We start from the raw sequence: 132,208 nt of genomic DNA, 5'->3' as shown, positions 1-132,208 counted from the left end.
ATTTACATGCCTTGTTGTTTCATTTGCTTATAGACTCCTGGAGGACATGGACTATATCTTTTTCATCTTTGTATCTCTCCATCTCTCTCTAGCCTTGCTCCAGAATAGGTATTCAGTGAGCCTTTGCTGTGTTAGTGTTTCTGAGGTTCTGCAGCAACAAGACAATGGCTGTCTTTCTGGAGCCTGATTTACAGAGCAAGGAAATCACTGGGATTCTGTGTTCTGGTTAGAAACAATCAAATCCATTCTCTAGAACTCTTCTAGAGGTTCTCAACCAATTTTAAAAAATTCAAAAGGAAATACAACTGTTTCACCTAGCATTTCTTTTAAGTCAAACTTCCCCAATCAAGTAAAGTTCCACTTCTCCATGCTACCCTCAATTTTTAAAAATCAAGTTTATTGGAGTAACATTGGTTAATAACATATAATATTCAGGTATACAACATTATAATTTGACATTTCTGTAATCTATTGTGTGCTCACCATCAGAAATCTCATGTCCTTCCATTACCGTATATTTGACCCCCATTACCCACTGCTCTCTCTCCCCACCCCCTTTCCCCTGTGGGGCCCACCTTTTAGAATGGCCATTATCAAAAAGATAAAAAATAGCAAGTGTTAGAGAAAAGGGGACCTAACACACTGCTGTTGGGAATGTAAATTAGTGCAGTCACTATCGAAAATGGTATAGAGGTTCCTCCAAGAATTAAGAGTAGAGCTTTGTCTCTGGCCAGGTGACTGGATTGGTTAGAACATTGTCCCATACACCAAAAGATTGCAGGTTCAACTCCCAGTTAGGGCACATACCTAGGTTGTGGGTTTGATCCCCACTTGGGGCAGGTACTGGAGGCAAACAATTGATCTTTCTCTATTTCTCTCCCTTCCTCTCTCTCTAAAATCAAATAAAATTCCCTCAGGTGAGGATTTAAAACAAGGGTAGAGCTACCATATGACCCAGCAACCCCTTTTCTGCATGCTGCCCTTCATTTGCAATGCATTGACTATCTACATTTTAGAGAAGGTATTTCATGAAATACCATGGACACAGCCTGAAAGCTTTCAAAAACCCACAGAGAGTATGTTCCCCTGAGCTGGAGGTGCATGTCAGAGGCCATCCAGGCATTCATTCCCAGTCAACTAAATGGCTAAATGGGGTCAAGAAAAATCAACAAGGACCCTGGCTGGGTAACTGAGTAGGTTAAAGTGTCATCCTGATACACCAAGGTTGTGGTTTCGATTCCCAGTTGGGCATATACAAAAAGCAACTGATGAATGCATGAATGGGTGGAACAACAAAATCAATGTCTCTCTGTCTCAAATCAATAAATTAAAAAAAATTTTGAAAGCAACAAGGTGGGAAGAGCTCAGGGGTTAGATGAGAAAGGGACTCTGAGGGGTGGGCCAGATCTGGAAAGACTAATAGGAGATGGAAAATGTGAAAAGGAGCAGCCAGAGGGAAATTTGCATACAGTTTGCCTGAAATGTGGATACTGAGAAGACCACCTCTCATTTCTGGGGCCACAGCAGCTGTTTTGCTTTTCAGCACTGTTTAGAAGCTTTGCTAAGAAAGTGGCCTCTTCTTTTTGAAAACAAATCCTGCCAGAGGAATAGTGGTCAAACCTCAGAGTAAAAGGTGGGTGAACCCTCTCTGTTTGGAGGTTCTGCTTTCTCTGGGAAAATAACACCAACATGTTGAGAAAGGAAAGGATCGTAGCACAATATCAGAATGTATAAAATTCTCCCCTTCTCGAACACAGGTATCATGCTAATGGCCATATAAAGAAAACTTACAGCCAACACCATACTCAATGGGCAAAAACTAAAAGTGTTTTTTTTTAAGATAAAGAATAAGACAGGGATGTCTGCTTTCACTATTCTTACTCAACACAGTACTGGAAGTCCTAGCCACAGCAATCAGACAATAAGAAGATACATAAGGCATCCAACTGGAAAGGAGGAAGTAAAACTGTCATATTGGCAGACAACATGATATTATACATAGAAAACCCTATAGACTCCACCAAAAAACTATTAGACCTAATAAATGAATTCGGTAAAGTAGCAAGATACAAAATCAATACTCAGAAATTGATGGTATTTCTATACACCAATAAGAACTATCAGAAAGAAAAACTAAGGAAACAATCCTATTTACTATTGCAGCAAAAATTGAAGTACTTAGGAATAAATTTGACCAATGAGGTGAAAGACCTGTATTTGGAAAACTACAGGACACTGAAGAAAGAAATTGAATACGATACAAATAAGTGAAAGAATATACTGTGTTCATGGATAGGAAGAATTGACATCATTAAAAAGTCCACAGTACCCAAAGCAATCTACAGATTCAATGCAATTCCTACTAAAATATCAAAGGCATTATTTCACAGATCTAGGAAAAATACTCCAGAAATTTTTATGGGACCAAAAAAGATCCTGAACAACCTCAGCAATCTTGAGAAAGAAGAACAAGTTTGGAGGGATTGTGATACCTGATATCAAACTATACTACAAGGCCACATAATCAAAGCAGTCTGGTACTGGTATAAGACCAGTCACTTAGATCAATGAAACAGAATAGACAGCCCAGAAATAAACCCATATCTCTATGGTCAATTAATAATTGACAAAGAGGGCAGGAGCCTACAATGGAATAAAGATAGTCTCTTCAATAAATGGTGTTGGGAGAACTGGACTAGCTCTTGCAAAAAAAAATGAAACCAGACCGCCAACTTACACCATACACTAGAACAAACTCAAAATGGAAAAAGACTTAAATATAAGTCATGATACCATAAAAATTCTAGAGGAAAACATAGGCAGTAAAATTTCAGATATCTCACAGAACAATATTTTTGCTGATATAACTCCTAAGGCAAAGGAAACAAAGGAAAAAATTAAACAAATGGGACCACATCAAACTAAAAAGCTTCTGCACAGCTAAAGAAACCATCAGTAAAATGAAAAGGGAACCCACTGTATGGGAGAACATATTTGCCAATGATTCATTGGACAAAGGTTTAATCTCCAAAATATATAAAGAACTCATATGACTCAACACCAGGAAGACAATCTAATAAAAAAAAATGGGCAAAGGACCTGAATAAACACTTGTCCAAGGAGGACATACAGATGGCCCATAGATATATGAAAATGCTCAAATTGCTAGCCATCAGAGAGATGCAAATTAAAACCACAATGAGATATCACTTCATACCTGTCAGAATGTCTCTCATTAATAAACCAACTAACAACAAGTGCTGTCAAGGATGTGGAGAACAGGGCACCCTACTGCACTATTGGTGGGAATGCAGACTGGTGCAGCCACTCTGGAAAACAGTGCAGAGTTTAGTACAAAACTAAAAATGGAACTGCTTTTTCACCCAGCAATTACACTTCTGGGAATACATACAAAGAACCCTGAAGCACCAATTCAGAACAATATATGCACCCTTATGTTGATAACAGCATTATTTATAATAGCCAAGATTTGGAAACAGCCTAAGTGCCCAGGAGTAGATGAATGGATGCAAAAGCAGTGGTACTTTTACACAATGGAATACCAAGCAGCATTAAAAGAGGAAGGAATTCTTACCTTTGAGACAGCATAGATAGAACTGGAGAATATTATGCTAAGTGAAGTAAGTCAGGCAATAAAAGACAAATACCACATAATCTCAGTTATAACTGGAATCTAAGGAACAAAATAAATTAAGGAGAAAAACAGAATGAGAGGCACAGAAACCAGGAACAGACTGACAGTTGTAAGAGGGAATTGTGGGGAGGTTGGGACTGGTTGGAAGATGAAGGGGTTAGACCAAGAACACACATGCATCACCCATGGGCATGAACAACAGTGTGGGAATTGACTGTGGGAAGGTGGGGCTGGGAAGATGGGGGGGGAGAATTGGGATAACTGTAATAGCATAATCAATAAAACATTTTAAAAAATTTCCTTTCTCTTCACCTCTCCTACCCTAATACAGTTTCTCAGGTCTGACTTTTTAGGAATTTGTAAATATGGTCACTGAAATCTGTTCTCAACTATGGAAACAACTATCCTTTCTTCTGATAACATGGACTTCTTCTCCCCTCCCCCCTCCTTCTTTTGTTTTCTCTCTCTTGAGGAAGAAGTTCTCATTCATTGATCCTTTAGCATGACCCTACTCCTAATGGACAGCTTTACTCATATTTTCCTACTGATGGAACCTCAGATGTGAAAAAATGAACTAGAGATGGGACAAACTGCCCCGTGTGTGCTGTCCTGTCCCCTGTCATATGTAGTCTGTGGGAGGGCTGGGGGAGAACTGGAGTCTGTTTGCCTGGGAGAGCTGCGAGCCTCTTGGGGAAGAACAAGTACCCTAATGTGGCCCCCAGCATGACCTGATCTCTGCTCTTCGGGGGGGTGGGGGGGTGGGTTAGAGGTAGCTCTGAACATGTTGTAGGTTTTCAGGTTATTTTTTTTAAGATTTTATTTATTTATTTATTTATTTATTTTTAGAGAGAGGGGAAGGGAGGGCGAAAGAGAGGGAGAGAAACATCAATGTGTGGTTTCCCCTCACACGCCCCCTACTGGGGACCTGGCCCACAACTAAGGCATGTGCCCTAACTGGGAATTGAACCAGCAAATCTTTGGTTCATAGGCCGGTACTCAATCCACTGAGCCACACCAGCTACGGCATTTTTCAGGTTTTTTATCTGGTCTTGTTCCCATGGACCTGTACTGAAACATGGAGGAGAGCAGAGTCCACACACAGTAAATGAGGAAGTCACTGCCTGAAACTGGTGAGACTGGTAGCACAAGGGGATGGAGGGCGAATCCCACACTGCGGAGAGGACTGCCTCAGGCAGAGCCACCACACAGCTCTGGCACTCTAGTGCTGTTTCCTGCTTGCTCTGCCCAGCTTTCAGGAAGCACAGCAAGGTGGCACAGCAGCCTCAGCCAGGTGCCTTTCTTAGTGTGCCAGTGACTTCAGCGTCAGTCCCTGTGCTGGGCAATAGGGCTGCCAGACTTAGCAGGCTGAGCAGTTAGAAATAGAGAACACACAGTTAAATGTGAATTGCAGTTAAACAATGAATATTTTTTTAAGGATCTATGTAATTTCAACTATTTAATGGACTATAGTTACACTAAACATTATTCATTATTTATCTGAAATTCATATTTAACTGGGTATCTTAGGTTTTAGCTGACAATCCTAGAAGTGGCACAGAGCTCTGGGGACACTGGGAGACTGTGCCTTAGTGTGGACCAGACATCCTTGACCGTGGCTACTGAGAGCAGAGGCGAGGCCTTCCCTGCAGTGGAGCTCAGCAGCCTGGCCACAGACAGCCTCCAAAAGGGCTCTGGGCAGGAAAGGAGGAAAGGACACATGTCACCCCATGTGACTGAGTGGAGATTTCTTCTACTAACATTTATTTAGCAATTACTCTGAGTCAGGTGCTGTGAATAATAAAAAAAAAAAACAACAAACACAATGCCTTCCAAGCCCTAGAAGAAAACACACAGTGGAAATAAATGAAATGCATAAAGTGTTACCAGTGCTCTGATGGAACTCCCTGGTGGGGACATGAAGAAGGAAATAGCTCATCCCACGTGGGGTCTGGGCAAGTAGCAAAAGCTTCAGAGGAGAGTTTAACCTGATCCGTATTGAGCGAGAGCAGGAATGCTCCATGCAAATGAGGAAGGGTGAGAGGCTGACTTGGGTTCCAGAAGTGTGTGGGGGGGAGGACAGGGCTGGTTTCTAGAACATTCCACACAGAGGAAGCCGTGTGAGACCTTGGAAGGAGATGTGAAAGAGCATGCCATGTTTGGGAATCTGCAAACAATTCCATCTGGCAGGATGACTGAATTTGAAGAAGCAGGGTGCTATGTTGAGAAGTAAGCCCGGAGAAGTTAGCAGGAGCCGCATCTTTGAGTGCCTTGAACATCTATGGAGTTTGCAGCTCTGTCCATTTACTCCTAGTTGTGAGGTCTCTGCACCCTGCGGTGCACTCTGCACCCTCGTTATCCCCTTCCCAGAGCCCTGCCTGTTCACTGGCCTTTTTCTATTCCCTCTTTGCCCTCATTTCTCTTCCCTCATATGCTGAAAATTCAGGATCCCCTGCCTGCCTGAGGCTCATCAATCTAGCCCCACTTCCTGCATCAACACTTCACTCTCCCCCGGGGGCCACACTGGGTGTGGCCTTTTCCCCCGGAGGCTTGTGGCTTCCTGGAGCTATGCCCAGCCATGTTAGTGGGCTCCCCCAGGCTCAGTTCATTTTTCTACCACATCTTCCATTTTTTTCGTCCCTTTTACACTTTTTTGACTTCTCAGGAACCCTTCCTCCTCTTGCCTCTATCCTTGCTCCCAAGAATCATCTTCCCTTGGATTCTGTCCATTCATCTTTTCTGGACTTTCTTCCTACTTCTCGGACTGTTTCTTTGCAGGTTTTTCTTCCCTTTCAGACTCCTTATATGTTGGAGTTGGCCTTGACTCTATCCTCACTTCTTTGTCTTCTCTGGGTGACTTCCCTCACTCTTATGGCCCCAATCATTACCTTTATGTTGATGAGTCTTAAAAATCTCTACCAGCTCTGCAGCATGGCCTCCTGAGCTTCAGGCAGCATCACCCCTGTTTACTCAACCTCTCCTTTTTATTCCTCTGAAACACTTCAAACTCAACATGCCAAAACTGAACCGATTATTTTTTAACAGTTTTTTGCAGTCTAGTTTATATACCAGAAAATTATCTCACAGTTAGTGTACAATTCAATGATTTTTAAATGAATCTGCAGAAACCATCACCGCCATCCAGTTTTAGAACATTTCTGTCACCCCCAAAAGATCCCCAAAAGATTCTACAATGACCTCCTGGTCCCATCCCATGCTCCAGGCAACCAATAATCTATGTTCTGTCTTTCATTTTAGTGAAATAGCATAATATGTGATCTTTTGTGTCTGACTCCTTTGACTTTAGCATAATGTCTTGAGGTTTATCCATACTTTAGCATGGATCAGTGCTTTGTTCCTTTTCCTTGCCAAATCATATCGTATGGCCATCCCACATTTTGTTCATCCATTCACCAGTGCACAGATGTTTGGAGTTTTCTACTTTTTGGCTATTATGAATAGTGCTGCCGTACACATTAGAGTGAAAGTCTTTGTCTGGACAATGTTTTATTTCTCTTGTGTATATACCAGGCATGCATTGCTGGGTTGTATGGTGAAGTTATATTTAACTTTTTAAAGAAATTGCTAAACTGTTTTCCAGTGACTTTGTTGTTTTCATTCACCATCTCCTAGTGATCTCTGTTTCGGTCAATGGCTTCCCCAGCCATCCAATGAATACCCTAGAACCTTGGCAATCCCTCTTTATTCCTCCCTCTCTACATCCCCACATTCCAGTACTCACCTGGTTCCGTCAGTTATACTTCTAAATATCTCTTGAACCATCTCCCGTTCTTCATCTTTGCTATGACTCTCCTAACTCAGGCCACTGCTGTTTTCTGCTTTAGTAAACTTTTCACTTTCTCTTACCTTCTCCTATCTTACCTTCTCCAATCCATTTATTTTTTTAAAAAAGAGGTTATGAAATATTTGAAGTGCAGAAAAGTATATGGAAACTATAAATAATTTATGAGTCCTGATGATAAAGTGAAAGATTCATGAGCATACTGTCCATCTTAAGACTGACCACTGACAACATGGTAAAAGTACCCTGTGGGCTCTGTTCCATCCCATTCTTCTTCAATGGCTCCCTATTGTTCTTAGGATAAAGTCTAAACTCACTATTTTGCTTTATTTTTAAAAAAGATCTTTTTAAAAAGCTTTTAAAAAAGATCTTATTTATTTTTAGAGGGGCTGAGGAGAAAGAGGGAGAGAAACATTAATGTATGGTTGCCTCTCAAGCGCCCCCTACTGGGGACCTGCAACCCAGGCATGTGCCCAGACTGGGAATCAACCAGTGACCCTTTCCTTCACAGGCCAGTGCTCAGTTCACTGAGCCAAACTGGCCAGGGCTAAACTCACTCTTTTAGCTTTACAAGTTCTTCATAAGTTCTGGAATCTTTTCCTAGGAACCTCTCACCAGCCTACCCCTACTCCTTCTTATCCTTCAGGTTCCAGCCTTCAAAGTCACCTCCCTTGGACAAGGTGAGGTACTCCCCAGACACTGGGCATTTCTCTCACTATGGCTCACATCATCTGGTACTCATAGCTACTCGTTTGTCTCTTTTTTCCCATTATATACAGTTCTGAGAGGGCAGGGGCCTGGTTTGCCTTGCTAGTGTGCCTGAAGTGCTTAGCATGGTACTTGGCACACAGTAGGTGCTCAGAAAGCATTTTTCAAGTGTTTAATGAAAAGTGATTCTTATACACTCAAATAAAAATGTCTAGTATGGATCTGGAGCCTCACTGAGATGGGAGCAGTCACAGCTTTGAAGCTTCTGAGAGTCCAAGGAGCACTCTGGAGGAGCTGAAGCCAGATGCCATGGCCTGAGGCACCTGAGAGGTACTCGGGTCTGGAGGAAGGTTTTGACTTTTAGGAGAGCAACAAGTAAAGTTTTCCTTCAAATGCTTTTGAGCTTATTTTTGCCCCGTGCCAGACACGGAGCTAAGCTGAGTGTGTTTTCAGCCTGTGGGAAAGGTCCCGCAGAGTCCACAGACAGACCTGCTGGAGGGTCACGATGCACAGGCTCCTGTGTGATAAATGGCACATGGCTCTGGAAAAGGAGGCGGGAGGAACTGAAGTGAAGGTGGATGTTGAACCCTTGTCTTCTGCTTCCAAGTCCAATGAGCTCTTTAGCTTAACGTGTTGCCTTCTTTTGATTTTTGGAAGGCAGAAATTTGTCTTCCCAATCTGTCCCTCTCTCTAGGGTGAAGGTAAGGAAGAAGAAGGTGGGGAGTAGAACTCCTGCAGGTCTTCTTTTACTTGGGCTTGGCTGCAGTATGTACCTCTCATTCTCATTTCTGCCCCATCATGCTCCCTCCTCGTCTTTATATATTCACACCTGTAAGGCAAAGAAGTCCTTCCCGGCTTGGCTGAATTCTCCATTTCCTGTATGATGGGAGGGGTCAGGAAGTTTGAGGGCGTGAAAGAAACCCGGGAAAATGACCTACCTAGGGGTGCAAGGAGAATGGTCTAGGTTTAGGATACTAAGAGTTTTAACAGGTTTCTGCCAGCAGAGGGAGCCCCAAGGTCGGGAGAGAAAGCTCAGAATGCAGGGGTTAAAAATCACCGGGATGCGGATGGCATTTCTGGCAATATTTTCAGCAGTCCAGAGGGATTTAAGAGTTAAGTTCTGATAAAAGAGGATGACAGAGAAAGGAAGGGGAAAGGTAGACTCATAATACACTGACATATATACAGAAACACACTCACACAAATCTCGTAGAACCCTCTGCCTCACCCCTCCCTAGGCACACTCACTACTGCTGTGGTCCAGCAGCTACTAACCCGTGCTGTGTCACTGAGTCAGGAACTCAGCGCAGATTCCCAGACCCCACTAAAGCCTGTTGAAGCCGAACCATCAAGGGTGGGACCCCGGGAATCTGTATTTTTACAAAGCTCCCCAGGTGATTCCGAAGCAACTTGTGAACAGACAGACTGGTGAACTGCTCTGGGTAATTAGGTACGTAGTTTAACTACAGCTTGTTGGAAGCTAAACTTCATGGTTCCAGACATCATCATCATATAGCCTGGGAGACTGAATATCAGCCATGGGAGTCCACCATTGTGATTGAACCATTCTGTCTCTTTTTTAAAAAAATAGTTTTTATATATGTATACATGAGGAGGATTTAAAAGGTCATGTGATACAAAAGGCTTATGAATAACCGCAATCCTTACTCCTCCCTTACCTATGCCCTGGCCTCATTTCAGAGGCGACCCCTATTTAAAATCTTATTTTGTTCATCTGAGAATTAACCACATATTTTTAAATAATATGCTTTTACTGCTATTTCTTGATTTTGCAATTTCAGAAATTGTTTATTAATCTCCTACAAAGAAATATCAGAGTTTTGCTTTTTTGACAGCACACCATAGACACTCATTTACTTTCTTCTAGATTCCTGTTTTTAAAAATAATACTGTTATTTCATCTCTTAATTAATTAAATCACTAGTCAGCGTTCATATTATTGTGCTTAACTGTTTATAGCTCAGCAATGTAATGTACTGTGTGATTCTTTTCTTCTGGTTTTCCCACCTGCCCTGCCTATAGGAGACTGTTCTGCATGGCGTGAGACCAGACAGGACCCACACGCATGGATAGGTTCTCCCATGGGGAATCAGGCCTGCATCATACCTAGATTGCTATGAGACTTGCTTTCGCTAAAACCCCCTCACCCTGAATTGAGGCAGCAAACATTTACTGCATATCTTTCAATTAACTTCCTAAAGTCCATGCTAAACCTTCCAAGGATGAGTGTAACCAGTTCAACCACTTTTTCCTTTGCATTTGCAAATATTCTTCTGTGATGTGATTAGTGGCATCCTCTCCTTTGTTCTCTGTAAAAGGTAACCACCTAAAGCAAACCTCTGCATAGTAAATGAGGACCATCATGTAATGTGCCCAGAAAAGCAATAAAAGCTTGTCAAGGTAAGGGTCGGGGCACTCTCCCCTTGAGAGCGTGGCTGAAGCACTCCAAGGGTTTTCCTCCTCTTCAGAGAGAAGCCACACCGTCCCTTTTCCTCCACAGGACTCGGTAGTCCATGTGAATTTGTCATCTCATCCACAATGCCATGGACCCCATGAGCCAGGGTTCATGTCACCTGCTGGAGTTTACAATCACACTTTTGTTTGTTTACTTTGCTTAGTTGTCCATGTTCTTCAAATCCTCTGACAAGAGCTAGAAAAATAAACTGGTACAATTAATTGGAAAGTCTATTTGTTTCTTTTCTTGGAGATATCCCTCTTGGAGCCCCCAATCCTCCTGTTCCTATCTGCATGAGGAGCTTGATAGGCTGGTAGCTGGGCAAACCTTCTCCTCCCTTCCCCCATTATCACCCTCCCTCCACCTCTCTGGTCACTGTCAGTTTCTTCTTTATTTCATTGTCTCTGGTTATATTTTGTTTGCTTTTTTTGTTTTGTTGATTAGGTTCCACTTATAGGTGCAATCATGTGGTATTTGTCTTTCACTGCCTTGCTTATTTCACTTAGCATAATGCTCTTCAGTTCCACCCATGCTGAAGGGTAGTAACTCTTTCTTTCTTTCTGCTGCATAGTATTCCATTGTGTAAATGTACCACAGTTTTTTGATCCATGCATTTACTGATGGGCACTTAAGTTGCTTCCAGCATTTGGCTATTGTAAATTGCATAGCTATGAACATTGGGGTGCATAGGTTCTTTTGAATTGATGTTTCAGGGCTCTTAGGGTATAATCCCAGCAGTGGAATTGTCAGGTCAAAAGGAAGTTCCATCTTTAGTTTTTTTTAGGAAATTCCTTACTGTATTCCACAGTGCTTGCACCAGTCTGGGTTCCCACCAACAGTGCATTAGTGTTCCCTTTTCTCTGCATCTTCTCCAACACTTGTTTGTTGATTTGTTTATGATGGCCATTCTGACTGGTGTGTAGAGGTATCTCACTGTGGTTTTAATTTGCACCTCTTTGATGGCTAGTGATGCTGAGTATTCTTTCATATACTTCTGGACCCTGTGTATGTCCTCCCTGAAGAAGTGTCTGTTCAAGCCCTTTGCCCATTTTTTAATTGGATTGTTTGTCTTCCTGGACTGGAGTCACATGAATTCTTTTTATATTTTGGAGATCAAACTCTTGTCAGAGGTATCATTGGCAAATATATTTTCCCATACTGTTGGTTCTCTTTTCATTTTGCTGATGTTTTCTTTAGCTGTGCAGAAATTTTTTAATTTGATGAAGTCCCATTTGTTTATTCTTTCCTTTATGTACTTTGCTCTAGGGGACATATCAGTGAAAATATTGCTGTGTGGAATGTCTGAGATTTTCCTACCTATGTTCTCCTCTAGGACTTTTATGGTGTTATGACTTACATTTAAGTATTTTATTCGTCTTGATTTGTTTTTGTGTATAGTATAAGTTGATGGCTGAGTTTCATTTTTTTTTGCATGGAGCTGTCCAGGTCTTCCAACACCATTTGTTGATGAAGATATTTTTACTCCATTTTATGTTGCTGCCCCCTTTGCCGAATATTAATTGACCATAGAGACATGGGTTTATTTCTAGGGACTCTATTCTGTTCTATGGATCTATATGCCTTTTCTTCTGCCAGTACCAGACTGTTTTGATTACAGTGGCCTTGTAACATAGTTTGATGTCAGGTATTGTGATCCCTCCTACTTTGTTCTTTCTCAGAATTGCTGCTTTTATCTGGGGTCATTTATGGTTTCATATACATTTTTGAAATGTTTGTTCTATATTTGTAAAATATGTTATTGACATTTTAATAGGGATTACATTGAATCTATAAATTGATTTGGGTAGTGAGGACATTTTGATGATGTTAATTCTTCTAATCCGTGAACAAGGTATATGCTTCCATTTATTTGTGTCTTCCTTAATTTCTTCCTTTAGCATTGTGTAGTTTTCTGAGTACAGGTCTTTTACCTCCTTGGTTAGTTTTGTTCCTAGGTATTTTATTTTTCTTGTTGTTATAGCAAATGGGATTTTTTCCCCTAATTTTTGTTTCTGATATTTCATTGTTGGTGTACAAAAATGCCTTCAATTTCTGAATATTGGCTTTGTATGTGACTACTTTGCCAAATTCACTTATTAGGTCGAGCAGTTTTTTGGTGGAGCCTATAGGGTTTTCTATGTACACTATCATGTCATCTGCAAACAATGAGTTTCACTTCTTCCTTTCCAATTTGAATGCCTTTTGTTTCTTTTTCTTTTCTGATCTCTGTGGGTAAGACTTCCAATACTATGTTGAATAGAAATGGTGAAAGTAGACATCCTTGTCTTGTTCCTGATCTTAGTGGGAAAGCTTTTAGTTTTTGCCTGTTGAGTATGATGTTGACTGTAGTTTTTTCATATGTGGCTTTTGTTATGTTGAGGTATGCTCTTTCTACTCTCACTTTGCTGAGTGTTTTTATCATAAATGGGTGCTATACCTTATTAAATACTTTTCCCAAATCTATTGATTTGATCATGTAATTCTTGCCTTTCTTTTTGTTTATGTGCTATATTATGTTTATTGATTTGCAAATATTGTGCCATCCTTGCATCCCTGGGATGAATCCCACTGGATCATGGTGTATGATCTTTTTAATGTATAGCTAGATGCAGTTTGCCAATATTTTGTTGAGGATTTTAGCATCTATGCTCATCAGCTATATTGGCCTGAATTTTATCTCTCTCATGTGTATTTATCTGGGATTAGGATGATGGCCTCATAAAAAGAGTTTGGGAGTCTTCCCTCTTCTTGGATTTTTTGGAATTGTCTGAGGCAGATAGGGGTTAGTGCTTCTTTAAATGTTTCATAGAATTCTCCTGTGAAGCCCTCAGGTCCAGGGCTTTTGTGTGCCAGGAGTTTTTGATTACTGCTTCCATTTCACCAGCTGTTATTGGTCTGTTCAGACTTTCTGTTTCCTCTTCATTCAGTTTTGGAAGATTATATTTTTCTTGAAATTTGTCCATTTCACCCAGATTTTCAAATTTCTTGGCATACAGTTCTTTGTGGTAATTTCTTACAATCCTTTGTATTTCTGTGGTATCACTTATAATGTCTCCTCTTTCATTTTTCATTTTATTTATTTGGATACTCTCCCTTTTTTTCTTGATGAATCTGGTTAAAGGCTTTTTGACTTTTTTCACATTTTCAAAGAACCAGCTCTTGCATTTGAATTGTTCTTTTACTCTCTATGTCATTTACTTTTGCTCTGATCTTGATTATTTCCTTCCTTCTAATTTCTCCGGGCTTTGTTTGGTGTTGTTCCTCCAGTTCTTGTAGATGTAGGATTAAGTTGTTTATTTGAATGTTTCTATCCTTTTTTAGGTAGGCCTAATTTGCTGTGAACTTCCTTCTCAGGACTGTTTTCCCTGTGTCCCATAGGTTTTGAACTGTTGTGTGTTCATTTTCATTTGTTTACATAAATTTTTTGATTTCTTCCTGATCTTATTATTAACCCATTCATTGTTTAGTAGCATGCTATTCAGTGTCCATAAGTTTGAATGTTTTGAGTTTTTTCCTTGTGGTTGGTTTCTAGTTTCAATCCCTTGTGGTCCAAAAAAATACTTGATATGATTTCAATTCTCTTGAATTTGTTGAGGCTTGTTTTGTGTCCTGTCATGTGGTTTATCTTTGGAAATGTTCCACATGCATTTGTATATATTGAAGAATGTGTATTTTGCTTCTTTGGATGAAAGGTTCTGTATATATCAGTTAAGTCTATTTGATCTAATGCCTCATTCAGTTCCACAATATCCTTGTTGACATTTTGCTTGGAAGATCAATCCATTGTTAACAGTGGAGTGTTAAAATCCCTTACTGTAATTGTATTGCTTCCTTGAAGTTCTCCAATATTTTTCTTATATATTTGGGTGCTCCTATGTTGGGTGCATATATGTTTACAATATTTGTGTCTTCTTGATGGATTCTTCCCTTGAGTGTTATGAAGTGTCCTTCTGTGTCTCTTTTTATGGCCTTTGTTTTGAAGTCTATTTTGTCTGATATAAGTATTGCTATCCCAGGTTTTTTTCTTGTCCATTTTTTTGGGAATATTTTTCCAACCTTTCACTTTCAGTCTGTGTAGGTCTTTTGTTCTGAGGTAGGTCTCTTGTAGGAAGCATATGTGTGGATCATGTTTTCTTATCCATTTAGCTATTCTATGTCTTTTGATTGGAGCATTTAATCCATTTACATTACATTAATAACCTTAATAACATTAAGGTTATTATTGATAGGTACTTATTTATTGCCATTTAACCTCCTTTGTACCTGTGTTCCTCTCTCTCTCTCACTCTTTTTCTTCATCTTCTTGAAGCAGTCCCTTTAGCATATCTTACAGTGATGGTTTGGTAGAGCTGTATTCTTTTGGCCTTCTTTTGTGTGAGAAGCTCCTTATTTGGCTTTCCATTTTAATTGAGAGTCTTGCTGGGTAGAGAAGTCTTGGTTGCAGGTCTTTGCTTTTCATTACTTGTAATATCTCTTGCCATTCTGTTCTGACTTGTAGTGTTTCTGTTCAGAAGTCAGCTGCCAGTCTTATTGGGGCTGCCTTGTATGTTACTTCCTGTTTCTCCTTTGCTGACTTCACGATTCTCTCTTTGTCTTGGAATTTTGCCATTTTTATTATGATATGCCTTGGAGTGGGCCTCTTTGGGTTCTTCTTGATTGGGACCATTGGTACTTCCTAGACTTATATACGACTTTTTCTCTCATCAAATTAGGGAAGTTTTCCACTGTTACTTTTTCAAACAGGGTTTCTATTCCTTGCCCCTCTTCTTCTTCTTCTGGTATCCCTATTATACAAATATCATTATGTTTTATGTTGTTCCGCAGTTCCCTTAATGTTCTTCATTCTTTCTGAGTTTTTTTCCCTTTCTTGCTCTTTCTGGAAGTTTTTTTCCACCTTGCCCTCCTGCTCACTGATTTGATTCTCTGCTTTATCTAGCCTGCTTTTGATTCCTTCTACTGTGTTCTTCAATTCAGAAATTGTATTTTCATTTCCACTTGACTCTTGTTGATAGTTTCTATGTCCTTTTTCATGATGATATAATTTGCAGTAAGTTCCTTGTAGCTTCCCTGTTGTGTTTGGTAATTCTCAATGAGTTCACTGAGCTTCTTTATAACCATTATTTTGAACTCAATATCTAAGAGTTTAGTTGCCTCTATAATTTAGCACTCTTTCTGAGGATTCCTCCTTTCCTTTCAATTGGGGATTGTTTATTTGTCTTCCCATTATTTGTGAGACTCTTCTTGTTTGCTTCTGCTTCTTAAATTGATCTGTTTTGACTACCTGAATTTGTGGTATGGACTTTTATGGTAAGAGACCTGTGAAATTCAGTGGTGCAGTCTCCTTGATCTCCAGAACTTGATGCTCTTGGGATGCCCTTCATGCCATTTGGTGGGTTCTTCCCTCCAGCTGATTGACTGAAGGTCACTCCACCCACTACATCTTGTATGCTGTTGTGCAGGTGCTGCCAGAACAAAACCACAAAGCCCAGGAAACAAACCCACATCTGCAAAAAATAACTGCCGACCGAAATCTCACTATCAACAGCAAATGAACCAATGTTATAAGGGTGTAAAGAGATTAAGACTATTATAAGAAAGGAGAGTAAATATGAGGTTACCTACTGAAAGAAAAATGATTTTGAGAGGTTAGAGAGAAGAGCACTAATAAGAGTTGGGAGTTGGAGCAATGTGAAGAGATAAAGTAAAATTTACATCATGAAAGGGACTGAAGAAGGCAGGATGAAGGATGGAAGGGAAGTGTATAGTATTAGGTTTAAACAAAAATTACAATAAAATAAGATAAAGTGATAGAGAAAGAAAAAGGAAGGAAAAAAGTAAATAAATAATAAAAATATAGGAACCAGATGGGGAGAAAGATCAACCACAGCACTATCAATAACAAATAAGCTAAAATTAATACAGGTGGTGTGAGAATAAGAAGGAAAAAAGAAAGAAAGAAATGCTTAAGAGATGTCTAGAGAAATGTGAATTGATTTTGAAACGATAGAGAGTGAGGGAATACTAAGACTAAAGAACAAAAACCAGTCTAAGACAGGGAAAAATTAAAATTTGAGATGAAAAGAAAACAAAAAAAAAAGAAAAAGGAAAGTAAAGAAATATAAAAGGGCAAGGTGAAAGAGAAAAAGAAGAAAGAAAGAAAAACAGGCTGCCCTAACCTGTCTTAACAGGACCAAATTCATAATTTGAGACAAAAAAAAAAAGAGTAGGAGAGTGGGCTGCTAAAATCTGAGATTTGAAATACAAAATTAGTGAAGACCTAGAGATAAAATTGAAAAAATGCAATAACAACTACCCTATCCACAACCAACTAGCAAAGATTGCTAAAGGTGGAGAGAGAACACGGTTGTTTTAAGAGTAGGGAGAAAAGGGTGTGAGATGACTATTGGTGAGAAAATTGGTTTTGTGAGTCTAGTAGGGGAGAAATAGTAAGAGTGTGGAGTGGAAACAAGTTGTATCAAGAGAGAAACAAAATTTAAAACAAAAATAATGAAAGGAAAGAGAAGGTAAAATGGGTTAAGAGAAGGGAGGGGTAAAATATGTGAATTGAAATAAACTGTAGTATAATGTCTAGTGACTTAATGTGCACAGACTTGATGGACAAGAAATGAATGTTAAAAAGCTATGCAGGAAAGAAAATATTGCAAACCATGGAGAGGACCACAGTGGATTTAATCTCTGTAGCCTCTTGTATTTACCGCTACTTTTTCTTTCTGAATCTGCCTCTGGTGATGTCAGGTGTTGACACCATCTGATCTTAAGCATCCAGTTCGAGACTTCCAGGGATCTACTGTCTGTGGCTGTCTCCTCCAGTTGTTAATCTGGTCACTCTGCACACAGCAGTCAGACTTAAGCACCACAAGGCCAGGAAAGAGTCCCTCCTGGGATCAGGGCTATTGTTTCACTTCAGGCTGCTGCTGCTCAGAGTGGTCTGCCTTAGCAGAATGGCTGCTCCTGTACGGGGGATGACTCAACACCAGGCTCCCAGAAGCTACTTTCTCAGTTCTCTCCCCAAAACTTCTGTCTCCAGTCTCTCCTCAGGTGTCTCTAGTCCACTCTGTCCCTGCCTTTGCTGGACTCCAGGGTAAGTGGCTGCAAATGAACATTTGTCTGTTGGCCATTTAAATGGCTCTTTGTATCTCCATCTGTCTGTCACTGACAGAGAGCAACCCTGACACTTTCCCAGACCAGTTGTTATCTGTGTACCTTTTGGACTCTGGTGTTCTAACCCCAGAGTTCTGGGGATTCCAACTTGGGGTTTAGACCCCAGTCTTCTCAGGAGGATCCAACTGGCTGCTTAATTGTCCCTCCAGCACTGCTGCCTGTGAGCACCCAGCCAGTCTTCTTGCATCTCTACCCCATTCCCTACCAGCCAGGTTGTGCTGAAGCTGACTCTTCTGTCCATCTGAGGTTATAAGGCTTCTCTCTTGCTATTGTTCAGTTTCTTGTTTTAGGTGATTTCTCCACAATTTAGTTGTAATTCCAGATTGCTCCTGGGAGAAGGTGAGTGTGACTTGGATTCACTCCTCTGCCATCTTGCACTGGATCCTATGTTTAACATTCTTATATGGGCATGAATCCATCAGATCATGGCCACATAAACCCCAGGGCAGAAGCTCTGCCTGCTTGTCCTTATTTTACCCTTTTCTTGATTCACAGTTTGACTGGGTAAGGATTTCTAGATTGGAGATTATTTTCTCATGGAATTAGAAGACACTGCTGTATTCCCTTTCTGTTTCTAGCTTCCACTGTTGATCCCGAGAAGTCCAGTTGCTGCCTGGATTCCCGATCCTTAGTTTGAGATTGGTTTTCTTCTTTCTAGAACTTGTAGGGTCCTTTTATTGCTGGTGTTCTAACATTTATAATGGTGTACTTTGGGGAAAGTTTTTTTCATTTATTGTGTTGAGCACCCACTGGATCCTTTCCATAGGGAATTGCAAATTTTTCACTGTGGGAAATTTTGGAGAAATTATTTTTTTGGTTAATGTTTTCCCTCCCCTTTTCTCTGTTTTCCCTTTATGAAATTTGTATTAGATGTCAGAGCTCCTGGATGGATCCTGTAAGTTTCTCATTGTTTTTGTCTTTTTTTAAATTTCTTTTATTTTTGAACTGCTTTCTGGGAGATTTTGTCAATTTTATCTTTCAATGCTTCATTTTAATTTTTAAATTTCTAGTTGTATTTTTATTGTAAAAAGCTCTTTCTTGTTCCTTACTACTTTTTAAAAACATTGGTTTCCTTTATGGAGGCACTGTGTTCCCTAGCCTCAGGGGCCATTGCCATGTTGTTGTGGCTGTTGTTAATTAGCAATTTCTTCTACTCTCGCGATTATTTTGGAGTTTCCATCTTCAATGTCAGAGGCTTTTACTCCATGATTAATGATCCTTGGAGTCCACTCCTTGGCTGTTGGAAGTTTTGTGTATGGAGGCAGGGCTTATTCCATTGTTGGCTGTACTGTAGATAGTCCAGAGGGCTCTGGACAGTCTCATTGGGAGACGTTCCCCTTTGGCTGGATACTCTCTACACAGAGGAATCCCTAGTTTTTCTGCCTGGTGTGGACTGGAGAAGGGTGAATGGAGAGGGATATAAGCCAGGCTGCTGGTGTTCCGGGAGCTGAGCCAGGACAGGGGGCTGGAGAATCTCATCTTTCAGGATGGAGTCTTTCTCTAATCCTTCTGTTTCTAGCTCAATGTCTCACCCCACCCTCTGCTGAGCCTGCTGTCTCTTTGGACAGTTTCTCCAGAAAATAGACTTTCCTTCTTTAGTTGGAGGATAGGAGAGGGGATCTGGTTTGTCTCCTATTTTTGTTCCCTCTGTTTCCTCTGTCTATCAGGGTTTCTGTCTATGTTCTGAGATTCTGATGCTCTGATCCCTGAGACCCTCCTGGGATATGTGGCTTCTTGTTGACTTCCTGTCATGGGCACTTGGGCTTCCTTCAGCAGTCTCTAGTTTGCTAAGTCCCTTATCACTTGTCCATTCACTTTCCATCTTTCAAAAGAGTGTTGGCATCTCTCTTCTGCCGTTATCTTCATTCAAGTTCTCTTTGACCCTGTGGCTAATAGCATGCAAATTCTTCTACTGTGATAAGTACATTTTGTAAGAAAGTGGAAATTAATATGTATTTTCTTTCTTTGTTTTAAAAAAGATTTTATTTACTTATTTTTAGAGAGAGGGGGAGAACATAAATCAGCTGCCTCTCACACTTCCCTAACCAGGGACCTGATACACAGCCAGGTATGTGTCCTGACCAGGAATCAAACCAACAACTTTTTGGTTTGCAGGATGATCCCCAAACCACTTAGCCACACCAGTCAGAGCTAATACGTCTTTTAAACTCCCACACTTAACCCTAGATAGTTCTTTCAAGTAGTTTGTCAGGTTTAAAATGAGCAGAACTTTATAATAGTGACATTTTCTGTTTCTCCCCTAAGTTACCCAAGAGTCAAGAGTGTGGAAATGAGACTTTTTATTACATCATTTTGGTGGAAGGGAAGGAGGGAAATTATTTTATTTGTTCATTCATCCAGTTTTTCCAAACATTTATTGAGCGCTAATAAATAATCCAAGCTGTGGTAGGTGGCAGGAATATAACAGCTGAGCAATATCTGGTATCTTCCTTCAAGGAGGTTGCAGTTAAACATAAGGAAGGTAAGCAAGTAAATGAAAAGTCACGATAGCTAATAATATACTATGGTAAGGTTGTGCATAAGATGCTATAGGAGTATAGAACAGGGAATCCAAGTCAGCCCAGAGTTGGGGAAAGGCTTCTGGAAGGAGGCAGCCCTGGAGTTAAGTTTTGAGGGATAAGTGCAGGTTATAGAGATGAAGTTGGGGGAAGGGCAGTCCTAGCAAAGGGCACTTGGTGTGTTCAGGCAAGGGGTCTAGAAATAGCATGACATGTCAGAAGAACCTCACATAGATTGAAATGGCTGGAGCAAAGGTCCACATACTGGGAGTGGTCTGAGTAAGAGTATATGGTCACTGAACTATAAGTACCCACGTCAGTCCACAACATGATCCTGGACCTACTAGTGAGACATGCAGAAGTCATACTATGTTATTACTTCTGTGAATTTGAGCAAATTAAAAAATATCATTTGTCAAATGGGGATGTTATGAAATTATATTATAAAGAGATGAGATATATAAAATGCTGGATTGGTGGTAGGAATGTAAAAGATTCTATCTCTCTCATGACAAGCCTGCCATAAATCCTCCTTCTGCAGTCTCTGGTCTCCTGACAGTTACAAAATAGATTCTGGGAAATCTTAACTATGAGGCAAATCTTTTTCCTTTTTTCCATTTTGGCCAGGATTCCTTGAGCAACTTTTACGAGAATATTTTGTTTAATCAGCAGATGTAGTATTTATGAGTTCTCAGGCATCTGGGGCACCGTCCTGTAAAGTTTGGGTGGTTTTCTGAGAGACCCCTGGGTGAGACCAGGAGGACTGGGTTTGTCTCCACCCCACCACTGACATATATGTGACCTTGGGTGAGGCCCTTTCCCAGCCTTAGCTTTAATTCCCTCACCTGGCAAAAAAGGGGAATTAAATTAGATTAACTTCAAGATTTGTTCCAGCTCAGAAACTGGATGCAGGGAGCTTTTAGCTGTACCGAAATTAATGTAAAGGGCAACTTTGGATTTTGGGGTTTATTTTCATATCATGCTAAAGATGGAAAGGCAATTCCTTATAAATCTTGGCAAGCACACAGAAGTGGGATTCTTCCATCTCTCTGGACCTCTCCCACCCTCCTTTCAGCTTCTGACTGGTTTAAACACACAAACACCAAAGAGAAATACTGGCACTGAAAAAACCCATTTCAAGCGTGTCCCTCTGAATTGTTAAGCTCTGTTGGAAAAGCTGGGGGAGCAGGACCCTTAAAAGACAACTGTTTTTGAAAACGTATCACCATCGTCTATAGTCACTTTCCAAAGCATGAGTCTAGCTATTTTAATCCCTCCAAGACTGGATCAGTAAACCGCAACCTTCTGGATGATACTGTTATTGATGGCAAGTGAGAGTTTGGGTAAATGGTGGGGGTAGGGAATGGCATTTCCTGTTTCTGTCAGGGTTTCTCTAACTGACCTGAAAGAAGTACTTTTGGATTCATTCTGAACAGGACCTTTTAAAGCTCAGAAGGTCAGTATCCTGAGTTGGCAGGTAGGAATGGGATTAAGGAATAGGTGAAGAGCACATGAAGAATTTTTATTGACAACTTTAGGCCTCTCTTGGTCCATTGAACAAGACTTCTTTTTTTCTTTTTAAATATTTTATTTATTTATTTTTAAAGAGAGGCGAAGAGAGGGAGAAATAAGGAGAGAGAAGCATCAATGTGTGTTTGCCTCTCATATGACCCCCACTGGGGACTTGGCCAACAACCCAGGCTTGTGCCCTGACTGGGAATAGAACCTATCATCCTTTAGTTCTCAAGCTGGTGCTTAGTACACAGTACACTGAGCCACACCAGCCAGGGCAGACTTCTTAAAATAAAATAAGCTTTTCTCAAAGCTCCAGATTTCAATATTAATAATATTAAACTGGCTGATGATTGGATGCAAAATGCAGATATCGGTACTTTTTAGCAATTTCCAAAATAGTCCCTGATGTTTGTGTTCTCTCATTGGGTTAAAGCCAATTTTTAAAAATGCTTATGACCTGCAACCTTTGTGTGATTTCAAAAGAATGTGCATACATTTTTAAAACTATTTTTACAATTTTTTTATTCTAACTTAATTTCTGTCCTAACATGATCATAATGCTCTCAGCACCAGTAACAGACATCTGGTTCCATCTGCGTATTACATCTTCCTTCCTACACATTTCATAACTCACTGGGCATTTCTTGTCTTTGACCGGTATTTGACATTGAAATCTCTCTTTGGGCTATCCCTCTAGTTTATCCCAATAAATGCATTATTTCAACAGCATTTTTTTTGAGTACCTACTTTGAATTAGGCCCTGACACAATAGTGATGCTATAACATATAATGGGATTTTAAAAAGTCTTACCTTGAGGTTTCCACCAAATTTTACTTCTTTTTATGAATCTCCTTCTCTCTTTTGCTTCTTTTCTTTCTCTCCCTCCTCCTCTGCCTTTCCTTCTGTTTCATCTCTCTCTTCCTCTGCGGTTTCCCACTCTTTGAGGAGGGGCAGGATTTCCTGCCCCGAAGTTAGTTGGTTTCTGGGAGGAGTCAGAAGATCTGATTCAGGCTGGAACCAGCTGGTCTGCCACCTGATACAAGAAGGTGAAACCCAGGCCAAGGAAGAAGGCCCTATGCTGGAACAAAAGTTGCAGCCAGAAGGCAGGGAGAAGAGTCCCAAAGGGACACCAGGATGGGCCAATCCTGGACCACAGGCATCAGGGTTCCCCAAGGGACGGAGATGCTCCTGAGGCAGCCCAGGGCCTGAATGATTGGAAGTGGTCCTGGTTGCCCTGGAAATTTATCCAATACTATTGTCAGCTCTAAACATGGCCAGAGGCACACCAGGCAGAACCCTTGTCCTACCTTGAGCGGGCAAAAGCGCTTAACCCTCAGATTCCTGGCTTTGCCTCAAAGAAAAGTACTTTAGCAGGGACTGGGTTTGGGCAGATTTTTCTTCCCCACAAGGAGAGACTCTAGTAACCCAATATTCTCTGTGTGTCTACATATTTCCCAATTAAAATCTCCTTAAGCAATAATCTATATGATTTACAAAGCATTATGATGATCTCATCAACAGAAGTGTGGTTGGTAGGAGGAGATAGGAGCCTTCAACAGGATCCAGGTAGGGTAGGGGTTCCATAGGTAGAGACAATAATTTCAGCCTGATTTACACCAATTAATGATGGAGCATCATAGGTTTTCAGAGGTTTTCATTCTTTTGAACTAAGGCACGGACAATAGTGTGTCAACAAAAAGGTCACTTTCTTCATCCATTTATGTATTCACTATTCAACAAATATTTAATGAGCACCTACTCCATGCCAGGCACTGGGTTAGGAGCTGGGAATAGAGGGGTGAGCCAAGCCAGACAGAATTCTGCCCTGGCAGAGAGTGTCATTGATATGCAGGTACACTGGGCTCTCTGAGATTTAGGGACATCCGTTTAGAGAAAGGACTGGAATTGTTGGGTGCTAATGGATCCTTTGGGGCAGGATCATTGGTTTCAGAGTCTTTGAGAAAGACCATGCTGGAATTAGAATTTTGTTATTTAAATCTCAGCATACGAGTTAAAGATATTAAGTACTGACTCTTTAGATTTCTGGGTTTCCTCTTAAATATATTAACTTTTTCTGGGGTTCCTTGTAAATGGATTAATGTATTGATCTTGACATGCTAAAATTTCTCCATGATGTTGTTATTCTAAATTAAAAGTTTTTGTTCTTTATTAAAGTAAGTGCAAGAGTTAGGATAATAGTGCAACTTTATATGGAAAGCAAGAGTTCTTCCAAGAGGAAGTTGTGGTTTTTAACACAGAAGAACCCAAGAGAGGCCCTGGCTGGGTAGCTAAGGTGGTTAGAGCATTGTCCCAAGACACCAACGTTGGGCTCAATCTCAGGCCAAGGCACATACAAGAATCACTCAATGACTGCATAAATAAAGTGGAACAACAAATTGATGTTTCTTTCTTTCTCTCCCCCTTCCTCTCTCTGTCTCTATAATCAATTTTTTTAAAAGTAAGATTTATAAGAACCCAAGAGAGACAAAAGAGGCTGCTTAATAAGAGTATACACCTGCAAATGTTATCTTGGGTTCCCTTTCTAAGCAAAAATTAGGAAAGGGCCATGTAGTTAATATACTGACAATCTTTGGCCCTGGAATACAGACTAAAAGTAACCTGTCACACATTGACCAGACAGTGTCCTCATGAATGTTTTGTGGGGACCTAAGGGCAAGTCTGACCAATTGCCCTTTCCTGAATTGGTCACCAGTCTCATGGGCCTCCCACTGTCATCCCTTAGAACCATCTTGGATTAGGTTGGGAGCTTATTGGGCCATCTCATATGAAATGCTCCCTTATTCATTGTTCAGAAACAAAGCATTCCAGAACAGAACAAAAACACGTAAAATAAGAGTTTATAATATAGACAAACAGAATCAAAAGCAAAGTGAACACCAGGAGAATAAACAGTTTAATACAAAAGTAGTTGTTAAATGGTACACTTCCTAAACAAAAGATCTAATGAAAACATACAAACTCGTGTCTAATTAGTCAAAGATATATCTTCCAAGCAAAATGTCTGATGACCTTATACAAAAGCCTAGGTATAATTATTTATCAGAATGAAATCTGTAAACTAAAATTTCTAATTACTTTATGTAAAGATTGAGGTGAGAACTCAATGAAGCTAGCTGAGTTTAGATTAGTGTTGGGCCTGACTTATCTGGCGGCAGATTGAAGGGCAAATACAGTTTGGGCCTGAGGAACCCAGTGGGTAGACTTGTTGATTTTGAGAAGCATGGAGTTCAGGGATTGGTGCCCTTTCTCACACACGTAAACTGACGTCATCTATGGAAGCATATTTATTTGTTGATTGGTTGGCACTCTGAAATATATTTATGCATGAGTCAGTTTCAGGTTGGCTGACCTTTTGGGCTATCACTGATTGGTTGGCTTGTAAAGGTGTTTTGACTGAGGTGAGTCGTCATTGATTGAGCTGATAGGTTTAAAACTAGTTCTGGGTACCATGATGATAGAGCAATCAAACTTTTCCCAAGCCTGTGTTAACTTTTTAATATTCTTACAGTTGATTCCTAGTATTTGTTTTCACTAGAACATAGTGCAAACTGGTATCGATATAACACAAAATAATATATGTACTTATATTCAAAGATCGGAGTTCCATGTTTTGTACAGAGCAAAGTGACTAATAAGTGTTTCATTATGACCAAGTTTGAGAACGATTAGGCTCAACCACTAGGTTTAGGTATTTTCTAAGAGGCAAGAGTATTAGTTAGATAAATTTAATCAGGAGGTAGTTCATTTTGGGGATTAAATTCATTACTTTCAATAGTCATCCAGCAAGGAGGAAAATATTTGTGGATATGCTTGGAAAAAGAACAATGAGAATGTACTGGAAACAGACAGAAGACGGGGTGGTGCATTCTAGAGAAGCAACCCTTATTTGGTGGTATGAAAACAGAATCCTAGCCTCTTATAATTGCATGGGACCTCAAAGGTCATAAGACTAACATCCCTCCAAGTTCAGAAATTTCCCCTTCAGTTTATTCTGCCTCTGGCAGGTGATTGCTAAACTCTGCTTGGGTGCTTTAGGTAATGGGGCACTTAACATCAGGAGACACCTCATTATGTTTTGAAACACTCTGATTTCTTGACCTAAGATATGCTTCCTTGTACTCCTACTTGCCAGTCCTACTTCTGTACTTTCAAGCCACATAAAATAAGTCTATTTTATTATTCTGTATTGGATCAATATGGCAGCTTTCAACTATTTGTAGGCAATTGCTATGTGACACTACTGTATCTTCTCTTCTCTAGTGATCCATTTACTTCTGTATGTGACAGGGTTTCTTGACTTCTATTTGCCCAAGTGACTCTAATCGAAGCAGTTTTTTCTTAAATTATAGCAACAACAACAACAATGATGACGACGACAATAGTCATCAGCTGAAAGTTCACTACAGGTGGCCCTTGAACAACACAGGTTAGAACTGCATGGATCCGTGTTTACGAGAAGTTTTTCAATAAACACTTGAACTGTTTTGCCCTGGCTGGTGTGGCTCAGTGAATTGAGCACTGGCCTGTAAACTGAAAGGACACAAGTTCAATTCCTGGTCAGGGCACATCCCTGGGTTGTGGGGCTGGCCCCTGGTTGGGGGCATGTGAGAGGCAACCAATTGATGTTTCTCTCACACATCAATGTTTGTCTCCCTCTCTTTCCCCCTCCATTCCCCTCTCTCTAAAAATAAATAAATAACATATTTAAAAAAATACTTGTACTGTTTTCAATCCATGATTGGGAATCCATGGATTTGGAGGGCTACTGTATGCATTGATTTATGTTATTTTAGATGCGGCACTTGAACTTCCACAGGTTTTGGTATTCACCAGATGCAGGAGGCTCAAACCAATTCTCCATGAATACTGAAGGTAGTTAATTTTGGGGGGAGCCAAAAGTTATCCTTCGATTTTTGACTGCAATGGAAGTCAATGTTCTTAACATTGTTCAAGGGTCCACTGTATATGCCAGGTACTCTCTAAGCACCTAACTCATTTAATCTGAAACATTATTTTATAGATGGGAAGAAAATATAAGTAACTTGAGGCAGACAGTTTGTAAGTAACTTACTTGTTGAGGGCTTTAAAGCTCATAAATAAGGAGTTGGAATGCAAACCCAAGCAATCCAGGCAGTAGGACTTAACTTCTTTTGTTTCTCCCTTGCTAGATGGCCAAGTAAAACAAAACCACCTTCTCTTCCCTCTTTCTGGATGTTCTAGTTTCACCAGTAAGGTGTTACTTTGTTTTAACAGCCCTGTCACTAGTCCTTGTTGGCTTATATTGAACTTGTAATTGGTAGAAATATGCATGTCTTTTTCACATGATCTGCTGCTAGAATAAGCTTTCATAATTTGTGGCCATGCATCTGCTTTTTTTGGACCATAAGTCTGTGCTCTTTTTCCCTCTTTCATTCCAGTGAGTTAGCTTCAGTGCATGGTTCCAATCTGTTGAGTTGTTTTGAATTCTGACTCTACTATTCAGCTCTACATCATCAGCAGAATTGGTGTGTACCTTCTGTGACTTCTAGATTGCTGATGAAATTGTCAACTAAGGTAGGGCCAAGGACCAATTTTGTTACTGCATTGGAAAGGGGTCTTATCATGTTGGTTCACACCCAGGCATTGTCTTGTGAGACTACCTCGAAACCTTGGTTCTGAAACTACTAAGCTGATCCTTTTTCCTTACTTTCCTTTAACCCAGAGTTTCTCCACTTCAGTCCTATAGACATTTTGGACTGGAGGATTCTTTGCTGTGGGTGGCTATCCTGTGCGTTCTAAGATGTTTCACAGCATCCCTGGCCTCTACACACTAGATGTTACCTGTAGTGCCCCTCCTTCCCTACCAGACAACCAGAAATGTCTCCAGACAATGTCACATGTGTCCTGGTGTGACAAAATTGCTCCCTCTCCCATTGAGAATCATTGCTCTACCTTCATAATCAATTAGTTGAGCAATCAAATATTTATTAAGAACCTACTATTTCCCTAGGACTTGATAATTTCTATAAACACTAAATAGGAAGCTATAGTCCTTGACCTCGAGAAGATTATACTGTGAGAAATATGATGAAATCCATAAAACAGCCAAAGAAAAAACTTCACTTCTGAGTGATCCAGTATGAAACCTAGACAGTATGATCTATAAGAATTCAGAGAAATGAGAAGATCAGTTAGGACAGAGAAAATTTCAATAGTGTGGACTTAATTGGGTTGGGTATTTTGAACATATATAAACATAAGGCATAGCTTTTTTTTTAGATTTTATTTATTTATTTTTAGAGAGGGAAGGGAAGGAGAAAGAGAGAGAGAGAGAAACATCAATGTGCGGTTGCTGGGGGTCATGGCCTGCAACCCCGGCATGTATCCTGACTGGGAATTGAACCTGTGACACTTTGGTTCACAGCCCGCGTTCAGTCCACTGAGCTACGCCAGCCAGGGCTACATAAGGCATAGCTTTTAAACTAAAAATATATAGGCATTACTTATATATTCAGGCAAATATGTAAAATATATATTTTCTTATACATAGACAACCCCAAAAATAGGCATTATTTTCTAAACAAAAAATTAGAGTACATGATTTAATATATGGTTTGGCAATGGGCAGAATACTTGAGATCATACCAGTCTTGGAGAATTTGATGTTGGCTTCAGAAGATGTGGAGGTTGTAGGCTGGAGGACGTTCAGGTGCGAAGAGTAATGTGAACAAAGATACAAAACACCAAAAAAGAAGGTACCAGGGTGTGTGCTGGGCAGTCTGAGAAGCCATTGAAAGGCTGGGGTAGAAGCAGATCACGGACACACGGGGGCATGGGAGTTTCGTCTGTGATGTTCCTTGAGCGGAGGAGTGGCAGGATGGCAGGTATGGAAGGTATGGAAGGGAGACAGGCTGGCAGTGGGTTGGTTTGGGGTGAATGTCCTAGGGGGTGCTGGAGCTGTTGAGAGCTGGACAGGGTGGTGGCTAAATGGGAGGAGAAATCATTAACGTAACAGGGGAGGCATTTGGGAAAACCAACTGGAAGAATAAGATTGGGTGAATTCCCAACAAGTTTTTGGACGTTTAAGGTGAGGCTATGTCTTAATATAGGGGTGAGCTTCCCAATTTGGAAACAGGGAGAACAGTGGTGTCATATTCTTCTCTTCCTTTATACATACACCTGTTTTCCTTTGATTAATACCACCCCATTCTGATTGTTCTTTTGTTTGGAGTCATAACTTGCATCACAGGGAGAGATGACATTTTATCGGAGCCAGGAAGCCTGGGTAGGATTTGAGCTGGCAGAAATAAAATGGAGGGGCGTGTGGGAGGGGGAGGTGGTAGAGAGAGCATCTGATCAGAGCCAATGACAGAAGCCATTGGTGAGTTTGGCAAAAACGCATAGCTATTGATGACAAGAGTGAAGTGTCTGTATTTGGTTAGGCAGGAGACATGTTAAAATTGCAAGGAGAGTGGCCATCAGGCCCATGCCCCTAGCTACCTCTTTAAGAGCAATTGTTCAAATTTCCTTTGCCGAGTTCTATGGAGACACTGAATTAGGTATTACCACAAGCAAACTTTGTCCCGGGAGAGAGAGGGCTGAGGTCTGTGCCAACCAGTCTTTTTTCCTCCTAACCAAGACCTTCTCTTACTGTGATCTGAGTTCATGAGGAGGAAGGCTGGGTAGAACTAGACATTCAATCAGGGGTTCTTGGAAGCCTGCCTTCACTCCCTGCCGACCAGCTGGCTGGTGTTCTCCCTCCTCTTGCCCTCCTTCTCTTGCTAAAATACAGTTGGGAAGAAGGCAGTATCAGCCATAGGAGCCTCTGGTGCACAGGTGTGAAATGACAAATTTTTAAAAAATCTCCTATCCATGTACTCTAGCTCAGAAGTTGATTTAGCTTCTCGCCTAAAATGCTAAGTCTGGTGGGACGTTGGGAGGTTTTTCTCTTCCCATCCTTAACACGGAACAAAAACAAATCCTCAACACACGTATAAGCGTGGAACATGAATATCAGAGCCCCTAGCAGTGAAGCAAGTGTTTCCTGGCCTGCAGGAAGCTGCTGTCTCTCCGCAGTGCTCACTCAGGCCAGACTCCTCTCACCAACACGTCCAGCCCAGGGGGCCATGCCCCTCAGGAATCAGAGACTGAGAGATTGTATAAAATATCTTTTATTTAAAAATGATGGTCATTGTAAAAACAATAATAATAACAATACCAATAATATAAAAAGCACTTCTCCTCCTTCTGCTCTAGTGCAAATGGGAGATGCACTGGGCTCAAAGATACGCAGTTGTGGACAGGTCATCCTTCTGCGGCGCTGCACAGCAGCAAAACTCATCCCAGACTCCTTCTGGTGGATCTGTGAGCTAGCTCACCTTCCGGGAGTCTGGCTTCTCCAAAGTCCGTCCAAACAGCCCAGGACTCCGGCTCTCTTCTACTTGAATCATTCTCAGTCTCCAGCTCTGTCTTTTCCTTTCTTGCGCGCGTGCTCTCTCTCTGTCTCTCTCCCTCCTCCTCTCACCTCTACTGGCCTCCCACAGTTTCTAGGAGGCGTGCTGCCGGTTGGCTAGGGCCCGGCTGAAGAGGATGGCGCCCCGTTGTTTGTCCTTCTCCTGCAGGGCTTGTGCTTGCAGGGCCTGGCGCTCCCGGGCGGCCTGCAACGTGGCCCTGGCAGCCTCCTCCTCGCGCAGGCGGCTGGCGGCCGTAAAGGGGCTGCACACCGTCTCCATCAGGCTCAGCACCACGCCGAACAGGGCCAGCACGCCGCCCACCACGTACAGCTTCACCAGCTTCCGGCTGGGCTTCTGGGCCATCATCTCTCGGACCAGGGGAATCAGCTCCTGCACCGTTTCCATCCCGGCTCTGGGCTCCTAGGGGCGGGCGGGACCTGCAGGAGGAGCGGAGCAGAAAGGAAACCGTTAACACTGAAGAATGGCACCAGCTGCCTGGGCCGGCCTCCCTCGACCCCCAGGAAGGGGACCCCGGGCCCCTCTGCGCTGTGCCCCCCGGGCTCACCTGAACTGCCTGGTGACCGTCCGGGGAGGCTTGGTGAGCTAGGGGCAGGGAGCGCGTCTGTCGGTCCGGCCGGCTCCTCTTGGGCAGCTGCGGCTCTGCCAGTTGGAGATTCCGCAGCTGACACCTTGTCAGCGTCCCTCGACCGCTTATATCTTTTCTCCAAAACCCGCCTCCTGGGCTCCTGGGCTGGGGCCAGCGCTGCGCGAGCCAGAGGGAAGCGGGGTGGGGAGGAGGGAGGGAGGAAGGGGGAAGAGGGGGAGGAGCGGGGCAGAGACGCGGTGGGGCGGTGGGGCGGGTTGGGGATTGGGGCGCCCACGAGCTGTGCACGCCGAAGATGCGTGAGCAGGGTCCCGGGAGGGCAGATCTGGACGGGGAAGTCCCGTTCGGGGGCACGCAAGGGTGAGACCTGAGCCCAAGGAGGCACCTGGGTACTTCTGTGACACGACGTTCTCTTAGCAGTGTGGGTCGGTGCCCTGCTTATCTCGTCCTGGGCAGCCTGAGAAGGGCCCCTAAGGTGGACATCTAGGGTTATACCTAATGGGAGAATCACTGGTTTTTATTCAGAAGTGTTGTCGTCTGCCCGCAGGTGTGAAGGTCTTAGAGGAGGAAGGCAAGGGGGAGGTGTCGGGGTAAAGAACAGAACTTGTCTCCAGGTTCTGCATAAGGGCTGTGTGTGCTTCTACGGTTTCTTTCCGGCCTGACTGGTTTTATTCACAGGTGCTTGCATTGTTAAGGCCACTGATAACCATTCATTCAGGTGCTGGGTTATGCCCAGGTGTGGGTGTGTGTGCATGTGACCTCAGTCTCTGTGCCTGCAGGCATTTCTGTGTACTTCTGTCTATCAGGGAACTGCCATTAAATCCAAATTGCCCCTTTCCCCCTTTAGATGTGACGTTGGGGGCCGAGGGGAGGCGAAGATGGAAGAGGGGCTGTTGGCAAGAGTTAGTCTGCTGGTCTGAACTCTAAATATTTCATGCTGTTTTCAAAAATTATTTGCCACTTCCCTGAATCTGGGGGTACAACTGTGCCAGGCCAGCTTATCATAGAAACAGTATAGAGCCCTGGCTGGCGTAGCTCAGTGGGTTGAGCGCGGGCTGGGAACCAAAGTGTCCCGGGTTCGATTCCCAGCCAGGGTACATTCCTGGGTTGCAGGCCATGACCCCCAGCAACCGCACATTGATGTTTCTCTCTCTCTCTCTCTCTCTCTCTCTGTCTCCCTCCCTTCCCTCTCTAAAAATAAATAAATAAAATCTTCAAAAAAAAAAAAGAAACAGTATAGGGACAGAAGGCTGAGAGCAGAGAGTTTGGGTGAGAAGTTAAGGAACAGAAAGCACTCTTGGAAGTGTGAAGATAGTAGGCCCTTGACTAGGATTAGACATCATTGCCCTGTATGTGTGTGTGTGTGTGTGTGTGTGTGTCTATGTGTAGGGGGTGTGTTCTGATTTAGCTTTGTTTCTTCATGTGCCAGAGTTAACAAGTCAGGGAAAAAGAGAAATGGGTAGGCCAAAGGGCTTTAAACTAGGAAAGGGAGCGGGCTGGGGAAGGGGGAAATCAGACTGGCCAGAAAATTGCAAAGGTCAGTGATGCAATCCTGGAGCAGCCTGTCCCAATCATTTAAGCAGAGCCGGATAGGGTGGGATGGGGGCTGAGGGGTGGGGTATGGGGAAGAGCTGTTTCAGGGATCAAAAATTTGAGTATCTGAAAATTTTTAAAAATAATCTTTATTTGGGGCTCTGAGGCAATTTCCCAGACAATTCAGTTAAAAAAGACAACCATAACAACTATTCTTTGCCTTGGCTATTCGTAGTTCAGGAAGTACTACTGGCTTGTGGAGACCAGGCGAGGTTACCTAAATAGCTCATCTAACACTCTACATTTTTGTCTGCACACAAGCAGTCAAGGCAGCCAGGGGCCAGATATGGATTATTCCTGGAGGATGGTGTCCTCTGCTTATTATTCTTTTAGCTTTGTCAGGCAGGAAAATTCCATAACAAGGGACCAAGCAGAGATTAATATCAGTCATGCCATTTTCTTTGAATCTTCCTTATAATTTTGGAGAAGTCTCTAATAACTGGCAGAAATGATCTGTGAGCTTCGCCAAGATCTGTGAGTGTTGCAAGCATTCATTGTGGCTTTTGGAAGAACATTTATATCGGGGCTTTTACCTGGTTTCTGTTTTGAAGGTGAGTCAGCTCAGCTTTGAACACAAAACTCTGAAATTAAGATGTCAAAGACTTTCCTGTGTTTCTGTAAGCAATCTTTTAAGGTCGGCAGATTCTCATTTCACCGGGGTTCCCCTTTCTTGTGATTTGCAGTGGTAGAGCACATCACCACGTCAGATGAGTTCCTGTCTTTCCCTCTTTGAGACTCTGACTTTGACCCCCAGCCCTACCAGCTTGCTTGCTAATGCTGAGCAGAGAGGGCCGCAAGGGGCATGCATTGGGGTTGCCTGTAAAATTGCTGTTCCTGGCTTAGGTAGTAGCTCAGGCTGAGTGGGAGATGAAGGAAATAAGAGGCTGAGGAATTCAGGATGGCTTTCTACTTAGGAATTTCTGACACAGCTCCTCTGCCTGGGGTGGGGGTGGGGGTGGTGGGGGAGTCCGGGGGGGTGGGGGGGGCGGGAAGGAGAGCCCAGGCTCAAGGGTAGGGGATTACACAGGGCTTGGGAAACTAAGCCCATGCTTTAAAGCACTGATGTCACTTTAGCAATGTAAAGTCTTGTGTTGCATCACACAGGTCAGACACAGGTTATAGCTATGACGGTCCGACCAGCCTTGGTGACCACCCGTCCCTCTCTGCCCAGGACTGAGGGACTTCCTTCAGAGGCATGACTTACTGTGTTGAAACTGGGACCATTCTGGGCAGGCTGGAACAGTCAGTCACCCTGCCCTAGGGCCTACCCCAATATTAATCCTTGCCATTTCTAGGAAGACAAGGAATGCCAATTTAAATTTTATTTTGCTTTCCAAATCCCTTTCTTCCAAACATTAAAGTGCCCAGAACCATCTGCAGAGGAAACAATAAAAAAGGGGTGACATGTGGTCCAAGGGAGAAGTACAGATGTGGGTAGAGCTGTCCCTACTAATGTGCCTTGGAGATTGAAGGAGCGGGGGACAGAGGTCTTTTGGATGGTTGGCTGTGTGTGAACCTCAGTTGTTAGCAGTTGTATTTTGTTAACCTGCTGCTTGCTGCCCACTGAAGTCATCACCCACCTGGGATTCCACAAAGTAGGGAGGGGATCATCATAGGAGACACGACCAAATGCCAGTATTTTTCAGTCCTTGAGTTATTTTCATTTCGTGCAAATTTGTTTCTGAGAGAAGGTTTCTTATTACTCAACTATCAATAGGTGATTATTAAATCTACACACTAACCTTTATCTTCCTCTGGTCTTATAGATTAGCATTTGAGGGTCTAGACATTTCTGTGTGATTGCCCTACTTTTTTTCATAAAGCTTGACGCACTTAAAACAAGATGCCCCACATTCTCTGCACTCTTAACACGAAGTCACCTTCTCAGTATCCTTATTTGTGGTAGTGGCATCTCCGTTTTACCTGTTCTCTGGGCTTGAACTATGGTGGTGTTTTCTGGGAGAGGCCTTCCCTGACCAGTTCATCCCACTCTGCTCTGCCCAACGCCCTGCTTTATTTTCCTCAATAGGACTTAGTACCTGAGTTTGTGTTGATGTATTTATTGGTTTGCTTTTTGTGTGGTCTTCCACGTCCCTTGGAGAAAGAGCCTCATGGGGGCCTGGACTTTGTTTAGTTCTTCTCTGTGTCCACAGGACCCAGGCTATTCCTTGGTACAGAGTAGGTACTTAATAGGGAACCACGGAATGAATGAATGTCACCCCCACTGGACCGTGAAGGCTGGTTGGGGAAGGACTATGTTTATGAAATTTGCCTGCAGTAAGACTTTTAGTGGATGTTCAAAGAATCATTAAGGGTTTTTTTGGCAGGGGGAGGGCAGTATTTTGCTGTTAGTCTTCCTTTCTAATCCATCTCAAACACTGCTATGAAAAAAATCTTCCTAAATTACATTTATATTTTTAACTGCCTGTTTAAAATAAAGCCTGGGCTGATTTCTCACCCACATGATGAATTCCTAGATTCTGCACGTTGGATTTGCTTGACTCATATTCATGGAATCCAGCACCTCTATGATCTGATCTTCCCTGCGCACCTAACTTTATCTCCCATTCTTCTCCGACAAGAACCCTTTGCTCCACCAGTGGGTTTCTCACAGGCAAAGAAGTAATTCGTTCGCATTGTTGCTGCCTCACCTTTGCTCATACTCTTCTTCCTACCTGAAGTGCTGTTCTCTTCCTGTTCTGTCTTCCGTCCTTCAGTTCCTGTGTTCCAGGGAGCCACCCCCCACCTGTGCCAGCACACCCTGACCAGTCTTTCCTATGAATTTCAGCTGCCTTTGTGGCTTGTACTGCCCAGGGTGGTGCTGCACTGTGGACCGTGTCATACAGCTCTCCCTTGTTTCCCGTGGGCCTGCCCTGTCTCTGTGGAACATAAAATAGGGGCCTGATCAATGCTAGTGACACTGGCCTGAAAGTGAGCACTGGGATAGAGACTGCAAAATGGTCAGTTAAAATTCTCTCGGGAGGTTATTTTGGGCACAGTGGCTTGTCCTTGGGGTTATAATTGCCTAAGACCTGGCAAGTTGGCTTAGTTCGCTCCACTCTGGCGTCCTCACCTTTCACTTGCACTCCCAGCTTAGTGTGTGATGTCGCAGTGCTTGGCTCACTTTTGGGCGCCCGACCAACATGCTCCTGGGACACCAAGGCCTCTTCAGATCAACTCTGAAGAACGGACCCTTTATAGACATTTTGCTTTTGTCCCTCATGGCTTCTGGCCCAGCAGAGCCACTGCTGCCAGTGCATGCAGGGTTTGCTGGGAGCCTTGGGTAGCCACGAGCACCCTGCTGCCCACGTACCACTTCTGAATCACAGCACTGTGCTTTACAGATTGCTTTCAGTACAGGGGACCTCCCCCAAGCTCAAATACTGGCTGGACTTGAGAGTACAGGGATCTGGAATCAAACAGACTTGGGTGCATTTCAGTCTTGGCTCCTCTTACCAGGGTTTGACCTTGGAAAAGTGGCTTAACTTCTCTGGCCTCCATTTCCCTATCTGCGAAGGGAGAGTGATGATAGCACCTATTCAGTGGGGTGTGCTGAGGTCTGAATGAGCTAGAGCACTATAAGGGGCTTATAAGTGCTCTGGCACAAATGAAGCAATCAATACATGTTATTGATTCAGTTATTATTGTGTTGTTATTCAGCTGTCTTTATTTCCTTCTCCATGTCAGCAGTTCTCATGGTCCTTTATTCCAGCCCAGGACACTCACATTCCCTACGTAGCATATAGGCAGCAATAAGGTCCAAAAACATTTATTAAAGCTGGCTGTGTGTTCGATACTAGGTTAAGTATAGTTATACAAAGCAGAACACCAAATTGTCCTTGCCTGAAGTAGCTCACATTCAACTACAGGATGCAGACATTAAATAAGTTATCACATTATGCTAAGATAAACACAATAATAAAGATATATACCAGGTAGGCAAATAGCATGAGAAGTGCACTCATTCAATTTGGGAAGGAGGTAGTCAAAGGAGGCCTAAGAGTAGATCATGACTGAGCAGCTGAGGGTGTTAAAGGATGGAAGGTGTTCACCAGGTAACTCTGGGGTGGAGTCAGGGTTCAGAGTTGGGGAGGCCTGGACTGAGAAAAGACTGCCTGTGACAAGGGGAGGCCTGAGAAAGCATTGCAAGGCCCAGGAGAAATGAGGCAAGATTGGTGTTAGAGCACAGAGGATGGGTTCCGGGAAACGGCAGGAAGTGAGGAAACGGCAGGAAGTGAGGCAGCGATAGGCGGGAGCCAGGTGTTGAACAATTATATAAACGACCAACTGCATATGCCATCCCTGGGACCTGTTGACCACTCCTCTTTCCTAGAAACACATTCTCCTTGGCTTCCATGATATCATAGCCTCTAGTTTCCCTCCTCCCTTACTCTGGACGCTCCTGGGTTCTTTGTCTCACATTTGCTTTTTATATAACCTCTAAATGTCGCATTTCTCAGGAGTCAGTCCTGTGGCCTCTTTTCTTATTCTTTGGGTGATTTAGTTTACTCCCAAGGCCTCCGTTTCTGCCTCTATCAGATGATGTACAAAGCTGAGCTGTAGACCCGTCTCCCCTGTCTGTGCTACTTTTCCACTTGGATGTTATTCAGGTATCAAACTCACCATGTCTAAAGCCAAATTCAGTATTTCTACCCCTTAAACTTTCACCACCATCTTTCTTAGTTTAGGCTTATTGTCTACCTAGTAGCTTGGATCCTCAGCCTGGGAGCCATCCTTTACTCCTCTCTCTTTCTGTCACCACTCATATGTAAAGGATCACCAAGACTTGTCATTCTGTCTCTTAAGTATCTCTCCATTTTATTTGCTTTCTGTAGCAATAAGGCACTAAATTATTCTGCAACTACATCACTTGAAAGAAGACCCCAAGATCCAGGTGAGGATACAGCTTATCAGAAACTTGCTATTATTAACCTTATCACTGTCCCAGGCATCTGACTACAGAGTGTGAGTTGGTAAATGGATTTTGTTTTAAGCTATCAAGTTTGTAACAACCCAAAACTAATATGAGCTGCATACTAGGAGCTTCTGCTGGGGTGACAGGATAAAACTCATTCAAAATTTGACAAAGACCAGGAAGAATAACCAGGATGGGGAGAAGCTGGCTTAGAATCTATGGCCCATTGTCATAAGCACTTCCTTGACCTCTTCTGTTTCTTTCGTATTTACTCAGAAAGACTTAAACGTGGTTGGAGTCAGCTGTCTGTATCAATCTACACCCATGCAGTTTATCACTGTTGGGATAAATTACCCAGCCACACTGACTGCTTATTTTCTGTAAATTTAAAATCACAAACCTCAAATGGGCAGTTAGTTATAACTTATTATGTTTCCCAGGTCAATTATCTTTATTACTCTTGAAAAAGACTTTTTCAAAAATAGGCTCTATTCTCCTCTTCCCTGACACCCATGGCCTGGTGAAGTAGACAGGAGCTGCTTGATTTTCAGCCACCAAATCTGTCTGCTCTACCTTCTGTCACATTACCAGGGGGGAAGCATCCTGGTTCTTTGTGTATAGAGCTGCCCCTCCGTCTGATCCTACTCATCTACTTAAGGTCTTGGGAGTCCATGAATAACTCGTGTTGCTTTAGGCTACAAGTAAGAACATCTAATTGAAAATGGTTAAACATAAGAAAAATATGTGATTTCACCAAACAGGTATTTCAGGGTCAATTAAGTCAGTAGTGTAACATTATCAAGTCCCCAGTACTTTCTGTCATTCTCACCTTGTATCTTCAGCATGGAGATTTGTTATAGTCTAGTTCACATTATGGTTCCTAGGTAGTTGTCACAGGTCCAGCCATTGCATTCTGTATGATGACATCCAGCAAAAGGAGAGAGGCTGTTCTTTCTCTTTCATGGAGAAGGAAACCTTGCCTAGATTCTCCCAAGAGACTTCCTTTCATTGGCCAGAACTGGACTGAATCCCCATCCCTAGTACTACTTATGAAGGGAAGGATTACCACCATGATCTTAGACCAGGGGTCTCAAAGGTTGTCCCTGGGAACAGCAGCAGCAATATCTGAGAACTTGTGAGAAATGCAGATTCTTGAGCTCTGCCCCAGACCTACTGAACCAGAATCCTGTGTGCAGGACTAGCTTCTTGGATGTAAAAAGTCCTTGAGGTAATTCTGGTGCATGCTAAAGTTTGAGAACCACTGGTTTAGGCTGATCTCTGAGCTGGGGAAAGGACAATTGCCCTGAACACTTGAAAAACACTGGGGATCTTTAGTAAGGAGGAGGGAGGGTTTGGATTTCCGGTAGGGAGTGAGCTTCCTGCCAGATTGCTCCCCTTTCATGAATAATTATTTTCTTCTTCCTTATTATAGCATTCCACCAGTATATAAACATACTCTAATGTCTTAAAAAATCTAGTCCATGACCCCAAATCACTATCCATCTCTTGTGAGATTCTTTGCTTCTCTTAATATTATTAGTTGTCTACAATCATTATACCAATTTCTTCAACCATTTACCCTTTTACCCACTGCCATATGGTTTCTGTTCTCATCCCCTTCCAAAATCTAGTAGGCTGTTTATTGAATGAACTGAATTTTAGCATTCTGGAAACACTTTTAAAAAAAGATTTTATTTATTTTTAAAGAGAGAAGAAGGGAGGGAGAGAAACATTGATATGAGAGTGAAACACTGATATGAGAGAGAAACATTGATCGGTTGCCTCTGGTATGTGCCCTGACCAGGGACCAAATCCACAATCCAAGCATGTGCCCTGACTGAGAATCAAGCTGGTGACATTTCACTTTGTGGGATGATGCCCAACCAACTGAGTCATACAAGTCAGGGCACATCTTACCCTGTTTCAATCAGTGGTTTTCAACCACTGAATGCACATCAGAATCACTGGGGAACTTTTTCTTTTCTTTTCTTTTTTTAAAGACTTAATTTATTTGTTTTTAGAGGAAGAGAAAAGGAGGGAGAAAGAGAGGGAGAGAAACATCAATGTGTGAAAGATACCTCGTCTGATTGCCTCTTGCACGTTCCCAACTGAGGACCTGGCCTGCAACCCAGTCATGTGCCCTGACTGGGAATCAAACTGGCAACCTTTTGGTTTGTAGGCCGGCACTCAATCCCCTGAGTGAAACCAGCCAGGGCACAGGGAGCTTTGTAATTTCTGAAAACCAGGTAGCGCTTTAAGAGCAGTTAAATCAGAAATTCCTTAAAGCAGGATGCAGATGTCAATAATGTTTAAAACTCTAGAGGTGATTCCAATGTGCAGTCAAAGTTGAGACTGCACATTGAGTTAATGTTGGGGCACCCCAGGGTCTCACCATGATCCCTGTCATCCACCCACGTTATTTCCCTGGGTTGGTGGCTCTCAGCCCTGACTCCACTTTAGAGTCATCCTGGGAGCTTTTTATAAATGACCGTTGCCTTGGAGCTCCCTAACATGAATCAACTCTGAATTCCTAGGATGATTCTAATGGGTAGCCAGAATTGTGAACCACTTCCTAGGTGGTTTCCTACAGTTCCATGCTTTGAGACTCAGTACTTTGCTATAGCAATTTCAGCAATGATGAAAATGTTTTATATTTGCGCTGTCCAATATGGTAGCCACTAGCTACATATGGCTACCAAACACTTGAAATGTGGTTAAAGTGACGGATAAACTGAATTTATAACTTTATTTAATTTTAATTAATCTAAATGTATTTATTTATTTTTATATTTTATTTATTTATTTTTAGAGAGAGGGGGAGGGAAGGAGAAAGAGATGGCAAGAAATATCAATGTGTGGTTGCTTCTTGCACACACCCCCACTGGGGGCCTGACCTGGCCCATAACCTAGGCATGTGCCCTGACTGGGAATTAAACCAGCGATCCCCTGGTTTGCAGGCCAGCACTCGGTCCACTAAGCCACACCAGCCATGGCATAATTATTCTAAATTTAAATGAAATGACCCTGTAAGTGTGGCTGGTGGCTACCATATTGGATAGCACAATCTGTACAATAGTGGCTCTGAAATCTCTTTCTCTCTGGAATGTGTTTCTCTCTGCCTGTTAAGCTGTGTAACAGGCAGCTCTTCTTGGATAGCTAATGGGTATCTTTAACACAATATGTGCAAAACAAAGTTCTTGATTTTTTTTCAAGACAATTCTTGTTTCTCTCTTAGCCTTTCCCATCTTGGTAAATGGCATCACTTTATATTCAATTCCAAAAGTCCCAAACATAATCTTTTATTTCTTTTTCTTCACCTATCCCAGCCAATTTTTCAGCAAGTCCTGTTTGTTCTACTTCCAAATACATAATTTGACTGCATGCACTCCTCCCCATTTCCACTGCCTCCAGCCTGGGCCAGGCTGCCCTTGTTGCTCACACAGAACGGTCCAAGCTAAGAGCCATTGCATCCGTAATGCTTTCTAAGACCTTCATGTGCATTAATTTATTAGTCCTATGAACAGCCCTACATGGTGGGTGAACTGTATATTATTTCTGGCTTTCACGTGGAGAAACTGAGGAATAGAAAGCTTATGTAATGTGCCTCAGGTCACACAGCTAGTCAGCGGTCGAAATGGGATTCAAAACTAGGCAATCTGATTCCAGGGTCCACATTCTTCACCATGTACTGCTCTGTCTCTCTGACTGGTTATTACAAGGCCCCATGTCCGTGGTCTTCATCCTGGTTGCACGTGGGAATCACCTGAGGAACTTAAAACATTACCAATTCCTAAAACGCCACCACTTCAATCTCTTGGGATGAGGCCTAGGCATCAGATATTAAAGAAAAAAACAAAACAAAACAAGACTCCAGAGAATTCCCTATATAACCAGTGCTGAGCATCGCTCGCTGTCAGCAACCTGGTGAAAGCGTTGAGCTAAGGAGGAAGATGTCACAGGAACATGCTATGATGTTAGATGCTGGGGGCACTGATATTCAGTTTTAAGTTGTAATTTCCCTGTGTCATCTTCGAATCTTCAGTAACATTTCTTACATTCAACAGCTTTGTGTTTCGCTCTTTGGAGAAATAGTGTGTGTTCATTTTGGGCCAAAATAGGCTGGAGAGATTGGGGGCAGCATAGAGAAATGGTTAAAAGAAAGTTGGGCGTGTTTGAGGACAAGCAGCAACTAGAATGAATTTGTATTATCTGTTAATATCTCCCCAGAATTTTCAGAATTATGCGTCCTTGTATAGTAGAGAAGAGTGACTCTTGGATGGCTAGATAAGTTGAGGCCATTTGGGCTACGTAATTAATAAATTACTTGGCCATTGTGTATTTAAGGTCTGTGTCTGGACATTGATTATATCTGGCTTGTTCACCTCTGGATGCCTGGCATAGGATGCATGCCCAACAAATATTTATTTTGTGGATGAATGGTTCTGGGTGTTTTTGTGTTTCTGGGTCAAAAGTCAGAAGGGTCTGCTGTGGTGTGATGAGGAAAAGCCCAGGCTCTGGGAATGAGGACCAGGCAGAAGCTGGGAACAGAGGGGTGTCAATATATAGACTGACTTGCTTGGGAGGGTTCAGGCCTGAGCTCAGGCCCCCTGGACAACTGGAGGGATAGCAGGACAACGGTCGATCGCCAGTCATTGGACTTAGAGAAACAAACACCCCTAGACCCTGTCTAGTTGTGAGAAGGGATTCTTAGTGTATGAGGTTTGGAACTCATTACCCAAAGGTCAGAATGGGCCTAAAACTACTACTTTAGGGGACACAGTGTCTTCAGAAGCACAGCGACAGGCAGGGACTGACCGACTTTTTGCTATCCATGTTCCCTGACTCCCTGGGAGTGACAAAGAATCCTTAAAACATGTTTAGGGATTCCTGCTCCCTAAGAGGAAACCCTCCTCTCCCCTGGACCCGCATTTCCCCCTTTCATCACCTTTCAAGCTTCTAAAAGCTGGGTCTTGATGCCTTGAGGACCGGATCTACGACTTGACCCCAGAAGTATTGCAGTTCCAAATACCGAAAGCACTGCCAGTTTGATTCCTGGTCTTTCTATCCGCAAGTCCCAGCCACGGTGGAGGGATTAGGAAGCACGGCCTTGGAAGTCAGCTGACCAGTGCATCGGCTCTTCATGAATTTTCTCAGGTTTCAATTCTTAGGGGGAAGATGTTTCATTTTCTGGATGACTTTCTCTCTAGGCTGTCTTGAAAAGAAGTTATGGGGTCATAGTCATGGCATCACAGTCTTCAAACACTTTTTCTTCAGTTTTTCCTTACCCCAAGGATCCATACGAATAAATCAATATCTGTTTATTGAGCACTGTCTGTGTGAAAACTCTGGGTTATACCCCTCATTAGGGGATAAAAAGAATGAGCAAGAATTGTCCCTGTCCTCAAGGAGTTTGCAATGCAGGTCTGGGGAAAATCAGAAAATAACCAAAAGTTGAATAACTTTTATGTCCGTTTGAGATAGAAGGGATTTATGAGACAGAACGGAACTGGTTGCTCACTGAATTGCGTTGGTGAGGTCTGCTGCTGGAGTTTGGGAAGAATTGACAGAGAATAGCGGAGAAGCCATCACTGACCCAGGAATCTGAAATAGGTCATAGATTCAGGATTTAGCCACAGACACCAGAGGTGGAGAGGGCAGCACAGACAGAGCCGGGTCGCTCGAGCCCAGGTGCGGTTAAAGGAATGGCATAGCTGGGTTAGAGCACTGGCGTGAAGGGGGCCGTGTGAGTGAGGAGGGCCAGAAACGCAGCTCTCTGCAGCAGGACCCTGAGCGCCTGGCTGTGGACTCTGGACTGTGATCTGGAGTTAATGGAGCATGTACAGGTCAAAGTGCATTCTGAATCCCACTTAACAAATGGAGCAGTAGGCCAAAGCTAACAAGACTAAATGTAATAGCTAAAAGTGCAAAGTCATGTGAGCTTCTGTGTGTGCGCCTGTGTGTGCACGTGTGTGTGCTGCCCACCTTAGGAATAGCCCAAATTCAATTGGGGGTAACCTGTTTTAACAGTATTTGACTTGAAAAAAGACAGGTGTCAATGTATCTGTGAGCTCAGTATGGGTCGGTGGCCTGATTTGGCTGGGAAAAGCCCGCTGTCATCGGTTGCAGCAGCGGGAGTTGAGTCTCCAGCACAAAAGTGCAATTGGCCATACTTTCTTCCCCGAAGTCCATGAAGAGGGCTACGTTGCTCAGAGGGGCCCACATTCACATGGGAGCTTTATGAGTTCTTTCCTGTGGGAGAGTTTTCTTCTCATGTGCTATTTCCATCCAGATTTTTCTTGGATTTAGAGCCGACTTTTCTTTCTTTTTTTTTTTTTTTAATCATTGTTCAGGTACAGTTTTCTCCCCCCTACTCCCATTCCAGCCCACCCACCCAACCCTCCCCCCCCCGACTTTTCTTTCTCAGATCATTGTGCATTTTCATGCAGAGTTTTCTGAGCCATTTGGGGTGACACTTACAAAAGCTGTCCCGGGGAAGAAGGTATCACTGTACAACCAGCTGGCCACGCATTTGTCTGGGACTGAAGGATGTCCTGGGACGGGGAGCTTTCAGAGCTTAAACAAGGAGAATGCTGAGCTGAAACAGGGAGGGTCCTGGCAAATGAGGACGGCTGGTCATCCCACAACGTACTGGCATGGGCTCCCTGAAGATTTGCCCTGGCTCGCAGTGGTGTTTCTCTTGCACACTGGAATGGCACCCACGTCTCATAAATATTTACCCTCTGGGTCTAACTTGCAGAGATCTCATTGACTATGTTTCTAAAGTTTTCCAGGGGGGCGATCTTGTGATGTTTTGGGTTTTGCAAGTTTAAACCATTCACCATGGTCATTTTTCCTACCACTCTTTTTTTTGAGGTCACATTCTACAAATTATCCTCTTTGCAAGATTTTCTTCAATCTTCGGAGGCCAAATGTTATCTTGGAAAGAGCAGGGGCTTTGGAAGCTGACAGATCTGCTGTGGGATTCTGCTTTCACTGTATATACTAGTTGTGGTAGTTAGTGCTACGTGTTCATGACGTTCTACTTCGGTTTCCTCTTCTTGGCACACAGGAAGATCACTTAGGAGTCCTGTGAGTAGTTCCGGCCAGTAGGTTGTAAGCAGAGTGACTGTGTCACTGGATTCAGAGCTGAGGCATGGAATCGCTGGGGAGAGCTCTTCATCTCCTATGCTGCTATAACCACGAGGTCGTGTGTCCTGGTGGTGCGTTTACAAGGTGGCAAAAGTCCCTGAGTGTGTAGAACAGAGGACCTCTCCCCTCGCCCCTGTCTCGCATCTTATTTTATGTGAGCAACAAATAAACATCTGTTGTGTTAAGCTGCTGAGATTTTATGGTTAATTTATTAATGCAGTGCAGCCTAGCCTAATTCCACTGAAGCACTAACTAGTTCTGTGTCTTTATCACTCAGGCTGCTACAACTAAATACCATAGACTGGGTGGCTTAAGCAACAGTATTTATTTCTCACAGTTCTGAAGGCTGGGAAGTCCATGGTCAAGGTGCTGGGCTCCTGGGGAGAGGCTGCTGCCTAGCTTTTTTCTTGTGGTGTCCTCTGGTGTTTGTTCCTTCTTGTTAGGGTGCTGATTCCATCGTGGGGCCTTCGCCCACATGACCTCACCTAAGCCTAATTACTGTCCAAGCTCCTGCCTCCTAATATCATCACACTGGGGTTTCAACAAATTAGTTCTGGGGGGCATTTTCAATCCCTAACACCCTGTAACCTTGTATAGGCTACTACTTAGTAATGCATGCTGAGACTGTAAAAAAAGGGAAAAATATCTCCTTCAAGGAGACGTCTTAAAGGGCTGCTGTGATGCTTAAATGAGACACTGCAGGTGCATTTGTTTAGAGTGGTGCCTCATACTTACCTAGCAAGAGCTGGAAAACTACTTTGTTCCCCTTTGTCCTTTCAGGATAATAATATATAGCTCTTTATTTCTGGGGTGGAAATTAAACAAGGGAGTCAACACCACCTCTCATGCCCATGTAGTCTTCAGACGGTGGGGGGTCAGGCCCCGCTCTGCGCCGTTGGTTTGGTTCTCGGTCCTTAACCTGGAGTGGTCTTTTGTAAAGGGACCCATGATGCACCGGGATGTCAAGCACCCAGACGCCAGGACTCCTGTGTTCACTTCTAAACATCATATTTTGGGGAGGTTATTGGCAGGTGGGAGAAGTTTTAGAGGAAGATGACTTGGTTAGGAAAAGTCTAGAAGTAGTGAGGATGGATGAATAATATGTTACAAGTAAGGTTGCCATATTTAGCAAGTAAAAACATAAGGAGCCCAGTAAAATTAGAATAGCAAATAAACAGTGAATATTATTTTAGTATAAGTATCCCCCTGCAATATTTGGGGTCTGCTTATACTAACAAGGCATTCTTGGTTAACCTGAGATTCAGACTGAACCGGGATTCCTGTATTTGATCCGTCAGTGCTGGCATAGTTACAAGGAACTATGTCTCTTGTTGGAGACAATGCCCACCTGAGATAGAGCTGGAACCTCACATTCATGAGCACTAATGTGTATTTTACACTTGAGCTGATGGGTGTACGCATTTCTGAGTGAGCAATGAGAACGTTCAGAATTAGGCGGCGTTATTCTGGGACAGTTGCATGGGAGAGGCCAGTTTGGGTGAGGATAAAAATGTTTAGTTGGTCTCAATTCCTCTTTCTCCTAACAAATATAGATAAGTGAAACTGAGTCTGTCCTTTCTTTTGGGTTTGCCCAAAGACACGCAAGCTGGACGGTAAGGTGTGGTGGTTCCTTAGACGTCTTCTGCCTGCTCTCATACTCGGGCACGCATTTACTGAGAAAGGGTGTTAACTGCTCTCTTGACGAAAGACATCTAACAGCCTCAACAAGCAATACTGGACTTCTTAAGAAGAGGAAACCATATCTTACAAAATCTACAATGATTTGGAAACTTGCAGCGAATTTTTAGACAGTCTGTAGGGCTAGTGGGAGGGGTTTAGGGCAAAGACAGGGCAGAGAGAGGAAGGGCTACAAACTAACTTGTAGGTGGACAAAAATCACTCTTCCTGAAACATTTTATTTTATTTTAATTTATCATTCTATATAGTAAAATATGCTCATTCTGGAAGATGAGAGCATACAGAGAAATATAAAGAGATAGAAAATGCTAACATATTGGGTATTTTTTCCCTGTCTTCTCTCTGAGCATTTTTTCAAGAGTTAAGTAGATTCTTGCACATTTGTTTTCTTATCCCCCCCCCCGCCAGTTAATCGTATCTCATAAACATTCCCCCAAGTTATTAAAACCTCTTTATCAGTGTTCTAGATCAGAAGGGGGTCAGTTTTGAATGATGTTTTAAGGGGAAGGAATTGGATTAGCCAAGGACTCGTCACCCTTGTCTGGTACAATATCGATCAGATTTTGATGTGTGTAAGTCGAGGTCCTGCTCACATGGGGCCTCTTTCCCTGTTCCCTCAGACTTGCTTGGCAACTGCCCCGAGCTAAGTAACAAACCTGCTGTCCAGACTAGCTTAGACTCCTATCTTAATGAGGTGTTGGGCTCCGCTATGACTAACGGCTTGAAGCCATAAATAATGGCATGCTTGTGTTTGCTCCTCTGTCCTCTGTTTGTAAACAGCCTTATCCCCACCCTCTATCCTTCTCTGTTTGGAACGGTCAGACGCATCCCCATTCTTGGAGAACTCAGCTCAGTTTGGCCTCCAAGTGCCTTGTTTTTCCTTCTGGTCCAGGTTATGATCCCTGGGGACTTTGCAGCCCTGAAGGAATGTAGCGCGAGTGGAATGCACACAGCACAGACTCTGAGGCTGGGGCCTGGGCCCCCTGCAGTGAGGAGGAGGGGAGCAGCCCAGCCATCGTCTGCAGGAGAGTGACATTTGTTTTTTGTTACCAACATTGTGAAGACTGCTGATCATAGCCTAAGACACCTGCGTGTGATGCTCACGTGGGGGCCAATGCCCATGACAGAGCACTCACCTCGCCAGGCACTTTGCTCAGGGTTGTACACGCATTGTTTCCCTTCACCTTCACAAGGACCCACGAGGTAGATTGTTGACTATTCCCAGTGGAGGCAAGTCGCTTTGGTTGTCCAAAGTCACAGCTGGTGAGAACAAAACCAAACTTGCAGCTTCACCTCTCTCACTCTGAAGTCTTAGGCTTTTAACTGCTGTCTTAAACCGCTGGCCTCTGAGAAGGGCATCCTAGAGCTGGAAGGTCTTCAGGGGAGCTTGGAAAGCATATTGAAAGTTCCTGCCCTTCTGCAAGCCAGTTATATCCCTGGGTGGGGCATGCCCTGGAGGATATACTTTTATAAGTTCTGTAAGTAATTCTGATGGGCAGCCTGGCTTGGGAACCAGGAAAATCCAACACTTTTATCTGTGAATGATGAGACTGAGGCCCAGAGAGGGGCTCGCTCAAGTTTATGTGCCTATCAAGTAGCAGAGTTCGAGCTACGTCTTGGATTTAAGAGAGGCTCAAGTTCAAACACAGGCCCTGTGTGGCCACAGGTACTACAGGCGAATGCTAATTAAAGGCCTTTATGAGCTATTGATTCAAGACATGAAGCCAGACACACCTTCAAACCACAGATGCCCATTTCTCTATATTTAGTTCTCACCTGCCCATTGGAACATTAGGCCATTTAGTTTGCCTCTCTAGTGGTCCTTTCAGGGACCACAGTTAGAATTGTAAAGTCCCCTGGGCAGCCCTCTTTTAGCCTGGGGAGATCTCCTAATGCAAATGCTCCTTGACCCTCTCAGCTCTTCCTTTGTGTCTCCCTTTCCCAGACACTTGTGACCACCTCGTGGCTGCATGTTGCCCCTTTCTGCTCTATGTCTCTCCCCTCTCAGGTGAGGCTGGACCGGGGCCACATGGTCAGTTCCACCTTGCAAATCTGTGGCCAAAGATCACAGAGGTTTGACTTAGGTTCCGAGAACCTACGCCACAGGGCACTGGCTGCACAGTAGAGGTGGCTGGGGGGTGGAAAAGGGGGTGTGGCCATGAGCGGGCCTATTTGCCAGAGGAAGGTAGGGCAGTGAGTAGGGCATTGACAGTGGCAGAAATGCCAAAATATTCCTCCCTCTTCTCTGGGCAGCCAGCTAGCATTTGACTCCACCAAGCTGCAGGCTGAGCTGTATCCCTCGAGAGGGAGGGGATAGGGCATTTGGGGGTGTACCCTGGGAGACAGAACAGGAGGAGCTGAGGTTCCCCTAGGGCGACCCTGGAGCCTGACCTCAAGGGATGGCATCTCCCTTCCTCCAGGAATGGGGAAGTTGTGTCATCCATCATCATGCCCTTTGTGTAATCTTGTCAGCTCACCGTGACGTTTGTCTAGTCACCTTCCCTGCCTTTTCACTACTTCAGGTGCTCACGTCTGCACTCAGATCAGCTTCCTGTTGATACGAGGGGGAAACCCTGCTGGGGCAGACCAGAGTCTCTGAGAGCGGAGAGCTGGAGGCCAGCTCCTACTCCACCTGTGCCCACACAAGGCAGGCTGTCAATGTGGAGAGCAAACAAAATATGGCATCTGTTCTGGATGTTTCTATCGTGTCTCCCCAGGAGCCCTCAGTCAACATCAGGGCTCCAAGAGTTGGAGCAAGGGCTTAAAGAGACATTTTTATATACTGGGTCTTGATTAGTTTTGGCAAACATGAGGTTCAGAGTCTGGTGGACTCTGGTCAAGGGATCCTAAGGGTGGGGTCAGGGTTTTTTAGGCAATTTTATGCTTTAAGTTACAACCAAGAATCTGAGTGCCAGAGCAAACTGGTCTGAGTTCAAATGATCCACTTGCTAGCTGGGACCAAGTTGTTGAAAATGTGCCTCATTTTCTCCATCTGTAAAGGAAGGGTAATTAAATGTCTCCCCTCACAGAGATACAGCGGGTGTTAGATGAGTTAATATATGCAAAGGGCTTAGCACAGTGCCTGGCGTGTGGCAAGCACTTGCGAAATGTTAGGTATAGTTAATTTAGACTGCCTGCCTGATTTCCCCCAGACCTCAGGCCCAGCCAATGCACACAGCCGTCTGCTGGGGAGGAGGTGAGGGAGGGGTATGGAATACAGTCACCCATGACAGGCAGTGCAGACTCCTCCCCTGCTTACCGCCGGCCTCTGCCCGAGGCTGGCTCCTGTCTGCTCAGTAACCTCACAGACCCACTTTCTCTCTCTGGTTCTTGGCGAGGCACACAGAAGAGTGACTGACTGTCTGGGCACTTGAGCGATTGTGCTGGAGTGGAGGGCCACACCAGCTTGAGTCACGTGGCCAATCCCAGGGCCGCTCCTGGAGTCCGCCCTGTTCCACAGACAAGGACTCAGCCATGACTCACTGTATTCGGGTGATGCCCGAGCCTTAGTCACCCGGCGCCCCTTCTTCCACACCTGAGTATCAGCATTTACAGCCTGGGCCCGGCTCTCTTATCCCTCTTAATCTCTTTTCTCCTTTCCTTCCTCCTGTCCTTGCTCCTTATCCTTTGACTGCTTGTTCATGAGATCTCGACTGATCTCGCTGGCAATTTGGACAGTGTGGGTCTGGCAGGTGGAGACCCTGCCAGGAACAGCTGACTGGTAAGCAGACATGGTGACAGCTTCAGAAGCGGACCCCCACCCCCGCAGCTGACTGATGTATGAATGACCACTGTTAGCCATCCCCTGTGGTGACGAAAAGTCCGGACTGTGCCCTCTGAGAGTGTAAGTACACCTGCAAGGCCACGGAGACGTGTTAAGCCACATCGACCCTTTTCAACCTGTTTCCCTTCATGGCACACACAGACTAATTACTAACCATTCTGCAGCTCAACAACAAATATATTTTTTGCTGATCTGACCAAAAAATGTGTATAATTTTGATTCATTCACACCAGATGGCTACTGGCTGTGTTGGCTGTTGTCACTTTTTTATTTGACAACCTACGACGGGAAAAGAGGTAAGTGCCCCTGACTAAAGTCAGGTATTGCACGCTTTAAAAATTCTTGCGGCACACTGATTGAAAAGTGCTGACCTGGATCAATGATTTACATGTCCATGCGAATCCATTCATTCTACAAATATTGAGCACCTACTATGTGCCAGGCACTGTTTCCAGGTAGTTGGAAAATACTAGTGAACAACACGAACACAAATCTGTGCCTTCTTGGACATTACATTCTGGCGGAGGGAGGCAGACAGTAAATATGATAAATAGGGATGTGATATAGTTACTTAGGAGAAGGAAAGTGTTGCAAATGCCCCCCCAAACCAACCCACCCAAAACAAACCCCCAAATCCCAGCCTATCAGTAATGAAGGGTAGGTGGGATTGGGAGAGCTGGGGTGGGGGACAGGGAGCTTGGTTGTCATTTTATTATTTTTTAAATTTTCCAATGACAGTTGACTTTGAATATTATACTAGTTTCAGGTGCGTAGCACAGTGGTTAGACATTTCTGTCACTTACAAAGTGGTGCCCCCAATAAGTCTCGTACTTCCCTGACTTGGTTGTCATTTTAAAGAGGGTTCTCCGAGTCGGCCTCACGGAGGAGGTAGTATTTGGACAAAGACTTAAAAGAGGTGAGAGAGTGAGCCTTGTAGACACTGGAAAAAGAATGGGCCAGGTGGAGAGAGCAGCTGGGGCAACAGCCTGCGACAGAAGTAGTCTGGTAATTCAGAAGCACAGCCAAGAGGCCATGTGGCTGGAGTGGAGGGAGAAAAGGGGATAGCAGTGGTCCTGCCGAGAGGTAACGAGAGGTTGTATATGTGTGGCCTCTGTGAGGGCTTTGGCTTTGACTTTGTCTGCGATGGGGAGCAGGTACAGGGTTCTGAGCGGAGGAGGCCGTGTCCTGTTGTCTTGGCCCTGGACTGCAGACCAGTAGGGAGGCTACTGCAGAAGTCTGGGGAAGAGGCTCCCTCCAGGAGGGTAGAAGTGGCCCTGGTTGCCTTTGGAATTGCCTGTTAGGTTGACGTGGGGGTGTGAGAATCAGGAGTCAAGGGTGATTTGGTCAGCCACTTTCCTGAGGGATAAGTTCAAATGAGCCAAGGATGGGAGATGAGCCCTGAGGACTGAGGGATCTGGAGCAGGACAGTGGAAGGCAGGGAGGGAGGCGAGGGTACACGGGGAGGCTGTAGTGTCGGAGCCACGCCCCTGCCTCCCTTTTAGCCCTGGCTGGGTGCTCACCCAGCCCCCAGCTCTATTTTAGGCTTCTCGTGTCTGAACGAATTGGGTTCTGAAGTTCAAAGTCTGTGCCTGGGACCCTGCAGTCCCAGGGGCACTGGATGACAGGGGAGTGCTCAGTGTCCGTAAGGAGGGAGGCTGACTGGGCTGCTCTTGGGTTCTGCAGAAATAACGTCCTGGGCCTGGCAGGAGCGCGTGGGGGGCCCAAACAGAGAAATTGCCATTTTCTTCCTGCGAAGGCAAGCCACTCCCTGGACTTGCCCCAGCCTGTGATGTCTGAGACACCAAAGGCTTATTTACCCGGGCTCTTGCCTCCTAACGGGGGAGGAGGAGGGGGACTTAAAGGTGAGGATCTGAGATTGCAACACCTGCTCTTCTGCTGAGTTAACTATTAATGAGTTGTTTGTACATCCTCTTTCCTGCTGGTGGGCATAGGATGGGCAGCTCCAGGAGGGTGAAAACTGCCGGGGAGCCCTGAGTTCAGGGAGTTGGAGGAGTGGAGAGGAAGTGATCAGACAGGTGGCTGCAGAACCCTGGGGGTGGCAGTCTGCGACTGTTCTCTGGGGAACGTGATGAGGGTCTCCGTGTTCTTGTTGCAGATTGTGGCCCACGAAGGGAAGCTGTTGGCACCGACTTGCGCTTGTTGAGTAAAGCCAGATTTCACTGGAATGCTCACAGGGGTCAAGACACTAACATTTGTTAGAATTTCCATCATGCATCTGAACAGCTTGTCTATTTGTTAGTTATAGCAGTTCTCCAGCCTGTCTAAATTTCTGGGGCTAAATTACAGACCGAAGGCTAGAAATGTCCAGCTTAATCCACAATATGCTTCATTTTCTCCTGAGGGTCCCCAAACCAATGTCTTGGACTTAACCCTCCTATTGTGGAGAGAACTTCCTGCCTAGGAGAGACGGACAGGCCAGAATGGCTAGTTAAGAGTCTCCTTTAAATAGGAACTTTGAAGCAATGCTGTTCCCAAACGATGCCAGTGCAAGCTCTCTGGGTCACGGCATGCACTGGGCGACCTTCCAGATCTCTCTAAAGCCCTCTGACCCTAACCTGGGGAAAGAGTGTCCTCTGAGACCAGCCTCTGTACCTGGACTGTTGGTCAGGTCATTTTCAGTGGCTCTCAGCCCAGTGGCCCTGAGCAGGAGCCTGCCCTGGGTCCCACAAAGGAAGCTGTGTTCCTGGGCCTGGCAGTGGGCCAGGCCAAGTGGGCCCAGTTACGCTTCGGCCTTGCCTTCCACCACTTGTGGTCAGGTCTGTTTTCTGGCCCTCCAGGCGGGCATTCCTGCCCTGCAAGGGAGAGGCTAGGAGACCAGCCCTCCTCCTAAGCTGGGGGCAGTGACTCACAGGTAGTTACCTGTCCTAGGGCTCCCTGCCAAGCCAGGGAGGGAGCTGGAGGGGAGGCATTTAGAGTTTATTTCTTATTCCACTTAAACTTACTTCCCTTGGGTGAGTTGGGCCTTGACCCCTCCCCGATGAGCCTTTTAAGGCTCCTCTGAATGCTGCAGGAAGTAGGGATTTTCCACTGTTATTGTTTTCCTTGGGGAAAGAGAGGGTCTGGTGCTTTCCAGGTCCTGGAGGTTTGGGTCTTCCCACCTTCCAGCCTGAGGATAGGTCTGGGGCTGTAACACCCCACATACAAGCCCTGATCTTCTTGTCCTCTGCTTGGTTTTCTGTCCAGGTGGTCCAGGACACAAGAGGAAGCTGGTCCCTCCGAGCCTTGAGAAAACACCAAGTACAGTGCCCGTCACAAATGCCAGTGCCCTTCCTGCCCTCCGAACCCTGATCTGGAACAGCCATGAATATCTGCCTGGTGCTTTCGGTTTGCAACGTTCCCCTCCACCCCACGCAGCACACAAAGGCAGGTGGGCACTGCCAGGCTTGCTGTGAGGCCTCGGGGACCAGCCCACTCGCCCAGTCCTGTCCTGGGGCTGTGGGGGTGCAGTGACGGCGGATGGGCGTGCCAGCCGCCAGATTCCTGAGACCCGCCCTGCAGTGGGCTGCGCCCAGCCAGGGAGTCTCCAGAGGTGAGGCCGTTGTTTAAAAACTGGGAGCCAGGAGCGGAGACCCCCTCATTCAAGGGTGCTCTCAGGCGATCTGGAGAGAGAACAGTGGCAGCAGGGAGCCAGGTACGTTATCTGCTTTCACCTGCTTGGTGGGGGCAGGGCGGGGAGAGGGCGCTGTGCTCTGGGTGTCTGGGGCCTGGTTGCAGGGCCTGATTCTTCCTCTTCCTGAGAGCTCACCTGAAGGAGCCACCTGCAAACGCTATATTAAATGTCTGCCTCCGTTTGAATTCCCTTTTCACATCTGATAAGTGTCTCAGCGACTTGGAAGAAGGCAAGTTCAGATCCCGGGCTGAGCACAAAGAGAAGAGGGAAGGCTGGGGTGCGGGGCCAGAGCTCCTCCAAGGCTGCTCAGAATGCCTCGCTCTGGGGGTGAGAGGGCAGAGGTAGTGCAGCAGGTAAATGAGAAGGCAGGCCTCTCTCTTGGGCCACCTGCCTCCTCTCTGGGCCCCTGACACTCCTGGGAACTGATCGGAAGGAATGATTTCAGAGCATTTGTGTATATAATTTAAAGATGGCAGGAGAGTCCCAGTTCTCTCTCTGGCCCTGCCTTGCCAGTTCCCACCCCCTACCCTAGCCAAAGGGCTTGTGGCTTGTCACTGAAGCAGAGTGAGCTTCCAGTCCAAGGCAGAGGTGGGCACTGCATTCACAGGGCCGGCCCGCCTGCCTCTCCGACCTTCCAGCATCCATCTGTGACCTCCTTCCGAATCCCTGCTTGTGGCCTCCCAGCCTCGCTCCCCCTGCACAGCCCAGCCCATCGTTAGAGACATTCTGGGTTGCTTCCAGTTCAGATACAATCCTCACTCATTCCTTAAAGACTGCCAGGCCTCCCCATCACATTCCAACTACCTGCTGAGCCCAGAGTTGTGGCCACCACAGCCTCACCCTCGAGGTGGCCGTCGGTGGTGTTGGAGGCCACGCCAACGGTAGGAGAGGGCTGGCCTCCAGGCCTTCAGCCACTTTGACCCACTCGCCTTTGGATCTGTGGGCTGAGCCCAGCGCTGGGAAAGGCCAGGCCTCCTCCTTGGGCAGCGACAAGGCCTCAGACCTCTCTGCGGCTCCTGTGCTGCAAAGGACCCTGCTCCCCAAGTAGTCCTTATGACTCTTCGGGGCAGGGTCAGCCCGTCCTCCTCCCGTCCACTGCAGATGAGGGAGCTGAAGTCTGGGAGTGGATGGTATTACCCCAGGGCACCCTGTGAGTCACAGGCCAGCTGGGACAGTAGTCCAGGGCTCTGTTATTTTCCAAGCTTTTGACTCCAAATGTACCTGTTGCTGAGAGTTGTCCTAGGTCAAGACCCTAGGTGAAGACTTCTGAAAAAAAAAAAACATGATTCCAGAAGCAGAAAAGGGGCTAGTATCCCTTAGTGGCTTGTGCTGTTTTACCCAGGCTGCTTTGCTCTGCCTCAGGCGAGGTCCTCTCTGGGGATCACCCCATTGGCTGAAGATGAGGGGACTCCTTATCCTGTGGTTTGGTGAGTATCCCTTCCCATCCTTCCGGGACCTGTCACGTAGGAGGGAGGTGAGAGCTGCGGGTGGGAGGACAGCTAACCAAAGTGTGAGCATTGCCTGTCACCCTTCAGTCCCAGGGTTTGGAACACTTGTCTCCTGGGGACACCCATGAGGTTTCCCTGCTCCTTTATGCCTTCGGGGAGGATGGTTTTCTACCTCTCTCCAGGAGCTCCCAGGTGTCTTCCGGTTCCCACCCAGGTGGTTTCTGGTTCCCCGAGTGCCCTGGTCTTTCCCACCCTTTCACTCTTAAGCTGGCCCCAGACCCATCATGGCTTGAGTTCTGGATTTCCCAGTGAATTACAGCGGTGCGCTCACAGGACGTGGGTCAGCGTTGCAGATAAGTGAGCAGAGAGAATGCAGGCATCTCCCAGTGTCCCGCAGTGGCTGGCAGCTAGCCCTCGTCTGGGCTGTTGACAGAGGCCACGCTGTAGGGGAGGAGAGCTGTGGGCCGTGTCTGGTGGCCAAGCCTGTGTCCGAAGTTTGTTTCTAAAAGCCACACACATGGGAGCCACATTTCAGGATCATTCATGGATGGATGTTGGTTGCCAGTGTTTTTCCTGTTTTTTTTTTTTTAAATTGGGGGTTATAGAATATAAAACCAGTTTTTTAACCCAGTAGCCTCAGGATTACCATAATTACTATCACCAGTGAGAGTGAGCAGGAGAGAAGGAGAGGGTCTAGTCTTTTTTTTTTTTAAATCATTGTTCAAGTACAGTTTTCTCCCTTTTACTCCCAATCCAGCCCACCCACCCTAAGAGGGTCTAGTCTTGTTGATGTCTGCTTCCCTGAGAGGGGTTGGGGCAGCCCTCCAGACCCTCTTCTCTTCCAGCTGAACCCCAGCCCCCTGTGATTTCAGTCTTTCCCAGCCTCCTGTGTGCCCAGCAAGCCTGCTCCCGTGGGGCCTGCTATCCCCCTGTTGGGGACCTGCTCATTGGGCGGACCCAGTTTCTCCGAGCTTCATCCACCTGTGGACTGACCAGGCCTGAGACCTACTGCACCCAGTATGGCGAGGTAGGCCCTAGCTCCAAGGCCTCCAGGGCTGGCTGAGGTGGGCGGGGTGGGTGAGCCTGCCAGCGTTCACGGGATACTTAGAGTGTTTCTGGTGGAGGCCCAGCCCCATGCCCTGTGGGAGGGGAGTGTAGGGAAAGTATAAGCATGGGCAGGGGAAAATGTACTCAGTAGTAGCTGAATAGCTTTTCTCTCTTTTCTCTTCCATAAAACTGGAGTCCTTTCTCAGCCTGTAGACATGGGCAGGACAGTCATTTAAGTCTTGGGGACAGGCAGTCAGATAAATATCAGTCCTTTGTATGTAGAGTCTGATGTGCCATCTTTGGTGCACAAGGTCACGGCTGGTGGAGCACAGGCGCTGGGACGTGTGCACGGGTTGTGTCTTGCTGGGGGCGAGCTGAGTGCCGCCACCGTTACTCTGTCGCCATCATCTCTTTGGCCAGCACTGGGGTTTGGGCGTGGACAGAGCTGGCAGGAGAGTGAATATATGATTATAGGCTGGAGTTTGCCTTTTATGCTCTGCAATTATCATGCATGAGGACGCAACTTTCTTACCTCTCAGTCTGCTTTGTCCACGTGTTTTGCCACCCCAGGCAACGTGGGAAACACTCGCACTGTTGTGGAAGGACACAGATCAGTGAAACAAATGAGGAAGTGACTTGAGGTTACCAAGGGGGTTCAGGGACTCAGTTGATAAGCCAGAAAACGGGCTGAGTGAATCCAGGAACTCCATCACTTGGAGCTACATCAGTTAACACTGGCAACTGATGTGTTCAAAGAGTGGTTGTGATTTTTCTTCTAGTTTTTTTCTTTTTCTACATTGCCTCTGGAGCTTCTCTGTAGGAACTTTGGGTTTCTTTCTTTTCTGTTCAACAAGACTGGGGTCTTTCCTTGCTCCTCATGTTCACCAAGGTTGAAATCATTCAGTGTTTTTTTTTGTTTCTCGGCTGCTCAGTTCACTGGACGATTTTTCTGCCCTCAAAATACGGATTTGGATGAAGGAATGGATGAGGGTGTGGTTTCCCCTAAGTCTCTGCAGCCTTTCAGGAAAAAAAAAATCGACCGGGCGAGCAAGGGGGTGAGGGAGATTGATTGCCACGAAGGAGACCTGGGTTATCTGTGGTTTCCTCTTTCCAGACTGTCCTTGTCCTCAGGACCGTGGTGATGCATCTGATGCTGCCTCTGGGCCTCGCTGCCCTTCTAGTCCCCCGTGTTCTTTTGGCAGCTTTTAGTCACAGATGGTACCAGAGTATGGCTTTGGAGGTGCCGAGCAGAGACGGCTGTGGTTTCTGCATCTTACCCACTTGGCTATGGGAACACTTGTTTGACAGTGTTGGGTGAAATGGCCACAGCATTAGGCGAGTCCTCCCCGGGGGCCCAGATTGCTCCACAGGCATCAGGGGACCTGGCAGTATGGAGCTTTCTGGGCAATAGAATGGTTCTAGCTGTCCCTTCGCACACACCCTCAAAATCCTGTGCCTGTGAGCCATGTCTGAAAACTTCAGGGAGACCTCTGACCCCCTTTCTTAGGCTGATGCGTCTTCTGGGAGTGGAATCGAGGAAAGGTCAGAAACCCTTGTGCTGGGCCTTCCCCTCAGCCCCAGCCCCTGTCTAGACAGCCTCTTCCTCTGGGCCTGGGGTTTTGGGCTTCACCCTAGTCTGCCCTCTGCCTTTCTTGGATGCTCCAAGGAGCCTACTGCCTTCCCTGCTTGCGAGTCGCCCCTCGAGAGCAAAGCAGTGCTTGCAAAAGAGAAGTCTAAACAAAGCTCAGCTATTGTGTTGCTATGCAAGTCGAGAAGCATTGGCTCTTTTTTGCTGTCTCCATAAGGGGGAGCACATCTATGGACCTTCTTGGAAAGAGTAGAGGACAGGGCATCTTGAGTGCAGGGTGTAACCCCAGGTCTGCCACTCATCTGTGGTGTGATCAGATATCGCCCCTCTCCAAGTCTCAGAGAATTTCCTCTTCTCTGAGTGAGTGTTAGATGGAATGGTCTCTAGGGTCACTCCTTGCTCTAACTTTCCTTGGGAGTGAGCTGACCTCTGAGGACCAGCTTCTCTCCCCCTACCCACCTCCCCGTCTTGTCTGATTTCACTTTCCCTCTCCCTTACCTGTCTCGTGTAGAGGCCATGGGTCGCCAGCAGTGCACATGCACACTAAAGGTGCAGATACTCCCTCCGATGGAAGGACCCTGAGCCCTCACTGGGTGCAGCTATGGCTGGGTGATAAAGATTAGGAATCCAGATTTAACTGTGCTAAGTTTACTTTATTATTAAATATTATAGCACCTGTAATTTCTTAAGCACACATTATGCATCCTAAGAGTTTGATATACATTATCTCAGTTAATTTTCACAGTACTCCATGAGTGGCTCTTGTTATCCCCGGGAGCTATTGGGAGGGTAGGTGCTGGGACCCCAGACTTCTGATGGAAACACAGAGGTGTTGAGTTTTCTGAGCAGTTAGAGACGGGAGGGTGTACTGGCCAGCCCCACCTGCACATGAGGGTGGCGTGATACAGAGCTGCATTGCTTGTGCCTCCCCCACTTCCTTCCACTCACCCTTTCTGTCAGCCCCCACCCCCATATGTACACCTTCCTTAAGTCAGAGCCTCTGGTCAGTGCCTCTGTTCTATTTCTGTACAGGGGTGACATTTCGAGCCCTGAGCTCAGTTCAAGACCATCCAGCACCTGCTGCTGGCCTCCTGATGTGGCACAGGTGCAAGTACCGTGGAGATTATGACTTTGGACATTTTGTAATTCTCACTCCCCACCCCCAGCCCCAGGGAAACCCAGTGGAATGGGGTTGTAGGAGCCATTGGGACCCTTTCCAGTTCCAAAATTGTCTGTCCCAGCTCCCAATCTCAGATTGTGTCTCCTTTCTTTCTGGGCCATCTTAACCTGTTGACATGTCACCTACTCTGCCTAATTTTATCTTAGCAGTTAAGCCCTATTGGCCTTGAGGATTAGCTTTGGTGGGTTTGAGGTCCACATTGCCACCCTTCCAATGGACATAGAACTTGGCCAGCTTTGCCTTGTGGCACTCCTCCCCACCCCCTTCAAGGCCTTCCTACCATGCCTACTCATCAGCTGTCTGGGCTTGCGCCCAGGCAGTTTATTACTTAAACAGCTTGATGCCGCAGTCCCCTCCTGTCCTCATGTTCTTTTTCTTCCAGCTTCTAGATAACCTCAGGGTAGCCTCACTGCACCATTATCCTCTGAAGCTCAAGCACGAGGGAACATGTCTGTGATGTGTCCCTGCCGTTGTTCTCTTCTATGCTTTCTCTGAGCCTCAGTGCCTCATTTGAAAAATGGGCATAATGATAGCACTCACCACAATAAATTGTGGGCCATCTAAAACAGGAATCCCTACTCCTCAGGCTGTGGACCGGTACTGGTCCTTGCCCTGTCAGGAACTGGGCTGCAGAGCAGGAGGTAAGTGGCAGGTGAACAAGCGAAGCTCCACTGGCATCACTGCCTGAGCTCCGCCTCCTGCCTGCCCCCCACCTTCTGTGGAAAAACGTCTTCCATGAAACCAGTCCCTGGTGCCAAAAAAGGTTGGGGACCTCTGGTCTAAAAGAATGAGCCACATGACTACTGGCATGGTGTCTGGAAGATGCTAAATGTTTCATCTCCTTCCCCACCCACCTCCGGGACCTGTGTCAGCACACAGGGACCACCCCATCTGTGAATGACAGTCCTGGGCATCTCTCCCCTGATCAGGACACACATTCACATACTTACTGAAACCAACCCACCCTTGGGCCATCCCACTCTCTGCCTCCAAGGTGGCTGCCGCCAGCCTGATTGGCGGTGTGCTGGTAGAGAATATGGAGGCAGTCATGGCTAGGGGAGTCGCCCAACTAGTCACCCGCTCTAGTTCTGGTCCTGGCGCTGACACTTCGACTAGAAATGTGACCTTTCAAAGGCCTTGGCTTCTCTCTAGACCACCATTTCCCCTTTTATGAAATGAAAGAGTTGGGTTAGTCAACCTTACCTTTGTTCAGCTCTAATATCTCTGCCAGCTTCTTGGAGATGGCTGGGCTGTGTGTGGCCTTGAGGATCTGCCATGGTCTTTCTCAGGTGAGCACTGGTGGGGGCTGAGCCATGCCCTTTGGTCATCTCTGAGCTGGTGCACGCTCCCCAGGAACCAGCGGGCTTTACCTGGAAGCTTTCCAGCCCTGTTTCTGCTCCTGACAGTGTCTCCTCCAGTGTTGTGTCTGCTCCCCCAATGCTTTATTTATCCCCCAACACCCGGCCTTGGTGGGGAAAAAGTTAATTACCCAGCTGCTTTAATAACAGTCTTACACAGTGCATTCCTCAGGTTAATTAGCTGTGTAAACTAAACAGCTGTCATTTTTTATCTCTTGGAAACAAGCTGAGGGGCAGTAGCCAGTTGACTTCCCTTTCTCCCTAACACCCATACCAAGACACTTGCACATGCATGTGAGTGCACCCACACCCACGTGTACACACCCCAACAAGCACTGTCTTCCTTTAATGACTATCTGTTTTCTTGACCTTTGGCATGGCTAATGTGTAGGCAGAGGGCATGTCCATGGAGGTCTTGAGATCCTCATTCTCCATGCTCTCAGAGGGCTCTCAGACTGTCTCTGAGCAAAATATCTGCTATCCTGCTTCCCAGGAGGTCTCTGTGGGTCTGAAACTCTCTTACCACTCAAAGCTCTTGAGTCAAAGAGCTGTGGTAAGAGCTGTGGTCAAAGCTCTTACCACTGGGGATTCACTCTTTGGGGTGAAGCATTGTTCATTTCCTCATTTAAAATGCAAACGCCCTTGGGAAAGACACGTATCAATCTATTAGGTCTCAGCAAGGGTTTGCTCATGAGAGAATCAGCTGTGGCTTTTGCAAAGGGTCACAAGAGAGTAAGACCCAGGACGAGTGAGTTTTGAGAGGATAGAAGGAAATGGAAAGGGACATTGAGGAAGAGAGTTGTTACCAGAGGGAAGCAAAACTTGGGTTGGTGGCATGTGATATTCCTGGGTCCTAGCTGTGGTGGGTTGAGGAGTGAGGTGTGTGGAGCTCAAAGGAGAGATGTGGGGGAAGGTGTGGTGGGAAGGCCTGGATACAAGCCTGGGTGGCCTCACAGGCCTGCTGACATGTCCTTGCACCCCATTGCTCCTTCGGTTCAGGCCCCTAGAAGTTTCTGGGCAATTTCTTGCAGACCTACCTTACTTTTCTGTTATCAGGGACTATAGGGACCATTGTCACTGGTAGAACCTGCAGAAAGAAGTCCAGGCACACAAACCACCTCTCTGCACTCAGTTCTTGGGGACCCTTGTTCTGTAGGGGCCTGGGCTGAGGCAGAGGCTGCCCTTCCCAGGACAGAAGAGAAAGAGCATCTTGACAACCAATTTTGGTCCCCGAAATTCTCCATGGTTGCCAACTGGCCACTGTGCCCCTTGAATCAGAACAGGACAAGAAGGTTTGGAGGCAGGTAGCCTAGGGCAGAAATCCAGGCTTCCTCCCTTCCTAGCGCTATGGACATGGGCACATTTCTCAACTTCTCTAAGACTTGCTTCCCAATCTGTGAAATGAGGCTACCCACCATGTGATGTAAGGTACCCACACCAGAGGCTTTGGAAGGATGAAATGGGGTAACACCTGATGGTGCTCAGGAGAAAGCGTGGTGCAGTGTAATTTCTGGATGTGTGGTATACATCATCTCTACAGTCAGCCTCAGAAAGTGACTTTCCTGAATTTAGATTGGGTGGAGATAGGGTGGTGTAGAATTAAGGCTTCGGTCAAAATGCACCTCATAGCACTGAGACAGTCCTCCCACCCAACACCCCAGCATGGCCTGCTTTTTGACCTTTGCTGGACATATCCATTGATAAGGAAATGATGAAGCTTGTGGATCCCAGGGAGAACTAATGAGGCCTTGCTGACCAAAGGCCTTAAGGGCCCTTTTTGTCCCTGTCCACTTTCCTGGGGTTAGTTTTTCTACAGTATGGGCCCTGGCCAAAGGCTTATGTTTCTCTTACTTCCTTTGCATTCTTGTTTGGAGTATCTAACTTCTGAGCTGATAAGCTGGATGGAGAACTCTAAGAGCATGTTAGAGCAAGAAGGAACTTTATTATCTCATCCCACCCCTGCATCTTACCAATAAGGAAGCTGAAGTAGAAGAAATGTCTTTTCTTTCAGAGAGATAATTTTTTTTGTCCTTGACTTTCTTTCTTTGGGCCCTGGCTGCCAGCCATGACCTTGACTGTAGCTCTGTAGCTCCTTACATTGATACAGGTGGCCTCTGGCTTGCTCCTGGGAGGGATCTGGGCCATGCCTAACCAGTGCCCACTTTTCTGTTTTCCCCCAGAATTCATTCTGTTTCCTGCAGAGACAGAGCTTTGATTTGCATTGCCTTCCTTTATCCACCCCTCTCCACTGTGATTAAGGCTCGTGCTTAAGGCTCTTGCTCTTTCCTTTGCCCTCCCTGAGTTCTCAGGGTGGGGGTGGGGGTATTCTGGCCAGACTGAGTTGAGATTCTGGAAGGCTCCAGGATAAGGGAAGAGGCTGAGCCTTTTCAGATGCAGAGCAAACAGGAGCCAAACTGGCTGGGGGCCTGTCAGGCTGGATTGATAATAATGCTGTGTCTCTGGGGTAGTGCAGCCAGGGCAGTGCTGGCCAAATGACCCCAGAGAGGGAACAGCTGCAGCTGAGAGCTTCCATCACTGGGCGCGGCATAGGCAGGAAGCACACACCAGGGGAACAGCCTCGCCTTGAGAATCTCACACACACACACACATTCATACACATCCTACATAGAATACATAGCATACAAGAATCGAGATAGAAACTGAGGCCCAAAGAGAAAGAAGAAACTAGCAGCTTGTCTTTATGTGGGCTTCTGCCATGAGCTGTTCTATTTCAGGCCACCATCCTGCTAGCTAGTTGACAAGTAGAACTACTTAAAATACCTGTCCTAAGCTTGCTGGCTGAGCCTGCCTCTGAGGATTGAGATCCAGCCCTCCTTTAGCCACGTCACTGTGGCAAGCAGCACGTAGCTTCAAGTGTGGGGGCCATCTGATCCCTCACCAGTGCTGCACACGTGAAAGGAAGGTGGAGAGGGCGTGAGCACTCCAGGCTGTGAGGATGGGGGAGGAGGCAGGGGACAAGCCCACACTGAACAGCTGGGACGTTTTTACTTTGTTTTACTGTACAGGAATTTCTGTTTTCCTGAGTATAAAACTTAATATCTATCCAGAGTATGAAAGTCTTAAACTGCAAAAAAATTACAAAGTTGGTGGAAAAGTTACCTGTAATCCCATTTCCCAGAGATAATAGGTTAATTGCATGCAGGTGCAATTTTTTATAAGTTAAACTGGGTGAATATCAGCAATTTATAATATTGGTATATTTCCTTTCTCACATTTTCCTATTTCTTTTTTTAATATTTTATTTATTGATTTTTAGAGAGGGAATGGAGGGAGAAAGAGAGAGAGAGAGAAACATCAATGTGTGGTTGCTGGGGGCCGTGGCCTGCAACCCAGGCATGTGCCCTTATTGGGAATCAAACCTATGACACTTTGGTTCGCAGCCCACGCTAAATCCACTGAGCTACACCAGCCAGGGCTATTTCTTTTTCTTTCTTTTTTTTTAAAGATTTTATTTATTTATTTTTAGAGAGGGAAGGGAGAGAGAAAGAGAGAGAGAGAGAGAAACATCAATGTGCGGTTGCTGGGGGTCATGGCCTGCAACCCAGGCACGTACCCTGACTGGGAATCGAACCTGTGACACTTTGGTTTGCAGCCTGTGCTCAATCCACTGAGCTATACCAGCCAGGGAGTTCTTTAAAAATATATTTTTCAGATCATGATGTATTTACAAGTTTATTCCCAGCCTCTTTTCATAAAACATTATACTACAAGCATTTTTCCCTATATCTCTCTAGGCAGCATTTTTATTAGTTACATAATATTCTATCAATTGAAAATATCAAGGGCACATTCCACGTCCCAGGCTTTGCTGTTCTAGCTCCTGTGTTCCTTGGCCTAAGGAAGGAAGGAGCCTCATTTGTGGCATTCTGATGGCCAGGGTGTAGCCTGGGATCCGCTCCCAGCAGGGCTGGGGAGACAGCTGTGGTGACAGGCCGCCGGAAGACAGCTGGCTCCTGTCTCTCCGTGGGACATGAGCTGAGTGCAGACAGAGGATGGGGAGTAGCGAAGCTTGCCCCTGAGAGGCTGGGTAGAGTGGGGAGAAGGGCATTCTCTCTGCCAGAGACCAAAATAGGGTCCTGGAGGAGAGTCAGTTTCCAGCAAGGGGCTTCTCTTGCCCAGAAGGGATTATGTCAAGTATATTTATTTCACTGCCGACAGATCTGCAGTCTCTCTGTTAACTGAGCAGGGTCGACCTGAGACGCCGGCTTTCTCTCCAAGGTGTTTTCTTTGCCTTAGCCTCCCCCACGGTCAGCTTCAGGGTCAGAGCAGGCCTTTGGGTGAGACGGAAATTGTTCCTTTTGACCATACTTCCCATGGTGGCTGTGTACCCAGCTGGTTTCTAGTGAAAATGAGAGGGTAACAGGAAGGGTGTGGGGAGAGAGAGAGAGAGAGAGAGAGAAAGAGAGAGAGAGAGAGAGAGAGAGAGAGAGAGAGAGGACAGAAGGGTCCCTCTCTGCTTCTGGTGCTGAAACGCCCCATCAATCAATAGGAAAGCCACAGAGCCACTGTGAGCCTCAGCCTTCTCATATGTAAGATAGGCATCATGCTCCTCACCACAAGGGGTTGTTGTGGGGCTTAAATAAGTTACTGCTCTGGGACTCCTAGTGCAGTACCTGGCACGTGGTGCCGGGTTCCATTATTCACTATTGCTGTTTTCTTACCTCCTCACTGCCCCCCTTCCTGAGTGCAGGAAGGAGTGTCTAGTAATATAATGCTAACGAAAATGTTGACACTGTTGAGCATTTACTATTCACTCAACAAATATTTATCGAGGGCCTACTATGTGCCAGTTACTTTTCCAAGCACTGGGAATACAGCGGTAGAGGACAGGAAGTTCTGTCTTCATGGAGTACGCATCCATTCTACTGGGGGGAGGAAGACGATAAACAATTACTGTAAGCAAATAGATAGATGATAGCCCTGGCTGGCGTAGCTCAGTGGATTGAGCGCAGGCTGGGAACCAAAGTGTCCCAGGTTTGATTCCCAGCCAGGGTACATGCCTGGGTTGCAGGCCATGACCCCCAGCAACCACACATTGATGTTTCTCTCTCTCTCTCTTTCTCCCTCCCTTCCCTCTCTAAAAATAAGTAAATAAAATCTTTAAAAAAAAGATAGATGATGAGCACACAGTATATCAAGTGGAGATATGCACTATGAAGAAAAATGTGGCAGGGCAAGGAATGGACAGGGACAGAAAGGAATGGGGGCGGTGGGTGCTGTCGTATGCAGGGCACGCGTGCCAGCCATTATTGGAGTATCAAACATCCAAGACTTCCTGTTTAAGAAAGCACCGTGGGACTTGAAAAGAACAGCCCCAAGCACCAGGATCGTGACAGGCCTCTTACTTTGCAGGTTGGAGGGCAGAGCCGGAAAGGGGTGGGAAGCAGAGGCTCAGAGAGCCGGGAGAGCTGGATTGCTGTTCCAAGCACTGTCAGCTGTGGAGAGGAAAGATGGTGCTGGGCAAGGACTTTTTAAAACTAAGCCACAGGCTTGGCACATTAATTAACTCAATCCCCCAAAGGGATTGAGTTACCCCCCCTTTGGGGGATTGAGTTAATCAGTTCCGCAGATAATCGCCTTGTTAGCTTATCACCTTCCCTGGGCAGGGCAGAGGGTCAGGAGCTGCAAACCCTCAGAGACGGAGGCTTAGGCGAAAGCACAGGCACGGGGTGTGAGGACTAACAGTTATTTCTACCCAGAAGGACCAGCAGGTCAGGGCAGTTCTCACCCAAGCCTTGCCTCTACTTAAGGGTAGATTTGGAGCCCTCTGACCAGTGTTCTTTACACTGGACACAAGGTTTGGGACCACGTTTACTCAGAGAAAACAATTTTATGGGTGTTGCTGGGGGCAGCTTGGACACGGTTATGCTGCCTCTGTGGGGTGTGCATACACACATGTACATGTACATACATACACATAACTAAAAGAACCAGGGCCATGTTTTCTGGCCATGTGCTTTTTCTCGGCACTCTCTACCCTCTTGTGGAGCCCACGGTGTTCAGTTCTGTCTCTCGTCTCGCTCCAGCACATGAGCAAGGAGCCGTCGTCCTCAGCCCCAGGGCTGCATGCTTTCCTGGCCTTGGGACTGCCTGCCTACAGAGTCCTATTAGACTGGGGACCCCGGGATTCTCTCCTGTGGGTAGAGAATGCCAAACGGGATCCTCAAGTCCCAGACAGCAGGGTTGGAAGGCCTCAGAGATGATGTGAATGTTACCAGAGTGTTGGCTTCCTGACTTCAGAGCCTTTTTGTTCTCTACTCTAACCCCCGAGGCCAGAGCCGGTCTCACACGCGGTACAAGCCGACACGTCGGTATCTGGTGAATGATTAAATGACTCTTCCAACCTCCACTCAGTTTACAGAGGAGAAAACTGAGCCCCAGAATGTGAGGTGACAAAGCTAGGACTGCAGCCCCCAAATCCCCTTCCTGTTTGGCTGTCCTCTCTTCAGAAGCGCAGTTTTCCCCAGGCTGCCAGGCTTAAGTGAGATGAGACATAAAACTCCGTGGCCTGCATTTAGCACGTACATAGTAGATGCTACATGAATGTGCTTTTCCTTTCCTTTTTCCCCCTTGGCACGGTTTTCAAGTTTCTCTTGGAGGCAATGTCATGTACCAGAGATTTTTTTTCCTGCTACCTCAGACCTCTTTCCCAATCCTGACATCTATTTACTATTCACTTAGCTACATCTTAGGGTGGACACAGAGGAATTAAATTACAAGATGACCAATATCCGTGTTTTAAGAGGTGAATCCTTTCAAGCATATTGGTGAAATCAGCAGATCCCTGTGGGGAGGGTTGGCATGGAGGGAATGTCCCGGGCTCTCTGGACACAAGGGGAGAAGTCCGTCTGGACCCCACCCCTGACTCTGCTGTCTCCCTACCCCTGCAGTGGCAGATGAAATGCTGCAAGTGCGACTCCAGGTTGCGTCACAATTACAACAGTCACCGAGTGGAGAATGTGGTTTCGTCTTCGGGCCCCACGCGCTGGTGGCAGTCACAGAATGGTAAAGGCCTGCCACCTCTAGGGGGTCGAGCTTGTGGGGGCTTCCCCAGCTGGGGGTGGCTAGAGGGTGCCTGGGCACTCTTTGGGTTTCCCAGGCGCTTCTTGTGGCTCTGGAGTGTGGTGGTTGACAAGCGGAACCTTGGTCTCCAGATTTGAGGCCTTTCAGATGGTACAGGTATTCCACCCCACTCACCCACAACGGGCGTGTTGGGAGAATTGAGTTGTGGGAGCAGGTCTGCATTGAATAGACAAGTTGAAACCCTTTAAGGCATCAGGAGCATCACATCACGATGGGTAGGAAGTCTGGCCCACGCAGATAGGGTCTTGAATAGATAACATAGGTAGAAACATGCTGGTGCCATGTGTCCCCTGAGGGAGCTTGGGGAGCCAAGTTCAAGGATGTCTGACTTCCTAGAGCTGGTGAGGTCCAGGCCTTCTTCAGGCTGGGAAGGTGGAAATTCTCTGGTCTGAGGTTCCTACTTTTTGTCCTTCTAGATGTGAACCCTGTCTCTCTGCAGCTGGATTTGGACAGGAGATTCCAGCTTCGAGACATCACAGTGGACTTCAAGGTGCGCTTCCTGGGGACGGCAAGGGCTAGGAGCGGGGGCTCTGGGCGGCACGGGCTGACTCATGGGAAGCCGAGTTTCTGTCTGCCTGGGCTGGGGAGCTGGCACCACATGCTGGGCGGGCCCCTCCTCCAGGCTGGGTGACACTTACCCTGAGACTCTGTAACGGTGACAGTAGAGGCCCCGCTCTGGGAGAACAGTGGCACCTCCAGGCTCCCTGTCTTTGCCGTGCGGTGGTTATGTACCCACTTCTTCTTTGCCTCCTCGCCCTCAACACGTCTACCTGATTCAGCTCTGCCAAGTACCAGTTCTTCTGGGCCCGTCACTTGTACATTGTGTATTCTTAGTATTCTCTGCTTTAATAGGTTTGCGGATGACACTGAGTTTAACAAACAGCTAAGAATTGGTCCATCGGTCCACACGAAGATGTGTTTTTGGAGCAGCCCTTCTGGTGGGCTCCCTGCTCGTTCAGTGCTCTTACTCCCCAGAGCACTTTCGGAATCTGGCTTTAAGAGTGGCCTCCTGACAGATGCCCCTCTCGGAGGGAGCACTTTTATTCGCTTGTGACCGGTCATTTTTTTCTTTGTTTCAGAGATTTGATTTCTATAGAAATAGTCAAATATTTAAGGATGACATTTGGTTATTAAGATTAGATGGTCAGGAAGGGTGATACCATTTTCAGGAGTTAAAATGAGCTGGGAATAAAAAGCAATAGAACCAAATTTCTTAGGTTAGCACCCAACTTCTAAGGTGACAGCTTTGAAGGGTGACATTCATCTGGATGGATACCATTAGTTTCATTGTTTTATCATCACTCCTCATTTGTGGGTTCGTCCATTCTTGCTACAGACGTATAGAACACTGATTATATGTTAGGTTTCATGCCAGATGTCAGGATTTGAAGATGCATGAAGCTAAATCACGTTGCTCAAGTTGCCTGAGTACACGCAGGGAAGACACTTTGGCCACTCAGGCCTCGCCTTGTCTGCGTCTCTGCAGGGCCGCATGCCCACTGGGATGCTGATCGAGCGCTCCTCAGACTTTGGTAAGACCTGGCGCGTGTACCAGTATCTGGCTGCTGACTGCTCGTCTGCCTTTCCCCGAGTCCACCAGGGCCAGCCTCAGAGCTGGCAGGACGCTCGGTGCCGGTCTCTGCTCCCGAGGACGAACGCGCACCAGGATGGGGGCAAGGTAAGTGGAAGGGACCCTGAAAGTGTAGCCACGGAGGGGTATCTGACTTTGCTTCACTCACACCTTCACCTGGACACTTGAGAAGAGATGGGAACAGCCTCAGGCAGCGCTCTTTGATGTCTTTCCTGAGCTCTGCACCCTCCAGACATTTGCGGCTTGTCCTCTTGGCTGTCCAGGAAGGGTATTTCAGAGACACGTTGAGTGTCCTGCATGACCCAGCCCTGCCCTCTGCCATGGTTGCCTCCCACACAGCTCTTTGGCCTGCCCCCTGGTGGGGAGGGTCCAGCTTACTTTGAGATGGCTACTTAGAGTCCAGTGAGCAAATGACACATATTTAATTTAATCTCTGACTTTGCTTAGGTAGGGTTTAACACTGAGAATGAACCCTTCCATTTAATCCATTCATCTAGCCCCATCCTTGCCCTTGAGGACAGTCAGGTATGAGCCACAGCTCCAGGTCACTTAAACTTGAACCCTGAACTAGAAATGAGAACCCACCTCTAGAAACAGTTCAGAATGCTTCTCCCCGAATCCTCCCACCCAGGGTCACATTCCTTCCTTTCTTTCATAACTGCTCTCCCCACTGCCAGTGGGAGGCCATTTGTTCTTTCTCCAGCCCGGGCTCAGGCGAGCCATTGGAGCTACTCTGATGGGCCCAGTGCTTCTGGGGTCACCTTGCCAGTGGACAGCACAGCTCTCTCCTCAGCTGCTCAGCTGCTCCTTGGTCATAGTCACATCCAGATCCACAAGGACCACATTCTCCAGAGCCCAGAACACAGGACTTTTTCCTGATGTGTGGAAGGCTGATGTGAAAACTGCTCTTTGGGATGTGAGATAAAGTCACATCCAATAGATGATTGTTATTGAAAAGAAAAAGCATAGTTGAAATTGGGGTCTGAAGGTTGGCAGTCGCCACATCCACACATCCCTGGGTTCTGGGTCCTGTCATTCATCCTGGGTTTTGGAAGACTAGTATTCCCTAAGCCCTTTTTTTGTATATTATATATCTTCCTGTGATTTCTGACCCAAGGAAATCAGCAAGTTCTTGGGACGGCTGCATGTTTAATGGAGAGGAGAGATGGTACGCACCACTCACACACTCGTGTAACCCCAGGGGTCACCTCGCTCTCCGAGGGCTGTTGGCAGCCTCTCACCCGTGGTGGTCTCAGCTTCCAGGTCAGAAGGACCTTCGAGTAGCATGAGCAAGGCAGGGTACTGAATGGAAAGGAGGCTTCTGGGCTTGGGAACACATGAGGGCCACCTCCCCCTCAGTGCCTCCCTCTTCCCTCTCTCTGTAGGTCCAGCTTAACCTTATGGATTTAGCCTCTAGGATTCCAGCAACTCAAAGTCAAAAAATTCAAGGTCAGTGTGGCTGTCCCTCTAGCCTTTTGGGACTGTGGGTGGGAAACAGAACAGGGTCGGAACCCAGTTCATGAAAGTTTCCTGGTCTTTTGTATTTCTGACCACATGGATGGATTGAATACTTACTTGCCCGTTTACCTTATAAGGGTACCACGGTAGCCCCAGAGATGCAAAAGGCCCGAGCTGGAGTATTTGTGTGTGTATCTGTTCGGCCTTAGAGGGTTGAGGATGGGGAGGACGGCCCCGGGGATGACCTTGAGAAGGCAGGGAAGATGGGATGGTAAAGCCAGAATTCCTTCCCTTTCCCACCCTACCCTTGGAAACTCTGTTAGCCTCTAATGCCCTTTCTCTATTGTCTTTTCCCACCCTCTCCCTTCCTGTGTTTGCCCCTCTCAGAGCTGGGGGAGATCACAAACTTGAGAATCAACTTCACCAGAATGGCCCCTGTACCCCAGAGGGGCCACCTTCCCCCCAGTGCCTACTATGCAGTGTCCCAGCTACGTCTGCAAGGGAGCTGCTTCTGCCACGGCCACGCTAACCGCTGCGCCCCCGAGCCTGGAGCCTCTGCAGGCCCCTCCACCACTGTGAAGGTGACAGCCTAGGGTGGGAAGGGCGTGCAGTGGAAGGGGCGAGACCAGCACAACTAAGGACATCTGTGAGGCTCCCCTAAAGCAGGGTGGGCACTAAATTTAAGTCTGATTATCATTTCAAAGCTCAGACATTTGTAGCACTTCCGTAGATCTGATTATGGTATTTTTCAGTTGCACGTAAGACATGAGTGGGTGTTGGGGGAGCGTAAGGCCGTCTTCTCAACCTTGGCTACACATGATAATTTCCTGGGGAGTGAAAAATATTGCCCAGACCTTTATTGTTTTAAAGCTTTGAGGTGATTCTAATGTACTGCCAGGGTTGAGAGCTCCTGGTTTGCTCCTGGTTTGGGGACTGCAAAGTCCCATCTAGTGGTGAGAGATAGGGCAGGGTGAGAGAACAGAGTAACACATGCTAAGTGTGCCCCAGACCAGCCGAGCTGGACCATCAAGGGTGGTGGTGGGCGGGGTGAGAAGCTCTAGCCTATCCCACAGCCCAGGGGCTTTTGCTGTGGAACCACATTTGAGAACCTCCATAGAGAAGAACCCTGGGCCCAGAAGCAGAGGAAGCTGTTGTTTCATTGTTCTGGGGCTTCAGTTCTGCTAACATATGGTAGCATGCTGTTTGCCCTGTCCGTACATGGGTGCCGAATATTCATGTAACACAGCCCGAGAAGGAAATACAGGTGGAATGGACATCCATCAGCTTTGTTCTTTCCACTTCCGGGCCAGCTCTTGCCCTGGGCTGTAGAGGAGGCCAGAAGGAGACCAGCCGCTCCGTCGACTGGGGCCCATAGATAAAGGACCAGAACAGAGAGGCCTGTGAAAGTGAGGGATACAGAGTGCTGTGGGCTGGAGCACAGGGAGAGGGCACACCCAGCCCCCACGGCTCCTAAATCAGGCTGCACACAGGAGTCGCCACTTTATAAAGTACCGATGCCTGGCCCTTGCCCCTGAGATTTTGATTGGATTGGGCCCGTTGTTGGTATTCTTTTAAAAAGCTCCCCATATGATTCTGAGGCACATCAGGGTTGGTTTTTTTTTAAAGATTTTATTTATTTATTTTTAGAGAGGGAAGGGAGGGAGGGAGAGAGAGAGAGAGAGAGAAACATCAATGTGAGGTTGCTGGGGGCCATGGCCTGCAACCCAGGTATGTGGCCTGACTGGGAATCGAACCTGAGACACTTTGGTTTGCAGCCCACACTCAATCCACTGAGCTATGCCAGCCAGGGCTACATTCAGGGTTGAAATCCATGGAAGCAGAGGAAGCAGAGAGGCCTGTGAGGGAGGTGCTGTTGTGGCTAGCAGGGTTTGAGTGGTGAATAGGGAGAGGGGTGTTCCAGACAGAAAGAAGGACGTCAGCAAAAGCAAAAGGAGAGAAAGGTAGAGCTTGTGGAGGTTGCTGCTCCGAAGCCTAGCCTGGTTGTGCTGTCAGGAGGGAGTGGGACATGAGATGGAGCAAATGTACAGGTCCTTGAATGCCAGGCTGAGGGTATTGGCCTTAATTTGGAAGACAATTAGCACGCAACAGTTATTCTATTTTTATACCCTAATGAGTCTAGTAAGAATTCATCATGCAGTCCACTAGCCAAACAACCCCAGTCATAGACTGTTGGAATATAAATCTAGAGGGGCCCCAAGAATTTAGAATCAAGTTAACCAGCCAGGGTGTCTGAGTCCCTTCTGGGTGCTGCTTGCACTGGGCATCACGGGAGTGTCCAAGCACAGGGAGTGACCTTGCGACAATCTAGCTAGAGGAGCAGTGCAGAAACGCACACACACACAGGCACATGAGCGGTGTCACCGGGGTTGAGTGAAGGCTGGAGGAGCTGGGATCTGAGCTGGACCCTGAGTGGCAGGGGGGAGGGCCAGAGGGGAGAGGGCAGGTCCACCCTGGGCCATTCCTTTGATAAGCAGTACTGATGGCCGATGGCCCCTGTCCTAGGTCCACGACGTCTGCGTCTGCCAGCACAACACCGCCGGCCCCAACTGCGAACGCTGTGCGCCCTTCTACAACAATCGGCCCTGGAGACCCGCGGAGGACCAGGACCCACACGAGTGCCAAAGTATGGCTGAGTGGGGTGCTGGCCCCTCTGGGCCTCAGCGACCTCTCTTGGGACATCGAGGATGCATATGCATTCTTTATTATTTAAACTGAATCTTAGTTGTACCCCTGCAGTTTAAGCTCTTCTTGCTCCGTGGGGATGAAGACAGTGTCTGGGTTGCATCCTCCCTCTGCCTCCCCATCCTTCTCTGCAGCCGGGTCTGCAGAGACCGAGGCTTCGTTCATGCTTGGATGCCACACGGTTTCTTCTCGCAGGTCCCTCCTCTTCCGGCCTCTTCCCTTGCCTTATCCTGTGCAGGACGTGTCTGCTTTCCTACTCTCACTGGTTCCCTCGAGTCAGGGCCTTTCTCTGTGTAAATGAGGGAAATGGGGGTCCCCAGCCTAGAGAGAGGTCGTGACCCAGCAGGGGGCCCATGGTGGCAATGGGGCAGGGGTGGGATGGACCATTCACAGAACTCTCTTTTTGGCCCAACACGGGCATTATTCTTGGGTTAGTCCCCACACTTGGAGTCAGGAGGCCGGAGTTCTCACTCTATTCTCCTTTTTTACTTGCCATATAACATCAAATAAATTACACAATTTCTCCCTGGGCCTCAGTTTCCCCATTTCCCAGGCCTGAGCATATCGCAGAGTTGTGAGATGCCAATGAGGCAGCGGGGGATGTAATGGGGTCTGCGCCTCGTGGACGGCAAAGGTGCTGGTCTAACGGCAGACCCGGGAACTCCTTTTTCAGGGTGTGACTGCAATGGCCACTCAGAGACCTGTCACTTCGACCCAGCTGTGTTTGCCAACAGCCAGGGGGCCCACGGAGGGGTGTGTGACAACTGCCGGGACCACACGGAGGGCAGGAACTGTGAGCGGTGTCAGCTGCACTATTTCCGGAACCGGCGCCCGGGTGCTCCCATTGAGGAGACCTGTATCCGTGAGTAGGGGCTCCCCAGGGTGCCATCTGTCTGTTCCTCCCCATCTGCTCTGGACACAACAGAGCACATGTCCCCGGGGACACACAAGCCCTCAGGAGGACTTGTGGGTCGTTGTTTTAACTTAGCTGTGCACTTGTAAGCAAATGGCCTGGACCATTCATCAATCAGTGAATCGATCGTCGTGTGATCCCTACTTTGCGCAAAGGAAAGCGAAAAGTAAATGTAAGATACAGTGCCTGTTGCCAGGAGACCCACACACTGTTTGGTAACACAAACCACACACACAGGAGAAAGAAGGGCAAAGACCTCTGTCTTTACACGTTATTGCCTTTGCACATGGGAGTGTGGTTTGCTCCAGAGTTTTCTATTTTCCCCAAACGCTGAGACTTCCTCCGTGGCAGAGATTGAATCTCGTATACTCAGGCCCTAGCACAACAGCAAATGTCCACAGAACGATGACTGAATAAAGACATGCATGTAAAGCGATGGAACACTCAGGCGTGACCTGACATGTCCACGAGGCCCAGGGGTTCACACAGGGAAGAGCAACTTGACGGAAGCCGTCGAGTCCAGGCGGAGTTGCTCAGGAAAGGTGTCCTAGGTGCAGGGAGTCCATGTTTCGAAAGGCACGTAAGGGAAAGAGGGCCAGATGGGGTAGGGGGAGAAAGCTGGATCACTTCCTGTTGATATTATTTGTTTATGGAAAGAGCAAGAAAAACTTGAGTTTGACTTCTGTGTCCAGCACTTTCTGGCTGTGTGGCCTGAGTACATCCTTCGCCATCTCCGAGCCTCAGTCTCCTCACCTGCACGAGACGGACAATTATTTTCATCTTTCAAGGTTACCATGAAGGTTGCCCAGGGCAACGTGCAAGAGTGCCCATAGTCACACACAGACAGGAAATAATACGATGCAACTTGTATGGCACTTACCATGTGCCAAGCCCTGTTCCCTGCTGTTTACTCTTTTTTTCCTTACCTGATGACATTTTTTTCATTGCTTTTAGAGAGAGAGGAAGGAAAGGAGGGAGGGAGAGAGAGAAGCATAGATGTGAGAGAGAAATATTGATTGGTTGCCTCCCATACACACCCATACCAGGGATGGTATGCACCTGCACGGGGGATTGAACTCACAAGCTTTTGGCTACTGGACAACACTCCAACAACTGAGCCACACTGGCCAGGGCACACTTACTCATTTATCCCTCATAAGGAGCCTGTGAGGGTTGTATAGCTATCCCCATTTTACTGAGGAGGAAACAGGCATAGAAGGGTTAAATAACTTGACTGAGGTTGTAAGACTGCAAGCCATTATCCAGGAAGTCTGATTCCTACAACGTGCACTTAACTCTGTGCTTTCTTCTTTATTCCTACTGTGGTGGCCGCTTTTGTCACTCAGCCTGTGAGTGTGACCCGGATGGGGCCGTGCCGGGGGTTCCCTGCGACCCAGTGACGGGGCAGTGTGTGTGCAAGGAGCATGTGCAGGGGGAGCGCTGTGACCTGTGCAAGCCGGGATTTACAGGACTCACCTACGCCAACCCGCAGGGCTGCCACCGTGAGTAGGGGGCCCAACCTGGCATGGCATGGAGCAGGCTGCAGGGGGCCACCAGAACCATGAGTTGCCCCAGATCCCTGGGCTGTGTGCCAGGTGCTGTGCCATGGACTTCCAGCAGGTGGCAGCACAGGCCCAGTTTGGGAGGTGGGACTGAGTCAGCCAGTGGGAGGCAGGGCGGGCAGCCAAGCCGGCAGGTGCTGGAACTGGTGGGAATCTCAGCGGCCTTATGAGTCAGCCAGATTATCTGGAGGGATCGGCCCTGCCTGCTTCTTCTCCCAGGTTGATACCCTCTTGGTGCATGATCTCTGGGGGTGAGTTTTTGGTGAGCTGTCCCCTGAGCTCAGCCGCCCCCCTCCCGCAGGCTGTGACTGCAATGTCCTGGGGTCCCGGCGGGACATGCCCTGCGATGAGGAGAGCGGCCGCTGCCTGTGTCTGCCCAACGTGGTGGGCCCCAAATGTGACCAGTGCGCTCCCTACCACTGGAAGCTGGCCAGTGGCCGGGGCTGCGAGCCGTGTGCCTGCGACCCACACAACTCCCTGAGCCCCCAGTGCAACCAGGTACGCGGTGGGGGTGGCCCCGTGGGGGCCTGAGAAGGAGACGGGGCTGCACACCAGCACGTCCATCCCCCCTCCACGCTGCCCTTCCGGGCCTTTCCAAAGTCAGGCTGGGCTGCTCCTGTCCCCAGCCCCTTTGAGAGGCCACCCAGTGTCCCTCCCTCCGTGGCTTTAGAGCTCTGGCAATGCCCTTCGCCGCCTCTTCTGCGGGGCCATCTCTGGCTCTGGCTTAAGGGCTTGTCTCTGAGCGGGGGCCCTGGTCTGGGCCCCCACACTAGGGAGGTGCTCCGAGGCTGGGGCTTCGGGAGGCCCCCTCACGGTGCTCTCCCCACAGTTCACAGGTCAGTGCCCCTGTCGGGAGGGGTCCGGGGGACTGACGTGCAGCGCCGCCTCCATCCGCCAGTGTCCCGACCAGACCTACGGCGACGCGGCGGCCGGGGGATGCCGAGGTACGCGCCCGCCGATGCGGGGTGTGGAGGCTGTGGTGGGATGGGCACTAGGGTGGGCTGGCGGGGTGGGGTATGGCCTGTGGTATGGGGGGCACTAGTGCTGCATGCACTGTGGGCCCTGGTGGCCCTGGACAGCACATGTCCCCCGCTGCTCCAGCCAGCCTGCTCGGCTTCCCAGCCCTGGGCCAGTGACATGAGGTCATCCCATGTCCCCGAGCCGGAGGGTTGCTGTGCTCCCAGTTCCCTGAGAAAGCATTCCCTAGAGCCACCTCCAGGGCCCGGCAGGAAGGGGAGAATGTCCCTTCCCTCTTCGTGGAGGGAAAAGTGAGTCCCGAGGGGGAAGGCGTCATGTCTCCGGGAGCTCAGTTTGGCAAGTGGCCACGAGAGTGTCCAGATGGAGCCCGCTCTCCCTCGGCCCCACTGAGTGTGGTGGGGCGGGTCACGCCCCCTCTGCAGGCCTCGGTTTCCTCCTCCGGGGAAGGGGCATGCTGCAGCCAACCTCTCTGCGCCTCGGTTGCCTCATCTACAAAACAGGAGGCTGGCAGGGTGGTTGACTCTGTCCGGGAGAGGTTGTGAAGGTCAAGTGAGTTGCTGTGTGCCTGGTGCGTGTGAGACCTAGAACAGTGCCTGGCATGCAGTGGGTGCCAAGGAAGTACTTGCTTTTGTTGTCAGTGTCACCGTGATTTTATTCTGGCCTCGACAGTCTCGTTCCAATTCAGGAAGACCCTGAGGTCAGACCTCCTCTTCAGACCCTCCCTGCCAGACACCTTGAGCTCCCTGACCCCGGCCTCCTTTCTCCATCCCCTAGCCTGTGACTGCGACTTCCGGGGAACCGAGGGCCCGGGCTGTGACAAGGCCTCAGGCCGCTGCCTCTGCCGCCCCGGCTTGACCGGGCCTCGCTGTGACCAGTGCCAGCGAGGCTACTGCAACCGCTACCCCGTGTGCGTGGCCTGCCACCCTTGCTTCCAGACCTACGACGCCGACCTCCAGGAGCAGGTCTTACGCCTCAACAGCCTCCTCAATGCCACTGCCGCCCTGAGGCTCCGTCCGGGCCTGGAGGACCCCGGCCTGGCCTCCCGGATCCTGGATGCCAAGAGCAAGATTGCGCAGATCCAGGCCATTCTTGGCGGTGCCCCGGCCACGGAGCGGGAGGTGGCCCAGCTGGCCAGTGCCGTCTTCTCTCTCAGGTAATCCTCTTCGCCTGCCAAGCACTCAGGATCACAGCACGTGGGCTCCCAGCAGGGGCAGCACGGCCTTTCTTTGCGTTGGCAGGGCCCTTCGAAGTTTCCGCGGCGTTTTCACGTGCGCCCTCTTTTGCAACCGTCCCCGCAGCCCTGTGTGGCTGGCGTGGTGGGCGTTATCACTTCCACGTTCAGGAGAGGAAACAGGCACAGAGAGATGGTATGACAGAGCCCAAGCCCCGTGTTCTTTCAAGTGGCGGTGCTGCCTCTGAGAGTCGGCTCCAGATTAGTCACCCTGGCGGAGGGCGTCCGGGAGGCAGGGGCTCTAAAAATACCTCGTATTTGCCTCTGGAATGGGAGCCGCACCCCCATCCCCTCACGAGCAGAGGTGCCTTATTAGTGAGATTTCATTCTGGAAGCTGCTATAATTAGTTCCCAAGCCCTCACTGTCTGTGCCCAGAGCTGTCCAGGGTGCGGGTGACCTGACTCGCACAGGTGAGCAGTGAGTCTGTTGGCCTTTGGTGGGCTGGACACGCAGGCACCAAGGGGCAGTCCGAGCCTGAGCCTGAAGGTGGAGGATGAGAGGCTGCAAGTTCAATGGCCGTGGGTCTGGAGCGGGGACCCCCTGTGGGTGGAGACAACCAGTGGGCAGCAGCTGTGGAAGCCCAGTGGGTGGGTGTGGACTACGGACGAGAGCCTCAGGCGCCTGGGCTGTGCGGGTGGCAGCTGAGGTCGGCCTGTAGGGAGCCCAAGAGGAGGGTCGGGGTGGGCAGCGGTGGGCATGGGGAGGAGAATCTGGAGTGTCAGGGTCACACAGTCCAGGAAGCAGAGGCTTTTCCGGATCTGCCTGCAGAGGGGTGGAGAGAGGTCAGGCTGGCCCTCCCAGCCCAAGCCCCAGCCTAAGCCTGGCAGAATCTTCTTTAGCCTGTGGCGTCTCCATCCCATTACCTCTGCTGAAGCCCTCTCTGTTTTTCCTGACTTACCAGCAGTTTCTCCAAGGGGACGGCTGGTGCTGGGGAGTCAACCCCCCTCCTATATGTTAATGAGGGCTTCTCTCCCCTCTTAGGAGGACCTTCCAGGACCTACAGCGCCCTCTGCCCCTAGAGGAGGAGGCCTTGACCCTCCCAGGAGACCTGGAGAGCCTGGACAGAAGCTTCAATCACCTCCTCATTATGTATCAGAATAAGAGGGAGCAGTTTGAGAAGATCGGCAGTGTGGACCCTTCGGGTGAGGGGTGGGGACTCGGACAGCGTGTGCGTGGCGCTGCACCCTCTCCCTCCTCCACCTCCAGTCCTGCAGGTCCAGGGCTGACTCGGACCCCCTCCCCTCTTCCCCCAGGAGCCTTCCAGATGCTGACCACAGCCTACCAACGGTCATCCCAGGCTGCCCAGCAGGTCTCCAACAGCGTCCGCCGGGTGGTCCAAGTCCGGGACATCCGGAGAGAGGCAGAGAGGCTGGAGACGCAGGTGGGAGGCGGAGGAGGAGCCAGCGGCCCACAGCTGGCGGCCCTGACGCGGGAGATGGCTTCCCTGCCTGATCTGACACCCACCATCCACAAGGTGAGTCAGGCGTGCAGTCCCAGTTCCCGGAACCCCCGCCCGGCTGTCACACGCCTACTGCTTGTACACGTTTCCCAGTAGGACCTACCCTGCTCCCCCGCCCATCCTGACCCTTGGCCCCTCACGGTGTACTCAGTAGTTGCCAAGGAAACATGTTTCTGGTGCCCGGTTGCCATGGAGATATCTGGCTATTTGTGTGAGATGGGAGTGGTTGTTGAGGAGCGGTGGGTACCCTCTTTGACCACCCCTCTCTGCACAGCTCTGTGGGGGCTCCAGGCAGACAGCCTGCACCCCAGGAGCGTGCCCTGGGGAGCTCTGTCCCCGAGACAACGGCACGGCCTGTGGCACCCACTGCAGAGGCGCCCTCCCCAGGGCTGGCGCGGCCTTCCGGACAGCGGGACAGGTGGCCGAGCAGCTACGGGCCTTCAACACCCAGCTCCAGCAGACCAGACAGATGGTAGGTGCGACCAAGGTGAGGGGGGCACCCGCCGGAGGAGGCAGAGAGGACAGAGCCCCCTGGGGAAGTCAGCTCCTGTTTTACAGTCAGGAGACAAAGGTCCAGAGGTGTCAGGCGCCTTGCCCCAGGCCCCCACAGTGAATGAGAAGTAGACTTTGGCGGCAATGGTTTAGACTTTTATTTTATCTGAGTCCATGTCACTTTTATAATACCTGGGACCACGCTGGGTTCATTACAAATGTTTCCCAGGTAGATCTTGGGTAGCAGGTGTCTGTGGAATTCCAGGGAGCTGCTGGGAGGCTCCCTTGGGGCTGTGGTGGTTGCTGACCTGGCGTGTGTCTGCAGATCAGGGCAGCCGAGGAAGCCGCCTCGCAGGTGCAATCTGATGCGCAGCGCCTGGAGACCCAGGTGAGCGCCAGCCGCTCCCAGATGGAGGAAGACGTCAGGCGCACTCGGCTCTTTATCCAGCAGGTCCGGGACTTCCTCTCAGGTGAGCCTGGGCTTGGCCCACTCCTGCTGCCATGGCCAGCTGCCATGGTCTGTTCTCCCACCTCCCCTCCTGCTCCCTCAGGTCTATGGTCAACAGAACGGCCTAAAGCATCTTTGGAAAATGTGTGCATGAGGTCATGCCCCGCTCATGCCTAAAACCCTTCACTGGCTTCCCCTTATTCTTGGAATGAATTCCCAACTCTTCATTTCGGCCTCTGCTCACCTCCTGGGTAGGTGGCCTTGGGTCTTCCTGCTTTGCTCACTGACTGTCCTTGAATAGGCCAGGCTCTAGCCTGTCCCGAGATTTTTACTTCGCTCTCTGTGCCTGAAATGCTCTCTCCAAGGCTGCTGATTCTTGCCCTCCAGGTCTCAGCTTAAATATTGTCTCCTTGCAGGGGCACTTTTGTGACCATGACATCTGGTCGACCCTTCCCCCCACCCCGCTTTGAGGTCTAACCTTTAGCATGCCGGTCCAAGCCTGCGTTGCAGAACTCGTTTGTATCAGAGTGTATTGTTCAACTCGCTGCTGGACTGTAAGCTCCAAGAGGGCAAGGATGGATGGCTTTCTGTCTTGTTCACTGCGTCACTGGCACCTAGCATGAGGCCAGACACCCAACGTTGGTTGAGTGAATAAGCGAACTGGATCCCCTCCCATCCCACCCTGGGGAGTGGAAACTTCCCTGGACAGGACTCAGGAATCTGCGTGACTTTGGCCAAGTTGCTTTTCTCTTTGCCTCATTTTTTTTTGCTTCTGCAAATCGGGATGGTAGTATTTCACAAGTTTATTCTGGGGATTGAGTAACTGATGCAAAATGTGTTTTGAAAAATTAAAGGTGCCTCAGGAATATGAGTTGATATTATTAGCTTTCTGGTCGCTGCCAGGGAATTCACTTGGCTGGGAGCCTAGTTACAAGGAGCTGCGGGCTCAGTGTAACGACGGTGGTTCTTCTTGCTACTACTGAGCCGTCTTTGCTCCCAGTAGGCCGAAGCCCCTCCTGAGTGCGGACAGCAAGTCAGAGAGGGGCAGGAAGGACCTGCTGAGGTCCCCGGGCTTTTCTGAGGCTGTGCTGAAGCCACCCTCCCAACGGCCCCAGAAGGGGGAGAGTTGTTTGGAGATGCAGGGAGGCGATGCCCCACAAGCATGGGCAGAGGGACTAGGGCAGAGTCTGGGGCTCAGACCCAGGCAGAGCCGGCCTTCCCCCGAGGCTCACCGAGTGAGGCTGAATGGGCACCCACCCTGCCAGGGAGCGGGAGGTGGGTGGGGAGTCTCTCCTTGGGGTACAAGGCTCATGTGAACAGAGGGGGTTGCCAGGCTGTGGGGCCCCTTTCATCCTCTCGGTTGTACTTGTGTCTCAGGTCAAGTCCTGTCTGAAGCCAGGGCAGCCAGAAGGAGGGACCCAGGACCGTTCTCACGGTCTCCATGGCGTGGTCTGTTCTCCAGAGTCTGGTGAGGGAGGCGTGGGTACTCAGTGCTGCTGGCACCCAGGGTCACAGACCCGGGGGAAGCCTGTGGAGAAATGTCGTCTTTTTTGGGCCTTCCAATGTAGTCCACAAAACAATAGTTCAGCTTTACTGAGTTCTTACTAAGAGCCAGGCCCTGTTCTAAGCACTTTGCGTGTATTGTATTATTCCGTCCGAGTGCCTGCCACTTTGCAGGCGAGGACTGTAAGCACAAGGAAGCTAAGTGAGCTGCCTAAGGGCATCGGGCTTGGAGGGAGCGCAGGGAGGGTTCACCTCACTCCGCTGTTCACACTCTGGATTGTTGTGCCATGAGTCACACACACCCATGTGCGCACACCCACACTCTTGTCTCCTTGCCTTTGCTAATGTTTTCCCTCTCTCTGGATTGACCTCCCTGTCCCACCTCTCCTTACCTGCTAATTCCTACGCATCCTCTGAGATTCCTCCAGATATCCCACTCTCTGGTCACCTCCGTGGACCTGTCTGACTGGGGTGGGTGCCCTTCCGGTGGTGTCCTAATGCCCTGTGCTCACCCCCTTCACTCAGGGTTGTGCTTCCTTGGTTGTGGGCCTGTCTGTCCCACCAGACTTTGAGCTCCATGAGGGCAGGGACTGAATCTAATGTGATTCTCAGTCTCAGCGCCCCATGTGCCACTGTTCAGAGGGGTGGATGTTTGCTGAACCCGCCCTGAGCCTCAGAAGCCTGCATTAACTGAGGGAAACTCAGCGCCAGCCCTTGGGTGCAGCTGGAGTGATTCAGGATAAAGGAAGGTGTGCTCAGTGAGGGGCTTTCTGGGAAGGTGGACATGAAGCCAGCGTTGTGAGCAGGACTCTGGGTTAGATGGGAGTTTGTTGGTCTTGTGCAGAGGTCCCTGAGAAAGCTGTAGCTGGGGACAAGCCTACTTCACTGGACCCACTGCGGTTCTGCCTTGGGCTCCTGCCGCTGCCAGTGCGGTTTCCAAGGGACGCAGAAATGCAGGAGGCGTGGTTTCCACCTTCTGGGAGTGTCCTTCCACCTGACCTGGGGACAGGGACCGGGACCTGTGAGCTAGCTGGAGAGGGAACCCTCTGAGTGCAGAGTAAGGCTGGGCCCGGGGTTCCAGGGCCCCAGAGGAGTTCAAGTCCCAGGCTAAGCCATCTGCGTGAGGGGCTGCCGCCTTCGCTACCTTGTCAGAATCACTGGGATCTGTAGGTGAACAGAGAGAGATGTGCAGGAGATGCCATCTCTGCACTTCGAGCTTGCTCTCTGCCCCGGAGATGGCTTGTAAAATTCTTGCTACTTGATTGTTTTATTTCATCCCTGCAGGTTGAGGAGAGTTATTCCCATTTCCCAGGCTGGGAACCTGAGCTCACAGAGGCCATTTGACTTGCCCCAAGTTGCCTGAGTAGTAACAGGGAGACCTGGGTCTGGAGCCCTTTCCGTCGCTCATTCACTTTACAAACACAGAGTGCCTCCAAGTGCCGGGCACTGTGCTAAGGCGTGGGGAGAGAGCTGTGGATGGAACCCAGACCCTGCCCTGCTAGAGCTCACATTCTAGTAGGAAGCCAGACAGAAGACCAGATAAATGAGTGAAGTGTTGACCTATGCTGGTGATAAATGCACTGAAAAGATAAGCGGGGAAGGGAGATAAGGAGTGTTGGTGTGTGGAGGGGGGTGTGACCTTAGACTGGGTGGCCAGGGCTGGCCTCTCTGAGAAGGTGACATTTGAGCTATGACCAGCTTATCTGTATCTGCCTTTGCAAAAATGAGCACCCTGGTCTGCCGAGGGGCGTGTGGAAGGGTTCTTATCACCCGGGGAGCGGTTCTAGTTCCTGGCCACCCTCCCCAATTGAGGGCTGATTATGCCTGTGCTCCACGCATTGTTCAGGCCCAGCTGTCTGGCACCGCCTCCTTCTCCCCGGCCCGCAGTTTCCTGTGCCACCAGACACTTAGTTGCCGCAGCTGTGCTGACAATCATCCGCGCCAGCGTGCCGGAAACTCTCAGAGAATGGGCACCTGAGTGGGCCTGAGATGGAGCGGTAGGCAGAGATGCCACATGGGTGCTGCTCTGCCCAGAGTGGCCTCTACCCTCTGGGGAGGTGGCTGGTCTCCCCCCATCTCACAGACAGCTGTCTTCTAGACCCTGACACCGACGCGGCCACCATCCAGGAGGTCAGCGAGGCCGTGCTGGCCCTGTGGCTGCCCACAGACTCCGCCACAGTCCTGAGGAAGATGAACGAGATCCAGGCCATCGCAGCCAGGCTCCCCAACGTGGACCTGGTGCTGGCGCAGACCGAGCAGGACGTTGCCCGAGCTCGCAGGCTCCAGGCTGAGGCGGAGCAGGCCAGGTACAGCCCGGAGCCCTGAACTCACCCCTGCCCAGGACCAGGCTGGTGTTTTTGCTCCCTGAGTCTGTTGCTGCAAGTGAGGGATGAAGCTCTCCAAGTCAGAGCGGTGTGCTCACCACAGTGGGTGGTAGTGAAGCAATGTGCACCATTCGGGTAGAACTTCACTCACGGTGGCCCTTGCCTCCCCGCGCTGGAAACCGTGCCCACAGGGTGTCTCCAAGGGAGCACTGCCAGGGAGGGTCCTGGGATGGAAAAGCTGCTGAGTTCAAACTCTCCTTGTCTTGGCTGGGAAGTGTATTCTCTTGGACTGGTCGGAGAGCTGCACCACACACCCCTTTGTTCCCTGCTCTCTCATTCTCATTTCTCCCCGCTCTTGGCCCCAGGAGCCGAGCCCACGCAGTGGAGGGCCAGGTGGAGGATGTGGTCGGGAACCTGCATCAGGGCACTGTGGCGCTGCAGGAGGCTCAGGAGACCATGCAAGGCACCAGCCGCTCCCTTCGGCTTATCCAGGACAGGGTTGCTGAGGTGAGGTGTTACGGCTCATTTGGGGAATGAACAGATTCAGGCATAAGGCAAACAAGATTCCGGAAAGTGGCCTGGATGGCAACTGAGCCAGGGACCTAAGGAAGGAGGGTTACAGCCTTGACCCTGGCTTCGAGCCTTTGGTTTTCTGGTATCTTGGCCAGGTGCAGAAAGGAATGGGGGTGCGCTGAGCTGATGAAGGGGGAGGCCTGGATGCCAAGGGACAGACAGGGGATTGGGAGGGGGCAATGGGGACGTTCTGCTTGGAGGAACATCCAAGCTGCCATTATAGCTGCCTGATGTGCTGGAGAAAACAGGGATCAAGACCACTGACTATGAGACCCATCACAGACCCAGGTCTCCCTCTCGCCACAAAGGTTCAGCAGGTGTTGGGGCCGGCGGAGAGACTGGTGACGGGCATGATGGAGCAGCTGGGTGACTTCCGAGCACGGATGGAGGAGCTACGCCAGCAGGCCCAGCAGCAGCGGGCACAGGCAGCCCAGGCTCAGCAGCTCGCGGAGGGTGCCAGCGAGCGGGCGCTGAGCGCCCAGGAGGTACAGAGAGGCTGCGGTTAGCCTGAGGAAGCACAGCGGCCGGAGCTCCCCACAGGAGAGGACGCTACCTGGGTGTAGACGTGCATGCTTTCTAGGACCGTGGGCTCAAAAGCAAGCAGAATAACAGTTATTCTAAAGTAACCAGAAGGGGCTTCAGGATTAACCCAAATCTGGCCAGACATCTGAATTCTGCTTCTGGCTGATACAGTTGCTGCAGATTCAGACATGTTGGAAATGATCTAGTCCAACCCTTCTCCTTTTCTAGATCAAGTGGTAACTGGTTCAAAACAAAGCTCGTCTACAAAGCGGGTCTCTTGACACCCATCCCTGTCAGGCTGCCCAGCCAGGGCAGGCACTGTTGACTTAGCCTAACCGAGAGCCCCGCCACTGTCAGAGTTAGACCAGAGGGCAGATCAAAGAGAGTCTCCTCAATGTCTCCAGTGTACCAGGGACGTTAGCACTTACTATGGCCCTGCTACAATGGCTCAGCTGCCCAGTATACTATTAAGGGACAACTATGTGCCTGACACTGTGCTGGAGGTGAGTGGGAAATGACAGGAACTACAGAGGCAGGGAGGGACATGCAGAACAAGTTTAAAGTACAGTTTGTGGCCTAGGAGGGTTTTTTTTCTAATAGGCGAGACCACTTCATGGGGACATTAGGAGGCACCTCATCCCTCGGTACTGATTTGGGTGACGTCAAGTGCTCCAGCCACAGGTCTTTAGGAATCTGGATGATGATGATGGTGACAGAGACCGTTCTACCTTTTTTTCAGGGATTTGAGAGAATAAAGCAAAAATACGCCGAGCTGAAGGAACGGATGAGCCAGAGCCCCATGCTGGGGGAGCAGGGCAGCCGGATCCTGAGTGTCAAGACGGAGGCAGAGGAGCTGTTTGGGGAGACCATGGAGATGATGGACAGGATGAGAGGTGAGGGGATGGTTCGGGGCATCCCTGAAGGCTGGGCCCAGCCCAGCGCTTCTGAGGCTCAGTCGTGCTGGGACAGCAGGGCTAAGGGAGCGAGGCCAGCTGGGGTCTCGGAGCACCTTGTGAGTACGGGCAATGATGGTGAGGCTGTGGGGAATGTAGAGGTGTTTACAAGACATGGCCTGTTTTCAAAAAGCTCGAGATCTAGATGTGGCCCATTTTCCTAGAGTCTCTGAGATGCGCGACCCTGTGTTTAGCAGCATAAGGGGGCCTGTGATAGGGGCCCAAATGGCAAGAGGCCAAAGAGAAATGCTCAGTGAAGGGAATGTTCAGAAAAAATGAGATTAGATGTGGACTTGAAGGATGTGTAGACCTGGGAGAGGCTGGGAAGAAGGAGAGGGATCTCAAGACGGTGAGTGGGGAGGATGAGGCACATTTTGAAAATGGGGCAGGAGCACCCAGCTGGAGAGGAGGGCGGAGGAGGGTCAGAAGGGGATGGAGAGAAGGAGCAGGGGTTGGCGTGGCTGGTCTGCGCACCTGGCCTCCCTGCCAGTGGGAGGGAGGCTCAGCCCCAGAGGGGCCACCCGAGGGTTTCAAATGTGGCAGACACTTAACGAAAGATTTCCAAAGGGTTCCGAGTGTCTCAGAAAGGAGAACAGCGATGTCCAGGACCCAGGCTCGATCTCTAAGGTGTCAAGAGGATGGAACAATTGCACTGATGTGCCAGAGAATGCCTCAGGCAGAGTTTCTGTGAAGCTCAGAGAAAGAGGCAACGATCTGTTTGGCTGACTGGGTGGATCCCATAGAGAAGGTCAGGCTGTTGAGTGAACAGTGAGCAGGTGTGAGGTGGTGGCCAGCCAGACCTGAAGGAATTCCTCTCAGATGAGGGGAATTGACCTTGACGGAGGAGCCCAGGGGCTGCTGGGTCAGTGGGTGAAGATAAGCATATGCTTCTCAAATCTTTACAACAGCTAGTTAATACACTAGAGAAGAGAACCGGTGTTCTAAGGCACTCTCGGAAATCTAAAAGGTGGGCTGAAACACTATGAAACTAAGTGAGGAGAGACGCTATCTTCCACGCTGGCCTCATCTGGGCCAGAAGCCGGCAGCGCAGCTCAGCCGAGGTCTGGCCTCTCAGTGGCTGCTGCGGCAGGGACACTTCCACACCAGCAAGCAACAGGCAGATCTGAGTTGTTACTCAAAACTGAAAATGACTCCAAGTCATTTTCAGAGTTTCGAGTAACTGTAAGCTGAATAAAAGTTAGCAGTATCTTGTTATTGCCAGAGAGCAGATAAAATACAAAGCAGCCAGGATAAGGGAGTAATGGCTCAGGGGTGATATTAAAAATATTTAGAAATCTCTGTGCCATGCACTGACCAACCGGCCAAAGCTCAGGTTGTGGCACTGGAACGGCCACTTACCTGCTTGCAGGAATTTACTTCTAACTGAGAATTATGGGGGTGATCCTGCATAGGGGGTTCTCAGGGTGGAGACCAGGGACAGAACAGCAGCTGTTAAAAGTTCAATAGTTTATCAACGCATAGGCCCAAATGGGTACCCACTGGCTGAATGGCAGCCCAGTACTAACCCTGTTACACTCCATTGACAGCATCATGTCCCTGGGGAGGACCGGTGTTCAGTGGCGGCTGCTGCACCTTCAGAAGGGATATCGACAAACCAAAAGTCCGGGGGAGAGTGACCAGGGTTGGGAGGGCTTAGTGATCACATCAAATACGGAAGAGATGAAGCGCTTAAGGAGGTTTCATCTGGAGAAGATGAGCCTCAGGCTTTTGAAGGACTGTAGTGTGGGAGACAGAGCAAATCTAGCCCCATACCCCCAGGAGACAGACGCAACAATCAAACAGGAAGGGTCTGATTCTGGCTTAATGAGAGGACTTTTCTCTTTTCTTTTCTTTTCTTTTCTTTTCTTTTCTTTTCTTTCCTTTTCTTTTCTCTTTTCTTGTTTTTGTTTCTTATCTTTTCTTTTCTCTTTTCTTGTTTTTTTCTTTTCTTTTCATCTTTTCTTTTTTCTTTTCTTTCTTTCTTGTCTTTTCTCCCTCCCTCCCTCCCTCCCTTCCTTCCCTTGAGCTGCCTAAACTTGGAGCCTTGTGAGGCAGTGCACTCCTTCCCTATTCCTGGAAAAGCTCAGGCTGAGGCTGGGACCCAGCTCTTATGAATGCGGTAGAGGGGTCTCCCGCCCCACGTGCCAGGAGGGACAGGCTGGATAAGGCCACAGGCTTGTGGTAGGCTTTAGAATATCTGTGGCATTTTGGGGAGGAAGAGTGGGGAGGCACTCTGGTCACTCAGCCAGCTCTTCGCCATGGTGTCCCCCTGAGGATCGCTGGTGGGATGGCAGCCGTCCAGGGCCAGCAGCAGTGGGCTACTAATCTTGGTGCCAGTGGCTGCCCTCATTAGCCTGGGACAACTGAGGGAGCTTAGAGCAGAGGAGAAGGGTAGGGGCCATGGGATAATTGGGATGAGGGCTTCCAGGGCTTGGCTTCTGGCATGTGTGAATGGGATTGGGCTGGAGGAGTGTGGGGCTGGAGAGGGCTGCCCTTGAGGGGGATCCCCCAGAGGTGATTCCTCCTGCGGGTGCTGTCTCCAGGCGGCGGGAGGAGAAGGTTGGGTTGGGAGTCTTTGGGGACTCACCAGCCCCACTTCTTCCCCTGCCGTTCCATCTGCCCTCAGACATGGAGTCGGAGCTGCTGAGGGGGAGCCAGGCCATCGTCCTTCGCTCAGCGGACCTGACAGGGCTGGAGAAGCACGTGGAGCAGATCCGCGACCACATCAATGAGCGGGTGCTCTACTACGCCACCTGCAAGTGATGCTCCGCTGCCAGCTCCCTGGGCCCACACACCTGCCCCCTTCGCTTTGGGGGACAGACTGGTTTGGAACGCTTTCCAGCTCCTTTTATGCAGCCAAAAGCACCTCCTGGACCGCCCCTGGTGTGCAGCTAGTAAGGCTACTCTGGGCCACAGCTGAGCCTGAGCTGATGGGACAACCACATGTGAGGGACAAGGGATGGCAGAGGTGAGCCATGTCATTGTGACCGGAAGCTCTGAAGCGGAGGAAGCTTGGCTGGGCAGTGTCCTCGCTCTGTGTTCTCCACTGAGGCTGAATCCGGACCAACACAAAACGTAACCCAAATGATATACAAGCAAAAACGCCCAATAAAAGTCTTTGGAAAGGATCCTGGAGGTTCAAAGAGGGAAAATCCTGTGTCTTCTATTAAGCAAACCTTTATCACTTGTTTCTGTCTCCCAAGGCCTGGTGGTGCAGGAAACGTAGGCTGCCCCACTCTGCTCAGTCCAGCTTGCTCATCAGCCCGACTTGGGGAGACGGGGCCCCTCTGCCCAGGACCTGATGGGTTCCATCCGGGAGGGATTAGAGCAGCGGTTTCACCTTTGAACGATGATCTAGTTTCATATTTACAGACAAGGAACTAGAAATCCAGAGAAGGGAAGCAAGGTGCCCAGACTCACACAGGTTCCGGAAACAGGACTAACACCAGAACCAGTGTGTTTTGGGTTCTCAAAGAGAAGTTGTAATGGATGTGTATTTGTGTGCGTGTTTGGGAGGTGGATATGGAAATGGCATGAGCATTTGTGTGCGGCCACAGCCCAGGCACTGTGCGAGGCACTTATCCACATGAACGTCTCAATCACTATCGCTCACTTTTTGACACTGGGCGGGACACATGCTCTGTGGTATTTCATGATGTAGGTGGCACTGTTGTCCTCATCTGACAAGTGAGGAAACCAAGGTGGCCCAAAGGGTTACATGACTTCCCCCAGGTCACCAGTGTGGCAGGGCAGGGCTGGGCCTCAACTTCATGCTCATCTAATACCAATCAGTAGGAGAATGGACGCTGGAGCTGGACCACCTGGGCTCCAGGAGGTCACGTGAGGAGTAAATGGGTCAGAATGTGTAGCTCGTCCCTGGGTGCCTGGCGTCCCACGTGCACCCTTCCACGTCTGCTAGATTCTACCTGGCCTTGAGCTCTCCATACACTTTCTGTTCCACACATGCTCACAAGTCCCTGAGCTGCTTCTGACCGCGAGAAGAACCAAATGAAGCCTCATAGAGAAAAATATGTCCATTTTACTGAGCACAACACTGAGCATGAAGCTGGTGTGAGAGGTCAGGTGGCAAGAAAACTGCGGAGGGGCGAGAATGATGCACCTGACTTTCAGGAAGAGAGAGGGGAGCAGAGGCAGGATTAGAATTACTGCTGAAATGAGAACAGTCAGCTCCCAATTTTTCCTTAATTGGGCGTGTGTGGAGGGCATCTGGCCAGGATCCTAACTCCTTACAGTACTTAGCCTCAGATTTCTAACTTTTTCTTCTGGGGGGGTGTGGCACCACCTTTGGACAGGGGCAGGGCGGGAGGAGGCTCAGAAGTGGGCCAGGGTACGCTGGTGGGAGCTTGGCACAGTTGGGAGCTAATCCTGGAGTGAAGGATTCAAATTTTGGGAGCTCACAGGCAGATCGTGGAGCTGCCTGTCATTCATGCAGATGGGCAGACAACTACACTGATGGGCCAGTCCATTCTGGCTGTGAGGACGGAGGCCTGAGAGGCAGAAACGAGTATGTGCTGAGCAAGGAGTCTGGGCCGATGCTCCTTATGGCTTTGCTCTGAAGGTGACACAGCCTGGCCAGCCTGTTAAGCTTTTCACGACAAACAACACAGACCTGGGGAGGGGCTATCTACGCACACTGCACGGACCACGGCACGTAGGGTGTGGGGCGCAGAGCAGGCGGGTCAGGGAGATCTGGAGGCCAGCAGACGCCACTCCTCCTGCCTGCAGCTTCTGAGAGACCTCTGCCCCTGGAGGCTCACGCCGGGGCCTCTGGTGAGGGTCTGCCCCAGGCGGCAGCAGTTGGCTGCTTCTCATCAGAGACTGTCCCCGCCAGGCCCTGCTCCACTTGCTCCCCTTCCTCCTGCTGCACGGTAGACCCCAGGTTCTGAAGGGCAGAGACGAGCTGACAGTTTCTCCTGCAGAGGAAAGGGCTTCAGGTTGGGGTGGGGCCGCCACCTCTGGCACCCCTGTGACCCCATCATTCAGACTCTGGGATGGGGCTTTTCTTCTGGGACAGAAGCTCCCCCACCAGGTTCCCACCCTGGCCCTCCTGTGTCTAGTCCCCTCACCTGAAAATTGCAGTGACACAGGCACGGCCCCCAGAGATCACATGATGAGACAGACTCCGGTCTGCCCCGCCCTGCAGTGGGAGCTGCCGCTGGCTTTGACTGGCACCATGACCTCGGACTTGAAGTTCCTGGAAAGGAAATGCAGGCTATGACGTATTTGAGGGAGGAAGAAGAGCCCAGGTAGTTTTCAGCCCTTCCTTCATGAGGTTCAGAAAGTACAAGCACTTGCAGAAAAGACGCACAAGACAACCAAACCCCTTTCCACCCCCCAAAACACAGAGGCCCTGGAAGCTCCAGGAATCTACTGTTCACCATTCACATGTACCCGGTTTTCTGCAGGCATTTATCTCTCCTGCTGCTTCAGTAAACTTTAACAGTACCTCGGTGAGGCAGCCTGAGCAGGTCCACATAATTCAATTAACCCCTTTTACAGGTGAGCAAAATAGAAAGAGAGCTTAACTGGTGGTCAACCATCACATAGCTAGTGGGCAGTAAGGACAGCATTTCCCTTGGCCCCTCATCCAGAGCTCTTCCCGCCCTTTGGGGTTTCCTCGAGTGGGAAACATCCTTTGGTCAATGTATTTTAGCTTTTGCCTGAGTTCTTTCAGACCCAGGCTGAGCAGGGCTGGGCCTCTGTCTTCGAGGGAAAGTACGTACTGTTTTTTGTTGGCCTTTTTGAAGAGTGTGGGCTCGGAGCAGTAGCAGGACTTCCCTTTGCTCCCGATGCTCAGGCAGCTGGAGCAGCAGCCACAGGGCCCGACGGCGAGGGGCCCCTGCTGCATGGGCACCAGGCTGCTGCTGATGCGGAGGGACCCATTGACCAGGCAGTTGAGGGACTTGGGGCCTGGGGTGGCGGGCCGGGGGCTGTGCTGGCAGGGTAGCCGGGTCAGGGCAGGGAGTGCCGCCCTCTGGTCCAGGGCGGGGGCCTCAGTGATGGTGATCTCAGGGGAGCTGGGTCTTGAAGCTTCTGAGGCTTGATTGACGGGAGGCCTGTTCTCCACCTCTGGGCGGACGCCCGGACTGTGCAAGTTCATGTGCAGCTTCCTCATGTGGTGTACCACGGCTGCCGCATTGAAGGCTTGCTGGGGAGACACAGCACCAGCCTTGGCCATCTCCACTTTCAGAGGGTCACAGAGCTCAAGCTTTCCCTCTGCTCTGTGGCCTCTTGAAACCAAGGTGCCTGCTTCTCCTCCCAGAGGGGGCCCAGGGAATGCCAGCATCTGCTAGGAAGCCCCAAGGGAAGCCCCAAGGAAAGCCCCTCCATCATCCCCTGCCCCAGCCCAGCCTCCAGGGCCCCAGAACAGCCTGGCACCTCCCAGAGAGGACAACTTACCCTCCATTTGCTTTTGGCAAAGTTCTTCTGGATCTGAAGGCTGACTGATGGGTAGATGTCCCGGTGGAGGGCTGTGTTTCCGTTAATCCTGTGGATGCAGAGGGGACACCTGGATAGTAGTTGGCTATGGGACTCAACCAGGAGTGGGCAGGGGACTGTGCAGGTGGGTCCAGGTCAAGGCAAACGGAATGCCCAAGGAGACGGGTGGCCACAGTAGGAAAGGCTGGAATCAGAGCTCCTCTGTCCCCCTGGGAAGGTCATCGGGGGCCTATGCTTTGGCAAAACCAACAGCTTATTTTAGAGCAGGGTCAGCAGATTCTGGTGTGTAGCCCAAATCTGCCTATTGCCTGCTTTTGTAAATAAGGCCTTTCTGGGACACGCCCGTTCATTCAGGTATGGGCTGTGGCTGCTTCCATGCTACACAGGCAGATTGACTAGTTCCCACAGATGCGGTATGGCTAGCAGAGCCTGGAATATTTACTCTCTGCCTTTTTATAAAAAACAACGAAACATTTACTGAGTGTCAGAGGGCACATGGTTTGTCATTATCTGTTAGCTCAGAACCCATCTCCTCCCGGAAGCCTTCTTCAGTGAGGCCACCCAGTATAGGTTACCCTTTTCGTGTCCCCTCAGTCCTTTAGTCACTTGTCTCTAAGTGTTCCTCAGACATTTGCCACATGCACAGTACTTGCTAGGTACTGAGGAGCCCGGAGAAGTATCATAGCAGATGGGGTCCTGATCCCTAGGGCTGACAGTGCAGGGGTGGAGCGTTGCTTCAGGCCGTGAACCAGAGCAATCCACGGGAAGCTCTGTAATTGACAGTGAGAGGTGAGGAGGCCTGCCCGGACCGCGGGAGCTGAGGCTGCAGGAAGGGACGGAGACTATTCTGGATCCTGAAAGAGGCTACATCCAAGGCAGGTGGAGGGCATTCTAGGTGGTGAAAATGGCATAACCCGAGGAATAATTGGAAACAATTTGGTGTATGGGGTAGGGGAAGGCAGGGAGAGGAGTACAGATCTTAGGCATTTCTGGAACAGAGGTGCGTTGGGAATCCTGGGAAATAAAGTTGGAGGCCAGGCCACATTAGGGAATACCTGGAAAGACAAAGGAATCTGGGCTTGCTGCGGCAGGAAATAGGGAGCTATTGTAAATTCTCGAGCAGGCGTGTAGCAAGAAAAAAGGAAGTGTTTCAGGACTTTACTTACCTACTTTATGAATTGTGATTTTCCCAGGTCACTTCATATGGAACAGGTTTTGACCCCAAAGAGAGTAAAATGATTCTCTTAATAACAGGCCAGAGCTGCCTGTGCCTGGGTGCCTCTTGAGTAGTGAGTACTGAGTATTCTCCAGTGCTGATGACAGCACCCTGCTGCCTCTACCTTCTGCACTTGACCAGGTGACCCGGTTGCCACCCTTGGGTCAGAACCCACTTAATTAAATGCTGTTTGCATCTCTAGCTGGGCCAGGTGAACACTTCTATGCTCTGTGAATGCCACAAGAGTAAACAGCTTAGGGCAAGCAGACTCCAGGGAAACACATCTTGTGAACAGGTCAGTGTGACATTTGGGGAGCCACTGGCTGGGGCTAGGAGCCACCCCATCCCTCACTCACCAGGGGTGCCTCAAGGCCTTCTCGCAGGTGTACCGCTCATTTGGGTCCTTCTCCAGCAAGTGGCAAATAAAATCCTTGGCTAAGAGGAGCAATCAAAGACATAGCATCTTAGGACCAGATTTCATGACTGATGGAAATTCACTTCCGGGCTGGTGGGTGGCAGTGAATACATCTTTTAGCTAATCTTCCAAAGAGGCAATTTAAAGAGTCTTAAAAGGAGAAAAAAGAAATCCAAACCACCTAACAACAACCCACCATAAAGAACTAAAGAGAGGCTCTACTCAGCCTCACCCACATAGCATTGCACATATATCTCCCGTCACGAGGCACCAACATGCCTGCAAGCCACGTGAGTGTGCGCTTGCCCCATTCAGGGGCCTGCACCTGCACGTGGGCACACATGTGACTGCTGGCTTTCTCCAGCTCTGATCTCTATTTAACGGGCACAATGACACGCAACGATTGCCTGCCCACACACCGAGGTGTGGCATGGTCTCGGTCTCGGTGTAAAAGTTAAAACTTGGCCTTGGTACTTGCCATTCCCGCTGGAAGATTCCCCCCTTCCTGGTCCTGCCCTCCTGGCCCCTCATCTGAACTATTTCCCCTGCTTTTACCAGGCAGACCATGCCTCTGTCTCTAGGAAAACAAAAGCATGAACCTTAGATACAAATAATTTATTTGGCCTCTGAACCACATGAAGATTTCTCTGCTCTCCTTGGCAGCCTGTTGTCTGTCAGGTTCCCCAGGGACTTTCAAGAGCCAGGACTGTCATCCTTTGTTAAGGTCTTTTCTCTTGGCAGCCTCTGCCTGGAGCCTGTTATCTTGTCCTTCACACCCACTGGTCTTACCTGACTCAGAAATGTCATCCCAGAATGGGGACTCAAACTCAAAGTAGCCCTCCTTGATCTTCTCAAAGAGCTTAGACTCAGTTTCTTCATAGAAAGGAGGATACCCACACAACCTGCAGTGGAACAAGAAGGGCCATGCTGCTGACCGACCCCTCCCTCCCTAGTTCAGCCCCTCCCTAGGCCAGCCCCTCCCTCTGCCCAGCCTCTGCCCTCTGCCCAGCCCCCCACAGGGTCCACAAACAGGCAGCAAGGTGCCCCACCAGCAGTATGGCCAGGATGTGGACCTGCCTCTGATTCACACACAGTGCAGGTCCCATCAGGTGTTAATGTGGGAGCCAAAGCTTGGAGCAGGCAGCCTTGGACGGCCTCTTTGGACATTTTAAGAAGGGTGGTAGAATGGCCACTTGAGCATAAGTGTCATGAGGGATTTTTGAAGACTGTTTTGTTCTTTATGTATTTAGTACCCAAACTAGTGATTGGCACAGGGTAGACAGCCAATGAATATTTATTCACTGAGTGAATGAGTGAGAGTAGTTATTTGACATAAGTTAAGTACATAGAGACCTGAATCCACACAAAGTGGTAAATAACTAACAGTAGAATGTTTTTCTAAGAGCAGAGTTTGCTATAGAGGAGGAGGGATGGGGGGGAAGGGGAGATGAGCAGGTTTGGAAAGGAGAGCCTGAGAAGACGTGGAGAGGAGCGAGGACCATGTTCATCCAGGCCATTGTTTGGTCTCAAAATGACACCACCAGGAGAAAAATCTGAGATGTGCACATTGTGCCCGCTTGGCTTCCGGGCTTTGGCCTCTCCCCTTTTCACTGCTCGTTCCGCAGAGGGGAACTCAGCACATGCAGTAAGCAAATGGGGTGGAGGTGAAGGAGGGCAAACTACCATGTAGCTGGACAGTGGGTTCACGTTGAGCTCTGTTTTTATAACCTGGTGGAGATCAGGACAGGTGGAGCTGTGTGCATAGGTGTGTGTGTGTGTGCACACATGTACATACACATGCTTGGGAGAGGGATGCTGCTTGAGGAGCTGACACAGGGGAGGGAAGAAGAAAGGGCGAGCAGGTTCTGAGATTTTCCAGGCACTGAGCCAAGGACATCTTCTACTCACAATATATAAGTGATGACGCCAATGGACCAGCAATCCACAGCCTTGCTGTAAGGTTTCTGGGCCAATACTTCTGGAGCTGCAAACCAAAGGCAGAGTCATGGCTGGGTAAGATGTGGGGGCTGAGGGTTGGGGGCTGAAGGTCAGGAAGAGGCTTGGAGGAGAGGACTTATGGTGGCCCTCTCCTGGGCCACTTCTCCTGGGATGATGTTGCTTCTGTAAGTCTGAACATTCCCTTAGGGCAGGGATTGTGTCTCTCCCATCACACTAGAAGGTCCCATGACAGGGTCTATGACTCCCTGATCAGACTGGAGATCTCCAGAGCTATGTCTTTCTGAAGGCAGGCCCCAGGTCTCTCCACTCAGACGGGGCATCTGCTGGGTGGGAGCTCTGTGTCCCCCTTCAGATGGGGAAACCTGCAAGTTAGGGACAGTCTCTTTCTCGCTAGACCAGGATCTCCATGACGATGGAGTCTGAGTCTTCCTGGTTAAGGGAGGAGCTCGCAGAGGGCAGGCTGCACCTGTCCCATCAGCCTCTGGTAGCTCCAAGGGCAGGGCTTAGTCTGCCCGATAAGATCACGAGCTCTATGAGGGAACGAGCTCTGTCTTCCACTGACTGGGAGCTCTGGGGCAGTAGAGAACCATTGTCAGTATTTATCACAGACACCAGGGCTTTGTGTCCAGTGGGACCAAACACGTAATGGTAAGTGACCAACCTCTCTGTTGGGGAGAGAGCTGATTCCCTCTATTGAGTGAGGGTTCTACTTCCCACTTCCTACCCCTAACCCAGTAAGGACTGGCTAAGAGGGGAGGGGCAGGAGTGGACTCTCTGAGTCTCGGTTTCCTCCCCCATGGATCTCAGGAATACTCTCGCGGGGGATCTTGCCTGCTCTTTTTAAGGGCCTCTGGATGCCTCCTGTTTAGGCAGGGGACCCTACCTCTGTCAGTTTCTTAGGGTGTATATTTGGGGGGCCCACATCTGGGTTCCTTGGATTCAAACTCGGCACTATGCTTCCAGGATACCAACAACAGGGGGGCTGAGGTTTCCTCTTGAGTGGGGGGAAAGGACAGAGGGCTAGTGGTCAACTGCTCAGCGGTCTAATGGTGTCTGGGTTTGTGATCTTGTCTCTTCCCCTCATCTCCCTGGAAGGACAAATGCAAGAAGTCTGTCTGTAAAAGTGAGAAGCAAAGTCTATTACTCTGGGCTGTGGGAAGGGCTCAGGGACTGTCTGTCTTTAAGATGTAGGATTTGGGGGCAGTAGGGGTAGTTTCAGAGATCAATGGATTGGCTGGCTCTGAACTTCATAAGTGAATGCTCTACTTGGATCATCCTTGAAATTGAACCCTGTCTCCTTACAACTGTGAGTAACATCTCATTCTATGAATAACATCCATGTGGTCAAATGTAGCCAACTGGCCAACCTTCCTCCTGCTCCCAGACTCACCAACATAGCCTGGGGTCCCACAGGCAGTGGACATGACTCCACTCTGTTCCATCTTGGATAGACCAAAATCTGTGATCATGATCTTAGAATTCTCTTCAGGAGTGAGGTACAGCAGGTTTTCAGGCTGTGGGGGTGGCAGGGAGAGAAGTACCAGGTAGTGTAGGATATGATCACCTGAAACATCTCTTTCCTCCCCCGGACATATAATTTCTCAGGAAGCTTTGCCCTGGGCTCCTGACTTCAAGGCCAGGCTCATCTCTCTCCCACTCTTCCCTCCTGCCTTCTTCCTGCACCCTCAACTCCTGTACCCCAGCATTCTGTATTTTGCTCATGACCTTGACTTGGCTTAGCTTTATACACTTTAATGTACTAATATCTCCTTCCTGTCATTCCCAGATACCCTAAGACTCTTTTGAAGGAATTCACCCTTCATTAATTGTCTCTGGCCTCTCTAAAGTCTGGTGCCTGCCTGGTGCAACATTGACCCTCAGTAAGTATTTGTCACATTTGAGTTTGACCGTGGCTCGGTTCAAGAAACCTGTGGATTATCTTGGTATCCAAATAGGGTGAAGCCTAGTGGAAAGTTCAGGAAAAGGCTGAGGTACAACTGAAGAATGATTGTTTGTTCATCCAAGATTTGCTCAATCTAAGGGCAGAAAGAGCTGCAGGAGGGAGCTAGCCCAGCCCTCTCATCTTACAGAGCTCAGACTGCCCACGAGCCCTGCAGCTTCCTAAGGGATCATTTCTCTGCCCTCTCCTGCCAAGCGAGGGCTCCCATCCCGGCACCTTTAAGTCTCTGTGGACGATGCCGTTCTCGTGGAGGTACTTCACCGCTGACAAGACCTGCTGGATCACCAGGCTGGCGTCCTTCTCAGTGTACACACCCCGCTCCAGGATGCGGTCAAAGAGCTCCCCACCAGAAACGCTGTGGGCACAGGGGCAAAGGCAGGTCTTTTTTCAGGTTGAAGGCATGTGAATGCAGCCATGGGGACACCTGTCTGGCAGAACAGACAGGTACATTTGGACTCTGCAGGGAGGACTAGTCACTCCCGTCTCAGAAGACCTCCTTCGGGTCCCTGGAATGATATCCCTAGGGAGTCATTTCTTTTTGGGCCAACCATTGACCTCTCCCTGGCAACATCCTTTAAAATGTAAAATGCCCGGTTAGGGTTTCACAAGAAGCCAGTAATTCCTTTCTGAGGGCACATTGCTTATGTGCCTTCTGCCCTGGCCTAGGACACGGGAAGAAAGAAATGGTGAAGGGGGAAGCGAAACTGAAACGCAGCCGAGGGCAGGTGTGCACGCGAGAAATACGCGTGTATGTCGGGAACTCTTTTTTTCATTTTGGAAAATTGGGCTACCTAAAGGTGAAATTACGGGGTGGAGTCGTAGTGGTAGCTTGAGGCTCATGTGGTATGGTATTTTAGGATTTAGGGGGGCCTTAAGATCAAGTCTGACCCCCACCTCTTGAATACCATCTACACCATTTTTGCCAAGTCTTACGGTAAGTCCTGGGGCATATCAGTGGCAGAGAGCTCACCACCTCCTAAGACAGACTGTTTTTATCTTTTGTCACCTTAATATTTCTTCTGTATCAGGAAACCCGACTCCCTGTAGTTTCTACCAGCAGACATCAATTCTACCACTGGGCCTATTAGGGGAGCCCAGATCAAAAATAACATTCTTTCGCCTTAGCTGGTGTAGATCAGTGGATTGAGTGCCAGCCTGCAAACTGAAAGGTTGCAGGTTCAATTCCTGGTCAGGGCACATGCCTGGGTTGCAGGCCAGGTCCCTAGTGGGGGGCGTGTGAGAGGCAACCACACATTGATGTTTCTCTCCCTCTCTTTCTTCCTCCCTTCCCCTCTCTAAAAATAAATAAATGAAATCTTTTTTTAAAACTTAAAAAAATAACATTCTTTCATATGAATCTTTTCCAGTATGTGCAGATGGATTGTGAAATTCTCTGGGACGCACACCCCTGGCTACTTTACCCACAAGCCAGGGGTTCCAATCCCCTTGCCACTGTCCCATGGGTGTGGATATTCATGCGTGGCAGGACCGCACACTACCAAGGAAGTCAAAATTCTCACATCAAAATGCATAACAGCCTATTCCTTTTGGTCCTGTTCTGTGCTCTGGGCTCTCCTACAGGAGCTGGGAGTCCATGAGAAAGAGACTCTTTTTGTCCACAACTATGAATTCCTGACTAGGACCCTGGGTCCTAGCGCTGGGAGGCTTGGTGGTTCTTCAGTGACTCTGGAACCTGCCCACCTTCCTGCCTCCTCTTCGTCTTCTGAATTGCTGGGTGCTAATCCTGTCAAACTGGCTTTATTAAGGTGCCACATGGTTTCTGTTCACTTGTCAGTGATGCTCTGGGCCCTCCTCCAACTTACGCCCTTGACTGCTTGCTACCGCCATTCACTGGGCCCCAGGTGAACCCAGCAGTTAATAGGCTGCTGAGGCTGAAGTTAGCTCATTACAGTCTCTGAGGAATTAGCCTGTCAGTCAAAAACACTATATCCCGCTATGCTGTGACTGCAGAGTGATGGGTGTACGTGAGTGTGTGCTTCTGTGTACTCTATAAATAGTGTGTCTCTGAGCCCAACGCTGAGTCCTCGAGAGTGCTGACCAGCCCTACGGCAGCCCCTCTCAGGCAGGACTCTTCTCCGGATGTGGCAGTGACGGGAGGCCTTTCTAATGAGGCAACATTTCAGCCCTGCACATGGACACACTTACAGTCACAGCCCGTGTCTACCTTTGGTGACTCCCTTTTGAGAAACTCTTTGTATTGAATTAAAACCTATGTACATGTGGCTTGTACTCCCACAGTGATTTTACCCTGGAGTGATCGTCAGCCTTTTCATATCCAGTTTGGTGACCACGACTGGTCCAAATGGGCTCAAGCCACGGTGCCAGAGAAGGGTTTGGGAGGCGCCTGCCATGCCAGGCATTGCCCTTTTGTTGCAGGGCGGTGGGGAGTTCCGGCCAGTCTGAGGGGAAGGGCTGGGGCAGGAGGGAGGATGGGTGGGTTGGGGTCTTAGCTACTTGCTGGCTGGTAGGAATCATTTTAACAATCGGTAACACCGTACTGGCATGTACCAATAATCTACCCTGGTTTATCCCTCTGTCCACACAGAACAAGTCCATGCCCAGAGGCAGATTGAGCCTAAAAGGATTGTCGGCATTTCAAATCCTCTTGAACCAATTCTTGATTTTGTCTTTTAATCATCACCCTGCCCTCACCACCAGTTAGCTTCCTCTAGGCCTCCATGGCCCCATGGGGCATCTGTGGAAGAAGCGGGCCACCTGCCACTTACAGCTGCATGACCAGGTAGTAGTGCGTGGCACTCTCGTAGATGTCCTCCAGGGTCACGATGTTCTCATGCTTGATCCTGGGGGAACGCAAGGGTCATGGTGAAAGGCATGTGCTTTAGGTCATCCAGACAGAGTATGCAGTCCCAGCCCAAATGGACTCTTGTTTCTATTAGAAACTTTTGAGGATAATATTTAGGAAGTCAGGGTCCCTATGAAGCCTTCCAAAAAACATAGGCAGTCACAAAAAACCCCAGAGAAAAGATTCCTAGGGTGGTATTCAGTCCATAATTTTGAATGGATAATTGATCATTGTGCTTCAGGGAACAAATGTGCCATTGTTGCTTTAGGGATCTCTTTCAAGTTTATCAAAAGAGAAAGTTAAAAGACCCGAGGGAACATTGAGGGAACATTGACCACTCGGTTAGTCTGCAATGTGGGTATCCAGGTCTCTTTCAGAAACATTGCGTGAAGAAAGGCCTTGTCATGGGTAACCATGCAGGAAGTGTGGCACAGTTATTGTTCTAGGATATTGTGAGGAGGCAGATGCTCATTTGTGGGAGAGGCAGTTCCGTGGGATGCCTTAGATCAGTGATTCTCAGTCAGGGGGCTCTTTTGTCCCTCAGGGGCACTATCTAGAGACATTTTTGATTGTCTTGACTGGGGATGGGAGAGATGCTACAGGCATTCAGTGGGTAGAGGCAGGACTGCTGCTCAACATTCTACAGTGCAGAGGACAGCCCCCAGTACAACAAAGAATTGACATGTTTTAAAATGTCAATAGTTCTGAGGTCGAGAAACTCTGTCCTAGATGACCTGTGTCTGGGATTACTCAGAGGATGAGGCAAGTAGAATAATCATATTAGCCAAGAGGCTTGGCCTTCTAATCAGCAGTCCTGTGCATGGCTGTCTAGGAGGAAAATTTCTAGGAAGTTTTACTCATGGTTGTGCATCACAGGGGTTAAGAACTCGGATGCAAAGTCTGTTGGGTCTGAGTTCAGATCTAGCTCAGGCATCTATTAACTGAGTAACACTAGCTGACTCACTCAGATCTTCTATGGCTCACTTCCCTTGTCTCTAAGGTACATCTCTCTCATAGGGTTAAATCAGGACTAAAAAAGAAACGCATATCAATGGTGTAGTAAGTGCCTGGGGAACAGCAGACACACAATTAATAGTAACTATCATCTTGAAGACATTTCTAAAAATATAGGTCTCTTGTAGCAGTGCCTGATGGATTCAATCATACATAGGAGCTGACAAAGCTAGCATTAATTTGTTGATGGTTCGCACACTGAACAAATGTTTATTGAGCTGCTTATTTCTCTGTGCTATGAGGGACTGATGGTATAATGTGATGGTAAGAAAGATGACTACGGTCCTTGCTTTCAGTGAGTCCAGAGTCCCTCTCTGCTTTCATCTCCCTGGAGCCCAGGCGTATGTCTCCAACATCCTACCAGACACCTTCCTGTAGAGATATTCAACATTCAACATACCAACCGATTTCTTTCTACTTCCTCCAAGCCTACACATCCCTTTTGTTTTCTATCCCAAGCGGTGATATTAGTGTCTCCTTAATCCCTCAATCTCAGAATCATTTTGAATGCTTTTCTCTTTTATGCTTTTACCAACCAGCCCCAAACCCAATCACTTCTTTGTCTAAAATGCTTCCCTAAACTCAGTCTTCTTGCCACCACATGGTCCTGCCACTACTTGGCTTGCATCCTCATCCCTCACCTAGGTTATTGAGAAAGTCTCCCATTCTCTAGGCTGGCATTCTCCAGGCCATCCTTCACCGTGCTTAAGAGGGGTGGCTCTACAACGTGAATCTGATTATGTGACTCCTCACTTAAAATCCTCAGCCCGAGGAATAAAGGCAACAGTCTTTATTATAACAGCCAAGATCCTTTATAATCAGGCCCCACTTGACCATTTTAGTTTCATTTCCTTTCCCTTAACAGTGTCCACTGTGAGTTCAGAGGCTTCCAACACTAACTCCTCCCTAACAGCCCTTGCACTGCCTCGATTCTTCGCTAAAGCTTATCCTATTCTTGGTCTGAATTCCCTTTGTGCATTGTCCCTCCTGCCTCCACACAATTCCGCTCATTCAAGTTCCCTCTTCTTTGAAAACCCATACTCATAAAAAAACACACATGTAGGCAAAATGAATCCCTATCTCCTTTAAACTCTGCCTTCTGTTAGTATGGTTCACATCTAATGGGAATAGAGTTTGTTATGAGTACCTCTGTCTCCCCCCCGAAAATGTGAGTGCTTGAGGGTAAGGGATTTTGTTGGCTTCCTCCCTGTGTTTCTGAAGCCTGCTACACTTTGGCACCAAAGGCGCCCCACAAGGGTTTGTTGTACGAGTCCTGCTATAAATACCAGGATTTGTTAGTGCAGCATCCATCGCGATGCTTGGGGTACTAACCCTGCATTTGATTTGGAACAAATTGAGGTTAATTTCCAAGGCTTATGCCTCTTCCTTAATTATTGATTCTTCAAGGGGTTGGCTCTCAATTGATTTTTGTTCCTTTAAGATAATTACCCTTTGGTCTATGTGCACAAACCAGTTCTGCTACCACTTGTTTCACTAGTCTATCTGCTGCCAAAAAAGAAAAAAAAATCAGCTAAGACAGCTGTCTGGCTAAATTTAGCTGACTAATCAAGTGACCCATTAGCCCAATCAAAGGGAGCAAGCCTTTTCATGCCTTTTGGTGTGAACAATCCAGCCCCAGTCCTTCTCGAAGGTAACCTGTGAAGGGAATGTGGGGATCCGAAGCTGTACCCCACCATCCCCAAGGCCCACTCACTTTTTCAGCACAGCGATCTCGTTCTCCAGGCTGCTGTCCCGGAAGGCCGGCGACTTCTTGATGCACTTCAGGGCGAAGAGCTTCCCAGTCATCCTTTGCTTCACCAGGAAAACTTCCGAAAAAGCTCCTCTGTGTAGAAGATGCCAGGACATAAGAATTAGTACTGGCTGGCTAGAGAACATTGCTGGAAGTAAAACCAAAGGGTTAATGAGTGAAGATGTGGCTGGTACATAGTTTCCATCGTCATTGTGGGTGCCTGATGGTTTGACATGCCAATCCTTTCTTTCATCCACCACACGGGAGAGAAAAAATTCCACTATAGACTCAGGGACTGGGTGCTACTTCCTGGATCTTTAGTTTGGGAGGGACTCCCAGAGGCTCTGCTTTGCTACGGAGAGATTTCTCCACTTGGCAAACCCATTGAAGAGAGGTCACTGCAGAGTCAATTTACTTTGCCTCTCTCAAGATGGCACAGGGTGGCACGCCAGAGTGGCAGTTGGAAGTCTCACTGGGGCACAGGGCTCAGACACAGTGAGAGAAAAGACTCCTGTATCCATTGTAGATGGTGGTAATGACCCCGAACCCATGATCGGAGGCAGGGGGCTGATTATCCTCTTGTTCAGTAGCATCTGTGAGAGTGGAAGACAGAACCCGGCAGCTCTGGGCCGGCTTCTGAAGACAGAGAGGATGGAACCCAATAGCAGCGCAGTGTGCGATTCCAAACTACAGGCTTGTTGGTCTGAAGGGGGTCCTCTGGAGACCAGACCATCAGAGCAGCACTTAGCTAGTGGAGGATGCTGGAGCCTGACCGTCCACGTCAGAACCTCAGCTTTTTAGGTGGCAAGTCACTGAACTGCTATATAACCAGTTTCTTTATCTGAAAAGTGTGAATATTGATAGTATCTGATTCATACGGTTGTTTACAAGATTAAATGAGTAAATGAAAGTGCTTAAAAGTATTCCTGACAGCCACTAAGCCACATGTGTTAGTTGTTATTATTATTATTATTATTATTATTTGAATACCATGAGGGAGGACACCTGGTAGTAACAAGAGGCAATAAAGTTTAAGGGAGGAAACAGCTGAGTCATCCTCACTGCCACGTGGGTGCCGGAATGAAGGCCCAAGCGCAGCGAAGCTGGTGGAAAGGACCTTGAGAGTCCGCATAGAAAATGCTCAGTGTTTCCTGTGTCTGAGTTTCCTGTCTCCCCAGCTGCACCGGGAATGGAGTTAATCAGAGCCTTCCCAGCTCGTCTAGTCATTCATCCGGTCACTCCTTCCTTTCATCAGGACTTATTGAGCACCTACTGAGTCTTAGATGCCGGAGGTAGAAAGTACGCTTCAGCACTTAAGCTGCCTGTAGACTAGTGAGGAACACAGGCAAATAAACAGTTGCTATTTAATTTGAAAAATATTATCCACTATTCAGTGAATGCTTGTGGTGCTGACAGGACCTCTCTGTGTTAGGCACTGGGGATAGTTCTGGGTGAGCTTAGAATCTGGTGTGAGAGAAGCACATGGAGAGAAGCAGGAGGTGTCCCGAGATCTCAGACGGTGCAGACTCAGGACGTGCGTCTGCCGTGGCTGGGCGGGCTGTGCCCCGAGCAGTTCCAGCAGACGCCATTCACCTTGGAGCCACTGTATATTTTCATGTGGCAGCTATTCCCACATTTCCCCGCAGCCTCCCGGCAGCCTGCAGGTTGGAGAAAAGGGCAATTGTCCTAACGTGTGCGAAGTGACCACTGGGAATGGCCAAGGAGGACACACGTCACGGCTGTCTGACGTAAGAACACCCGGAGCTCAGTTTAAGGAATGAGTGAAAGTTAGTCCAGTGGGAGAAACACAAACGAACTTGGAAGTGATGTTTCAGACGGGGTTGGAGAAGAAGCATGAGAAAGAGCATGGAGGTGTGGACCAGCAAGTAGGGGTGAGACTCCACTTTCCTTCACCTATAAAACGAGGGAGTTGAACCACGTGAGCTTAATGATGCCTGCCAGCGGTGACATTTTAGGATCCACTTTGAGTTCTCCTTTCACCTTTATCTCTACAACCACACATGAATAATCCCCTGATTTCAAAGCTGACACCCACTCTGGGTCCTCTTGTGGAATGGAATCAAATTAAGGTCTTCCTGGGGTACCACCCACAGTAAGGTGTCTGTCAGTGGCATGTGTTGTGGCAATTTGAAACAATGTCACAGCTCTTCTGCCTCAGGCTGCTTTCTACTGTGTGTGTGTGTGTGTGTGTCAGGGCTGTGCGTGACAGGGACAGAGGAGAGCGGTTAGGAGACTTAATTGTGCCATCTGTCAGGTCAGGGAGCAGAGAGCTAGTTTTGAGTAGTCAAGGTCGTTCAGGTCAGGAGGCAAGACAGGAAGAGCCTTCAGAGCCAGGAGTAATTGCTCCAACAGAACTCAGTTTGCATTTCCTGCTCTGAATAGCTCTCTGCTCTTGCTGGGATCCTGCGTGGCAGGGTGAGGGCAGGGGCCAAAAAGAAAAACCTCTTCCTGGTCTGTGAAGGGCAGCTGGCCTGGAACTTGGGTGATACACCTCCTGCTATGGACTACTTTAGCCCAGTGTCCCTACAGCTAGCTGTCCTAGGGCCCTGGAATTGTGGATGGTGTCTGTGCAGATTTAACAAAAGCCTATTCTCCCTGGTGGGTTGTTGCAGAGGAGCTGCGGACTAGCGGGAAGAGGCTTTGTCATGGGATTCTGGTGCATCCAGATGGGGACTGTGCTCTGCCACGTGGCTGCTCTCTCCACGCACCTCACCAGGGTCAGTTGTGGGGTCTCCAGCCCCGGGCTGCCGGTCCCCCTCCTGAGCACCACAGGCAGGCCTCCCCTGCAGCTTCTCCTCCGCCCTGACTGCTGCAACACTGACTCGACCCTGCTCGTCCTCTAGCTTTCCCCAAATCAGCGTGGAGCTGGATACAGTAGAGCTAGTGGGAGCACGTAAAATATAGATTCCTGGCCGCTGGGTCCTGGCTTCCCAAATCCCAGTTCCGTAGACCTGGGGCCAGGAATCTATATTTTTCAAAAAGTTAAAAGTTATCTAGGCTAAAATAATTAGGAAATTATTATTTCTTAGGGTGAAAATGATACTGTGGATATAAAAGAAAAGGCCTTTATTCTTAGGAGATGCAGACAGACGGTATATTGGTGTTGACCACACTTTTATTTCCCTGTGTCTTCCCTGAAGCATATTCACAGTTAACCGCTAGAGGGATAAGTGCCCAGGGGGCGCTGGTGGCCCCCTGGGTTTAGAAACTGCAGTGTGACTTCGCTGGGCTCCAGGATGGCTGTGCGTGCCTTCTGACAGTCCTACGGCACCAGTCTGAGCTGATGGTGAATGAGCTTCTGCCAACCCAGGCTTCCTTCTCCCCCTTTTCTTGTGTTTTGGGCAAACTATTTCTGATTCACTCATGAGTCTTGCCCCTCTCTCTCTTTTGCCAATACTCCCTTCCTAGCCACTCCCGTCTTGGCAAAGGCCCTTGATGGAGGGCCAGTGCTCTGATGACCAGCACCATGCCTGTGTCACACCTTCTGTGACACAGAGCCCGACTCCTGCCTGGGCAAGGAGGGCCCGGAGGCCTCCTCTCAGGACTGCATCCTCTCTGGCTACAGTGTGAGTGTGGCCAGCCTTGCTGCCTGAGGCCGCTGACTCCTAGCCAAGGCAGAGGGGGAGCTTGCTTAAATGGGCAGCCCACTAACTGCCCCTCTTTTCCCCAGGCCCCTGGCCCAATTAGCCCAGACTAATTAGCTGACCGGCTGTGGTTCGGAGGCGAGGCACGGGGGGGTGGTGGCCTGGAGGTGCCATAGGTGGCTGTGCCCTTGGCGGGGGGTCGGGGTGGAGGGGGGAGAGGCGGGACTGAGTGCACTGAGTGTCAGCTCCAGACAGGCCAGCTCTGCTCCGCTGGCTGTGTAATCATTGCCAAGGGGCGGCACAGACACCCTGGAGGCTGGTAGGAGTTTGGGCTGCAGTGTGACTTTATTTTTCCAACATAGCACTTAACTACGGAGCAGAGACGGCGGTGGGGTGGGGAGCCGATCCAATTGTGTATAATCCTCCAGCTCTCTGAGCCTCTGAAGCATGTTTTCTTCCTTCTACAGTAGACAGTGGGGCTGGCCTTTCATTGCCCAGGGAAATGAAGAAGTGGGGTGGGAAGGCTCAGACAAGTTCTAGGGTCACTGAATCTCCGGAAGTTCCAGAAAGTTTCTGTCCTCCTACCAGGAGCTCACAAGATGTGGCAGATATGGGAGCAGGTGGGCAGGGGGGCAGTCCCTGGGGGAAGATCAGAAGGTAGAAGCTGGGGGAAGGGCTGATTTTCCCTGAGGGCTCCAGTGTGTTAGACTGTCCTCTGTTTTATCCCAAGGTACCTTCCCCTCCCCTCCCCCACAAGGCCCCTACTCCACCTTCCTAGGTCCCTGGGAGCTGCTGAGATGATGTCCCTGCGTGTCCATCTCTGCTGGCCTGGAACAACTCCTTTCCAGCTGCCCCCAGCAGTGCCCAGCCTCCCCCCCCCCACCATCTTAGCCCTGCACTCACGATCCCAGCACTTCCATGAAGATGAAGGTTTTCCTGATGTTGGTGGTCTGCTTCTTCCAGGAGCTGCAGTCCTCATCTTCCTTTCGGCCCATCGCCTCCAGAGTTGAAGCTTCTGGGGATGCTGTGAGGAAGGGAAGAAAGGGCCTGGTCTGCTAATTTCGCATATGCAATGAGATACGTTGTGAAAAGAATCGAAAGTACATCCTTCAGGGAACAACTAGAAGGCTGAAGAGTAGAATCTGGATATTTGGCAGAAATAAGACTATTCTCTCTGCTTCCTTTGTCAACCACTACAACAATTTTATTGAGCATCTACTACATGCCCATTGTGCTTGCCACACACTCAAGGAGTTTGGAGTCCAGTGTGCAGAGGAAACTCTACTTTGCATATACACAGTTAAGGGCAGTAACACATACCTATATAGATTAACATGGACTCACACACCTTGAGGGGGCCTGGGATGAGCCGAGGCATTTCCTGTGTTGCCAGGTGGCCCCCAAGGTGTTTATTCACATTGCTGAGTCAGCCCCACTTCCTTTTCTATCATCCCAGCTCTGCCACCTCCGCCAATCCCCAGTCCTTCCTGGTTCCCCCTCTCCCCTACCTGTTACGGATTAAATGAATGGACACTAGATGAATGAGCATTGTGTTTCCTCTGTAACTCACAACATCCAGCACAGAACTGGGAAAATGGTTATTCATTGAACTCTAAACTGCATCATGTCTTAACTTTGATATCCGAGTTCTCGAATTACCACATTCATTCAATTGCTGACACCGAGACGTGCCCGGCGTTGGCTGTCCGATGGACAACACAGACGCTGGCCCCGCCCTCCCGAGGCTGGCAGGCTTGAGGAGACAGGCAACAAGCAAGTGAACTACTGTGCACAGTGACACCGTATGGGAAGACCCTGAACAAAACCCAGGCTTCGAGTAGAGACATATAGGGTGGGTCTTCTTTAGATGAAGGTCGGGGACACCTCTCTGAGCAGGTGAGGTCAGTTCATGGAGGCACCAGCCCAGTGCAGAGGGTGTCAAAGAGCATTCTGGCAGAAGGAATGAAGCACAGAAGTCCACAGAGGGAAGGAGCCTGAGGGAGCTGAAGAGACAGCGTGGCTGGGGCAGAGTGAACTCCGCCCGGCATGGAGCGGTAGGTGGGCAGGGAGAGGCAGGCCCGGAACAGACCTGAGAAGGCCTTAGAGACTCCCTTACATATTGTATTTTCTTCTTAGTGAGACTGGGAGACATTGGAGAATTTTTAGCCAGGGAGTTAAATTAGACCACAGAACTGAGGTTTTAAAGAGCTCACTCTGGCTGTTCTATGGAGAACGGAGGGGAGGGGGCAGGGGCTAATCCATGGAGAGTAGGAAGGGGGCAGAAACCTGTAAGGAAGATGGTAGTGGCTTGGACCGCAGTGGTAGGGAAGGAGGGAAGTGGATGGACCCGGGATATATTCTGGGGGCCGCATTTTCTACGATACTAAGTGATGTGTCTGTGGTGGGGGTGAGAGGAGCCTAGACTGACTCTTGTGCTTCCGGTAGAAACACCTCATGGTAAAGGTGCCCTTTATGGGGCCATGTTTACTAGAGAGAAGCATGCTCTTGGGGTGTGGTTGGGTGGGTTGGAAGGACTCTCTGGTCCTTTGGGTGCCGTTCCCTAGCTACCCTAGTGCCACTGAATGGAGGGCACTGAGTTTCTGGGAGTGGTGGGTGAGACACACATCTGCCAGCACCCTTCTCCCGCAAACTCGTTGGACCTGACAGAGCGGGAGGAAAGTCTGTCTAATGGCAGTATGTCTTGGGCAATACTTCTCCTTCCCCATTAAAAATTGTGCCAGTAGAATCCTTGGGGTCTTCTCATAGCTTTAGAACAAAGAGACAGTTTGTACCTCCACCATTTAGCATTACATAACATACATTTAGAGGTCAACCTGAGTTCAAATCCTACCTGCACTAGTGACTAGTTAAATTGCCTTAAGCAGGTTAGTAACAGCTTTGAGTCTGTTAACTCATCTGTAGCGTTGGGACAAAGGCCTTTTGGTTTTGAGGAAGAGTGAAGGAAACTGAGTATACAGACGTAGCATATTGTGGCACATGCATCACACAGCTGTAACAGAGAGAATATTGGGGGGATATTAAGTTGATGTTTTTCGTTCCTGGTAATTCCCTTCTGGAGGACTCATGTCATTGAATAGGTTCTACAGTATAGAAGGAAACCTCTTCTGCCATGAAGACGTAACTGTGAATATTAGACCCTGGGAATGAGGACAATGTGACACAGACGAGGTCCTTTAGAGAGGGCAGGCTTGGAAAGACTGACACTTTTGGTCCAGGTGGATCCTGGGAAGGAGATGGGGAGGCAGATGGTGTAGTTGTCAGACACACACATTTTTGCTAACATCCATCCGGGAACAGATGGGCGGGCTTTCAGGCCCCTGCTGGTGGGAGTCTGTACGCCTAGGGGGGACTCTGGCTGCGGCCACATCTGAGAGGACAGAAGTAATGATGGGGCAGGCTGAGGGGGAGAAAGCTGAGCAAGATGGGGTCTCATGACCTGCAGAAGTTCCCCAGGGCCTGTGTGGGGGCTGCAGCCAGCCTGCACCAGCTCAGGCATGAGAGCTGACTGTGCACATCTCTTGTGGGCTCCACGCTTAGTGGCCTCCTGTTATTAGTGTGCAGTTGGCTGTGGTGGGAAACAGGCGAGTATGACCATCAGGACTTTTCCTCATTCCTCCCCCCGCCCTCCAAGAGCCAGATGTTAACACCTATCAGCTTCCCTCTGCCCATGGCCCTGGTGAGGGGAAATGTTGCTACTAGAGGGAATGTCACCTGGGGCCTAGATAAAGTGGTGACCACAATCAAAGAGTCCTCAGATGGAAGCAAATGGCTGGGATCAGGGCCTTCAGTGGAGGGTGTCAGCATGACATCTCATGGGCCAGATGGGCCTGGTCACAACTCAGGGGTTACTCACTATTCAGTGTCTGATGAGCTCCCAGATGACTGGGATTTGAGGTCCTTGGTAGGCCTGATGCCCCCTCTCCCACATGAAAGCCAGGTCAAGTACCTTACAACATGAAACGGCTTCTTGAACTAGAACAGGAGGAGGAAAGGTCATCTCAAGGCTGTGTTTTCCTGAAAGACACTTTATAAAGGGCTAAATGAGGCTCTTTATTAAACCTGAGATGTTATAATGGACAATTTTTTTTTTTTGCTGCCTAGGAGGGTGCACTTTTATAGGGAATAAAGAATACATTTTCTTTGCATATTTTAGTATCGTGTGTAAATTTGGTACACACGATATATATCTTGGCTATATAATTATGAAAACACCTTTGATACAGCCGAGTGTAGATCTGGTAGCTTGTGCTGGTAACATCAGGCTATTTTGTTAACTTGCTCCTTTTGGCAGGGTGGCAGCCCAGGGGGCTGCAGAACTGGCCAGAGCGGACTCGCCCTGGACTTTGTCGGTCCCAGCCTGCAGGGTGGGGACAAATGGGCCCTGGCTGGAAGAGACTGCCTAGAGAAAGATGAAATATTACCATAGAGGGCTATCTTTAGCTGGATACCATTCTGCAGGTTTTTAGCCCCAAATCTAGCAGCTTCCACTTATCAGAGTGGTTGGCATCTAAGCTTGGACTAAAGTGCTTCTTACTGTGTAGACATACTGTGGCTGAGAAGTCACAAAGTATGTGAGGCGAAGAGATGGGCATTGAAAGGAACCAAATCAACGGGGTCATTTTGTGTGTCTCCTTCCTTGCCTCTCTCCCCTTCCGTAGAACAGGGATGCAGACGCTGCTTTTCCACGTAGGAGTCAATCAAAAGTCGCCTTTCCAGCTCCAGCCTTTGGCTGGGCGGTCACCACTCCCCCTTGTGGAGCCCCGTGGAATGACGGCCTGCTCGCTCTCCAGGAGGCATCGCCACCTCATTAGTGATCTGTACTCTCTGTTCCTTCTTTCCCATCTCTCTTAAATAGCTTAAAAACATAGTATTCTTAGCCTAAGCTAAGCTATAAGAAAACATCTTTCCCGCCCACCCCTCCTCCCATACACTCCATCCTAACAATTCAGTTTTATCTTCAGAGCTCCGTGGCCATGTCTGGGGCCAAATCTGAAGCCCTGCTTCATCCCCGCCCCTGGTCCACCCCAGAGAAACCTCAAGGCCCTTCAGAGGAAAACAAATTCTGCGAAGGTGGAAGCTCCAGTATTGCTCTCATTTGTTTCCAAAGCGCTCCCTGACTCTCTCTGTCTCTGGCAATAATTTCTGTTGGGCTTCAAAGCCCCACAACAGCCACTGTAGATTCTCTGAGATTTAGAGCTGATTTCCCACATGCAGCTTCAGGAGATGCTGCGGATGCTGGCATTTGGGGCTAGCTCGTCACAAGGCCAGACCCTCGATGCTATTCTGCAAAATGGCTCTGGGCAAAGGAAATGATCTCATTGCATGGGACTATCTTTGAGTCATGGAGGTAACACTCCTTCATTAGACATGCATCTATTGAGTACCTCGCGTACACACACTGGACTAAATACAGACATTTTTATGATATGAAGCTACCCTGCAAAGTGCCTACAGTCCAGGTGGAAAGAGCAAGCAGAGGTATATAAATGAATACCTAAGGACACAGACCAGCTGATGGGAGTTGGCAAATGAATGAGCAAGTCTGGTCAGGGTCAAAATGGTTCAGAGGTCAACTGTAGGTTAATTGCTTTTGTGTGAGTTTCCCTCACCAGAAAGCAAGTGCTTTAAGGTCAGGGGCCATGGTTCCTCCTCTTGGAATCCCCAATGCCTGGTACTGAGCCTAGGGCATACAAGGGTCCAGCCCGAGTTTGTTACATGAATAAAGGAGGAGGAGAGCCCTGCGGGGTGGGAGGGAGGCCTGATCAGGGATTGCTTTGCAGAGGAGTTGGATTTCGATGGGTACTGAAGGGTGTGGGGTAGGGGTTGCAGTCTTGATACTGCTCTGGAGAAGAACAGCAGCAAGAAGTCCTGCACTCTGGGAAGGGCAGGCAGCAGGACCTCCCCTTTAGCAGCAGAGAGGGCAAAATCAACTTGCCTTCTTTGTCATCGTCGTCACTTCTGGGACAGACAATGCAGGGCCTGAGGCGGGTGGGCTTGAGGTCCAGTTCTTGGTGAGCAGAACTGCCCTGGGACCCTTGAAGAGGCCTCCCCTGACCCTGCTATCTGGAGTCACCTCCCTTCTCCCGAAGTTACTCTGTCATGTGAGCCTGAGCCCGTCTTCCACAACACATCTGACAATTTGAAACTCCCTTGCTTGTTTGTTTGAGGGCATGTCCTCACTAGAAAGTGACTTCATGTGGACACAGACCTGGTCCATCTCCTTGTCTCCCTTGGTCCTAGCTCAGCGCCTGGCTCTTACTAGTGCTCAGGCATATTTTTTGGGATGGTCTTCTGATCTCTTGGGGAAAATTTTTCATAGCCGGGAGGAGGCTACAGAGGGAAAAGTTCTTCCTGAAGCGCAGGATGCACAGCCTTGGGGCGGACCCTGCCTCCTAGTGCAGCCCTTTCTGAGCTTCTGGGGACAGGCTGTGTGATCCCTGTGCATCCAGCCCGGCTACTTATGAGGCGCCGCTGAGAGATCTTGGGCTGTGAGCCCAGGAGGCAGGTGCCCTTCACATGCTTCTTCCATGTGTCGTCCCTGTCCTTCTCTCCTTCCCAGGCTCCATTTGGTCACAGCAGCAGCACTAGCCTGAGACGGAACTGTAAGGCAGATGAGGTTTGTCTTCAGAGGCCTCCTCATCGTCATCACCTTACCCTGGAGGTGCCAGGCCACCTCATGACCTCACACTGCCCTGGACCCTCCATATAACCTCCTTAGCAAGCTTCCGGTTTTGAGTCACAGCTGCTTAGGACTCTGCTCTGAGATGCTTATTAAATCAATAAGCTGGGCTAATTGCTTAAGAGTGTCACCCCTCCTGACAAGATGCCCCAGAGTTTTGGGAGCACCAGGTTTTAATCCCTAGGCATTCAATTTAATGCAATGCCATGCGTTTCCCAAAGCCACTGTATAGTCCTAAACTGGACACTAACACACTGGAGTGATGGGGACAGGGAAGGAGAGAATCTTTGCGTAGCGCCTCTGCAGCCTTCAACCCACAGGTGATGGCTCTCAACTCCACCTGCAGGAAGAGGCAGCCTGCCTTCGCCAGCACTCTCACTTGGGGCACAGTGAACAGGCTTCAGAGCCTTCCGGAGAAACCATGTGTGGGTGGCCCTTTTACTCATCTGAGAGGAGTCAGGCCTCCCTAAGCCTGCTTTGTGCTTCCACGGTTTCCGTGTCTTTGGAGCGTGACTCAGAAAGGCCTGTGGGTCTCGGGAGGGAGGTTCTGCATGGGATCATCCGTCACGAGAATGTGCTGTCTTCAGGCTGGGGCACAGGAGTCACAGCAGTATACAAATCACTTGGTTAAAAAGGGCCTGAAAGGCTAAAGCTGGGACATTTTCTTGCCTGGGCCCCACTGTTTTCTGGACTTGGGCCCACGCTGGACCTTCCATGGTGCTCTGGATTGAGAAACACATGAGAAAGAACTTAGGTCTGGCTCCAGTCTTGGCTTGGCATGGAGGAGCTGTGCAGCCTCAGGCAGATGGCTGTACGTCTCTGGGCACCCACCTCTCTTGGTGAAAAAAGGAGGTGAGATTAAGTTTTTCTTAAGTTTGTGTTTTAGAATGTTAGTTCCAGGAGATTCTGAACAAAGTGGATTTGCTGTCCCTTCAGCAGGTGTCTTTAATGATCACATTAGCATATTAAAGATTCTGTGGACTAGTAAAGACACCTGCTTAAGACTACATAACCCTGGCATCCCCCAAATGCATTAGACTATAGAACTCTTTCCTTTTTCCTAGTAACACCTACTGGCACCCCGGGGAATCTGGGATTGCTCGGAGCTTACTTCAGGAACCAGGGATGAGGCCAGAATGCTCTGTGAGTCTCCACTTGTTTGAGCAATATATGCATTTTCCAGCAGCCTGCAGCCATCAGTCACAGCCCTGCTCTCCGCACGGAGGCCCAGGCACGTGGCTGGGTCTGTGTGTGCTGTCAGAACCTGTTCCAACCCAGGGGCTGCGATTCAAGCTGGCCAGAGCCCAGGCCTGGACCCCAAAGCCTCCTGGAGACTTCTGGCTGGACAGAACTTCTAAGGAACACAGACTCCCCCCACCTCCCAGCCCTTCCACTAGTCCCGCGTCTCACAGACCAACTCTGCTTGCCAGTTTCTGCTCATAAAATCACTGAGGAAGGACATTTCTCAATTGCCTCCTGCAGTTTATTTCAGGCTCAAATCCATATTTAAGTTTAACTGGATTCCTCCTGCTGCAGCGACAAGCCAGATTTCACGTATTGCTTAAGCTTTATTGTGAGTCTTTCATGTAGGAGACAAGGAACGTTCTCTAGGGCTTCACTGGGTCTCTGCGAGGCCAACACACAGGAGCCACTGGAGAGAGCAGCGGCTGCTGCTTGTTCTTCACGTGCTTCTAACCACAGTGGGCCTCAGCTTCCTCATCTGCTGAATGGAAACAATGGTCTTCCTCTATTTCTTAGCATTTCTGTGGGTGTCTAGTACATCAGAGGGCATATAAAGTTCTCCGAAACCACCAAGGTGCTACGCAGTGGGCCCACATGACAGGCACGTGAATTAAGCACCGAGCACCGCGGAGAGAAGGGAACAAATAACATTTTAGATAGGGGTGAGCGCGGGACAGCTGTGAACCCGCTACTCCCTCAGCGGGTCTCAGCTCCCACATGCCTCTCGCAGTGTGAGCATCTCTTCTCACTATGATTCTGAAGTGTTTAAAGACATATAAATTCTCATACATCATGGCCCCGATAATACAAACTAACTGCTTCATTTGGTAGGCAACCAAGAAAACACAGATCTGGTGCAACGCTGTAGGAAACACTGCTGGTGTTGGTTTTTTCAGGGCCAATATGTTCATCGACACCCGGACCCCTTTCTAAGGAGTTTTCAAGGGTAACAGTTTTGACTGTGTGTCTGCCACACGCAGCCTTTGAGCTTAACTCCCATGCAAGGGGTGCCTACTCCGACAGGTGTGGGGCTGAATGCTACAATCCGCCCCAGCCAGGCACTGCCTTCCTTCTGGAAGGTGAGGGGGGGATCCCCACCTGCGCAGGAGCGCCGAAGGCAGCCCAGGGAGCTCAGGGCGGCTGTGCCAAGAGGCTCAGCGTTACCAGCCTCCCCTCCGAGGGCACCAGGTTCGGCAATCCTCACAGACCCTGCAGCCCGCTGGCCCCCTCACGGACTTGCGCTCCTTTTGGCAGCCGCCCAGCCCCAACCCCAGCCCCCTTGCCACCGACCGCGGCGGCGCGCCCGCAGTTGTAGCGCGGGCGCGCCGCTCCGCACGCTCTGCCGCTCCTCCTCTCTCTCCCATTCATCCTGCAACTCATTCACTCCGCGGGCCCTGGCAGGCTGCGGCTGGGCCCCATCCCTCGCAGGCAGCAGGCACGTGTGGCAACTTATTTATGGCCGAGTGCGTGCGTGCATGCGGGAGAGGGGGCGAGGGAGGCACTCCTCTCAGAAGGGGTTCTTTCCAATCCCAGCCACATTGCTCCAGGCCCGCCCCTCCCGGACTGATCCCCTGGGTGGGGCACTGTGCTAGGCACTTCACCTGCATTATCTCCTTTAATGCCTCCCTGCCGCCTTGCAAGGTAGGTGTCATTAACTCCATTTTATAGATGGGATCCTGAGGGGCAGACATGTGAAGCAAAATACCCCAAATCAAGTGGATGGGAAATGACACTCCCTCAGGCAGTCTCCTGGCCCCCTACCACGCAACCTGTTGCCTCCTTCCTGGTGATGGCTGTTGGGTTTCACCTACCCCGCCCTCATCCCCAGGATGCTTTCATGCGGTCCCAACCCCTGACCGCTTTCCCCTCCCTGCACACTCTCCCACCCCAAGGCAGGGCTCGGAGGAGCTAAAAAGGCTGCGTCCCAGGAACACTCAGATTTCTCAGCAACGACGCTGGGGCCCGAGCCATCTATTGCGGGAGCCTCCCCCTGATCCAGCCCAAACCTTTCCTCACTCTAACGTGGGCCTTCTTTCCCAAAGTTTTGCCTCCTCTTTCTAAAGAGTGCTCTCTTCATTCATCACCCCCTCCCCACGCACGCACTGTAGCTATCTGCAGTATCACGGAAAGGTCACTGGTTATGCCAGAAGATCTGGGTTCCAATGCCACTATCATCAAGTGGACACTGCCAGTCGGCAGCTCTGCGACCCCAGGCAAACCGGTTAACCTTTTGAGTCTCAGTGGTCTCGTCTGTGCTAAGGGAGATGCACTACTTGCTTCACCAGCCAGCCGGGTGGACCTGCCCTAAAGGTGATTAAGAAAAAGCACATTATCAACTGGGGAGTGTGGTCCCCGTATCTGGTATTACTAAGCACTTTGTGCTATGGCCTATTGGGTCTCATCTGTGGCCCCGGTTAGCCTGGGTCAGCAGGACTGCCAGGGGCCAGGCTCTGTCTCCAGCCTCTGGTCTGGAGGAAGAGATCATCTCCTTACCCAAGACGGAACCTGCTTGACTCTCTTGACACTTCTCAGCGATTTTCCTCATGATCAATGTATCTGGCTCCAGAGCAAGCAAGCAGCTGGCCAGCCGTGCACTGCAGCCAGACGAGCGAGCGAGAGCCCTGGCAGAGCCTCTGGGAGCCTCAGGGTTAAGGTTTGTGCGTCAAAGTTACGTGGAGAGAAGGGACAGCGTGGATGGGGGGTGGTGGTGGTGGTGGTGAATCCAGACTTCCTTTTTGCATCTTTACCTGAGAAGTGAACTGGGGAAGTTCAAAGGCAGGAGGGAGATGGACGCACCCCTGGGGAAGGTGAAGGAGTGGTCTTGTGACCGACACGCGCTCGGCAGCTGAGTTCTACATCCGAACGCAGCAGCCGGGGACACAGAGCTGGAGCCTGTCCCTGGACCCTGCCAGGGGGACTGAGGCTGTTTCACCTCCCTTGGGTTTGCAGAGCCACAGGCTGTTTACCAGCCTCCTTTTTGCCCACTGGCTGTCCTAATGCTCACCACAGCCCAGGCAGTAAGCAGAACGGGCATTGCCTGGTTTGACAGATGTGGTCAGAGGGGTTAAGGGAGGAAGGCTGAGCCCAAGGCAGAGGCATGCTGGAGGTCCTGACACCCTGGAGGTGGACCACCTTTCCCAGGCACAGAGCCCTGAGGACTGTCCCTGGGAGGCATCCTGCAGGCAGGCATTGCAGGAGGGGCATAGACAGAGATGTGGCTCCCTGTTTCCTGCCCAGAAGTGCAAAAGGTCCCCCCTCAAGCCAGCCCTGAAGTGATGGCTCCCCAGGGAGGCCCTACCTGGACCCCCATTCAGACTTATTTTTCCAAGGCTAAGCTACAACTTACCCTTGACACCACCAGAATCAGGCAAGCCTGGAACTGAGGCTGAAATAAACACCAACTTGCTCACCAAAGTGGCTCTTCAAACCCACTCTCTAAGAGCCGCCTGCCTGCCACCAAGCAAGGAAACCTCCTAAAATCAAGAAAAGAAGCAGGTTCATCTTACCCAGGGACTCAGAAAGAATTCGTGCTCCTGGTGCTCCCACTCCAGCTCCTACAGGTCTGTGAGGATTCGCTGCTCCAGCGCTTTAACAATAAACTGAATTAAAGGGGAGGAATGCAGGGGTTTTCTTTCCTAGGACCGTAACCAGGCAGCCTTAAAGGGGAGGAAAAGTAGCTAGGTGGCTTGCATCTCTCCTTCCTTTCCTCTGCTCTGCTCTCCCTCCCTCCCAGCAGCATTTAGTCTGATCCAGAAAAATGCTTTTGCAAAGGGGCCCTTTTATGCCGTGTGTGTGTACATGTGAGTAATTGTGTTTGCTTTGATGTGTGTGATAGAACGAAAGAGAGGAAAAAGCAAAAGCAAAAAACAAAACATCAGATAAGAGGCTTCCATTGCCCTGAATAAGGAGACAACAGAAAATCCAGAGAGCTTTCTAGGTGTGCCTGCCTCAGTTTCCCTCTAAATGATTCAGTTGCTGGGGTGTATTGTCTGAAAACACCTGCCTGAGCAGTAGGGCTTCTGTATATTGGCTGAAATGCAGACACTGAAGAGCCCTCGGTATCCGCCTGGCTTGCCGTCTCCCGCAAAGAACTCCATGGAAGACCCCCAGGGGGACCCCATGTTGAGTGGTTCCCCCCCGATAAACCTGAAATGTCTCCTCTCCCCTGTTTCTAGAAGCACCTCTGCCCCCTCACCCCCACCCCTCCGTCCTGCCCTGGACCAAGTCCTCACAGCCTGCATCTCAGCTTCTCTCTGCAGCTCCTTCAGAGCAGGTCCTTGAACCTCTGTCTTCTACCCTCTTGCTTCTCCTTCTCTACTTTCCTCTTCATTTTAACGCCCACTCACGGGGGCTTCACGTGAATGTCCCATATCAAGACCCCCATCTGGGTTGTCAACCTTTTTCTCCACATCCAACCATCCACAACATTTCCATCCACAAACAAAAGGGAATGTGTTACAGCCCCTGCAACCCCGCTCTGTCCCCTCCCTGCTCCTCAGCAAAGCCCGCTGGCGGGCTGCCGTCTCCCCAGCACTCAAGCACTCTCCTTGGCTGTGTTGACGCTTCCACTGCCTTCCAGGCCTAATCAGCTGTTGCGCACTTTTAGTTGTTCCTTTGAATTAGCTTTGAAGTTGTGCCTGTTTATTTTATATCATTTGGGGGTTTTTAAAATAAATGCAGTCATACGGGTCAAAACTCAGAACTTTATTAAAAGGCTTTATGGTGGTGTCTCACCCCTTCTCCACGCCCCATCCACTTCTCCCCTCCTGCCCTGCCCCCTGTCGGTAGTTACTCTCATTAATTCTTCATGTCTCTCTCCAGTATTTGTCTATATGGATACAAGCAAATGAGTGTGTGTGACTGTATACGTATTGTGCCTTTCTTACACAACAGGCGATAAATAAATGCTACCTCTTTTATATTTCATCTCTGCAATGTTGGTTCAGACCCTCGTTTTCTCTCTGAGGTGCTACTATGATAAATTAGGCCCTAATTGGTCCTCAGGTAAGGTGATCCATGGGGATAGTTAACAATGGCTCTGCAAAAGCTCTTAGGTTGGACTCCTGTGTCACCCCCTGACTGGATGTGTGGCCTTGAACAAGTGGCTTAACCTCCCCACGCCTCAGTCTTCTCACCTGTAAAATGGGACAATTACTGAACTTCTTTTATGCACTAGTAGGGTGGGATGAGACAGAATGCTTGTGCTTAGAGCGGTGATTGGCACATGGTAAGCAGTCAGTGAGTGTGAGCTATTGCTATTTTATCTCCAATCCAGCTTTCATCCTTGCTTCAGGTATCTCCATAACACATTGCCACCTCCTCAAAAAGATCTACTACCCACAGAATGAACTCCAAACCCCTCAGCCCCTCAGTGGAGGCGTCCCTGGGTCTGGCACCAAACTCTGCCTGCTTCCCCGAGCCCCTCCGTCCACCCAGCTGCCACTCCAGCCACAACACGTGAGACACTTATTTCTAACCTTCCACTTACTTCCAAAGTTCCTAATCGTCACTTATGCTGATCTCAGTATAGAGTGCCCTTTCCTCATCCTCTGCCCATGGGGATGTTGTTGATTTTAAAAATCTATGTCCCATGCCATCTAGTCCATGCAGCCTTCCATGATTTCCTGACCTCAGAATGAATCACGCCTTCCTTTGTGCTGTTCCCAAAACTCATCGTATACAGCTCTCCTTGGTTCTTCTTCTTCTTTTTGTCTTGAATTCTAGTGTCTATTGCTTAGACCACAGGTGGCAAATGCAAGGCCTGTGGGCTGAACCCGGCCCGGTACCTTGTTTCTACCCGGTGGCAGCGCTGAGCTCTCGCTTAACTGTTAAGGAGTAGTTACATGTATACAGCCCTAAAATTACATCCGGCCCTTTGAAGGCAACCGTGAGGCTGATGTGGCCCCCGGTGAAAACGAGTTTGGCACCCCTGGCTTAGACTCTCTGGGCCTAGCACTCCAGCTAGCAGCTGTCCCCCTGCTGTGTGAACACTGGCCTGGGGAGTTTGATCCCAGCCAGAGACAGTCAAGCAATGCCTATGGACCTCAAGAAACATCGCAAAGCTTATCTCTGGAGGGTGCTGAGTCCTGCCTCTCTGGCATCTTCTCCAGCACACGCTTACATACGCTTATTCCTTCAGCATTTATCAAGCACCAGCTGGGGGCACGAAACCAGACCCAGACTCTGTGCTCATGGAACTTCTACCGTCCAGGCACACAAATCGGTCAGCTCTGTGCTTTGTGATGTGCCCTGGTACGAGTTTGAATTGGGCAAGGAACTGCCCGTCAGCAGCGGCTCACCAGAATCTTCCTTCCTCCGTCCCCTTCCCTCCAATCCGCCTGCGCACGGCTGGCCGGGGCGAGCCCCGGAGCCAGAAATGAATTCGCAGCTGTAGACACAGAAATAGGTCCTGCAGATGTTGAGTGCCACAGGAGAAAGTGTTGCCTCGCTGCTGAGCTCAGGAAGCAGATGCCCTGGCAGGTACCGACCCGGCCACACGCCAGGCATCAGAGGCCGGAGCGGGGCCGGAGCATCCGTTCCTTAAGTGTTGGCGCAGGCAATCAGGAAACCCAAGGGGCATTTGGGAAAGTTTCTCAGGAGGTGGAAGGGAGTGTTTGGCGTGAAAACATATGCACAGTGCACACACACACACACACGTGCACACACACACCCATGCTTGCAGTTTGTCTGGTTGAGTCTTTTAATGGCCTTATCTCTACGTGTCTCCCAATCAACCATTCCACCAAACATTTGTTAAGCATCAACTCTGTGCCCAGTGGATGAGATAAGCAAAAATACAGAAAACCTTCAGTGATCCATCAATGGCTAAGCAGGGCACTATTAACTCACATTGTCACCGGAGACGGGGCCATGAAGGGCAGACTGCGGGGGGCTGGAGACATCAGGGGAGTTTTCATGAAGACTTTCCTGGAAGTGAGGTTGGGCCTTAGGGCTGAGCAGGGCCAGATGTGGGAGGTGTGGTGAGCAGGGTGGGATTGGAACAAGCGCAGAGGCTGGAATAGATGCGACACACGCTGGAGACCACAAGACGGCTCTGCAGTGGGAAGGGGGTGAGGCTGGCCAGCCAGGGTGTTTGAGAGGCTGGGCAGAGCGCTGTGGGCCCAGCCACTAAGTCGGTAGATAGTCCCTCGCTGTAGGTTCCTGAGCAAAGGCGTTTGTGGGAAACCATGTGTGCCTGAAGTGGGGAGATGCAGACGGGCGAGTCCGTGGGGAGGCTTTGCAGTCCCCGAGGCCCTGAGTGGGGAGGGCCTGAACCAAGGGGGCAGTGGGAGTGGAGAGAAGGGAAGGACCTGAAGGCGGTGCTGGTGCCCGGCAGGGGGCATCCTTCTCTCGCCCCAAGTGGCTGGTGGGTCTGAGCTCATCTAGCTGTTTGGTTCACAGGTGATGCAGACAGAGGGGGTTGTGACCACGTGTACTCTCAGGTGCTTGCTTCCGCTGCTCCCATGGGGTCATGCTCACCCCTAAATACACAAAATAAGGTGTTCTCTTGTGGTTTGATGTAAGAAATAGGAAAGGGAGGTGTGCCCATGAGGGCAGAGCAGCTCTCTCTCACCTGACCTACGTCTGCATTGTCTTTTTCACATTTAACTAGATCTTGACATTGAGCTTTCTAGAGAGCCAAATGGCAAGACATAATGAGATGCCAGGGCGGAAAACTATCTTCATTCATTCATTCATTCATGCAACAAATAGTTATTAAGCACCTACCCTGTCCTAGGCAACATGCTGGGCTCTGAACACACAGTAATAAACAAGACAGGCACAGTCTTGCCCTAATGAGTCTTCCATTCCAGCTGTAACATCAGATTTTCAACAAATACAGATCATTATAATTGTGATAAGTGCTATGACTAGTTAGGGCATTAAGAAAGTACACGTCACAGGGACCTTACCTGGCCCTGAGGAAGTGACTTTCAAACTGGAATCAGAAGGAAAAAGAATTATGTTCAGGAAAAGTCAGAGAAATCAAAGAATACAGGTGTAAAGGCCCTGGGGCGGATAGGAGCCACGCCTACTGGAGAGACAGAGGGAAGTGCGTTGTGGCTGGGCGGTGAGAGCAGGAGGGACAGAAGCCCCAGATGCAACCGGGGAGGTGGGAAAGGAACAAGTCGTGCCTGGCCCTGAAAGGATGACAGGAGGGAGAATGAGAGAGGAGAGGGGCCACCAGAGAACAAATAACACTTATTTCATAACACAGTCCGATTCTCAGCGGAATAGCAAGACGGAATCGGCCCAGGCAGTGGCGGTGCGAGGGAGGAAATCAGAATCACAGGACAATAGAGGCCGGCTGGCACTCAGGCATGAATCAGTGTAACACTCCCTACTTTCGTCTTTATTTGTTTTAAAAATAAGACGCCAGATTTCTAGTACTTCCAGGAATAGACGCCGCTGTGTCTTCGTGTGCGTTGTCCCTGCAGCCTGAGACGTGCTCTTCTTTCCATTTGGGTCAGACCTGTAAACAGCCTCCTGCCCTGAACATCCCCCCTGGGTCCACAGGCAAAAATGGATGACCCTCTCTCCCAGAGCCCGTCTCTGCGATGGTGTCCCCCCTGCTCCACTGGGGTGGAAATCGGCCTGATGCCTGTCAGGGCTGCCTGATGCCTGTCAGGGCTGCGTGACAATGATAAGCTGTGTAAGGACAGAAACCATGCTGCACACTACTTTCTCCCCTGGCAGACAGGGAGTTCCACAAAGACCTACAAGGCCAAGGGCTGAATGAAACCTAAAGGAGAGTCTTCCGGTGTCCTGAGTTTGACCACTGGTAGCAGGAAGAAGAGGCATTCAGTGCATTAGAAATGGGCTCTGCAAGGGCTGCCCCCTACGCATGTGCAGAATCCAGAATGACGTGTAACAGCCCACTTCTCCTGATGTGTGTTGCATCTTCCAATTTCTTTAGAGCATGCAGACAGCTGGGTGTCAGGTGGGTCATTCAGTCAGGACCTCTGTCTGCTTCCCCGTGTCCCCAGACCCCTAGGGAGGAAGGTATCAGCCTATTCCACCGGGACCTTCTCTATGCATACTTTCCTGACACCTTTCTATTCTTTTTCCTCAGCCTCTGCTAAGGCAACATTCGGCTATCTCTAGCTCGGATCTTGCAGGTAAGATGCCTAACAAGGCCCTGGCTGGTGTGGCTTAGTTGGTTGGGGCATCGTCCCATAACCGAGAAGTTGTGGGTTCCATTCCTGGTCTGGGCGCATGTGATCCCCTATGCAGACACGTCCAGGAGGCAACCAGTTGATGCTTCTCTCTGGCATTGATTGATGTTTCTTTCTCTCCCTTTAAAAAAAAAGCAATGAAAAAATGCCCTCTGGTGAGGAAGAACTAAAAAAATTGTCTACAAGGTGAGTAGATTTTCACCTGATCCCCTCCTCATGTGTCTGCTGTGCCAAAAGAAGCCGTCACCTCCACTGCCCGAGTCACACTCCCAAAGGAGCCCAGCACTGGGATGTGCCATGTTCCAGGCAGAGTGGGGGCAGGATGGAGCCTGTCACCATGGACTTTGGAGTTTTCGCTGATGACCCAGGGGGTCCTGCTCTGGCCCTCAGGAGAAGGAACAGCACCTCTCTCCTCACTGCCCATCATTGTCCACCTGCATTTCTGAATCCAAAGCTGGAGGAATCAGTCCTGACCGTAAGGTCACTACTGTGTGACCTTGAAAGACAGCAGGAAGAGAGCTGAAGGGCAGTGGGTGGGCAGTCATGAGTATCTCTTACCTCACCTGACCTTTTAGCAAGGTTACTTACAAAGTGCCTGATTGTCCAATTTGATTTTAATCTCCTTTCTTTGTTTCTTCCTAACCCTCCAGGGGAATGAGTAAATAATGCAAGGGATGGCCCATAAAGGAAAAATTATGACGGTCAGAATTTCCCTAAAGCATTTAGACCACATCACCGCGTGTAAACAGGTCTTGGATTCAGCCCCAGATTGGGGCTTAAGGGCCCCAGCGTTCATCCCCACAGCATCTTCATTAGCCATGCAACCTGGGATGAATGTAAAACACAAAGATCTTTCTGTTTTTACTCGGCAAACAGGGCTAACGATGTCAGTCTAACCTTCGCGCCTCCTGTCGGGGTCAAACGAAACATGGAAAGTTACATTGCGTTTATTCCAGGTTGAAGTCCATGTCCACCTCCAGGTCCCCCCCACAGGGGCAGGCCTCCAAAGCAGCAGGGTTGGTCCTGGCTTCTCCAGAATGAAGGTATTCAGGGCTCCCTCGCTCCCAAAAGCGAGCTGCCACTGCCCTCTAGTGGCAGCATTCTGTCAAGACCTGGTGCCTGTGTCCGCCCCTCTCTGGCTGATGTTTTCCTTGGCGGGGACGGTTTCTGATCAACAGTGCTTTCTCGAGAAGCCTTGCCTCAAAGTTCTCCGTATTCCTGATATGGGAGCAGACTGCTGCTGCTTTTCCCTCATATTATAGGAACCGACACATATTGCCAGGTGTCTACTATGGGGGTGACACTGTGCCAGGCATTGAGGTGACTCTCCTTCTCCTCCTCCCTGCCCCCCTCTGCTCCCCACTTCCTCAGGGGGAGGAGGAGGTCTCAGACCAGTCCTCCTCACGATGCCAACCTTCTAGAAAATTTCCAGGGGTGATTACTAAGCCCCCTGCCCTCTCTGGAAAGGATCTAACAGGACCACAGGGACGGCCTGGGAATCTGCCTGTGGCGCCCAGCACAGAACAGGCATCCTGGAAGCATTCATCTGCTGGGGAATTGATTCATCTGCCGAGTGAAGGGTTGACTTTCAGGAGTGTCTGCCCAGACAGACCGTAAAACTCTGCAGTGTAACCTCTTTGAGCATTACAGTGAAGAAGTTCAGAGTCAGACTCAAGAGCAGCTTTGGGATTGCGCTGGGGACCCTGCTAGAGAGGTATGATTCTAGGCAATCTTCTTCTCATTGCTGAGCCTGCTTCTGGGGCATAAACTGGGCACAAAGGGATACATTTCTCGACAAGAGGGTCATAAGAATGAAATGAGAAACTGGTTAGAAAGTGCACAGAAAATGATAAATGCTTAGAAAGAGGACACTTGGAGTAATGATTCCATTTGAGACACTGCGGGGACCAATAGGAGAGTGAGGCGTCTCCGGTGAGGGCGGCACAGGGGCCAGGGCAGGGGCAGTGTTGGCATCTGGGTGTGCGTGTGTGTGTGCGTGTGTGCGTGTGTGCATGCCTGTGAACCAGATGTCTGGGACAGTGGATTTCCATGTACCGTGAGGTCTCAGCTTCAGATGCTAAAGATCCAGAGAACAGGTCCTCTCCCCTCTTGGGGTAACTGTCTTTCCAGGAAGGGGGGCCATCCTGAGCTCTCCTTCACTCCAGTACCCGGGAAAGTCCAATGTGTGCCCTAGCTATGGAGCTAGTCATGAGCAGGGGCCACGAAAGACTAATGTTTCCTTAATAATGGGTTTGGGAGGGTGGCAACCAGACTCCTGAACTGGGACGCCTAGGACCTGGGAGCTACACAGCATTCAGGGACCACCCCCACCCCCGGGGGCCCCTGAGGAAACTAACAACAGGAAAACCTTCCTTCCAGTGGTCCTCTCCCTCCCCTCACCATTGCTCCCTGTCCCCCTTCCAGCCTCTCCGAAGAAGGAGGGCTTATGCGGCTGCGAGCATCCTCACCACCTAAATGTTCTCATCCGCTATTGTTCCTGAGATGGAACATTTAAATAATAGGACTGACAACAAGTAGAAATAAGCAGAAGTAATTCACTCCCTACGAAGGAAACAATTGCTTGATTTAGACGCCAGATCTCTTGCCTGACTGTTCCAGTGCTATGGTCAGCATGCGACCTTCAGGGACAGATTGAAAGAAACCTGCAGAAAGGGGGGATGTGGGCACGACGCCTCCAGGGCAAGGTCTGTGGGCAGAGAACAGCTGCCTGGCTCCCTCCCTGGGAGGGGCCTCAGAGCGCGCACAATGGGCTCCACACCCAAGGCCAGCTCCTGGGCTGTGGGCTGGAGGCACGTCCTCGGCAGGGGCGTGGAGAGCAGGCTGGCATTGACACGTCGTGCTATGGATTGTTTTGCGCTCAGCTGTCAGCATTTCTCAATGCCCCCCTGACCCCCAACAGGTGGGAGGAAGCAGAGCGAGGATGGTCTGCCCAGGCTTTCCAACACCTTGGGAAAGCAACCAGACTAAAGGATGATGCAGAGGATAAGGGTTACCTTCTTGCAATGGCGACAAGACCAGTGTGCTTGGTAGCACTAGAAAATTGCGGACTGATTGATCCCGGGGTCCAGAGGAACTAGACGAGCTCACTGAGAGGGTTGTGTCTGGGGGCCAGGTCCGCAAGACGGGCTGTGGCAGAGAGAAGGGAAGGAAGCATTTCTTCTCTTCTCTGCCTGGACCAGGGCATAGCAGATCTGAGGGACACAGGAAAGAAGAGCCCCCAGGGCAGTCCCTGGTCCTTTTACAATCCTAGGACACTCTGGAATTATTGGCCTTGAAAGCAAGTCATTGTGGCCATATCTCTGTAAGATAAGGTTGACCTCATCAGAGCCTGTAGCCTTGCTAAGAATGGAAGGATTAGGAGCCAGGTGGAGGTCAGTATCCGGAGAGGTTGGTGATGGGTAGTGGCTGGTATGTCCCGCAAATCCTCCCACCACAAAGTCCCACAAGAGGTAAGAGGGCATCACAGGTGCGCAGAGGTCAGCAGTGGGGAATCTCGGGGAAGGAGGGTTCTGAAGTGCACATGCCACACCTATCTGCCAGGACGGCCCCTCCTTTCCTGCTTAGAGGGTCACTAACTGAGCCTCGAGACGGGCTCCCATCTTACCTCCTCTGTGACCTCCCCCATGACAAGGTAACTCACTCTCCCCACAGCAACAGCAGACCTTGTTCAGTCTGCCATTACATTAAAAAAATGTCGGGCTGGGAACCAAAGTGTCCCAGGTTCGATTCCCAGCCAGGGTACATGCCTGGGTTGCAGGCCATAACCCTCAGCAACCGCACATTGATGTTTCTCTCTCTCTCTCTATCTCCCTCCCTTCCCTCTCTAAAAAATAAATAAATAAAATCTTTAAAAAAATGTTCAATTATTGAGTTGTTTCACAAAATTCTGAGACCTTAGACTAGAGACTGTCTTTAAGTTCCTAGCATATAGCAGCTAGTAATTTATCAATTCATTCAGCAAATACAAATTGGGATTCAGGCAGGCAAGCTGGCAGGTAGCATGGGGGTGGGATTTAGTGGGGGATATCAGGATGAGACTCCAAGCCCAGCGTGGGGGTGGAAGCAAAAGCAAGGGGGTGCCCTTGTCTCAGAGGAATGGGGGACTGGGTAGATTTCATCCCAGGGATCCCAGCACAAGACTCCAGGTTGGAAATGGGGTTCAGGGGGGAAAACTGGTTGCAGGAATAAGGCCGGGACCCAGTCAGGGCTGAGGATTAACCCTGAGAAAGGCTGGCTGCTGACGGAATCTATTCCAACAAAAGAGCCTTCTGGGCTCCTTAATGGAGGACGGTCCTGGTGGCCAAGCTGAGGGTGGGGCTGGGTCTGCAGCTGGGGTCTCAGTTGTGACCGGAAGGCCGAGGGTGCCATGAGCTAACAAGGCAGCAAGCCAGACTCCTGGACCATCGCTTTGTCCTCTTTTCTCCAAAAAGCGGACACAGGCATAGATCTCCAGCCTTCTAACCCAGTACAGGGCAGCACTAACACAGCTGGTGGGATCTCAGGAGAAGGGGCCTTGTGCCACCGTTAGATGTTAGCTATTTTGTGCACAAAATTTGGATGCAAAACTTGCAGAGACACAGATGTGCCATCCATGCACGTGCTACCTGTCTGTGTGTCCCAGCAGCTCACTTCTAGCTTTTGCATCCGAGAAACGGCACTCTGTGGCTTTTCTCCTCCCATAGAGGGCATCACACAGTTTCTTGCTCCGGGGCACGGCTCTAATCCATGGGTTGGAGGAGGGTGGTTTAGAGCCCAGGCATGAAAAACACGTCTGTGAGTGGTGTTTCGTCAACATGAAAACAGCCAGAAGTGAACGGGGGAAGTCTGGGAATAAAGACAGTTCAGGTCCTAACGCCCCTTCACAAATTCTTATCTCACAGAGGACGTGTTCATTCTAGATCTGAGCCTCAGTTTCTTCACTGCGGAACGGGAGACGAGCGCAGCCTCGACTGAGCGGGGGTCCTCACGAGCATCGTGGGTAGCTCCTGTGGGGTCTACACAGAACTCCTTACACTCTCCGGGTACACACTCTCACCCCCTGTCTGCTGGGTGGTCACATGGCTGTAACGAAAGCCACCATGTCTGTGTGGAACCTACCCCTGGCCAGGTGGGTCAAGCGGCAAGCCCAAGTTCATTGAGATTAGTTCTGCTGCCAAAAGAACTTCACATTTACAAAAAAAGGTTTTTTTTTTACAGATTTTATGGGAGTTTTGGATTTTAGAATTATAGATAATAGGTTATGGAATTATAGATAGCTGAGTCTAGGTATATTTGGGTCAAATGTGTCTACTTTCTGTATTAAAATGTGAATTATTTAAGGATGCTAAGGAACACCCCAGGGGTCCTACCGTTCCCCAAGTTCAGCTCATGTGAAACTGAACCTAGGGGGGAAGTCAGAACTGGGGAGCAGGGGCATGAGGGGGCGGTGGTGAGGAGTGATGAAGCTGAACTTGGAGTGTTCCCCCCACACTTGCTCTTCCCCCTGTACCCCGTGTGATCCACTTAGTCATCCGACCTGGAAGCCTGAGTCACCAGTGACCCCCTACCCTGCCCTCCTTCACCCTTCCGCATCAGTAAGTCCCCAGTCTCGCTGATTTAATTTATTAAATATTTCTTAAACTTGCCCCTTCTTCTCCATTCCTTCAAGGGTTGACTTCATCTTCTCTTGCCTGGATTATAGTAATTGAGTTTATTTCCTCCAGCCTTGTCCCTCTCCCATTGCCATTCCTCACTAGCCCTGGCAGAGCAACTGGGCTGCGAGGCAAACCTGAGCGTGTGTGCTGGTTCGCTCTGCCCGTGGCTCCCCGTCGCCGGCAGGGTCAGATCAGCGCTGCATGGCTCTATTGCCTTGCTGTGTCAGGCTTCGTGGGCTTTAGCGTGTCGGTGCTCTCCTGTTGCTTAGGACACTCACCCTGTGCTTTTCAACTCTGAAACCCACCTCAAACTTCGCCTAAACCCCAGTGCCTCAGAATATGATCTTGTTTGGAAATAGGGTAATCTAGAAATAGGGTAATTGCAGATGTAATTAGTGAGGAGGAGGTTATTAAGAAGGGTTCTGATCCAATACAAGTGGTGTCCTTATGAAAAGGGGAGATTTGGAAGCAGATATGCCCACAGGGAGACCACCATGTGACATAAAGGGGGAGATTAGGGCGATGCTTCTATGAGCCGAACAGCACGGGCCAAGCCGCAGACACAAGGGGAGAGACGTGGAACAGGTTCTCCCTCGGTGCTCCTGGAAGGAGCGAACTCTACTGACACTTGATTTCGGGCATGTAGCCTCCAGGACTGTGAGACAATAGATTTCTATTGTTTAAGCCACCTGGTTTGTGAGAGTTTGTTACAGCAGCTCTAGCAAACTAATACGCCTCCCCAGTGATGGTCGGGCTGGTGCTGGGGTGGGCTCCTTGTGCAGCTGGGCAGGGCTACGTCAGGAAGTATGGGGTCAGCCTGCTTTCCCTGCAGCTGGGCTGGAACGAGAGCCATGGGAGATCCCAAATCTACCTTCGCTGCCTCTGGAGATATGGATTTGCTAATAGTGTGAAATCCTCAATCCTCATTTTCTTTATTCTCAATCTTGAAGCAGACAGAGCCTGGGGATGTGACTCAAGGAGCTACACACAGCATGCTTTGCATGCCAGAATGCGCTGACGGGTGAGCTGTCCTTGCCTGATTTTCAAAACACAGATCTCACTGCTGGTCCATTTGACAGGTACTCCTGCAAGAAAGAAAAGATGTTTTCATGCCTTTTACCACCTGGAGACTTGGCTGGAAAGAACTGCTTTAGTCGCTACTCAATGGGACTGCGCTTGGTAATTAATGCTAAGCACACTCCCGAACAGGTTGGAGACCCTTTACGGTACAGACCTTCAGTGCAGAATAAGTTATGTGAGCACTCACACAATTCCCAATCATCTGTCTTCTCAGTTGGATCCCAGGCTGCAGATGTGGGGCTGAGCTGTCAGCAGAAACTGTGAGTGTTGTGTGTGTGTGTGTGTGTGTGTGTGTGTGTGTAGGAGGAGAGACAGAGAGAGAAAGATGGAATAACTGACTGTGTATCCTTCATAGCTGTCTAACGAAAACATTGCCCAGGAAATGGCAATGTTTCAAAATCTTTACAAGGAGATTTTGAAATTTTATTAAGAAAAACAGGAAATAGGAGGATTGTAAATGCCAGGGAAGAAACCTGACATTTTGAGGCCAAAGACTTTGGTGCACTAACAAGGACCATTTGGGTTAAACAGTGACCTCTTGAAGATACAGCATTCTCCCAGAGATGTCATAGAAGCAGCAGAGAGGGCAAGCGGAAGCTCCTGATTTGACGCTCCCTAAAGCACTAGACCAGCGCCCTCTACTGGCCATTGTTGGCTCAGCCAGAGACCTTTTGAAACAAACTTTGGATCCAATATGTCCAGGTAGGATTTTCCTTCCCTCTCCCAGCTGTATTTTTTCCTACCTCCTCCTTTCCCAATTTGATGTGGAATGACGGTCTTACCTAAGCAAAATGAAACAGTTTTTATTACCTATTACAGTGACTCATCGACATTTTGAGAGCATATCACTATCAGTGGGAGAAAAGCTTATTTTTCCTGTACACCATCTGCCCTCAGGAGCTGTTTTAGTCACTACTCAGTGGGACCAAACCTCAGCGGCACTAGGACTTAAAGCCTCTTCCTATGATATTGCTCAGTAAGACCCTGCCACCAGCCCACCAGGGTAGAGTGACAGGAGGTGCTCAGACCTCAGGGT

The 132,208-nt window shown here is 49.0% G+C and overlaps 3 protein-coding genes across 8 annotated transcripts; 1 reads left to right on the top strand and 2 right to left on the bottom strand.

Moving 5' to 3' along the window:
* Positions 1 to 30,008: 30,008 nt before the first annotated feature.
* Positions 30,009 to 31,043, bottom strand: G0S2 (G0/G1 switch 2). The gene is made up of 2 exons (XM_028530845.2): positions 30,874 to 31,043; positions 30,009 to 30,745 (listed from the first exon to the last, which is right to left on the bottom strand). Exon 2 carries the CDS (start codon positions 30,711 to 30,713, stop codon positions 30,402 to 30,404), a length of 312 nt encoding a protein of 103 aa, XP_028386646.1. The 5' UTR covers positions 30,714 to 30,745; positions 30,874 to 31,043; the 3' UTR covers positions 30,009 to 30,401.
* Positions 31,044 to 31,195: 152 nt separating this feature from the next.
* Positions 31,196 to 89,270, top strand: LAMB3 (laminin subunit beta 3). 3 transcript variants are annotated; one of them, XM_036015752.1, is made up of 25 exons: positions 31,196 to 31,272; positions 37,341 to 37,468; positions 53,256 to 53,703; positions 55,045 to 55,109; positions 56,003 to 56,157; positions 67,215 to 67,329; positions 67,824 to 67,897; positions 68,894 to 69,085; positions 70,384 to 70,447; positions 70,844 to 71,037; positions 72,980 to 73,100; positions 73,833 to 74,021; positions 75,419 to 75,574; positions 75,936 to 76,132; positions 76,464 to 76,578; positions 77,387 to 77,765; positions 78,826 to 78,986; positions 79,098 to 79,318; positions 79,578 to 79,775; positions 80,121 to 80,265; positions 83,845 to 84,052; positions 84,436 to 84,577; positions 84,952 to 85,128; positions 85,905 to 86,058; positions 88,745 to 89,270. In XM_036015752.1, the coding sequence occupies exons 4-25, from the start codon at positions 55,082 to 55,084 to the stop codon at positions 88,879 to 88,881; spliced, it is 3,522 nt and encodes a 1,173-aa protein (XP_035871645.1). In that variant the 5' UTR covers positions 31,196 to 31,272; positions 37,341 to 37,468; positions 53,256 to 53,703; positions 55,045 to 55,081; the 3' UTR covers positions 88,882 to 89,270. The 3 variants fall into 3 exon arrangements, with proteins under 3 accessions (XP_035871645.1, XP_035871646.1, XP_035871644.1); XM_036015753.1 differs by lacking the exon at positions 31,196 to 31,272 and having other exon boundaries at positions 37,250 to 37,468; positions 55,025 to 55,109; XM_036015751.1 differs by lacking the exon at positions 31,196 to 31,272 and having other exon boundaries at positions 37,250 to 37,470.
* An 867-nt stretch (positions 89,271 to 90,137) lies between these two features.
* Positions 90,138 to 118,839, bottom strand: CAMK1G (calcium/calmodulin dependent protein kinase IG). 4 transcript variants are annotated; one of them, XM_028530735.2, is made up of 13 exons: positions 118,769 to 118,839; positions 108,224 to 108,344; positions 103,680 to 103,808; positions 100,875 to 100,949; positions 98,344 to 98,482; positions 97,558 to 97,681; positions 96,117 to 96,192; positions 94,998 to 95,110; positions 94,150 to 94,228; positions 92,539 to 92,626; positions 91,863 to 92,287; positions 91,206 to 91,333; positions 90,138 to 91,052 (listed from the first exon to the last, which is right to left on the bottom strand). In XM_028530735.2, the coding sequence occupies exons 2-12, from the start codon at positions 108,313 to 108,315 to the stop codon at positions 91,243 to 91,245; spliced, it is 1,431 nt and encodes a 476-aa protein (XP_028386536.1). In that variant the 5' UTR covers positions 108,316 to 108,344; positions 118,769 to 118,839; the 3' UTR covers positions 90,138 to 91,052; positions 91,206 to 91,242. The 4 variants fall into 4 exon arrangements, with proteins under 4 accessions (XP_028386536.1, XP_035871649.1, XP_035871647.1 ...); XM_036015756.1 differs by lacking the exon at positions 118,769 to 118,839 and adding an exon at positions 117,756 to 118,468; XM_036015754.1 differs by lacking the exons at positions 90,138 to 91,052; positions 91,206 to 91,333; positions 118,769 to 118,839 and adding an exon at positions 117,756 to 118,472 and having other exon boundaries at positions 91,357 to 92,287.
* Between the last annotated feature and the right edge of the window lie 13,369 nt (positions 118,840 to 132,208).

The sequence above is a fragment of the Phyllostomus discolor genome, chromosome 14 (assembly GCF_004126475.2).
Source record: "Phyllostomus discolor isolate MPI-MPIP mPhyDis1 chromosome 14, mPhyDis1.pri.v3, whole genome shotgun sequence".
In the NCBI taxonomy this organism is placed as follows: Eukaryota; Metazoa; Chordata; class Mammalia; order Chiroptera; family Phyllostomidae; genus Phyllostomus; species Phyllostomus discolor.
Note: the sequence above shows the minus strand (reverse complement) of the source record. Positions and strands in the feature narration are given on the sequence as shown.

Bases quoted from the DNA above. Each gene is read 5' to 3' on its own strand.
- G0S2 (XM_028530845.2), bottom strand. From the start codon at position 30,713: ATGGAAACGGTGCAGGAGCTGATTCCCCTGGTCCGAGAGATGATGGCC.
- LAMB3 (XM_036015752.1), top strand. From the start codon at position 55,082: ATGAGGGGACTCCTTATCCTGTGGTTTG. The intron at 75,575-75,935 runs GTGAGTAGGGGG...CCCCTCCCGCAG, and splicing joins CAACCCGCAGGGCTGCCACC to GCTGTGACTGCAATGTCCTG. The intron at 78,987-79,097 runs GTGAGGGGTGGG...CTCTTCCCCCAG, and splicing joins CGGCAGTGTGGACCCTTCGG to GAGCCTTCCAGATGCTGACC.
- CAMK1G (XM_036015754.1), bottom strand. From the start codon at position 117,807: ATGAGGAAAATCGCTGAGAAGTGTCAAGAGAGTCAAGCAGGTTCCGTC. The intron at 94,229-94,997 runs GTAAGACCAGTG...TGCTCCTCTTAG, and splicing joins GGATGACATTTCTGAGTCAG to CCAAGGATTTTATTTGCCAC. The intron at 92,288-92,538 runs GTAAGTTGTCCT...GTGTCTCCCCAG, and splicing joins TTGCCAAAAGCAAATGGAGG to CAAGCCTTCAATGCGGCAGC.